This window comes from Miscanthus floridulus, chromosome 14 (genome assembly GCF_019320115.1).
Source record: "Miscanthus floridulus cultivar M001 chromosome 14, ASM1932011v1, whole genome shotgun sequence".
NCBI lineage: Eukaryota > Viridiplantae > Streptophyta > Magnoliopsida > Poales > Poaceae > Miscanthus > Miscanthus floridulus.
Window position 1 is genome coordinate 14,633,347 of NC_089593.1, and position 144,179 is coordinate 14,777,525.

The 144,179-nt window shown below is 47.8% G+C and overlaps 5 protein-coding genes and 5 pseudogenes across 7 annotated transcripts; 5 read left to right on the top strand and 5 right to left on the bottom strand.

Annotated features, from left to right (window-relative positions):
* The first annotated feature begins 1,364 nt into the window (after positions 1-1,364).
* On the top strand, positions 1,365-24,300 carry LOC136504656 (ABC transporter G family member 41-like; annotated as a pseudogene).
* Positions 15,899-17,068, top strand: LOC136505578 (uncharacterized; annotated as a pseudogene).
* Positions 24,301-24,976: 676 nt separating the features above from the next.
* LOC136504672 (uncharacterized) lies at positions 24,977-25,909 on the bottom strand (annotated as a pseudogene).
* Positions 25,910-26,306: 397 nt separating this feature from the next.
* LOC136504654 (DDT domain-containing protein PTM-like) lies at positions 26,307-34,691 on the bottom strand. The gene is made up of 10 exons (XM_066499612.1): positions 32,976-34,691; positions 32,196-32,867; positions 30,862-32,104; positions 29,601-29,889; positions 29,386-29,510; positions 28,862-29,307; positions 28,736-28,764; positions 27,891-28,601; positions 26,767-27,799; positions 26,307-26,685 (listed from the first exon to the last, which is right to left on the bottom strand). The coding sequence occupies exons 1-9, from the start codon at positions 34,349-34,351 to the stop codon at positions 26,826-26,828; spliced, it is 5,865 nt and encodes a 1,954-aa protein (XP_066355709.1). The 5' UTR covers positions 34,352-34,691; the 3' UTR covers positions 26,307-26,685; positions 26,767-26,825.
* A 5,057-nt stretch (positions 34,692-39,748) lies between these two features.
* Positions 39,749-42,447, bottom strand: LOC136504667 (uncharacterized). The gene is made up of 6 exons (XM_066499634.1): positions 42,337-42,447; positions 41,871-42,112; positions 41,590-41,775; positions 41,423-41,515; positions 41,232-41,336; positions 39,749-40,207 (listed from the first exon to the last, which is right to left on the bottom strand). Exons 1-6 carry the CDS (start codon positions 42,380-42,382, stop codon positions 39,749-39,751), a joined length of 1,131 nt encoding a protein of 376 aa, XP_066355731.1. The 5' UTR covers positions 42,383-42,447.
* A 3,683-nt stretch (positions 42,448-46,130) lies between these two features.
* On the top strand, positions 46,131-49,546 carry LOC136503084 (uncharacterized; annotated as a pseudogene).
* A 4,804-nt stretch (positions 49,547-54,350) lies between these two features.
* On the bottom strand, positions 54,351-56,393 carry LOC136504660 (uncharacterized). The gene has a single exon (XM_066499620.1). The coding sequence runs from the start codon at positions 56,370-56,372 to the stop codon at positions 54,651-54,653; it is 1,722 nt and encodes a 573-aa protein (XP_066355717.1). The 5' UTR covers positions 56,373-56,393; the 3' UTR covers positions 54,351-54,650.
* Positions 56,394-72,383: 15,990 nt separating this feature from the next.
* Positions 72,384-76,100, bottom strand: LOC136504666 (protein FAR1-RELATED SEQUENCE 5-like). Of its 2 annotated transcripts, XM_066499631.1 has the most exons (3): positions 75,964-75,994; positions 74,782-74,867; positions 72,384-74,283 (listed from the first exon to the last, which is right to left on the bottom strand). In XM_066499631.1, the coding sequence occupies exon 3, from the start codon at positions 74,275-74,277 to the stop codon at positions 73,183-73,185; it is 1,095 nt and encodes a 364-aa protein (XP_066355728.1). In that variant the 5' UTR covers positions 74,278-74,283; positions 74,782-74,867; positions 75,964-75,994; the 3' UTR covers positions 72,384-73,182. The 2 variants fall into 2 exon arrangements, with proteins under 2 accessions (XP_066355728.1, XP_066355729.1); XM_066499632.1 differs by lacking the exon at positions 74,782-74,867 and having other exon boundaries at positions 75,964-76,100.
* Positions 76,101-79,125: 3,025 nt separating this feature from the next.
* On the top strand, positions 79,126-107,954 carry LOC136504657 (uncharacterized). 2 transcript variants are annotated; one of them, XM_066499614.1, is made up of 15 exons: positions 79,126-79,228; positions 79,331-79,474; positions 89,103-89,185; positions 89,403-89,559; positions 89,670-89,928; positions 90,085-90,304; positions 90,408-90,531; positions 94,737-94,940; positions 95,087-95,595; positions 104,421-104,559; positions 104,651-104,903; positions 105,097-105,301; positions 105,400-105,523; positions 106,300-106,467; positions 106,588-107,954. In XM_066499614.1, exons 4-15 carry the CDS (start codon positions 89,404-89,406, stop codon positions 106,972-106,974), a joined length of 2,748 nt encoding a protein of 915 aa, XP_066355711.1. In that variant the 5' UTR covers positions 79,126-79,228; positions 79,331-79,474; positions 89,103-89,185; position 89,403; the 3' UTR covers positions 106,975-107,954. The 2 variants fall into 2 exon arrangements, with proteins under 2 accessions (XP_066355711.1, XP_066355712.1); XM_066499615.1 differs by lacking the exons at positions 79,126-79,228; positions 79,331-79,474; positions 89,103-89,185; positions 89,403-89,559 and having other exon boundaries at positions 89,733-89,771; positions 89,863-89,928.
* On the top strand, positions 97,812-100,418 carry LOC136505579 (uncharacterized; annotated as a pseudogene).
* Positions 107,955-144,179: the final 36,225 nt, after the last annotated feature.

Below are 144,179 nucleotides of genomic sequence, written 5' to 3' on the forward strand. Positions count from 1 at the left end.
GCGCAGCTTATGATCCTCCATAGAACAAGTAGGCAGTCTTTGATTGGCTGACTGAAAATGCTAGGATCACCTATCAAACCAAGGAACCCGGAGGGAGAAGGGAGAGATCTCAACGTTAGACTTCCTACCTAGTCGCTCTCGCTCCGCTTTTCTAATTAAATCTTCTCTAAGAAGGCTGCCCCACTACTGAGCACGTTGGAGGCGGGTGAAGTGCTCATGGGGCAGATCGGGATCCAGGACCGGGTAGTCCGATACCAGATGTTAGCAAGGAGTTGGGGGAGGAGCAACTTGGGGGGAGAAGGAAGAACAATAGGGGAGGAATCTAAGAGGAGTGCTTGATAGAGTTTAGAGTTTACAAATTTCTTATTGTCTCTCTCTCTCTCTCTCTCTCTCTCTCTCTCTCTCTCTCTCTCTCTCTCTCTCTCTCTCTCATTACATATATATCACCCACGCACACCACTCGGGACCGAGCACCGCCGGGTTGGGCCTTCTGTTCCCCTTGGGCCGTGTCGCAGCTGGCTTGGGCCAAGTGCTCTGGGTCATCAGCATCAGCAGAGGCTTCATCATTTCTAGGTTCCGTCGGTTAGATCTATGGTGAAGGGTCTTCTCCCTTCCGTCTTTCTTGCTGTTTTCTTGCTTTTTCTTGTATCGGGTGCTTGGGGTCTTGGTAATCTTGGGCTGTTGTTGTAACTGTTTAACTACCTCTACTTCCTCTTAATGAAAAACGGGCTATATGCTCGATTGAGAAAAAAAAGGAGACAGTGAGGGAGTTGAGCTGCTGACAACCTACTACCAACTGATTTGGCGGTATATTAGTGCTAGCCCAAGTCAAATGTATCAGCTGTTTTAGCAAATCCAAGCGGCCGGCATTACCAACGTACCGGGGCCACTTATATAGCAAACAAAAAGGCAATGAACGGTTTACATCAGATGGTTCGCAATTCGTGTGTTCTTCTTGTTCCATGTTGAAATTTCCTGCAAATGTTTCGCTGCCTCCTCAGCAGCCGCTGAAACAACCACATCCGAAGTTAGACAGCTCCATATACACTGTATGTGCATGATTGAATTCGGTAAGCTGTCTGTGCCCTGCACCTGTACAGCAAGTCAGCAATATGCCATTGCCATGTAGGGCAGTTGAGTTTGGAGCCCCAACAGCATCCAGACCTGCACCTGTACATCGATGCCATTCGGTAACCCATGCCTGCAGCTGTATCTGTTTGCCCAAGTCAAATCAACATGCCTGCAGCTGTATCTGTATGCCCAAGTCAACATGGCTGCTACTCCTACATACTTTAAGTAGGAGACAAGACACCAGCAAGTGCTGGACGACGACAACTAGTAGTAGGAGGGAGGGCGGCGCGCGCATGCGGATTGTGATGGATCATCAAGACGCCGGCGATTGCGAGGAGCGCCAGCAGCAGCTGGATGGTCGTGACGATGAGCAAAATCATGTGCTGTCGTCGCCACCGGAAGAGGATGGAAACCAAGAGCCGCTGGAGATCGACAAGGAATCAGTAGCGCAGCAGCACATCAGCTACCGTTACCGCCGTCGTTGTCGTGGCGGGCTGCGGAGGCCAGCTTCAGGGAGAGCCTGTCCCGCTCCCTCTCCTTCTCCCGCAACGAGCAGGAGAAGGACGTCGAGGTCGAGCTGAGGTGGGCGGCCGTCGAGAGGCTGCCCACCATGGACAGGCTCCACACCTCGCTGCAGCTCCATGCGGCGGACCAGCGGCAGGTCGTGGACGTGCGCACGCTGGGTGCGGCGGAGCGGCGCACGGTGGTGGACACCCTCGTTGCCAACATCCACCGGGACAACCTCCGCCTGCTCCGCAAGCAGCGGCGGCAGAGGATGGACCGCGTTGGCGTCCGCCCGCCCAAGGTGGAGGTGCGCTGGCGCGACGTCCAAGTCGAGGCCGAGTGCCAGGCAGTGCATGGGAAGCCGCTCCCCACCATCTGGAACGCCGTCGTCTCCAACCTGTCTGTACGTGTTCTTTCCATCAGCGCCCGGCCGGCCCAGCTCTCTCCTTTCTCTCTCTTCTGCGGCGTCCATTACGTCGTCCATTGATTCCATCAAGTGGTGAGCACCATGCTGGGCCTCAACGGCCAGCAAGAGGCCAGGGTGCGCATCCTCCACGGCGTCAGCAGCGTCGTCAAGCCGTCCAGGCTGACGCTCCTCCTGGGACCCCCACTACGTACTACTCAAGGCGCTCGCAGGGAAGCTCAACGCCACCGGTCTCAAGGTGACAGGAGAGATAGAGTACAATGGCGTGGAGCTGAATGGCTTCGTTCCGGAGAAGACGGCGGCTTACATCGACCAGTACGAACTTCATGTCCCTGAGATGACTGTCAGAGAGACTATAGACTTCTCTGCAAGATTCCAAGGCGTTGGCAACAGAGCAGGTAACTGTCCAAATCAAATTAACGGAGAAACAGTCACTCTCACTACCACTGTATAAATCTTTGTCAGAGATCATGAAGGAGGTGATTCGAAGGGAAAAGGAGGCCGGGATTACCCCTGACCCTGATGTCGACACTTACATGAAGGTAATTAAAACGCTAGTTTATCATGCATGCATGTTTTTCCAAGTGTCCACATCATTTTGTATATTGTTTATTAAGTACAGTCCTCTCCTTTTTCATTGTCTAACTCTAACAAGCAAATCATGCATGCATCTGCACAGATTCTACTCCAATCCTAACGGGCATTATTGTATCTTAATTTCATAGGCGATATCTGTGGAAGGTTTAGAAAGGAGCTGAGCATGCAAACAGACTACATTATGAAGGTACTACTATAGACGTACAGTACAATTGTCGCCTGAGGACACATGCATGCTCTTGGTGTTGGTGGCCCACCGTATATATGAATAAGCTCTTCCTCAATTGACAGATTATGGGACTTGACGTATGTGATGACATAATGGTGGGAGATTTGACACTCGGTAAAGATGGCAGGTTTGCTGAGTACCCGGGATTTGACACTCGGCAAAGAAGGTATGTTTGCCGAGTGTCAGATATTGGACACTCGGCAAAGAATTCAGGTTTGCCGAGTGTCAGGTCCGGAACACTCGGCAAACGTGCCGTGACCGTCTCCGCGCCGTCGCGTTACTTTTTTCGCCGAGCGTCGGTTTCAGCTCTCGGTAAAATATTCGCCGAGTGCCCAATAGAAAACACTCGGCAAAGAGACGTTTGCTGGCACTGTAGATGGCGTGTGCTGTTTGCCAAGTATTACACTCGGCAAATCTTTTGCCGAGTGTTTTTTGGTCTTTGCCAAGTGGCTGAGGCACACGGCAAAGTCACTGTTTCCGGTTGTGAATGAGAAGGGGTATTTCAGGCGGTGAGAAGAGGAGACTTACCACTGGTGATTCCACAGAATAACTAGCCTCTTTAATCTCGCCAAATGCCGTAGCACGACTCGTTGCTATAGTCACACCATATGCACTGATGTGACAAACTAGCCATGTTGGTGCATCTAGAGAACACTTTACAGGAGCAACTAACGTGAACGAAGCTGAGTCGCACGAAGGCATTTGGCATGACTGAACAACTAGTCACGCCACTGTGAATGACATGACACAGAGTTCAGTCACGCCAGCACCACTAGGGTGACCACATTATTTAATTTTTCTTTTCTCAATCCAAAACAAAGAAATTATGTATCTCTATTTTTTTTTCTAAATTTTAAGTAGGTGTTACAAAATAAACACGACCCATTTTATTTGTATTTGGCACCAATCCTTTCTTAGTTTTGAAACTAAAATTCTTCTCGTAATGATATATTTGAGTCTTAGATTAAAGCTGTTTAGCCTCAAAATGGCTCCAACGATCCAAACAAAATTATCTAAATTTATGAATCAGAAAGTAGTTTTTCGTAATTGAATTTATCAGCATACGTGTTTAGATGAAATCCAAAGTTTCTTAACAAAGCACATGCTCAACATTAAGTTTTAATTCGAAACAAAATTTAAAAGCATTTGACACGAACTTGACTAGACTTGGCATGTGGTCGCCGATGATTTCACTTGCCGTATAAATATCCCCATAATTAGAAAACAAGACTTTTTGTTGTCTACTGAGTTATCGCCACTTAAATACGTCTTAGTTATAAGGCAACTGAAATAGTCTATGGCTTTGATCTTTATAGGACAAGATCATCCTACAGACATGCCCTAACTCCTACTTGATCTGTATCAGAAAGGTTGGAGCATGCATGTCACCGCGTTGTAAAGCTATAGGGCTTAAGTGATGGCCATTGGTAAGCCACTGTGTGTTGTGGTCGGTGTTGAGCTGTAGGGCTGGACCAAAAGCTCGGAGCTCGCAATGCAAGCTACTTGGGCTTGCTCATAACTCGGCTCGGCTAAGCTCGACTGAGTGAAACTTTTAATAAGCCAAGCATCATTTTTTTACTCGTTTTAAAAACTAAGTTGTTAGCTCGAGCCAGCTCGTGAGGGCAGTCCCAATGGTATATTGATGATGGTTTCTATCCTCATTAAATGACTTGCCACGTAGGCAAAACGTTGACATGACAACGTAATTAATGAAGAAAGAGAGCAAAAATCGTAGAAATGGTTTCCTCATGAAGAAATCAGGTCTTCTCTTGACCCAATGCACCAAGAAACCATGAAATCGCCATTGGGAAGAAACCACCAGTTTCTAGCGGGCTCGTGCCGCACTCCCATTGGAGAAAGAAGATATAGTTGGGAGAAAGAAAGAGAAAATAATGATTACTCATAGAAACCATGGGTTGGAAAGCAGTACTTTTTTTGTGCGGTATCCTATGTTATAGAAACTACTAGTTTTTTTTATTGGGACTGCCCTAATACTGTCAAGTTTAGAGACCAAATTTGCAATAATGTAGGAACAATTCAATTGCCAATAGAACCCCCCGTTGAATCTAAGTCACACACACCTATCTCAATAAAATGCTCGCATCGTACCTCCAAGAGAGAAATGAATCAACCTCTAGGGTTTCCTTGCCGCCACCATCGTGTCTTCGCTGGTGCAGCCAAAGCGACAACCTGACTGCAATCTGTGACAATGCTCCTTCCATCTTGCAGCGACTATATTCCCTGACATTAATTAATCCTGGGATCCTAGCCAAGCTTCAACGAGACAGCAGCCAGCGCGCGGCTGCACGCGCACCCACCCTGCTCAGTCATCGGTTAAGTTGTTAAGTGGTTGTGATTGTATATATCTATATAGAATATTTTAGTGTCTAGCTCACGAGCCTAATGAGCCGAGCCAACACAACTTTTTTTGCTCATTTAATTAACAAGCCGAGCTAGCTTGTTTGGATAACAAGGCAACGAGAACTGAGCCAAGCCGAGCCAGACCAAGCTGACTCGTGATCTAGTCCTAGCTGTAGAGCTCAACTTCGTGCCTGACCTATGATGTTACTCAATGGTTTTCTCTCAGTTTCGAGTAAAAAAACTAATTCTTGACATATTAAATGTTTCGTCTGAGTCAGAGTCGAGTCGAGTCGAGCCAAGCTAAGTTACAAGCAAGCCGAGTCAGCTTGCAAGCTTTAAGCTTTTAGTCCAGCCCTACAGCTCTGCACCGCCTATAGTACACACGGCTTACTAATGGCCATCGCTTAAGCCCCGTAGATTTGCAACGCGGTGACATGCACCAACCTTTTTGATATAGATCAAGTAGGAGTTGGGGCATTTTTCTACGTGATGACCTTGTCCTATAAAGACCAAAAGCCACAAACGATTCCATTGTCCTACGAAAATCTCAATAGACAGAAAAAGTCTTGTTTTCTAATTATTGTGAAGAAGGAGAAGTTGTAACAAGGTTTTCGTAGGTGAACATACGGAAGGATCATTGTCGTGACCCTTAAACAAAACAGACCGCGAACTCATCTCCCGTGCCGCTGGGCTCTGGCCCGGCACAAAGTCCCTGAGCTCCGTCCCTGGGCGAAGGGGCTGCAATAGAACCCACAGCGCCTTAGGCATCAAGGAAAGAAAAAAAAGGATATTTAAACAGAAAGTGAAATAGTTGGTCCACATGTATCCGTACAAGTCTATTTAGATTTGTTTCAAATGCTTTTAAATTTTGTTCCAAATTAGAACTTAATTTTGAGCATGTACTTTGTTAAGAAACTTTGGATTTCATCTAAACACGTATGCTAATAAATTCCATTACAAAAAACTACTTTCCGAACCAAATTTAGATATTTTTCTGGATTTTTGGAGTCCATTTTGAGGCAAAATAGCTTAACCTAAGACTCAAATATAACATCACGGGAAGATTTTAATTTCAAAACTAAAAGTGGTACGATGCAAGATACAAATAAAATGGGCCATGCTCATTTTGTAACACCTATTTAAAAATTTGAAAACAAAACTTAAAGATATATAAATACTTTGTTTTAGATTGACAGAAAAATAAAAAAAAAATCAAAACACGTACAAGAGCTACGAAAGCTAATGGATGGAAATGTGGTCACACCAATGGTGCTGGGGTGGGGGTGACTGAACTGTGTCATGTTATCCACTTTGGCTTGACTCAGTTGTTAGTCACGCCAAATGCCTAGGCGCGACTCAGCTCTCACGTGTAAAGTATTCTCTAGACACACCAGCATGGCTAGTTAGTCATGCCAGTGCATACGGCGTGACTATAATGAAAAGTCATGCCATGGTCTCTGGCGTGATTAAAATGGCTAGTTCCTAAAAAATCAGTTTGTGACGTTCTCTTTTTAAAATATTAGTTTTTTATTAAAATAAAAAATTATCATCCCAACTATAATTCTGTAGAGACGTATGTGTATCTGTTGTTTGACCATGATCAGGATCTTAAACTTAAGAATCAATTCAATTTCATAGGAAAATGCAGGATTCAAGGAAAAAAAATCCCGCGTTCTAAAGGGGACCTAAGAAGGAAAGACGTATGTGTATCTGTTGTTTGACCTTAACATGGACATGTAATTGAACATGATCAGGATCTTAAACTTAGCCTAACATGATCACTAACTTATTAATTAATTGTTGTTTAGGGTACTAACCAAAGCACATAGATACCATTGGTGCCTTTGGAATCGATGTAGGAGTTGATGTAGGTGTATCATAACTGTTCCGTTCACAGCTTAGGGCTTTGATGCCCTTCGTTGGTGATGTTGAGAAGCATTGGCCTTCTGCACGTACAGACCGTGCTTCCGAGACCCTCCCTCCAGTGTCTAATAGATAAGTTCTGGGTTTAATATCATTAGGTTTGTGGCAAGTTCCCTCTTATTTATAGCACTGTAGGACTGGGGCCAATCCAAAAAGGACTTATGGTTGCCGCTAGTCATGGCACAAACTTAACTAATAAGTAGACACTCTTTTTGTGGACTAATTACTTGTGTACCAAGTTAACATGTTGGTTGTACCGAGATCACATTCCAACAATATCTATTTTTATGTAAGCCTAAGCTCAGTTTGTCTAGCTAGGTAGCTAAATTTAGTTGATTCAATTATGGGTGCTTGTTCCCTTGCTGAAGATTCTGTCTTACAGGAGAAATGATAGTAGGACCCTCAAAAGCCCTCCTCATGGATGAAATATCAACTGGGTTGGATAGCTCCACAACATTTCAAATTATTTCTTGCCTCCAACAGTTGGCTCATATCTCAGAGTCTACCATACTAGTCTCACTTCTTCAACCAGCACCAGAGACGTATGAGCTTTTTGATGATATTATCTTGATGGCTGAAGGAAAAACAGTTGGCTCATATCTCAGAGTCTACCATACTAGTCTCACTTCTTCAACCAGCACCAGAGCCGTATGAGCTTTTTGATGATATTATCTTGATGGCTGAAGGAAATATTGTATACCATGGATCTAAGAGTCGCATTGATTAGCTCCACAACATTTCAAATTATTTCTTGCCTCCAACAGTTGGCTCATATCTCAGAGTCTACCATACTAGTCTCACTTCTTCAACCAGCACCAGAGACGTATGAGCTTTTTGATGATATTATCTTGATGGCTGAAGGAAAAATTGTATACCATGGATCTAAGAGTCGCATTGTGAGTTTCTTTGAATCATGTGGATTCAAGTGCCCTGATAGGAAAGGGGTTGCTGACTTTCTCCAAGAGGTAAATACAAAATTGGTTATGTAAAACAAGCAACAACAGAATTTGTAGTTTCTATTACATTTCTTATATCATTACTTGTTCATAACATTTGTTGGGGCATGTCATAATGCATTTAACAAAAATGTCTCCCACTAGAACAAAACGAGCAGTATATGGAAGGTACTAAGTATCTTTGTTTGTACTTCCTACAAAGGACAGTTGGGTTTTGACCTCTGATCATAACCACCAAAATCTTGTGCTCTGTCATTTGTTTTAGAGGATTGGCCATATACTGATAATCTTCACTAAGGAAACAACATGAATCTCTATAGCTTTTCTAAACTCCAACAAAATCATCTTGTTTATGCAGTAATACACAAGGCCAACCTTGAATCTCAAACTTTGTCTACTGCATATCATTTTCTGCAATATGCATAATAGCTAAACTAGACATTTAGGTTGACATAGTGCTCTTAATAACTATTTATCTGGACACATGTCCCAAGTTTAACTATTTGTGTAACATACAAAGGAGTAATATCAATAGTTTGTGGCATGGTCATGAAAATGATTAACAACTACACATATGAAGCAATAATCGAGTATATAGTAAACTATATATTAGGGTAATTGATTAACTTCATCAGAAGCTAAAAATTCTTATTCTTCCATACTTATATATAGGTCTTATAAAAAAAAGGACCAACAACAATATTGGAGCCACAAAGGAGAAACATACAATTTTGTTACCATTGACCAGTTCTGTGACAAGTTTAGAGTGTCTCAAATTGGTCAGAGCCTTGCTGGGGAGATTTCATTCAAAGCCTTATAACAAATCAAATGGTAAAAATGCCTTGTCCTATAGTATCTACTCGCTATCCAAGTGGGAACTCCTCAAAGCATGTTTCTCAAGAGAGCTTCTCCTCATGAAACGGAATGCGTTCCTCTACATAACAAAAGCTATGCAGGTAAGTCACATAGAAATGGTCTTTTGTAGAAAAATATTATTTATAAATACAAATTGTTGAACATACAAATTTAGTATTGTTGAAGAATATAAAGACTAATCGCCTAATTTTATAGTTCCACATGAACACATGTAGCTAAATATTGATGGTCACATGAAATTCACACATTATTTGTAGTTCAATTTGGCTATAGACAAAAAAAGTATAAGATGTATCTTGGAAAGGGAATTTCTAGGCTTCTCTCTCCCACGCACAAACACACACACACACTCGCACGCACACGCACATGCACACACAGACACACGCGTACGCACACGCACACAGACACACGCGCCCACGCTGGTAGGGGGTGGATAACAAGCCAATAACTCTTCTTTTGAGTTTTCTTCGAAATTGACATAATCTTATTTATCATAGTCTCCTGAATTGTTTGAGATTTAACTTCAAACCTAGCTTAACGAGCCACGCCAAAATCGAAATTCATTTAAAATCAAATCAATTTTATTTTAAAAGAAAAATGACTTTAATCTGAGCACTTCTGAAATGAGCCATCGAGCCAGTTCAACGAGCTTTTTGTCACGCATGCACACACGCACACACGGGCATACACACACGCATGCACACACATGCGCGCACACACACTCTCTCTCACACACACACTCAACAAAAAAGGTGATACAAACATGATCCACCATGCAAGTGGAGAGATTCTTCCACTTAAGCAAGATAAACCCTCTATAGAGACATAAAAACTTATAAGTAACATTGTGTAATATGTCTATGTATGAAGAAACAAATATATTTATAAATTTATTTTACTACAGTGGATTTTGAAATCAAGCCTTAATTACTACTGTATATCCTCAACCCTCCCAACAGTCAAGGGATCACTATTCAAGGAACATGGATATTAATTGAAGTAAAACTTCATTTTAAAAAACACGATAGATGTAGGCGGTCACATACATGCACAAAGACTTAGTATATGGATTTAACCAAATCTATAGTACCTAGCTTGTTCTGTGTACTCAGAAAGTTGAATGTTGGATGTTGGAACATAGATAAATTTACACTGAGCCCCCATTGCAAAAAAGATAGCACATTGAGAACCTGTACACAATCTTATGCACTTCCTGCACAATTTGACATTTAAGAATTTACATTATCTCGTGCTTATATGAACGAACTTAACTACGTTGTTACGTGAAAAGTATGTCTTACAGTTGACATGAACTAAGAAACAATTTTACATTTGTCTTAGTGTGACCACTAGCAATTAATAGTGCACAATTACTGCAGCTTGCAGTAATTGCTACTATTACTGGGACGGTATTTTTCCGCACACATATGGGTATTGATAGAGTTCGTGCCAACTATTACATGGGTTCACTCTTCTATGCACTCCTCATGCTAATGGTGAATGGATTCCCTGAGATTTCCATGGCGGTTCAGACTTTCAGTCTTCTACCAACAAAGAGATTACTACTTCTATCCTGCATGGGTTTATGCAGTACCAGCTTTTATCCTAAAGGTTCCTGTCTCTTTAGTTGTGTCAATAGCTTGGACATCACTATCTTACTTCCTCATTGGCTATGCTCCCGAGGCATCCAGGTAGGAATTACAATTTTGTTATGACTAATTTAATCGCATCACATTTCTGTTGTCAACTTTGGTTATAATGCTTGTGTGTGTCAGCGCATTTTATGTGCATAGGCTTTTCTAATAAAGTGGTAAACCACGCATCTCATGTATATGCGCATTTTCCCTAGTAGTCTAGCCAAAAGATGTGTGGGTAGTAGATTCTTTAACTAATTTTTTTAGTGACCTCATCTGTTGAGGTCAATTATATATATAAGTTCCCCTTAGGCCTTATCTAGCTCTAGGTTTCTAAGATTCAGTTACTGCTATTGCTAAAACAGAATAGATTCATTTATAGCTTTAGATGTTCTAACACACACCATTTGTATGCGCAGGTTCTTACGTCACCTTCTTGTCCTCTTCCTAATCCACACTGGAGCGTTATCAATGGATAGATGTGTCGCCTCTTACTGCCAAACAATGGTAGCTAGTATAGTGGGTGGTACAATGTTACTTCTACTCGTCCTTCTATTTGGGGGTTTCATCATTCCTCATCGTAAGACATTCCTATGCTTTCATGAATTCATAATTCAAGCAAGATATTGGCCTTCGACTATTTAAACACAAATTTCTAACATATTTTTGTGTCAAACTTCTACAGCAACCATGCCTAACTAGCTAAAATGAGGATTTTGGCTTTCTCCATTATTGTACGCTGAGATAGGGTTAACTGAAACTGAGTTCTTAGCACCAAGATGGCTAAAGGTAAACTTTGACATTAATATATGTATTGATAATTGTGCACTCCATAATAAAATCATCTCCCTTGATCTTTAGAAGCATGACGTATTTTCTTATGCAATATTTGTAGTTTTTTAATTCAGTTTACTACCTTGTTAGCAAAACTTGTAAGCAAGGTATACATGCGGAATTAGTAGATTGATTATGGGAGTACATGGTACATGTTTATATAGAAAAGATATCCTAGTGTTGGCTTATACAATTATTACCAATCATAGAGATCCTTGCCTATCTCAAATCAGTCTACACTTCCACGGTAGGGGAGTGCGAAGACACATTGTTAGGAGGGTTGCCGGCCATGGAGATGGTGGCAATGGCTAGGGTTCAGGCAAAGGTGTGTGATTGAGGATCAACTAGTTTGAAACCATGTAATAAGTGAGTTATACAAGCAAGGATATCCTAGTATTGGCTTATAGAATTAGAAGCAATTACAGAGATCATTGGCTATCCCAATTCTAATTTTCAGGTCATATTTGTAAAGTTGTAAATCAAACGTATTTCCCCCTTTTAACTGATTCTTGTAGACGTAATGCAAAATATATAACAAAAGATATTTAATATGCAATTTTTCATCACTGACATAGTACTAACTTTTTCATTGTTGATAGTGTTACTCGCTGAATTCTCACTCTTGGTAGTAGGAGAATTCTTACTCTCATCGAGAGAGGATGACACTAGGAGTTGGGGCAATTTTCTTGTCTATTTCTCATACAAGCTCACACAAATGCCATACCAACCTGAGGGGTTGGGGTTACATATTTATAGGCTGCTAGCCAACCAAGCATATGCCAAGATGCTAGTCTAAGATGCTAGTCTAAGATGCTAATATGTTGTCCTAGCTAAGATGATGTCCTCTAGTCTAAGATGCTGTCCTCTAAGATGTTGTCCTCTAGTCTAAGATGCTGTCCTAAAAACAGAAAAACAGCCACAAGGACCATGACCATGTGAGCATCATAGCCCCACAAAGACCAGCCACACATGAGACTTATCCATCATTCTCCCCCTAAGTCTTGTGCGTCGTCTTATGGGAGAGTTGAACCATCCCGGTCCTGGAGCAGAGCTCAAGGAACTTGATCCTCCCAAGGGGCTTGGTGAGCAGGTCCACAAGCTGGTCCTTGGTGTTGATGTAGCTCGCCTTGATGCTCCCTTCCTCCAAACAGCCTCGGATGAAGTGGTACCTCACCCGGATGTGCTTGCTACGTTCGTGGAACACGGGGTTCTTTGCTAGGGCCAGAGCGGACTTGCTGTCCACCCTGAGCTCCACCGCTCTAGTGTCTCTGCCGAGGAGATCACCAAGCAGTCGAGCGAGCCAGAGCGCCTGAGTCAAAGCGGTGGAGGCCGCTATGTACTCAGCCTCACAGCTGGACAGGGCCACCACCTACTGCTTGACCGACTACCAGCTAACGAGGCACTTGCTGAGGAAGAAGAGGATCCCGCTCGTGCTCTTGCTGGTGTCGATGTCGCCGACGTGGTCGCTGTCGCTGTACCCGACGAAGTGTGCCGCCCCAGGGCACCTCGGGTAGTAGAGGCCGTGGTCGAGAGTCCCCGCAACGTAGCGGATGATCCTCTTCACAGCTTGCTGGTGCTCCGTCGTCGGTCGCTGCATGAACCGACTAACGTAGCCGACGGAGAATGCCAAGTCCGGCCGTGTGTGGGCGAGGTAGCGAAGGCTCCCCACAAGATGCCGGTACTGCATAGCGTCCACCTCCTCCGTCGTGCTATCGCGGCTCAGCTTCAGCCTCTCCTCTATCGGAGTGAGAGCTGGGTTGCAGTCGGTGAGCCCGGCTAGCTCAATGACGCGCTTGGCGTAGGCGGTCTGTCAAAGCATGATCCCAGAGTCATCCTGGTGTACCTCGATTCCCAGGTAGAAGGAGAGAGGCCCCAGGTCACTCATCTAGAAGGTGGCCTTCATCTCTTCCTTGAATGTCGCCACCTCCGCATCCTTGGTGCCGGTGATCACCAAGTCGTCGACGTAGACACCCACCAGCAGGGCATTACCTCCATTGCCCCGTCGGTAGATGGCCGCCTCATGCGGGCTTTGCTCGAAGCCCATCCCCTTTAGCATGGAATCCAGCTTGGCATTCCACGCCCTCGGTGCCTACCGCAAGCCATAGAGGGCCTTGCGCAGGCGGAGCACCTTGCCCTCCTTGCTGGGGATCGCAAATCCCGGTGGCTGGTGCACGTAGACCTCCTCCTTCAAGTCGCCGTTAAGGAACGCCGACTTGACGTCCATGTGATGAACACGCCAGCCCTCCTAGGCAGCTAGCGCAAGGAGGAGTCACACGGACTCCATCCGTGCCACGGGAGCAAAGGCGTCATCGAAGTCGACCCCCTCCTGCTGCACGAAACCTCGTGCCACCAAGCGAGCCTTGTGCTTGACGATGGCGCTGGCTTCATCCCTCTTCAACTTGTACACCCACTTAAGGGTGATCGCGCGGTGACCACGAGGAAGGTCAGCAAGCTCCCAGGTGCGGTTCTTCTCAACCGCATCCATCTCCAACTGCATCGCAGCGCGCCATGCCGCGTGTCTCTCGGCCTCTGCAAACGACCGAGGCTCGCCGTCGTCACATGCAAGGTGCAACTGCGCCTCCAGGTCATGAGGCACCGGTCCCGGCACCGGCTGGTCGCCGAGAAGGTTCTCCACCGTACGGTACCGCAACGGCTCGCCGTCGTGGTACGTGTCGACGCGCTCCTCATCGTGAGAGAGCGGAGTAGCGAGCTCAACCGGGCCGTGCTCGACATGAGCTGGTGGTGGAGTAGACGTGCCCAGAGTGGTGCCTGTCGGTGCTGGAGTGCGTGGCGTTGCCGGCTGTGGTGGAGCCGACGAAGAGCTCATCGTAGCCGAGGTCCTGGCTGGAGAGCGTGGTGCTGTCGGAGTAGCAGGTGCTAGGGTCGGTGGAGGCTCGGAGACTAGGGTAGACGCGCTCGCCGAAGAAGAACTGCCTACTCCCCCAGCTCCCTCGAAGTGGACGTACTCGACAGTGAAGTCGTCATACGTCGGAGCCGAGCCGTCGTCCACTGCCTTGTCCCACGCCCATCCTCGCCCTTTGTCGAACACAACGTCGCGCGCCATGCGCACACGCTGTGTCTTCGGGTCGAGGATGCAGTAGGCCTTCGAGCCCTCCGCGTAGCCGATGAACACTCCCGGAGTGCTCCTGTCGTCGAGCTTGCTGATGTGGCCAAGCTCCTTGGCGAACGCAAGGCAGCCGAAGACCCACAAGTGGGAGACCACCGGCTTGCGCCCATGCCAAGCCTCGTACGGCGTCCTGCCGTCGAGCGCCTTGGTAGGTGAGCGGTTGAGGATGTAGACGGCCGTCACCACCGCCTCTCCCCAGAAGACAGCCGGCATCCCCCTCTGCTTGAGGAGGGCCCGAGCCATCCCCACAACCATCTGGTTGCACCGCTCGATGACGCCGTTCTGCTACGGGCTGTACGGCGCGGAGTAGTGGCACTGAATGCCCTCGTCAGCGCAGTACGACGCGAATTCAGCCGCCGTGAATTCGCCGCCGTTGTCGGTGCGCAGCATGCGCAGCTTGCGGCCGCACTCCGCCTCTGCAGCAGCCTGTGCGCGTCTGATGGCGTCCGCAGCCTCTCCCTTGCTGCCGAGGACCATCACCCACATGTAGCGGGAGAGGTCGTCGACGAGCAGCAGGAAGTAGCGTCGTCCTCCCAGTGTGGCCGGTGTCACCGGGCCACACAAGTCCCCGTGCACGAGCTCGAGCCTCTCCTTGGCTCGAAAGCTCGCCTGCTGGGGAAAAGGGAGTCGCCTCTGCTTCGTCAACACACAGATGTCGCAGAGCTGCTCCACATGGTTGAGGCACGGCAGGCCTCGCACCATCTCTGTGGCACTGAGCCGCTTCAGGGCCTCAAAGTGAAGGTGCCCGAAACGCTCGTGCCACTGCCATGCCTTGTCGTCCCGACGAGTAGCGAGACAGAGGGGTTGTGCCACCTGCACGTTAAGGACGTAGAGTCGATTTGCGCTTCTGGATACCTTGGCAAGAAGGCGACGACGATGATCCCAAATCCTCATGACTCCGTCCTCAACCACCACGTGTGAACCGTTCTCATCCAGCTGTCCCAAGCTAATGATGGAGTTCCTCAACGCGGGGATGTAGTAGACTCCGGTGAGCAGCCTGTGCTCACCAGACACGGCGGTGAAGATGATGGAGCCAACGCCCTTGATCTCCACGCCGAAGGCATCCCCAAACTTGACGGAGCCTCGGACGCTAGAGTCAAGCTCGGTAAAGAACTCCCGTCGACCGGTCATGTGATGGGTGGCGCCGATGTCGAGGCACCACCCGTCAGTCTTGTCGTTGCCGGAGCTATCGCCGAGGAGGGCGTGTGCTTTTGGCTCATCAAGGTGGAGGAGAGCCGCTGCGGCCAGTGCCGCTGGAGGTAGCTCGATGCTGGCATGTGCCATGAATAGAGCTGGCTCCTCCTCCTCCGCCTGTGCGATGTGGGCCTGGCCGTGTCGTGGCTGTCGACAGTCCTTGGCCCAATGGCCAAGCTGGCCGCAATTGCGGCAGGCGTCGTCTCGTGCCGGCTTGTGCCTGCCGATGGCGCCACCCTGGGCGCCTCCGCGGGCATCACTCTCGGCACGTCCTCGTGCCTTGGCCTGGGCGTCTCTGCGCGCCTTGCGTGGCTTGCCACGCTTGCGGTCGCCTGTCGTGGAAGAAGGCTCCCCCTTCCTCCGGTCACCTTGGCTGGCAAGCCATTGCTCCCGAGTGAGGAGGAGCTTCCCGCCAGTGGTGATGGGCCCCGAGAGGGACTGTGGCTCATCACTATCGACGACCTTGAGGCGACCTATCGCCTCCTCGATCGACATCGTGGAGAGATCCAGCAGAGACTCGATCGAGCGAGCCATCTGCTTGTACTTCTCGGGGACACAGCGGAAGAGCTTTTCGACAGCTCTCTCCTCGCCGTAAGTGTCATCGCCGAACTGCACCATCTTCTGCAACAGAGTGTTGAGACGGAGAGCAAAGTCATCAACGTCCTCACCTAGCTTGAAGGCCAGGTTCTCCCACTCCTTGCGAAGTGCCTGCAGTGTGGACTTGCGGGCGCGGTCGCTGCCGATGCGTGCCGCAGCGATGGCGTCCCAAGCCTCCTTGGCAGTCCGCTTGCTGGTAAGCGAGAACTGCATCTCAAGCGGGACTGCAGCAATAAGAGCATCCAGCGCCCATCGATCTAGGTCGTAGTCGACGTCGCCATACCGGACTGCCTCCCACATGTGCCGCACTTGGAGCTTTACCCTCATCACCGCAGCCCACTCGACGTAGTTGGTCTTGGTGAGGGTAGGCCACCCACCGCTGGGACCGACGTCCCTGACAACAGCCTGGAGCCCGTGGTAACCATGGTACCAATCCGGGGAGAGAGAGCCACGCTGCTTGTGAAGGCCGCGCTCTCCATCGACCCGTCGATACCGATCCGGGGAGAGAGAGCCACGCTGCCTGTGAAGGCCGCGCTCCCCATCGACCCGTCCGCCACCATTGCCATGCGCGCCTCCTCCAGGAGTGCCGCCGCTGTGCGCGCCTCCTCCAGGAGCGCCACCGACGTGTCCGCGCCTGTCTGGGCTGTCGCCGCGCTCGTGGGCGCGCGTGGCTGCCCCAGGAGCGCCACCGCCGTGCGCGCCTCCTCCAGGAGCGCCGCCGGCGCGTCCACACCTGTCTAGGCTACCGCCACGCTCGTGGACGTGCGCGGCTACCCATTGCGCCGCCCGCGCTTGCGCTGCCTCCCTCCCAAGCAGCTCGAGGTCCGTGTCGACGGTGTCGTCAACGGAAATGGAGCTACCGATGCTGCCGTGCAGAGCCTCGACCTCCGCTGCCGCCGCACGCGCTGCATTCGCCGCCGTCGCTGCCTCCGCCTCCGCTCTGGCTGCTGCCAGCTCCGCCGCTGCCAGCCTCGACGCCCTTGCCGCCACCGCAGCGGTCTCTGCCACCGCTCGCTCGCGTTCCTCTGCCGCGGCAAGTTCGGCCTCCTGCCGACGCCGCGTGCTCGAGGCGACCGAGCGCTGAGACTGCCCTGCGGACATGACGCGCTACCGGGGGGCTGCTGCGTGGGGAGAGGGCTGCTTCAGACGAACTAGGAGAGGAGTGAACAGGAGCGGTCGGAGGAGCTGCTGCCGCCAACAGCTGGGGCTGTTGTGGGGCTGGGAGAGAAGATGAGCAAGAGATGCTCAAGCTACAGGATAATACGGCTCTGATACCAGTTGTTACTCGCTGAATTCTCACTCTTGGTAGTAGGAGAATTCTTACTCTCATCGAGAGAGGATGACACTAGGAGTTGGGGCAATTTTATTGTCTATTTCTCACACAAGCTCACATAAATGCCATACCAACCTGAGGGGTTGGGGTTACATATTTATAGGCTGCTAGCCAACCAAGCATATGCCAAGATGCTAGTCTAAGATGCTAGTCTAAGATGCTAATATGCTGTCCTAGCTAAGATGTTGTCCTCTAGTCTAAGATGCTGTCCTCTAAGATGCTGTCCTCTAGTCTAAGATGCTGTCCTAAAAATAGAAAAACAGCCACAAGAACCATGACCATGTGAGCATCATAGCCCCACAAAGACCAGCCACACACGAGACTTATCCATCAGATAGTTCATAGTATCTAGTGTGTCACTTGGAAGGAGGATATTAATAGACATAGGGTTGAACTTCTCTAGCTACTTCTACTGGATTTCAATTGGAGCATTGATTGGGTTTATTTTGTTATTCAATATAGGTTTTGCTATTGGGTTGACTATTAGAAAGTTAAGTGCATTATTGTTGAAATTTTCTTTGAATTCTTTGCCAACTTATAATTCTCAAATATGATTGAATTGTAAAGTTTATGAAAGCATATGATGAATACTTCAAACATACAGAGCATAAATTTCTCTAACCTCCCATGTACCTCATTCTCAGCTCCAGGAACTTCTAAAGCTATTATTTCTCATGATAAGCTTACCAAATTTAATAGAAGAGACCAGAGTACATCTACGGGCACTAAAGATGGGATACATAAGCCAGAAGAAAATTCTTCTACACCTAGGATTGGTTAGTCTTAATTCTACAGTGTGGAACCAAATACAGTTCAGATTGTTAGTGAAATGGAACTCACTTTCAATAATCAAATTTGCAGGAAGGGTGGTATTGCCTTTCGTGCCCCTTGCAATATCATTTCAGGATGTGAACTACTATGTGGACACACCTGTGGTAATTACCATACTCTTAAAAGTCAAGATATAGTTACTCTAGTCAAAGAAAGCCACGCTTGATAGACCATCACATGGGCATGGCAGACACTTGTGCTTTTCAGTGAAGTAAACAAAGAGAAAAAAATGAAACCTACTAGCAAAAAAGGAATTAGGAACATTTGTTGACCAATAAAAAAATATCTATTATCACAGGAAATGAGGGAGCAAGGTTCACATGGAGAGAAAACTTCAACTACTCCACAACATCACAGGAGCCTTCCAACCAGGAGTCCTTTCAGCACTCATGGGGTTACTGGGGCAGGGAAAACAACATTGCTTGATGTTCTTGCTAGGAGGAAAACTGGTGGTGTCATTGAAGGAGATATAAGAGTAGGAGGTTATCCAAAAGTTCAGCAAACTTTTGCTAGAATATCAGGTTACTGTGAACAAACTAATATTCACTCCCCACAAATCACAGTGGGAGAGTCGGTTGCATATTCAGCCTGCTTGCGCCTTCCGACAGAAATCGACTCCAAAACACGAGATGTGAGTTATAATTGAAGATATGTCATAGATAAAAAGGGTATTGTATTTCATAATAATTGTACCTTAGGTACAAGAAAAAATACAAAGAACTGCAAGGTAACTACTATTATTTTCTCTTGCAGGAATTTGTCAATCAAGTTCTTGAAACAATTGAGTTGGACAAAATAAGAGATGCTTTGGTTGGAATACCAGGGATAAATGAATTATCTACAGAGCAACGGAAGCGTCTCACAATTGCAGTTGAGCTTGTATCCAATCCTTCAATCATATTCATGGATGAGCCAACATCAGGCTTGGATGCAAGGGACGCTGCTATTGTCATGCGTGCAGTGAAGAACGTGGCAGACACAGGTCGAACAGTTGTGTGCACTATTCACCAACCAAGTATCGAAATATTTGAGGCATTTGATGAGGTAATACCATTTATGTACCCTTTGTCAAGAATAAAAAGAGAGGTAAATAAAAAATAATAGGAAGATACCTTCCAAAGTTTCGTCTTCCAACAACAAATTCATGCAAGCTCAGATGGAACTCCCAACAATACAGTCCCTAGAAACTAAAATTTATCCAGATATTAATTATCTACCTAAAGAACCAAAAACTACATTCAATACAAAACTTGCTTCAACCTTCTTATGGTCTAAGTGTTTGAGATGTTAAGAGTAAAATTAATCATGTGATTTCCAAAGAAAAATAGTTATTTAATCTAATTTATTCATATGGTTTCTTTTTAAATCTTGTCACGTATTGCTAATTAGCCTGTAAAATTCATATTTAGCTGATGCTGATGAAAAGGGGTGGACAGTTGATCTATGCTAGGCCGCTTGGTCACCGTTCGTGTACGCTCCTCCAATATTTCCAGGTAACTAAAAGAAAGCTCAATTTGTGTGTATAAATGTATAGTTTATATTATGATTTAAATTTTTTTTAGGGAAATATTATGACTTAAATTAATGCAAGTCATTTTACATCGCATGCAAAATAGGCTTCATAATGGTCTCCATTTATTTTGAATATTTTCAAATACATTGACATGTGTTTTTTACTTATAGAGTCCTCATGATTTCCATTGTACATAACACATGGAATAGACTTTCTATATTCATGAGAGACATAAAGAGTAAAGTACACAAACTAGCTACATCCCTAAACTTTGAATTGTGGTTTCAAACCCCCTAAGCTTTTTAAGTGGTTCACCTAGGGTCCAAAACTATCTGGTCAACAGCTACTCTCTCACTTGTCCTGATTGATCTAGTGGCATTGTGCCGAGTTCAAGAATCACCAGTATAATCTACTCATTGTAAACCTACATTCAGTTTTAGTTAAAGATGACAATGGCCTATATTTATCATTGAGTAGAATGTGTTCCATAGGCTAACATACTTGTGGAAGTATTCCCTCTATTTCTTTCTAGGCAATACCTGGGGTACCCAAGATCAAGGACAACTACAACCCATCAACATGGATGCTGGAAGTTACATCAACATCTTTGGAAGCTCAACTAGGAGTCGATTTTGCACAAGTTTACAGGGACTCGTCAATGTATAAGTAAGCTTTGAAAAAACATCATAATTAGTTAAAAACCATGCATGTGTACGTCACTAACAAACATTTTAATAACATTATTACAAAATACAATATGCAAAAACAAGTTTAGAGGCATTGTGCATCCACAATACTTAACAAAATAAAATTCATGGATCACAAAAGCAATTTTATTAGGAAGGAACTATTTTTGCACGAGTCCTCTCTTATTCATTAGGAATTAAATTTAGCATAGGATTTGTACTAATAATAATCTATTGGGGATTGAAGGGATAAAGATGAACTCGTAAGACGTTTGAGCATACCACCTTTGGGTACAAGCAACCTCCATTTCCCAACACTGTATCCACAAAAGTTTTGGGAGCAGTTCAAAGCTTGCATTTGGAAGCAATATTTATCATATTGGAGAACCCCTTCCTACAACTTGGTGAGGATTGTGTTCATAACAGCCACCAGCATTACCTTCGGGGCATTATACTCGCAGCAAGGAAACATAAACCGCATGTATATAAACCATCACTTTGAGCAAAATGACACCCCATATCTCTTAATTATATTTTCTTAATTTATGATTTGTTAATACTTTTGTGTGTGTAGAAATGACCAACAAGGTCTATTCAATATATTGGGATGCATGTTTGCCACCACTCTATTTGCTGGCATCAACAACTGCCAATCGGTGATGCCATTCATCTCCATTGAGCGATCTGTCATGTGCAGAGAAAGGTTTGCAGGAATGTACTCTCCTTGGGCTTACTCCTTTACACAGGTAAATAGACTCGATACAAACCACTTACATAAGGAGGCTTATTAATTATCTAGTTTTGGAGCTCGTGGCAATAATGTTTAGAAATGGAGTTAGCATTTATTAATATTTGAAGACTTTAACTTCATTTTATATTTTCCCCAAGTAGGTCGCTATGGAGATTCCTTATGTGCTTATGCAAACAGTGTTGTTCGTGTTGAGAGCTTACCCAATGATAGGTTACGCATGGGAAGCAACAAAGTTCTTCTGATTTTTGTATACCATGTTTTGTACACTGCTCTACTACGTCTATCTTGGAATGATGACGGTGTCACTCACTGATAGATATGTACATTAGGCAAGTGTATATTAGGCAAGTCTATATTTAGTGTGATTAGCACCTGCCATGTATTGCATGTACACTCAGCCATATTGGCCATATATATGAAGGTCAACCCCCCCCCCCCACGTTGGGTGTGTGGTGTTTCCCCTAATCTCTCTATCGTCGGTGGCCTATCCACCAGCTGGACGTGAAGAATGCCTTTCTTCACGGTCACCTGCATGAGACGGTCTACTGTCAACAGCCCCCCGGCTTCGTCGACCCGGCGCATCCCGACGGCGTCTGTCTCCTTCAGCGCTCCCTCTACGGCCTCAAGCAGGCCCCTCGGGCATGGCACCAGCGTTTCGCCACGTACGTTCGACAGCTCGGCTTCATCGCCTCTGCCACCGACACCTCCCTCTTCGTCTTCACTGAGGGCGGTACCAGTGCCTACTTGCTATTGTACGTCAACGACATCGTCCTCACGGCTTGCTCGGACGCTCTGCTCCGCCGAATCATCGACCGACTTCACTCTGAGTTCGCCATGACGGACCTTGGGGAGCTACATCACTTCCTGGGGATCTCAGTCACTCGCTCCTCCAATGGGCTCTTCCTCAGCCAGCGGCAGTACGCGGTGGACCTTCTTCAGAAGGCAGGCATGGCCGAGTGTCACTCCACGTCGACACCCGTTGACTCTCGTGCCAAGCTCTCTGCCTCGAAGGGCACTCCCGTCGCCGACCCCACCACGTACCGGAGTCTCGCCGGCTCTCTCCAGTACTTGACGCTCACTCGCCCCGACCTGGCGTACGCTGTGCAGCAGGTGTGCCTCTTCATGCATGACTCGCGCGAAGCTCACCTCGCGCTGATCAAGCGCATCCTTCGGTACGTGAAGGGCACGCTGTCGGCTGGCCTCCACATCGACACTGGGCCTGTCGACAAATTGATTGCATACTCCGACGCTGACTGGGCAGGGTGCCCAGACTCCCGCCGCTCCACATCAGGCTTCTGCGTCTTCCTCGGCGATAGCCTGGTATCTTGGTCGTCCAAACGGCAAACCACGGTGTCCCGGTCCAGTGCGGAGGCTGAGTACCGAGCTGTGGCTCATGTGGTCGCAGAGTGCTGTTGGCTTCAACAACTTCTTCAGGAACTTCACGTTCCCTTGAAGGTCGCCATAGTTGTCTACTGTGACAACGTCAGCGCTGTCTATATGACAGCCAACCCGGTCCACCACCGCCGTACCAAGCACATTGAGATCGACATCCACTTCGTCCGTGAGAAGGTGGCTCTCGGCGAGGTTCGCGTTCTCCATGTGCCGTCCAAGTATCAGTTCGCTGATATCATGACAAAGGGTTTGCCGATTCAGCTGTTTGAGGATTTTCGGTCCAGTCTCTGCATCCGAAATCCTGACGCTTCGACTGAGGGCGAGTGATAGATATGTACATTAGGCAAGTGTATATTAGGCAAGTCTATATTTAGTGTGATTAGCACCTGCCATGTATTGCATGTACACTCAGCCATATTGACCATATATATGAAGGTCACCCCCCCACACGTTGGGTGTGTGGTGTTTCCCCTAATCTCTCTATTATTCTACACTCACCCCCAAACATCCAAGTGGCGTCCATATTAACATATCTGTTCTACAACATACAAGATCTCATGGCTGGCTACATTGTTCCTGCTCCAGTAAGTCCTTCCACCCACTTACTGGCATAGTTTGCTCTATTCCATTTGTCGATGTTTGCAAATTTGTCATCCATTGTATCATTGGGTTTGCCTCCGAGGGCAATAGTGGCAAATTTTCCACTTTCTATTGCACATAATTTTTTGGTTTCATGTCACCTTCAGTCAAGGATTTAGTAAAGCTACATGTATGCATTAGCTTAGAAATTAGATGAACAATAGACTGAAGGAAAGTACTTATGTACATATACTACTAAGTTTGTATTGATGTTGGGTAATTTATACTAGCTTGCTGGTGCATTTGTTGCAGCAAATACCAAAATGGTGGCTATGGTTGTACTACATGTCCCCCATGTCATGGACACTCAATGTACTCTTCACCACCCAGTTTGGGTATGAGGACCACAAGAAGATTGAAGTATTCGGGGAGACCAAATCTGTCACAACATTTCTTAGAGACTACTTTGGTTTTCGACATGAATTGCTACCCCTAGCAGCTGTAGTTCTGGCGGCCTTCCCCATCTTCTTTGCCACTCTATTCGGTTACAACATTTCAAAACTAAATTTCCAAAGGAGATAGATCAGTAAATAATCGAAAGCAAAATAATGTTTGCATAGTGTAGCATGAATTTCTGCACACGTATTTACAAAAACTATGTTTCTATTTGCTCCAATACTAGAGGTTAGTCTTGTGTACGTTACATATGTGGTACAATGCTAATTATTAGTTTGTGTTTGTAACAAGCAGTTGAGTAACATGCAGCAGATCCAGAACGGAATGTATTATGTGGCACACCTAATATACAAATTGTATTGCTCCTATTTAATTCCTCAAAATATTCTTATCTTTATTTCTGCAAATGTGCTGGAGAGGAGTATTATTTTCATAGAAAGCTAGATGGACTTTATTAGTTTCCAAATCATACTTGTGAACTATAATTTAACATTTGGTATAATGAAAGAAGATGTTCCATGTAGTTCTAAGCATAATTTTTTTAAGATAAAAAGTTACAATACTAAATAACAAAAAGAAGTGCAATGTATGTGCATCAATTTAGAAAATTATATTACTTATTTGGTTTTATTCCTGTTTGTCCAAAAGGTCCGACTTTAGAGACATCTTACTTAAATATAGTGTAGCACTTGTACTTAAATATTACTTTCCTACATAATAGGGGACTTAGGTATTTACATTCTCATTACATTCTTCCTATTTCTTCAGTAACAAAGTGACCCAAAACTAAATAACAGAAGAGCACTCAGGACGAAAGGGTTCACCTTTGTGGGTGCTAGTCATGTCAAATTTCACCTTAGAGAGCTCAGCTATTTGCCATGTTCGCTTCGCTGAAAAGCTAGGCTGAAAAGTATTGTTGGCTGATTTGTTGTGAGACAAAAACACGGTACCAGGCGGATAATTCGAGAGATTGGATTCCCTCCTTAAGACAAAGTCATTCATTTGAATAGGCTGTATAGTTTTTTATTCCAAAAAGATTAGAGGGGTTGAGAAAAGATTGCAACAACACAGCAACAAAAAGAGTACAACACACCTCATAGAATCAGCCTTATAGAGGAGTGGTATTTTTTATAGCTTCAAGTATTTGATTTTTAATTTTATCTCCATCAAACTGCAAACCACATGCTGCTATTCTTGCGCAGGAGCTCCTTGCGCTCCGCCTTCTTCTGCCCATTGAGCTTCTCCTTTTGCCGCCAGCTCTCCAGCTTCCCAGCTCTTTTCTTTCATCTGCTTGTTATCTCATCTCGGTTATAAACATATTTTGCCATATAATCCCACGTTTGTTACAGCTCCCACGGGCTCTAGCTTCTCTAAAGCATTCACTGTTTCATGCACTTTTCGTATGAGCTCTTTTTCTCTCGCCCCTCTCCTCGTCTCGTACAGCCGGTGCGAGGATGGAAAGCCAATCTCCTTCCCTCACAAAGCCAACGAAAGGGAAAGAAGGATATGGCTTCCTCTGCTTCCAGTAGCTCTATGGGAGAAGGAGAGAGGAGAAGGGAAAAATCAATGGTGCCTACTGTCTAGAGGCTGAAACAGGCAGGTTCATGAAAAGATGCCTGGAGAACGTACGATGAGCGCGACAGGGAATAGCGAAGTGAAAGGGAAACGTACAAGGACCTGACGGAAGTCCTCCTCGAACGCACGCATCTCCGTGGCGGCGGCTTTGGCGGCCTTGCGCTCCTCGTTGGCGACGCCGGCACGCGCCCTCGGTCTTCCGCTGCCGCTCGGCCTCCATCAACTGCACCCCGTAGGCGTACTGCCGCCGAAGAAGCTACCCCGCGTTGCGCGCATACACCTTGCGCAGCCGCTCCAGCCGCGCCCACGCCTCCGGGGCTCCCCCCGCGGCCGCGGGCTCCATCCCAGCTGCCCAGGCAGCCGCTGCCCGCTGGGCTTAGAGAACTCGTGCGGCTCCACCCTCGGAGGCGTGGAAACCGTGGAGGGAGCGCAGGAGGTGGTGCGCCCGGGAGGAGGAGAGCGCCATCGCCGCCGCAGATGGAGGAGAGATCGCCGTGGCGGAGGCTGCTGAGCGCTGAGTGAAGAAGAGAAGAGCTGGGCCGCTTCTTTTCCGAAATATAGCCCGGTCCGTGATGAAGCGGGCGTTGCCAGAAATGGCTGAGGAAATGACAGATCAGAACGTTTTGGGCCAGGTATAAGACCCGTGTTGATTCTACACGAACCGTGGAAAAACATAAATAATATATCAAGACGAAACACCCACATCACCTTTACAATTCAAATTTCTCAAAGCGTTAAAGGTTTAGCACAAGTGCTGCATTTTAAAAACTCATGCGCCACACGCACGCACCAGTGTACCGTATGCGCCAAGTGGCAAGGGCAATATATCGAGCAAAGCTGCATATGCGTGGACATGGCCTCTGAACAAGAGATACTTCTATCTGAAAGACGGCAAGAGAATCCAAGGTAATACGGTTACATGAATATGGTTTTTAGAACCATACACCTTGTTGATAGCAGCATCCTCCTAGCTCTAAAACTCCCCTAAAAAATAAGCAGCCTAAAGAATGACAAAATAAGCTGTCTGAATATGGTTTTTAGAACCATACACCTTGTTGATAGCAGCATCCTTTGGTATGTACAGTGTAAAACTTGCAGCAGTCATTGCTACTCTAACTGTATGATGGTTAAACTTTGGTCAAATAGCCAACCCCAGCATCCGAACAACCAGTAGCACTGCACAACAGCTTGGTGGAAATTTTTCATACAGATCCAAGTCGCACTTCGCGATGTACCTTCCACCTAAAGAGAAAGCTTGCTCAGGAATTATTAGCCACAAATTGTAGTTAACAGAAATCTGGTATGGAATGTCGGTATGTTTACCTTGTGATAACAGCTGGCAGCTGCCACTGTTAACAGATGCAATGAAGTTCAAAAGTTAATCATCGCCACTCCCGGCAACCACCACAACTCCAATTGCTGCTGTCAACAGGCTCTTCACCTTGGTCCCATGGTGAGCACTGCCTGTGTATGTGCAGGTCACAGACAGCACATTTGAGATCAGGTGGTGGCTGAGTATTCATGCACTTGTTGCATGCTACCTCATCAGGGGTGGGGTCATTTGTTGGGAAGTTCATATTTGAAGCTCCATCTTCTACCATGAAAGACAATTCATCAAAACCAACACCTTGTTGAACAAAGCTTCCTGTGCCATTTCCATCACCTTGCAGACCAGCAGACATCCCAAAGGCATTGTCAAGCTGCGTATCATCGGCTTCAAGTAGCTCGGTGAACGAGAAATAAGTCTGGGGCTCATATTCGTCCATCCCAAAGCTGCCACAGCTAGTGTCATTCGACTGGTGATTAGCAGTGAAATCAGGAGGTGTAGCATATGCAACTCCTTGTGAAAAATCCCACCCCAACAGCTCTGAAGCATCAACGCTGTCAGCCTCTGAAAATGAAATTCCATTCGTATGGCTGAAATTGATGTTTCCATTCCCTGGAGGATGATTCTGGATATTATACTCATTCACAGGTCTACCAGCTTGATCAAGGTATTCAGATCTATTTGCTTGTGCTCTTCTTATAGACAGCTTCTGGTTACTTCCAGGGCCAAAGCTTGCCATGTTCATTGACAAATCAATGTCCATTGTATCATCCCCAATTGGTTCAACTATCCCATAAGAAGCAAGCAGTGGGTCCTGATCTGCTAAAGCAAAAGTCTCCTCAGTAGATAGCATAGTTGACTGCGATGATGTAGCAACTGTTTGCTCACTTAATTCTGGTTCAGGCTTTGTATAACCATCAGAGTGAGGACAGTGCGGTATGGCTCTCCTTCGGCACCTACAGCACCGGTATGCAACCAACTCACCAATCCTTTCTTCATCAAGTTGCAAGGCATCACCATGAAACCAATCTGTATGCAGGGAATACCGAGATGTTAGAAAAAAAACTGAAAGATAACACAAAAAGGATAATGCTCTAAGCTACAGAAATGCTAGACTTACTTCTGCACTTCTCACAGCGTACGTACAAGAAATCCGGAGAATAAGCTTTGTCACAGAGACAACATGTTGGTCTTATTGATGAACCTATACTATCCTTGCTTTTAAGGATTACATCATTTGCCCTGAACTCACTTCCATCATCCTTGTCGCTCTTATTTTTCTTCCATACAAGACCAAAATATGTGATCGCTTGAACTTTTTTAGGTTTCTTTTCTTTTTCTGACTTTGACTTTTTAGCTTTTGTCTTTGGCAGAGCATGGACACTAGTGATACTCTGATTTGCCACCTTTGCAAGTGGCTGGGCTCCCACCTTTGCGAGTGGCTGGGCTTTCTCATTCATAATTGGCTGAGCTTCCACCTTTGCAAATGGCTGTGTTTTCACGTTCACAACTGGCTGGGTTTTCACATTCATAGTTGGCTGAGCTTCCACCTTCGCAAATGGCTGTGCTTTGACCTTTGCAACTAGCTGGGCTTCGACTTTGGGGGCAGGTTCACTGGAATGGGAAGAACTAACCTTAAACACAATTCTGGGAGCAGTCACTGGTTGTTGGCCATTACTCTTCTGTTGAGGCCGGAAATAACTTGTATTTGTATTGTAACTAGTAAGCATAAGATTCCGCTTCTGGAGGCATAACTTGCATATCAAACTGGAAGTAGCACTGCTTCCTTTGTTAACAACAGAATTTGATGTACACTCTTTATGACAATTACCTGAAAGTTATTTTTAGATCGCAACAATGTGACTAAGTATTCGAAATATCAGAAATCAGTCAATTGTCTTCTTGAATATTACAAGGACAAATTTTGAAAACAAATAATCTAAAGAGCACGACAGAGATCCATACCTTGACAAGTGCTGCATTTAACAATATCCCTGCATGTGATCAACCAAAATACAAAAGGTCAGCATCTCAAAAATAATAAATGTATAATCAGTTTATTATCATAACAAAGAGGCGAAGTAGAAAAACCTGTAGAGAACATCCTTCTTGCATGAGGTGCAGGGATAGACTTCTCCTTTGTGAAAAAGATAAGAAAAGACATCTTCAGTAGATGCTTTTACTCGCCTTGGGTATAAATTGGTAAAACAGTCTGAAATTCCTGGGGTAGGCAGGGAGGTGTGCTGCTCAAATTCTCGCAACATGTACAATGGCACATGGTTTTCAGAAAACCACAATTTGCTATTTTCATCCTGATCACCTTCCGATTCCAAGATATTTTTTGTCACACGCACAGGAAGATGCTTTTGATTGCGAAACTTAAGTGCGTATCTTATCTTGTTATCGATTATTTTTTTATCACAGACTACAGCATTTCTGAGAGCAGAAAAATCTGCATCAGAACTTTTTCCATCTGAAGGAATTTGATCTGGAGGGATGAATTCCTTCCATCTGATGTGGGCATCAAGATATCTAACCTGAGAAATGAATATTAGGTTCATGCTAAAGTAGGTTTAACGTACTGCTCTTTGCAACATCAGGACAGAAGTGCAAACCTGCAAAGCAAGTTGAGATGAAGTCTGGCTCATTCCAACACATCCTCTCCAGACAAACTGTCGAGATCGTCTTGGAAAATTAGAACCTTCATGGTAAGATAAACCTGCTATCCTCTGTTTACCACCTAGCAGGTGACAAAACAAGTCAACTTGTTCATGTCTTGGACACTGATAGAGGATGAAATAAGACTACTAACAGTTAAACCATGTAATACCTTGGCGAGCAGCTTTTCTTATGGTTGAATGTAGAAGAGCCCCCCTCTGCAAAGTACGTTTTGAAATATTTCCTCCAGTCCACCAAGTCCAGCTGTTGTCCTCATCAGTAGCAGTACCAGATTCGGATGCCAACGAACGTCTTCTGCCACGCCTTCCACCAACCCCACGTTTTTGGTATTGTGCAGGACGAGATGCTCCCGTTGATGGACCAGGAGATTCCACAGGCCAATCGTCTATTGGCTTCAACCAGCTTGCAGAAAATGCTACTCCACGGATGTTGCTTTCCAACTGCATAGAACATGTAACAATCTTTAAAACAACAACAATCAAATTCATCTCACAGCCATTTATGGCAATAGCTTTTTCAGCTAGGCTATTTATCTTTCTTTCAATAGCATAATTAGCATTTATTGCATATCCAACTTGATTATCCAGAAGCAATTAGTATGCAATATTATGGCATTAGGCATGCTACTATATATCCACTCTTTTGTTCTGCCTACAATATACATCATCATCTAGGCCTTCTAATTATCCAAAAGTTGTGCCAGTTAAGCACTAGATGGCATTGCTACAACTTTTTTGTTCTTTCATCACCTTGGTCGTATATCGTATGTTGATGAGTTATCGCATTGGCTCTATTAGGGTAATTTTCTTTTCAAGTAAATTGCTTTTTACACCAGGTACAGTACTCTTTGTTTCACTTTGAACAAATAATTTTATTTTGCACCCTGTTATGTTAAAACCTTCATGGTGCCTCATATAACATGATTGAAAACCATGAAACCTCATGAAACTTTCATTTCATGAGCCAAGTGTAATGGTCAAATTATTATTTGGGTAGATAGTCTTCAATAGCTCTTCTGCTTTTATCCTAGTTCAAAGTGAAAGAATATGGCTTTACATGGGCAAAGTGCAATTTACTATATCTTTCAGTATTGAATCATTTTATTTCACAAAACGCCTCACTAGTCATTTCTGAGTCAAATATCAATGGTTTTTTGGAACAATTTTTCTAGTTTCTAACGCTGTATTTAGAGTTAATTTCCTTTATTAAAAAATGCATGCAGGGATATTATGTATCTTTTAAAGTTGTCCGGACACTTCCATCTCCTGCAATAAGAAATCTGAAAAATATTATTCTATTTGATGCCCACCCCAGCGCTGCTAGCATTCAGAGTGATATATGCTATATCACAACTTAGTTGTAGAATATTGAGAAGTACCAAAGGATGCCCAACAAAAAAAAATACAGCTCACCTCAAGCAAGAGGGGTATTACAGTTCTGCAGTTGGAAGCTTCTTGTAGTTGTTGATGCCACCTTTTTTTCTGCTGCATGTCTTGTAGTGAACCAACCAAGAGGCCACGCAAACTTTCCTCCATGTTGGCTAAATAAGCAACAATACTAGGAAAATGGCTATCAGAATTTTTTATGATGCGCATGGCACTAAGAATTCGAGCAGAGCATTTAGAAGCATTTGTGGTGGCCATGTTAAGAAAACAAGCCTTTTTTGTTCCACTCGCCGAACTTCTACAAGCAATGCACCAACCACATCTATCTCTTGGGACTTCCATAAGCTTCTTTTCGGTACTTGGCCAAAGAAATTGTGTGGCTGCTGAAGAAAATGCTTTCAATTGTAGAGCATTGTCTGCAGCCATTTTCTTCCTTGGTTTTGCAGTCAGTTGGGATGCTGAAACTTTACCTTCATCGGATGTAATAACAGCTAGATTGGCAGCAGCAGATGCTGCAATGTTGCCATGATTGTAGAGATTCATGTAAGCTTGTGGTTTAAAAGAAGATAATTTTGCTGCCTTGCCACCACTCATGTTTCCAGATCTTTCAGGAAACAGCTGAAGGTGGTGTTTACCTTGAGAAGATGGACACAACAATCCTGCTGTCGCAGAAACAGTGGATGAGTCTGGATGGAATATACTCTGAGCTAGCTGCGCCTGTGCTATGTTAGACACACCTGTTACAATGGATCCATTCTGATGAGAAATTGAGGATACCACAGGTGGTCCAAAAGCTCCATTTCTGTGTGCATTATGTACGTTATTCTGAGCTGACACAGTTTGCTTGCAAACTTCAGCATTCTTCTCGATGACAGCACCAAAGCTTGACTTGCATTTTTGTTCCTCCAGGCTTTCGGCTGAGCAAACTGCGCTCTGATTAGCCACAAATTTCTGCTGCACATTTGTTTGAGGAAGCACTGCTGTTTCTCTGTCCCCGCCATCTTTTAAAGTTGTCCGGACACTTCCATCTCCTGCTTTTATTGGAATAGAATTCAGCATACTGGACCTTGGAGTATGGTTCACACCAACTTCTTTACCTGTTGCTGATCTCTCACTATGAATTATACCTAGTAAATGCTTCCAGTAGTCCTTTATTTGCCTGCATATGTCCACATATGCATCTGAGACAGCAAGTCTTTGGAGGACCTTGGCAACATCATACTGATTGTAATATCTTGCATAAGACTCTGCATCCGAAGCTGTTTCAATCCTGCAGTATTTGATGGAACAAATACAAAGGAAACAAATCGTTAGTAAACCACTAAACCAACGTATTGCATGATTACTTTGCAAGAACTTACACCAGCAAATAATTGCAGGTTCCTAAGAATAGTCTCCCACATGTATCAATGCCAAACATTTGAGCTCCTCTTGCACCACGCTCAATTCTTGAAGAAGTTGGTCCAAGCTTGTTAACCACACATTCTGGACAGAACCAATCGCCCTGAGGAAGGAAAGCTTTGTTTTGACCAATACATCTCGAATGATATGCCCATGGGCAGCCATCACAGCATACCAAAGTTCCATCCATTCCACATATTCGGCAATCATCACTATTGCCATCCTGGGACAGTACTGCTACAGCAGTTTCTGGATTTGTTACATTTGGAGCATTTTCGAGATTCTGGAAATCATTCGTATTTTTGTAAGCTGAGGCCTTTGCAGCTCTAGTTGAGACTCCTCTTGAAGCAGCCTCCTGAACGACGCTGGATTCTATCTCATATTCCATCTCCTCATTGTAGCCTACTCGATTTTCCAGTTCAGTTTTGAGTTCTTCTGATTCATTCACATCATCGCAGAGTATTTGCAGCACCCTCAACTTCATGGCAACAGGAAGTTTATAGTATTCGGCAACTAGGAGGCTTCTACCAAAACTCTTCCCCCCTAGATTTTTAATGGAACGCATCACATACAGGTACTCCAATAAGAAATTAGGCCATGTCAATGCATCTAGTAATGTCCAATCCAGGTACCTACACACAGTTCAGGGGAAGTGGAAATAATGTCAGAATTTTGAGTACAGAAACACAACACCTGCGAAATAGTTACTGTGGTTAAAAGTGGGTTGATAGAGTAAGTACTTCAGGCAATCTGAAGCCTGTCGAGATCCTTCAGCAGATTTAGATTCAAGATGCCGCCTCAGTGCCTGCAGTAGCAAGACATGCACAGCATCCAACAAGTTATTCTGCACGCTGCAATTAATGGCCGCAACAAAATCGTCCAGCCCAAATGGACTCAGGAACAGCTGCACACTGAACGACCGCAGGAAGTTATAAACAGAGAAGAGAGAACTTAAGGACTCTTCTGGCACAGGAATATCTCCTGACGACGGAGGCAACTCCACAGCCTGTACAGGAGGGCATGGCTCAGATGTTTCTTCTCTAGTGAAATCCGATGAATTACTCGAAGATTCAACATCCTCAGACATATCCGAGCCAGACGCGCTATGCTGCAGCTCATCAGGCCTGGCAGGCATCTCGCATCCATCAACCCTCTGCCTAGTACTTGCTGGCTCTTTGACCTCCAAGGCACTCCCTGATGAAACCAGCAAGTCTAGCTTCCTCTTCCTGCAGCTCACCTTCATGCCTAACGCACCATTATCATCCGACATGAGAAACTCCTGGAGCTGAGGAAGCCCCGACTCCTCGGTATGTCCGTCCTCAAACACCACACTGTAGACCCCAGCCGTGCTATCATAGGATGCAACCTTCCCAATAAGAATCCTCGCATGCCCAGGAGCGCTCCGGCCAATGTAGCGGCCCACCAAGCATTCCCCCACCTCCTCTTTCGCCTGAATGCCCCCAGCAGGTGCGGTAGTCCCCTGATTCACCACCCCGCCATCACCTTCCTCCGTCTTAACCTCGCTTGCCACAGCCGCCGCAGTGCAATCCTGTTCCTGAGCATTGCCCTCTCGTTCCAGAACAGAGCCGCCATCCACCTCCATCTTCGTTTCAGACACCATGGGAGCCAAATCTTGCGATGTCCCCAGAACGCTCCCCGCATTCGCCTCACTCACAGTAGAGGCCGCGGAGTAGTCTTTGCTCGCAGCACCACCCCCATCCCCCTCCATCCCCGCTTGTTCAGATACCACAGGATCCACATCTCGCACTTCCCCCGCAATGCTGCCCTCAACTGCCCCATTCGCTGCAGTACCATCAAGCCCCTCCTTGCCCCTGGCTCCACCCTCATCAACCTCCTCCGCTTGAGGCGCCGCAGGACGCTGCTCGCCCGCAGCGCCGGCATCGTCAGCCTCCACCCACGGCACGCTCGCCGAGGTCTCCGCATCACGCCCACGCTCCGCCGCCGCCGCCTCACTGGCCGCGGTAGTCTCCACCTCCGCAGCAGCAGCAGCGACGCCAGCGGCCGTCCCCGCCATCGCCTCGTCACTGTCCGGCGCCGCGGGGGAGGCGTCGGCTGGCGTCCGATCGGAACCCTCCCGGCGGGGCTCGGCGCCCATGGCAGCACCGGGCGCGAGCGAAAACCCTAGCGATTGCGGCCCTACCGAACCATCCCCGCGGCGAATCGCGCGGCTCCGGGAGAGATTCCGTCGGGGCTGGTGGAGCGCGAGCGGGGAGAGGCGGCGCCGACGCAGGGGTGAGGGGGGGTGGAGTGTGGTTGGGACGAATCTGGTAGCTGCCGATCTCGCCCTGTTGCGGCGCGGTGCGGCGGCACTGCGAGAGGCCGGCGTGGGTGGATGGATGGAGGTAGTGGGGGAGGTGCGGTACGCGGGCTGCTTCGGGGCTTGCAAACCCTACTCGGCGGCGCGCGGCGAGGAGTTGGGTGGAGATGAAGGGAAAGGGAGGGAAGAGGGAACGGAACACGGCTGGAAAGGCAAAAGGGCCGGGCCGAGCCGCACAACCGAACCGACTCGCACGCAAGCCCTCAGCCTGGCTCGCGTCACTCCGGTCCGTGCCGCCCTTCTCGGGTCGTGCGTTCGGGCTCGGGTCGGTGCCGAGCCGACACTGGCGCCCGACCCACACGCGGAGGGTGGGGATCCCTCGACGCTGCCAGGTGGGGCCGCGCAGGTCGCTGGCCGGTGGGTTACTTTGCTTCGGCCCCTACGCGAGAGTCCGCGGGTTAGGAAACCGACCCGGCTCGATGTGCAGTCCTCGTCGTGTCCGCTGCGACCTGGCTGAACCGGGTCAGCTTTGCGCGCGTTCGTCGTGTCCAGCACGCACGGCACGGGACGACGGCTGCGGTGCTGCGCGACTCGACGGCCGCGAGGCTGGAGGAGGGAACGAGGGAGGGAGGTGCTGCGTGTTTTTCAAATTCAAAAAACCCGGGTGGAGGGAGCTGAGCTGCCCGTCGGGTTTTTGTTGCTAGCTCAGGTAGGGCAGGGCAACGGTTGGCTCGCGCCAAATGCCGGACTTCGGTAGCGATGCCGCGTAGCACCTGCTTGGTTTGCTCCTCCTCGCGGTTCCAACTGGTGGAACTAGCCAACGGTGTGCAGCACTGCACCCCTTGCCCCTTGGTGCTTATATAGCGCTCTATATATCTTTCTTTGCATAATATACGTTACTGAACTCTCGTGAACACGTCTCCACGCACGCCACGCCCCTACATACGTGCAACTTTGATGTTTAGTTGTAGGCCCAGGGGAGTGCTAAGGATGGTGTAAAAGTTCTACATAAAATTAATGCATTGTTATCCTAAATAAGCCGAAAAGTTTGTGCCTCGGACAATTGTCTGTCAACAATTTAAAACCCTTTTCTTTTCACCCATGCTACTTTTCTTGAATCTTATGGCTTGTTTGGTAGATCATCTTTTGCTTCTGATTCTTAAGGACAAGCGGTTCCACGGCTAAAAACAAATCTCTAGGATTAACTCTATGCAAAATTGATTACCCGTGGAAAATGAATCAACAAAATATATCAGGGTCGATAACGCTACTGCTGCAGAAGTAGCGAAAGTGAGCGAGCCCTAGTTTTTTAGCTCCTAGCATCCTAGTTTATTATTTTAGATAGACAATAACTCCACATAATCGCCATGGGTGTGATTCTATATCACAGAGGTTTTGTAGAGCTTCCCTTAGAATTAGCCTAAGAGTTGCATCGGGAGTTTTGCCAAACAATCCCTTAAAATGAGAAAATTAATATGAAAACTATATGGGAATATCCCTCGAATGGTAGAAGCAAAATTCTATGAAGACTCCCACACGTTGGAAATAGTGCAAACAAGTTTTTTTCCCATGAAACTCAATTCATCCCATGATTTTTTTATATCTCTTTATCAATACCATGGCATATCAGCTTATTTCATGCCCATGAAACTCTTATGAAACCCAATTGAGACTAGCCTTAATTACTAATAGGTGGTTGGTACCTATGGCCCCACCTATGAATAACGGCCCAAAAGCCGCTAATGAAATTAATAGTTAATAGGTCCTTAGCAAATAGTTACTTTGTCTATTAGCAATTGTGTTTGGATCTACTAGTACTAATCTACTAACTATTAGCACTAGTGGATTGAAATTGGGTTTGAACCTTTATTAACACAAATTTTGAACACAAAATCGGAACTTATTTTGCAGATGTCTAAGTTCATAGCTGTCAAAATTCTTTTTGAAAAGTGATTCTTTTGGAAGGCAAATAATAATTTGTTTAACATGAGAAATAATAAAAGGCGAATTTTCAAAGCATAAACGACAACCGGGCTGAAACCCATACTCGTGCGTTGCTACGGGACAACTAAGTCTTTTGTACTAAAAACACACGGATCGCACGATAAGATAACAATGCTGTTAAATTAAATACCGACGTTAAAGTGACATTTAATTCAAAAAGCAAAGTTTGTGAAATTAACACAGTCATGAAGAGCGCGGCGTCGTAGGCTCACAAACTCTACTGTATAGACTTTTTCGTAATATGGCTAAGATAATATTTTATATCGGCAGAAAGAATTCTCCGATATCCATTTCTTTCATGCGCCAATAAATCCATAAATAAGTTCCGCTGTATCTCCATATAATCATGTACACACAGGTTCGAGTATATATGTAAATATTAGTACCTGTCACATGGATAATACTGCGTGTCTTAAAAAATCTCTCATAAAATTTTAAAATAAAGTATGTTATACTCATCGTATAAATATATGTGGTTTTAGGACTATTCCATATAGACATATATTGTAGAATAAGGTATCCACTTGAGTGTATGTTTCAAGATGTTGAATTAGGTGTTATAATTCTTAATTTCGATATATTTTTCAAGTCAAGACAACCAATGATGACACTTTTCTTTGTGGTGCATAATTTTATGGTGCACCTCTTGATTATCTGAGTAAGGACAAGTTAGCACTGTAAAGGCTCAGAAAAACTGCTGAGAAGGTCAAGGTTGAGTTTTCCTCCACTATGCATACTAAAACCTATGTCCCTGTTTATCATTGCCGATGCTTTTGATGCAAAGCAATTCAACATTACCATAATCAGATACAAGTTTGAGTCTCTTGTGACCAATCTCATAGAGGGACTCTCATCCTTTATGTGATCTGTCTCAAGGATATTGGCAGGACGATGAACCCATGTTGGAATGTCGCACAAAAAAGTGTCCACGTTTTATCCACGATTTATTCCCTATGAATACATGCGGGTAGTATGATAACACTAACTACACCAAATGAAAGATTAGAGAGAATTTGCATTGCCTCTAGAAAGATTTATTTATTAAGTTCTTTGTACTCTACAGGTAGTTTTGAAATATCTATTTGCATGTCTTACCTCGTATCCTAATTTAAAATTTTGTAGTTTAATTAGAATATGGGGAAAGGATTCAAAATGAACAGACCCAAAGGCAATTTCAACAAGAAACAGCAAACGTGGGCGATGGAACACGTGAGCGTGAAACTAAATGAAAGGAGAAAAAAGCTGTCCCTTTTGTAAATGCAAAGAAGAGAAGTAATTAAATGTAGGCATATTTAGCAAGGTTGTCAGAAAATGCAAAGAGGTTCCTTTTTGTCTCAATTTTGTTTCTTTTTGTGTTAATTCTTTTTCCTTTTGCTTGTTGCCATGTATGTTGGTGCATGCAACATGCAATGTGTATATGAATAGCACAATAATTTTCTACTTTCTATTTTGCCGTGATTCCTCTATCACATGACAGGCAATATTCAATCAAGGAGAATCGCACCAAAGGACGCAGCATGAGGGAGGTGCTATGGGATTGCAAGCGTGGCCAGACGGGCGAACCAAAACAAATGTCGCACCAAAAAATGTCCACACATTGTTCTTTTTAGTTGTAGGAGATAATAAGCCCACTTGATACGTTAGTGCATCTTTCTTCTCCCTTTGTCGTTTTTGCAACAAAGATTGTCCGTAGGCCCTTCGGATTGGACCGGGCTAAAGAAAATGCCAGAATTGTTCCTTTCAGGCCGACAACTTCTATACGGGCTCAACTTTATAAGGCTACCAGACCGAATCATCGAGTTGGGCCGGTTCATTTCAGACAACAGAAACCTCTGTGCTACGCTCAGACAAAAGAAACCTAGGGCATTGAAATGACACTTCCAGTCCATCACTTAGGGTGTGTTTAGTTGGGGAGGTCAAAATTTTTGGGTGTCACATCGGATATGTCGGAAGGATATCGGGAGGGATTTTTGGATACTAATAAAAAAATAAATTACAGAACCCATCAGAAAACTGCGAGACGAATCTAATGATACTAATTAATCGGTCATTAGCATATGTGGGTTACTGTAGCACTTTTAAGGCTTTTCATGGACTAATAAGGCTTAAAAGATTCGTCTCGCGATTTCGCCGAGAACTGTGCAATTAGTTTTTTTTTCGTCTACATTTAGTACTCCATGCATGTGTCTTCTTTTACTATAGGAGGTAAAAATTTTTGGAAACTAAACAGGGTCTTAGGGAAGTAACGCTATTTTCAAGAAAAATCAGTGGGCATGCAATAAACACCACAAGGGCAAAGGGTTTTTGTGGCGAAAATTTTCATCACAAAAGCTTATTTTTTCGCCACAAACAAGCCTTTGTGGTGAATTTTTAAATCGCCACTAGTCGCCACAAATACTCGCCTCACAGATACTCTAGTGATGAATTTTTGTTCCCCGCAAATGACCATACTCATTAGTGACAAATTGTACTATCACTAGTAATGGGACCATTTGTGGCTCATTCATTGTCACAAAAACATATGCATTAGTGGCAAAAAATGATGCCACTCATAATGTTTTTAGTGGTGATAATATTTGCCACAACTATACAGAATCTATGGCAATATTATTGTCACAATTACCATTATAAAAGTGACAAATTTTGTGGTCACTAAAGACTTACATATTAGTGATAGAAGTTTCGCCATTACTTGAGTTTGTCGTGTCGATGCTTGTTCTCACTATTAAATTATAATTGTGTCTAATTGTTTACCACAATATGTATGGGAAAAAGTGGTAACTTGTTAACACAAATACTTTTCATTTGTGATGCAAACTAATCCTCACATGTAAACTACGGTGGCAAACCTTTGTCACAAAAAATTATCTTTTTGTGAGAACTGACAAGACAAAATGTATCAATAGTTTCATCACAAAAAAGCATAGCATTTGTAGGAAAATATTAGTCTGGACAAGTTTTGTCACAAGATAAGTTTCAATTGTGTGAAACACATTAGATGTTGTGGCGACCAAGTTATCATTATTATCCTTGTTGTAGTGACAAAAATAGCTCAACACATGTACATTATAGCAATATGATTATTTCAAATCTGCACCAATAATATTTATTTCAATAATTCAAATTTGGCATTAAGCATTACATAAAACTAAGAACACTCAAACCTCAAAATAACTCTCTTGACACTACTTTAAAGTCTCACAATAATTATTCAACTAAAGTGTTTAAACTCTAAGATGCTGGAGGCTGTGAGGCACCAATGCGTGCAATTAATGCAGCCATTTGATGATCAAGTTGTTCCCTCACTAGGCGAGCAACTTCTCCACTCTGTGTTTGATGCAAAGAACTCATCTCATCACGTTGGGATTGCTGCTCTTCTTGCAGTTGTGCATTTGTTTCGACCACCGTGGAAACTTGGCCTTCCAAAGCTTGTGCTCGTTGCTCAGCAGCCTCAGCACGTTGCTCAGCAGCATCTGCACGTGCTCGAGCTGCAGCTTCACGCTGTTCTGAAGCCTCAATTTGCACCTGCAATCTGATTCTTTCCTCAGCCACTCGGTTTACAGCACAAATGCCAACACCACATGAATGGTTTGGCTTTCGACCAAGAACTAGTGCGAAGTGCTCCACTATTGGCACGGGCACAGAAGAAATCTTTTCTTGATGTATCCCAGCAGCTTCATGTAGTTTGGTCTGCAAAGCATGAAAACAAACTAATTAAGAACCCATATACTACACAGCAGGCAAAAACGTTCATGTAAGTAAATTAGACATTATTGTCTACAACATCCTCTAGAATAGTCTGAAGCACCGGATCAAATCTCGGTATGATGAAAACTATGCAAGATGATAAGGGTATGATTGGTTTGTTGCATATATGCCAGCTAGGCTCACGGGATTCAAGTTAGATGATTAGTTGGTTGTATGGCTCCACAGGCCTAGTTCTGTTCATGCAAAAACTCTCTTAGCCTAGCTCTCGAGATACAGGGATTTTAGGTGTTTCTTCAGAGCCTGGCTCGCCAGATGCGAACAGTTACTAGGTAAGGACATTATTAGCATATTTTAAGTGATATTAATGTACTTCAAACAATATTAAGCATGAGTAAGATAAATTAAGAGCAATAAAAAATGGTTGCATATAACAAATACTACCGTGATTGTGTTTACTTGCCTAATTTCTCGTGCAAGCAAACAAACATCATCTCAACTCGACCCTCTACTGGATGCAAGCAACGAAACATGGTAGTGTTGTATTTACCCAAGCTATCCCCCGAGGGGCCTGCTCCCGGATACGAACACAACCAATCACACTCTAAGCGGCCAAAGAACACTAGCGTAGGATAGTGTAACATCCAAATGTTCTCAGAGTTGATACTGTTCAAAAAAATCTACAAACATGTTATCTAATAATTGAAAATTGCAGACAAATTAAATAATATATGAAATTTACAAATAGCTTAATAAAACGATATTGTTCATGATTAGAGATACTGCAAACTTTTCGTAGTGCCTAGACTTTTCAACTCATTAAATGAACAATACAGAGACTACATTGCAAAGATAATAACCATGAAAGAGTCATACATAATTCTACTACCATACTTTTTCATACAAAAAACACACCACTTCCACCTAATCCTAGTTCAAAAGGTAGGATACAGATTGACAAATGTGAAACCCAAAGATGCCATCAAGAAGGGAAGTAATATGGTCATACCATTATTTCTTCACCTGTTGGAATGGACCATGTCCCATCAGCCTTTTGATATGTAGCCTTCCAAACTTGCATAGCAGTAGGCCATTCACCAGTTTCTGGGTGTCGCTGCATTAGAATAACAAAAGCATATATTCACTAATACAGAACGATGTGTAATAGAAAAAAATCTGCCTAGTAACTATTTTCCTCACTAGATCGTAAGCGATTTGAGCAATTGATCTAGTTCCTACTTTGGACCCCATCTCTTGCTTTCCTCTGTTGATAGAGTTTTGGTTGCTCCTTTTCTGGTTTACAAATTGCATAAATGTATCATTAACAATTATGCAGCACTGTAATTTAGGACATGAGTTGTATGTACCTGAAAATCATCATCCGTCCACAAATTCCTTATCAACCATTGCCAACCTTCTGGTGAGACATGTTGTGGCCTTGGCTTGTTGTTTCGGTAAGCTTGAAGTAGACGGTAACGCCGATTATTATATTGACTCTCTACTTGTCTCATGGCACAATCTTTATCTTCTTCTGAAAGCTCAGGAAACTTTTGCTGTACAGCAAAGATATATTGTAATAACCGGCCACTGAATGCAATGATAACCTATGCATGCCAAATATATTCATTTCATATGAAAAGTAGGTCACCTTTAGTTTTCTCCAAATAGATGTAGTAGTACCAGGATAAAACTTATCCATGTCCCTCCACTTCTTCACTTGGAGTGGTACAGTTCTTACAAGAACTGTTATCTCACTTTTAAATAAACTAGCATGTTCTCCACACACTTTTGCAAACTCTTTAGGGAACTTTATATCAATATGCTTTCCTTTTGCTCTTCTCTTGCGAAGTTGATTGTTAATTGTAAGTTTTCTTCCACTCTTAGCAAGGCCTAGTTAATTTAGGGAAAAGAACAAGGGTAATTAAATGTAATGTTTGTACTCTATAGTGTCAAGAATCAAATTTTAGATTAGTATAACATGTTGTGACATGCTAAATGTAGCACTTGTTATTATGTCGTATAAAGAAATAAATGTAGATCAACATAACAGTACCTAGCTAAATCAGCGAAATAAACAATGGTGTAAAGAAGCAGGTTTCAGATTAGCAAAACACCTTCAGTGTTGTGTGTTGCAGCATTTATTTGATTATTTTCATCCATTGCCACATCTGAATCAAATTGATCACGTTCATTGTCAGTTCGAGAGCCACGTGAACGTAACCTGGTTGTTATTTCACCTGTAGAAACAAAAATAGGCATTTTGTAAATTTTACATAACTAAATACAACAGAAATGGCTATCTTTTATTGTACCATCAGCACACGAAGTAATGCAAGTGAACACAGTTGCAAGTAATATAACTAGGATTTTTGACATCGGCATGAACACAAACCCCATGTGTTTGTTCATAGTAGCTCTCGTTCAGATCTATGAACAAGTAATGGTGCATTCAATTAAACAAGAAGTCAAGAACTTGCATGTTCTCATGGAGATTATTAATGGAATCGCTATCAGTACTAATAAGTCGAGTTGCTGATAACTAGAAGACACATCATATGAACTTAACAAAAGATCATGTAAGTTTTCTTATACACTAGAAGCAATATAGAAACATTATATTACAAACGAGGCTGCAGAAAATTGTAGCTTTCCTAATTTCCTTTGATGCAACATGCTACAATACATCAGAATTTTTACGTAAAGAAATATTTGGTGGTGCTGAATGTATAAAACAAACCTATACCAGAGGTCAATTGGTCCCTTGGATCTTTGGATAAAACAGAGGCAAGCTCATCAAATTCCGTATCCATTTCAGCAACTGTTCGTTGAGGCACCCGTGGCGGCACCCGTGGAGCCATTTTCCCTGCAAAACAACAATGGAATTGATGGAGAAACATAGCCATCAAATTAATGGATATTTTACCAAAAGAAACAATCTGACGAAAAAAATAATTTGAGACATATACAAAGGATGGAAACAATCTGTCAAAAAATAATTTGAGAAATATAAAGTTGGACTGGGCTGGAGGCATGGGTGTCATAGGTTGGTGTCCAGTACAAATATGTTATGGATGTGATGCATATTCATAGATCGAAATCAAGATATCAGTATGGCAGTTGTGCAAGCCGCAGTGGCGGCGGCCGTGGCGGTGGCCGCCGCGGCGACGGTGGCCGTGGCCATGGCGATGGCGGCACTGGCCGCGGGCATGGCGGCCGTGGTGGCGGCGCCGGCGGCCACGACGAACTGGATCGGAGGCCGGGGATTTTCCGCATCGGCATCATGGATCCGTGGGGTATCGCATCTTCTTGCCATGGCCGTGGCCGTGGCGATGGCGGCACTGGCCGCGGGCACGGCGGCCGTGGTGGCGGCGGCGGCGGCGGCCACGACGAACTGGATCGGAGGCCACGACGAACTGGATCGGAGGCCGCCACGACGAACTGGATCACGGTGGTGGATTTTTTGCATCGGCATCTTGGATCCGTGGGGTGGCCGGAGGCATCTGGGCGTGCGCGATACATGGCCTTGGCTTTGACACAGGATAGGAGTAATCATTGGGGGCTAATAATGACGATGCTGGCCGGATGGAGGAAGACTTGGCAAAAAAAACTAGTAGTAGTACGCAGTGCACCTTTGTGGGTCGCCTGTTTCTCCGTGTTTCTCCCCGTCAGTTGGCTTTGATTGTTTGGTAGATCCGTAGATGATGGAAAGGACTCCATGTATGTATATATATATACTTGATGTCCAATGCAATATGGCGGGAGTAAAAAAAAATTCACGGATTAATTGGAGGGAAAGGTGAATGGATATTTGGAGGGAACAATTTTTCACCAATTATAATTATTAAGCGGAAAAGAGAGCGCTCGGTTTGAAAAAAACGATAAACAAGGCCAATAATATTTCTACTAGAGATATAATGTGAAAAAATATAAACAAGGTCCATAATATTTCTACTAGAAATTATAATTTTTAATACCAAATTTATTTTAATGTGTGTTTATTGGGAAAAAAATTGTTATTTTTTAGATAGAATAAAATTCGACTTCAAATCTCTTCGAATAAGACGCATCACTTGACAATTAAACAAGGTCCATATAACTAAATTTCAACAAATAAAAAGACATATGTGGCTAGAAATTATACATAGAGGTGGTCAGTCAAAGATATTCAATATGGGTGTGTTCGGTTAGCCAATTAAGCCTGGTTAGCTCAAGCCTGGCTTCAACAATACAAGATGAACTTGTTTGGTTGCATGACCTAGCTTAGTCAGTATAAGAAATGTTACGTTTTTGTTGGTTGCTTTATCTTGTAGCGGGAGGTGAGGCGAGCGGATAAAAGGGCTAGCTCGGGCCTAGCTTCACAAAAACGACCAAACATGAGCCCAACAGGGCGACCAAACATGTCAAAAATTGTTAACTAGAGCTTGCATATATAAGAGTTGGGGACCAAACCAAACAAGTTGAATTGAGACTCATCTATTTAGGTTCTTATGGTGGAACCTGGCGAGCCGTGTTAGTCACGATGTAGTTGCTCCTATTTTTCTGAATTTATTCCAGTGTGGTGATTAATTTGGACGAGTGTGCGTGTATGCGTATATAACAAATGTCATTAAACAAGTTAGGATTAAAGTATGAGTATATAACAAATAAAGTGTTAAACTAATAATTAAATATATAAAAATCATAAACAAATGATTATTTAGATCATAGATTCAATATTTATAAAAAATAATATAGAATATCATAGTTTTCTACTCACAATATCATGCCAAATATCAACATTCGAACCATATTAGTTTTGTTTTGGCAAACATTTTGTTTGCAAATAACTAACTCATATTTCGATAACTAATAAAGCAAATTTTGGTGCTTTATTAATTATTAAATCTTTGTAAAATACAAAATCAAGTCCTTAACAAGTAACCAGGCTGCCTGCCATATTCATCGGCATTAATGTTCACCACAAAAATAGAAAGAAAAAGAAAATAGAGTGAAAACCTCCTACATTTTTGGACCCAGATCTGGTAGGCTACCGCTTAAACCCTAAACAGCCCCCAAATTGCTATGGCCGCCGCCCGTTGATCCATTTGCTTCTTGTCACCGATCCACTGGTGCAGAGCTGAGATGCTGATGTCCAACACCTCTGCCGTCAGGTAATACTTTTGATCAAAATACAAGTTGTCCGCACTATCATTCCTGTTTCCATCTGAAGCCTCTCCCCTTTCAAGACCGTACAATGTGGTTCCAAGTTCCCTGATATACAGTCTTCATAATGCTGGAAACTATGCCTTGCCTCCTTCTCAACTTCTCTTACATAACTAGAATCTGAAATCTCACTAGCAAATATACTCCGGGAAGAATTAGGCTCCCAGCTCCTGAACAAAAATGAAGACATGTCCCTTTCTGATGGAACACTTGATGAAGAAATGAGACCTGTTATACTGTTGACAGGTACAGCATATTCTGTCCAGTCAATGTATGGAATCCCATTTGAGGAATCAAAATCACCGTCTACTCCATCTTGTTCTTTCACAGGACGAGGAACTGGCTCAGGCAGAGCAATTTCACTTGCAAACTGCGTTATCCTGTCAAGCCTCTCCTGTGCAATAATGCTGTTCATAGAATAGACACACCACCATATCCTTAGAACTGAATTGATGAAATCTTGGATCCAAATATATAAATATATGTTAGATCTGAAAATGAACCTGTTTAGCATCTCAGTGTAGCTCAAAAAAGGTACCTTTGTAAGTAGACAGTAACAACGTGGTGCAGAAACCAAGAAACGACTTGGCTTATAGGAAGTAGGGTTTAAGGGTAAAACTGCACCTAGTATACCAGGTGCCTTTTGAACTATTTCCTAAACATACAAACAAACACCATATAATGGCGCATTGTCTGATACCTGGTTCATAAACAACAATATTAAAAACATCAAACAAGAGATGTAATAAGACTCACAAACCTGTAGGTAGGAAAATGCAATATCAAAATAATCTAGATACTAACATCCAGGAATTATAAAATGGAAGATTCTTCTTAATGCAATGATACTGCGTATTCAAGAAAAAAATGGAAGATTCTTCTTAATGCAATAACTTGACAAACTGTAGTTTTGTAAACAATTCATTCCTCAATGACAGGATGGTTGTGGACAAAAGTTGGATGGACATATCCAATAGGAGGCTTCCCCGATACGAAGAAGGAGCTAAAAAATTTATTGAGTTTGCTTTTTCTGGCTGCAGTGCGGACAAGCTCCTTCGATGTCCTTGTAGAATCTGCAAAAACAATTACTTTGCTGATCAGATATCTATAATGGAGCATCTCATGCTGAATGGAATATGGAAAGAGTATAGAGTATGGGATCATCATGGAGAGAGTGTGTCAGATTCAGAAGACAGTGACGACAACATGGAAGATCATGATGACTATGGTCTGCGTGAGATGGTGAATGATTTTGGAAATGCTGTGAATAACAACTTGGGATCATTTGATGGTTCATCACCTTGCTTGTAGGATGACACGACCGCATCTACAGGTCCTACTGAAGAAGCTAGCAAATTTTATAGACTTCTTGAAGAGGCAGACAATGAGCTGTACCCAGAATGCAGTACCTTCTCTACACTATCGTTCATTGTGCAAATGATGAACATCAAGTGCCTATATGATTTGAGTGGAAATGCAATGGATGCTCTATTTACTCTGTTTTGGAAGGTACTTCCTACCAAGAATAAGGCTCCAAAGTCATTCAACGATGCTAAGAAAGTCATGTCAGATTTGGGATTGGATTACAAGCGTATAGACGCATGCCCAAATGATTGCATTCTGTACAGAGGTGATTATGCTAAAGCTGAGTCATGTCTAGTGTGCAAGCTTTCTAGGTGGAAAAGTGATGACCAGAACAATGCATCCAAATCACGAAGGCGAAGAGTTCGAAAGGTTGCACAGAAGGTGCTGCGCTATTTCCCATTGATACCAAGATTGAAAAGGATGTATATGTGTTCCAAAACTGCAACTAATATGCGTTGGCACAAAGAGGAGCTAGTTGATGATGGATATTTGAGACACCTGGCAGATTCAAAGGAATGGAAGGATTTTGACAAAAATTTCCCATCATTTGCATCAGATGCGCGCAGTGTTAGGCTTGGGCTTGCTAGTGACAGATTCAATCCTTTTGGACATATGAGCACATCATACAGCATATGGCCCGTTGTTATTGTGATGTATAACCTACCTCCTTGGATGTGCATGAAAGATCCTTATATGATAACTTCAATGCTCATTCCTGGCCCTAAAGCACCTGGCAACGACATTGATGTATATCTACAGCCATTAATTGATGAGCTGATTGAGTTGTGGGGTGGGGTGGAGGCCTATGATGCTTCGATGAAGCGTAAATTCACACTAAAAGCTGCATTGCCCTGGACAATTAATGACTTCCCTGCTTTAGGGAATTTATCAGGAATGTCCACAAAGGGAAAATATGCATGTCCATCCTGTCATACCGACACTTGCTACCAATGGCTAGCCAATGGAAGAAAAGGTTGCTACATGGGACACAGGAGATTCCTACCAGCAAGACATAGTTGGAGGAACAATACTACTTTTAATGGCCAAAGGGAAAGGAGATGTGCTCCAAAACCATTATCAGGCGCTGAAGTTCTTTCACAATACGAAAAGTTTACTCAGGTACACATACAAAAAGATTTAAGTCTATGCAGCTTTCTTTTTGTAAATAAATATGATACGAGTTATGATATTTTGATGTAATTTCAAAGGTGTAACATTGCTATCATTATGCTGCCATTCAGGTTATATTTGGGAAATCTGACAAGAAAAGGAAACGTTCCAGCACAGTGTATGGTGTTTGGAATAAAAAGAGTATATTTTTTCAACTCCCTTATTGGAGCAAATTGACACTAAGACATAACCTAGATGTCATGCACATTGAAAAGAATGTTGGTGAAAGTTTGGCGGGTACCTTGCTTGGACAGGAGGAGAAGACAAAGGATAACATTAATTCTCGATTTGATATGGAAATCATGGGAATACAACCAAAACTTCATGCGACTCCCACAGATGATGGAAAATTTTTATTTCACAATGCACCTTATACACTTTTTGGACCTAAAAGGAAAGCATTTTGTGAGTTCTTGACAAAAATCAAAGTCCCATATGGTTATTCTGCAAAGGTATCTAATTATGTAGATGCAATAAATGTTAAAATATCAGGGATGAAGTGCCATGATTACCATGTGTTTCTACATAGATACCTTCCACTATCTATTCGCGGCATGCTTCCGGCTGATATTTGTCTTCCAATAATTGAGCTATGCAACTTTTTTCGAGAAATTTGCTCAAAAGTGTTAGATGTGGAGATCCTTAAAAGGCTTCATTCTTCAATTGCTATTACTCTTTGTAAATTAGAAAAGATATTTCCTCCATCCATGTTTGATGTAATGATGCATCTACCAATCCATTTAGCTCAACAAGCAATGATAGGTGGTCCTGTGCAATATCGATGGATGTATCCCATCGAGAGATTCTTGCGCAGACTAAAGTCATTTGTAAAAAACAAAGCTCGTCCAGAGGGAGCAATTGCTGAGGCTGTAGTGTTACAGGAATGTGTGACTCTTTGTTCTATGTACTTGCATGGAATTGAGACAAGAATCAATAGGCCAAGCCGTAATGATGACAGTGGTGATAACAATAGCAACACATAGCTCTAGATTTTTGCCAAAATTGGAAGACGGCTTATTGGGAATAGATATTGTCAGATGGAGATGAATGAATTGAACAAAGCACAAGCCTACGTTCTAAAAAACTATGAAGAGGCTTCTCCATATATAGGGTAAGCCACTCCTAAGATGTTCATTCAACTGTGGACCTCCAATTTTGTAACATCTATTCTCCTATGCCACAGCATTCACAAGGAATATTTAAGGACACAGAGCACCAAAAATGTAGACAAGCGGCATGAGAAAGAGTTCTTTCAGTGGTTCAAGAACCATGTAAGTATAAGGATGTATTTATTACATTATTTCTTTAGGCTAGCTTCATTAACTACTGTGCTTCATGTAGATATCAACTATGTATTCCAAAGGAGATCCTTCTGTTTCTGATGAATTGTTTGATCTAGCAAGTTATATGGTCAATGGATGGAGATTTAACACAAGGGACAGAGACGCCCTATTTCAAGCACAAAACAGTGGAGTATTTGTCAAGGGCGATGAAGGAACTGGAAACAAAGATTACTTTGGTGTCTTGACAGATATTGTGGAGCTTTTATATGGGACTCATAAGGTTGTTCTTTTTAAATGTGAATGATGGGATGTACATACAACAAGGGGAGTTAAAGAAGATAAGTATGGGTTCATAATGATAAATACTACTTGCAGGCTATCAACAGATGAGCCATATGTTTTGGCTTCGCAAGCAGAGCAAGTATATTATGTGAATGATACTCAAGATCCAAAATGGTATGTCGTGGTAAAGACTAAACCTCGTGATTATTTTGACACTCCTCCCACTGATGAAGAAGATGCCACTACTAAATCAAGTAAATCCAGTCCTAAAGCTTGCCAAGAAAATGAAGTAATAACTGTGCTGAATCCAAATACAATAGAAGATGATGACACAAGTATATTGGACACACCTCAAGTTGAAGCGGAAGCTGAAGGTATGCCTGTGGCTGTGGAAGGTAATCCGATACTCCATTACGAGGGTGACGTTTAGGATGAAGATGAGCAACAAGAATCTGAAAGTGATGACAGCGAAGGTGGTGAGTACATGGATTCAGATGACGAAGACAGTGAATCGGAAGAATAAATAGATAACGACTAGCAAATAACTGATAATGAAGCTGAAATTTCTAAAGGGAATATATATATGAGATGCAGCTTCATCTCCTTGGTCACTTGCTTTACAAACACTACACAGTAGTGTCAAACAAATAAGCATTTAGGATATCATGGTCACTCTGGCATTTTTAGCTATGTTTTATTTCCTAATACTTATCAGTTTTCCAAGCCCTGGTAATATGATATATATTCATGGTCACTAATTTTACTTCCATTCTGGATCCCTACAAGACAAACTTGTGTCTTTTTGTTCCCACAACCAAATTAACGGGTACATAAAGTCACTAAAACCTAAGATAATAGAGGTCTAATTTGTACTTCAATTACAGAATTACAACATAATATACTAGTATTATGTAACTAAACATAACTAAGGCATTTCCCGTATGCAATAACCAAGGTTCAAGTGCCCAATCAATGCCAATTAAACATCACTAAGGCATTTGGCAATTCAGTGTCTAGCCTACATTCAAACTCCAGAGAATCGAATAGGCAAATATGGTGAATTGATCAAATAATCTAAACTGGAGAGCAACAATGCTTACTATCCAATCCTATGACCTCGGATGAGCCGCCCTATTAGGCCCCTGGCCACACGAGCCGCTAGCTGCACAGGCGGCCCTGAAGCTCCAGTGCTCCACTACGGACACGCCCGAGCTACGACCGCCCGCCAAACGCGGCCGCCCGCCACACGCCTGAGCGGGCTACCCGCATCCCTGCCCGTGTTGACGCCCGCAAGATGACCGTACCCGGCTCACAGTACGGCGCGAGCAAGCGGCTCGGCGTCTTCCTCCTCGCGCGCAGATGGCCGCGGCCAGGGACGCAGCGAATCCGACCTTTTGCGAGCTCGTCGAGATTGGCGGCGGCGACCGTGGGCGAGCTCGTCGAGTGCGAGGCGAGATTCGGTGGATCCAGGTGGGAGCGGGGATGGCCAGAGACCATGGGCGAGCTCGTCGGCGCGGAGCAGAAGCATCGAGCTAGGGGCGGCCGGAGACACTCGTCGAGATAGGCGGCTGCGGCCGTGGGAGAGCTTGCTAAGCGCTGCACGTGCGAGCTTCGGTGCAGCCATGGGCAAGGGCATCGACGGCCAGCGACTATGGGCGACCTCGTCAGCGCTTGGCGGAGCTCTAAGCTTGGGGGCGGCCAGAGATAAGGTGGATTTTGCTCGTCCAGTAATTGCAGCTGCAGAAAACGGAAGAAGATAAGGTGGAGTTTGACTGACAAGTGGGACCCATGATAATACAGTATTTGCCACTAATTATTTATCATACGGAACACATATTTTTATCACTAATATAAATATTATATAACAAGAAAATTTATTTTCTCACAATTAACTTGGTAACAAGTGACAAAAGAATATTTTGCCACAAAAATTTCTCAGTCATCAGCTACCATGTGGCGAAGCAAAATTTTGTCACATATTAATGTACTAATAGTGGGGGGAAATTGTTTAGTCACAATTAAGATGGTAAATAGTGGCAAAATACAATTTTGCCACAACATTTTCTCACTGACCTTGAACCGTGTGGTGATATAATATTTTGTCACCGGTAGATGGCAAAACTGTGAGGAAATAAATATTTAGTCACAATTAACCTATTTATTAGTGACAAATTAATGTTTCATCACTAAATTCGCCACTGAAGGTGCATCCTATGGCGATATAGTAGTTTGCCACTAATAATCGACGCAATAGTGATGAAAATTAGTTTGGCCACTAATAACATGGGAATCAGTGACAAATTAAGATTTCGCCACCACATTTTATCACTGATGCTCGGTCTTCCTGTAGTGAAAGTACTCCGTACTACCTAGATTACACCAGAAAAAAACTAAAATAAAAAAATACGATATTATATCCAAACTCTTTCACCATTTTCTTCCTACCGTTTTTTTTCTTGATATAGCCAATGCTCACATCATTTCAGAAACAATAAAGAACATTGGCACTTACATCGTCAATATAGCATAGGTTGCAAACTCTGGACTCCGCATCGGCTGGCGTCAACCATAGAGGCGTGCACCACGGCATGGCCCGCTAAGCTCAAGGTTTATTGCGCCTTTGACCCCGTCGCTAAGAGCCTACACCTCGGCAACCTCCCTCGTCCTTGTTGTGCTTGTCAACACCCCTCATGTAAGAGGTATGGCCGCCCTGAGCTCAACGTCTTGTCGTCCGCCATCAACAAATTGTCGTCTCCCCTCCAACAGCATGGGCGTGAAGTAACTAGAAGAAGAGGAAGAAAGATTTTTTTTATTCGTTACGGTCGCATCGTAAGCCTACAATAGACTTGTCGGAAACTTATAGGATGAGTTTACAATAGCTAATGTGCATCACTGTTGCTATATTTGTTGTTTTATGCTACACTCTCCTTTCTAAATTATAAAAATAAGATGTTTTGTTTTTTCTAGATATATTGACTTTGGCTATATATATCTAAACAAATGTATCTGAGAAAGCAAAAAAACATCTTATACTAATTAGAATGGAGCAAGTGTTTTTTTAATACTGTGACTGCCCTTAGAGTCTAGAACTGTTTAGTCATGAGTTGTCAGATGACAAGTTTGACCAGCTAAGGAGGTTCCTCCTTGTTACCTCATACGTCGCTTGTTGGTTTCAGCCAGCCCAAACCAGCCGTCAACAGTGTTTTTCTCTCACAATAAACTAGCACCAGCCAGCCCAAACCAGCCCAGAAACCAACCAGCAGACAGGTCGATAAAATGTTCCGGATAAACAGTTTCTCCTTTATTATTAGTAGTAGAGGAAATTTCTCTAGCGGTCTTTAAACTTGTGTAAGTGTGCCATCCCGGACCCAAAACTCTCAAAACGCTTGTTTGGTCCCTAATCTCTTGTCAGGTCTCAATCCCATCCAAACTGGTATATTCCCTCTCTCTGCCCCCGTTTCCAGAGCTCCCTCCGTCATCTCTCTTCCCAAACAGAGCAGCGGCGCACGTTGGCATGTGGGCTGCGGCAGCGCGGCGAGCAGCGCTCTGCATGCGGGGGAGGGGGTTGTGGCAAGCAGCACGCGAGGGTGGCAGCGACGGCGCGCGTGCTCCTCGGCTCGATACCCGGCCATGCGCACGACAGAGGGAGAAGCCGAGCCTGAGCGTGGCCTAATCGAGGATGAAGATGACGGTGCTCCCCCGACCATCTTGAGGATAGCGACGCTATCCTTGCTGCGGATGTAAGACAGGAGCTGGGTGACCAAGTCAGAAGTGCATGTGAAGGAGAGAAGCACGATGGTGCTGTCGGCGAGCAAGCAGCTGCTTGTCAGCCTAACTGCTGAAGCCGGCTAACTGAACTCAAGTTCAGTTACGACCTTCTCTGTTTTTTAGAAAGGAATTACGACCTTCTCTGTTATTCAGCGATTTACTCCCAATTTTGTATGTAATCAACCTGATCGGCCTTAATAAAACTTATTCAATGGGCTATGATCTACAACATTGTTTTAAGAACTAAGGTCTAATTTTTACTGGTTTGGAAGATCTAAAGCCTCAAAGTTTGACAAAAATTCTGCATACCAAGCGTCAGTTTCAGAGTTGCAATTCAGTTTAGGAGGACAAACTGGAACGCGACATCCACGAGCGGCAGGAACACGAGGCCGAGGTCTGCAGGACCGGGGCGGCGAGCGGGCGTCAGGAGAGAGAGGATGGAGATGCGCCGGCAGCGGCACGGGCGACCTCTTCCAGCAGGGACGAATCCACGCGGTGAACTGGGCCTGCTGCTTCCCGATGAACGGCTCAACCAACCGCCAGGACGCCTCTGCGTCGTCCATCCCCAGCTTCCCCGGCGACGCCGTCCTCGTCGTACGGCCCGCTGCTGCGCCGCCGCTGGTCTTCTCCAACATGCCTCGCTGCTGGGGCTGGACGCCCACCACCGTCTTCACGTGCACCCACGAACACCTCTGGGCTCTGGCGGCTCCTCCTACCCGGTGGTCGGTGGTGGCAGCAGCGTTGGGCCCAGGAACGGGTACTGCAGGGCTTCAACGTCGTCGGAATTAGGCGAGCTGGATGGGTTCGCGGAGGAGGAGGTGTATGAGGCGGCTACGTCGAGTCGGAAGAGCACGGTGAGGCTGATCACGATGACGTTGGCATCGGCGGCTTGGGTGGGCATGCGCCGGCGTGGTGACAAGTCTGAGAGGAGGACGCGGGTACCGGGTCAAAGACCGTTTGGATGGGTAAACGAGACCCAACTCAAGTTTAGGACCTATATGACCGTTTTGTAAGTTTAGGGATCAGGATGACACACTCGTACAAGTTTAAGGATCGCCGGTGCAATTAACTCTTATTAGTACATACCACTAGCTACATAGTAGGCGTCGATCTTTACACGGGAGTACCTATCTGAACTACAGACCGTGACAATTTTCGCTGACGGACCAAATTAGCAACGGGTCGCTTTGTCCGAAAGGTGATGTTTGTACTTAACACACCCTGCCCAATCATCATCATAGTTGCCGCCGACTCCAATCTGAGCTTGGCTTCAAGCTCAGTCCCATGTCTCCACAGGTAGTTCAGAATTCAGATATGATACTGACACATGCATGTCACCAACACACCCTGCCCAATCATCATCGTTGTCGCCGCTGACCCGCCGCAGACTCCAAACTGACCTTGGCTTCGAGGTCAGTCCCATGTCTCCACGTGTAGTTGAGGCCAACGAGCAGCTCCGTCACGGCGGCCTCCGTCTTCCTCTGGTCCGCGAAGTGGAGCGTCTGCAGCAGCAGCACGGTGGCGCCGTCGCCGCCGGACGCGACGCTCCGCTGTTCGAAGTTCCTCTCGGCCTGCCACCGGACCATGTTGTGCGCGAGCGGCGCGAGCCACGCCAGGATCCTCCGCACCGTGTCCGACGACTCGGCGGCGAGCACGGGGTCGTCGCAGGGCGCGGCATGCGCCGGCCTGAGCCGCTCCCTGAGGGACGCCCGGACCCTGTCGGTGAGCATGCCGTACAGCGCATCCCTCTCGTCGGGGCAGATGTGGAGCGGCGACGCGGCGAGCTTCTCGATGAACATGATGAGGTTCGCGTAGTGCAGCGCCAGGGCCGCGGCGCCCAGGGACGACTCCGGCGGGTGCGTCACCACGTCGCGCGAGGAGGAGTGGAACACGGACGTCGTCGGTGTCGTCCATAGCCTCCTCCTCGCGTCGCCGCCGCCTGCCGCCGCCGCTTGGGAGTGGAAGCTGATGATGCCGCTGCCGCCGCTGAAGTCGTCGGCGGCGCTGCCGGCTGATGACACGTAGCTGAAGCTCAGCGGGAGATGAGCCGCGTCATCGGCGTGGATCCACCCGTCCCTGCCCGGAGACCTGCTGGGATCCATGACGACGCAGCCGATCAGGTGCTTGCCGGCTGCCGGCCACCTGAGGCTAAGCTGCTGCCTGAGGCTCTTGCTCCTGGACATGACGAACCGACGCGCGTCGCCAGCGCCGGTGGTGGTAACCTTGCCGGACCTTGCACGCAGCAGCATCTTCCGAGGAGCGTCGGCGGCGTCAGAAGGGTACACCATGGACTGGACGAACGAGGTGCCCCACGACAGGCGCGAGGCCCTGGAGTCGTCGTCCACGACCACGGAGGAAGAGGCGGAGAGGAGCAGGGCCACGGGCTCCAGGTCGAACACCTCGATGATCCTGGCCACGATGGTGAAGAGCGACCTGGCGAGCAGGCGCACGGCGTAGTCGAAGGTCCGCGCCCAGAGCGACGCCGCGCGGAGCCGCTCCACCTCCTGCCTCTGCCTGGCCACGCGGCGCGCGCACTCGGCCTGGCTGCTGCTCCCCGCCGTCGCCGCCGCAGCGCCCTTGGCGCCGCGGGTGCGCGGCCGGTGGTGGGCCTGCCGCCGCTGCTGCTGCTCGAGCTCGGCGAGCACGTCGAGCTCCTGGCACAGGTGCGCGGTGACAGCCACCAGGCGCTGCATCTTGCGCGCCTTCCGGTCCATCTTCTTGGCCGCGGCGTACCGCAGCCCGTGCGGGTCTCCGTCTGCGCCGCCGCGCTTGACGAGCGCGGCGAAGAGGGCGTCGAAGCGGCGGAGCAGCGGGTCGGCGCAGCGCGCGGAGAGGCGGGACACGTCGCGGGCGAGGTCGCGGCAGGCCGCTGCCATTTCGGCGAGCGCGAGCGCCAGGAGCGCGGCGTCGTCGTCGGCCACGAGCCGCCGCACGCCCTCGAGCCGGATACCTTCCCCGCGGAGCCGCGCGAGGTGGTCGGCGTCCAGCGCGCGCCACAGCCGCGCGGCGCGCGACATGAGCGCCGCCACCTCGAGGGCCAGCACGCCCACCTTCTCCCCGCCGCCCCTCAGCTTCCGCATCCCCTCCCTTCCCCGCGCGCGCGCTCGGAGTGGTTCGCTGGGCTATGTTTATGTAAGGACGCGTCGCGCGTGGCTTCGGCCGTGGGGTGGGGGGACTGGCTGGGGGTCAAAAGGCGTCTGCCTGCCTGCGCGCCAACGGATTTGGTGGTGGTGGTGGACTGGATTCTGGTGGGGTGGGCGAGGAGGAGCATAGGAAAGCTACAGCGGCGTTGGCATCGGTAGTGTCACGGGGTGGGCAGTGGGCAGTGTGGTGGCGAGTGGGTGGGAGTTGAAACCGAGCGCGGCGGCATCGCATCGCCAGGGGATTATTCGGCGCTTCGGGAACGGCGATGGGTAAGTTGGCAGGCGGGTTTCTGCGGGATTCCGCGGGTCGGGAGGGGCGTCGTCCGGGTGCAGGCTGACAGGCTCCGCGGCCCGGCGTGTCTCCGTGCGGGTGTCGCGGCTCGGGGGCGTCGCCGGCGCGCGCGGCCGCGATGGGTGGCTATATTCTGAGCTGGTCATTTTGGGAGCCTCTGTGTTGTCCACGCGTCACGACTCACGAGCTCGCGCCCCACGGCAGGTACGACGTCGCGTGGTTTCCATGGAGCCGGATTCCCGAGTGACGGAGTCACGCGCCGGCACGAGAAACGATCCAGTCCATCGTACAAGCCACACAATAAGGTTGGACTTGCCGGCATTAAGCAGCTACCATCCAGTCCAGACGGCTAGCTGCCATCCAGGCCGCGGAGCTTCTCAACACCAGCGTTCGAATCGTTTGTCAGGATTCGTACTTCCGGATGAGGGAGCTAGGGAAGCTTCTCCTCAATCTTCTGGAGCAATTCCTGTTCGAGAATCTACTCTGCCTCATGGGATTGAAGGTGGATTAACCCATTCTGATCCTATTTGGCCATCTATTTCAGAGAGTTTGCGATTCGGCAAGGGTGTCCCGCGTGGATTAACCATGATTCCAGCTCAATTTCAGGATTGGGAAGTGGGTTCATCGGGTTATCATCCGTCGACCAAAGGGGGGGAAACTGGCTCATAAATTGCGAGTGGAGGATGAAATTAAGCGGAATTTGTTTGTTGATTCTGATCGTCATATGGAGGAACTTGCTCAAGTGCCTTCAGCAGCAAATGTAATGGCTTCGATATGCAAAGTAACGGTTGTGTTCTCTTCTAAAAGCTTCTAGCTACAGTACCAACTAGAGATGATGCAGCCCTTAGGTTGTGTTTGGATTGGAGGAATTTTTAAGGAATCATGGAGGAATATATTCTATGAAAAGGTTTGTTTGTTTTTGTTTTTTTTATGCAAAGGAATCGTGATTTGCTTTGCTTAGGAATTGCTTGCTTCCATGTGCAAAATGGAGGAAAAAAAAGCATCCACCCAAATCTCTTGGATTATTAACTTCACGAAGTCCAAGGCAAAAGCAGAAGCTATGTGTGTTTGCCATGCATGCCTCAACGTCGTGTGTGAGTTAAGTGTGAAGGAAAGAATACTTAACCATACTCACTTCATGGTGCCGAGGTCATCTGCATGTTTTCAAATTCCTTTGATTCAAATACCTATTTGTATATGTTTTCTACTCCATCCGTTCCAAATTATAAGTCACTTTGACTTTTTCGACACATACAATTTGTTATGTATCTAGATATAATATGTATGTCTAGACACATAACAAATTAGATGTATCAAAAAAAAAATCAAAGCGTAGTAATTTTTTTGTTTCATCTGTTTTGCCACTTGCAACCTACCTGATTCTTGCAGTTTTCTCTATTCCTATGTTTTGCAATGAGTTAAATGCACCAGAGATCAATTAACTTATGAGGAGGTTTCAGTTGAGTCCATCAACTTCCAAAGTGGCTTTTTTGGTCCATAAACTTTTAAAATGGTTCATTGTAGTCCATACATATTTATTTAACCTTAAATTCAAAGCACATTTGTAGAAAACCCCTTCCCGCACCATGTCACGTTCGCACGCATCATGAAGCCGCCCGTGCCCGCTCCCTTCCTTTCTGTCGCTTTTCCTCGTTCCGTCGTCCACCACCGCGGGAGCCAAGCAAAGCCAAATCGCCCAGTCTCGGATGCCCTCGCGCCTGCGTCAGCAGGCCCCACTGCAAGCGATGGCAAGCGCGGCGGTTTGACCGCGCGGACGGAGCCCCGACGCCTCGCTTCGAGAAGCTTCCGAGCCGCGCCACCTGCTCCACCACTCGGATGATCGCCACGTCGCGTCGCCCGTCTCATCAAGCGGCGCGGACACCGGCGCCTCCTGCGGAACCCTAGCCCCAGCGCTATAAAGCCCCCTCGGCCAGCCTCGCCCTCACCCTCTTCTCCCTGCCCGTCGCCACCAACTCTTCCTCGCTCCACTGCTCTGTCCTCTGCGGAGCCACGAACGCCTCAGCCTCGGCCCAGCGCGTCCAGAGCCGCCGGAGTTGAGGGCAGGACCCCGTGGTCGACCTCACCCTCGACGGGAAGCCACGGCCTCGATCACGACTCCAAGCTCCGTGCGGCGCCCTTCTCTCGTCGCGTCCGAAGCCCAACGCGGCAACTACGACCTCACCCCGGCCTCGCCTTTCTCACCTCGCCGCCGCCCGTGGACGAATCTACGCCGAGCAGGCCGGAGCAAAACCTGACCCAGCACCGCGAGACCACCCCGACATCGTCATGGCCTCGCCCTGAGAAACCACCGGTGAGCCCTCCCTCTCCAAAGGCGCCTCCTTTCTCATGTTCACGCTGTTATCCCACGCCTGACCTGCCCTGGCCCTCGACGCCGTCAAGTTGCTTCTGAAATCTTCCAGCAGTCTGCGCCGAGGAACAACGAGCCTCCCTGGAACGCCTTCACCTCGACGTTGTGACCACGATCGGAAATGTCACCACGCCAGGCACCACCGTCCACCACGACGTCGCACATGGACCTCGCCACCACGTCAATGTCCTCGCCGCAGCCACCTCGACCTCGACCACCGTCTGCAGGTTGTCTGCACGCTCTGAACCGCGAGCCCGGCCACCATCTACACTGCGTCCCCGCCCCCTCCGCCAAGTTGCATCCTTGACACCGACCCGGATGCCACTGGTCCTCTCCGGTGCCACACCAACCCGGAGCCCCGTGACCATGACAGGATACGCACGCCAGCGCTCACGTTCTGCCCGCGTCGAGCCCGATCTACACCACGCGACCATCCGGCGCCAAGCCCGTTGGTGAGCACCCCCAAAGACCCTTCCTTTTTCATGTCATCGCTTTGCCTGCTTGCCCGGCCATGGGGCCGCTTTACCCCCAAATCTAACTGTCACGGCCACTTCCCAAATCGTCGGCATCCACGGCCCGCACGACGTCGCCGACGCCGCATGCTGAGGGGAGCCATGCGGATCGCAAAGATGCCTTCCCCAAGCCTCTGGTGAGCCCAACCGAAGCCACCAGCAGGGAAGCAGTAGTGCAGGCACTGCAGGTCGCAGGAGCCGCCCGTTGTGGCCGCTCCATGGTCACCGCCCACTGCGGCTGCCCCTTGCCCGCCGCCTGCCGTGGGTGCCCGCCAAAGCTGCCCGCCACGGCCGCCTGCCGATTTGCCGAAGCAGCTGCTCGCCACGTCCACCGGTTGCACATGACCTGTCCGTGCCTGCCTATGCGCAGTGCGCGCGCGCCGCCCGGTGGCTGGAGCAGAGCCGCGCCTCACCGGCCTTGCCGCGTCCCCGCCCTGGCTCCTAGGATGCCTCTACCACGGCCTCACCTTGCCCGGCAGTGCCCGCGCCCGCGCCCCCCGCTCCTGCATCTTGCTTGGAGCTCGGAGACGAAGCGACGTGACTCGCGTCGACCCCGCGTCCGCCTTGTCCGCCCTACGCCAGTGAGCGCGACGTTCGCCTGGGGCACGTGCGCAGAGAGCCATGCATGCACCTGCATGCGTGTGGGAAGGGGTTTTCTACAAATGTGCTTTGAATTTAAGGTTAAATAAATAGGTATGGACTGCAGTGAACCATTTTAAAAGTTTATGGACCCAAAAAGTCACTTTGAAAGTTGATGGATCTAACTGAAACCTCCTCACAAGTTAATGGATCTCTGGTGCATTTAACTCTTTTGCAATCTTCAATCGAACCGTCACACCAAGCCCAACATCACCTTTTCCTCCATTTTTAAGGTCATTACTGTGGCTCTGCACTTCTGCGTTAATGGCGATGAGATCTAAGGCCGCCTCGTGAGCAACGGAAGGTGATGCGTGGTAGTGTTGTTTTCAGGGACTGGTTGTGTTGTTGTTAGAGTTTTACAAAGCAGAGCAACTGAGCAATGGATGCGCATCGTCGTGGTCAAGCTATGTTGCCTATTGAGTGAGGTAATACACCTTTGGCCGCGTTCTCGTTGTCGTCGTTTCTCCCGTGCCCGATCGAATCTGTTCATCGTTCCATTGGACGGAGCGCGGCCAGGAGCGCTTGTCATGGCAATGCGCATTGTGTTTGAGCTTGTAAACTCTTCTACCTGATTACAGCGGCGGATGCAATTTTAGAGGAGGCTAAACAAAAAATGCGACAGTCTCTTCTCTTCTCTCCTCTCTACTCTCTGTCTCTACTCCATTACACTCTGTCATCTATCTATCTATCTTCTAATATTCTAATATAATATTAAGGATCTATCTAGGCAACAACTAATGTTTACATTGTCTTATTACTATATTTACAATAGTTTCTTCAGTGTAATTTATTGGACAGAGTTATGTAATTTGAGGATAACATAACTTCTATTTCTATATATGACAATTTTTTCAAAAAAAATTACAAATTTGTTCTATAGATTATAGATATCAGAGAAATATGTATCAAATTGTTCGTAAATTTTAGAATAAGTTTTCCACGTATTGCGGTGGGTCCTACCCTCTCAACCTTATAACCTCCACGACGTGGAGTGATGGCTTTAATAAATTAGACCCCACGTTGAAGATTTTTTTGGCACCACGCTTCAAAGACACAGCGTGGGAGCGATGCCGCATCACTAGCGGATCCCACGTGATATTAATTAAAAAAAAAACAACAACAAAGCCGACGCTCTCTTCCTTGCAGGCTCTCCCTCTCTTCCCTCCATTAAAAAACAAAGATAGCACCAGCGCAACGACTTGCACCGCTCTCGATTTCCCCGGAACCAGCACCGCACGCTGTAGCGTTGGAAGTAGCGCTTAAACCTTCTCGCAACCACTCAAGGCATACGCCTTCCGTGAACCGCGCACGCCCGATGGCACAGCGGCCTTCCCAGCTCCGGCGGCCCTGTGTTGTCCAAGCGTCATGAGGTCACGCCCCACGGCACCTGCTACGTCGTGTGATTCCGATGGAGCGGGACGCACGCAGCAGCTAGCGCCGTTTAATTAATTAAACTAAACACACGCGTAGGACGCCGCCGCAGGTGCTGTCACACGCGTCGGACGCCGGCCGGAGATACGGAGGAGCGGAACCGTACAAGCCACGGGAAAAAGGTTGGAGTTGCCGGCAGTTAAGCACCTATTATCAGTCCAGACGGCTAGCTGCCAACATATGCATGTCTTCGAGACGGTACCCAACAGAACGTCGTATGGTTGCAGGATCGGTCAAGGAATCGAGACAATAAAAAACATTCAACAATCAATCAAGCGTGCCCTGACTGCTGTCAAAGGGTTCAGTGAGGATTTACAGATTTTGGTCGTGGGCAGATCCGGTGGGCTGTCCGGGTATGCCAAGGCATACCCTAAGCCTAGCCCAACAAGAGACGCTTGTCAAAGTCTTGTCCATGTTATGAACGACGTATAAGAATATGAAGTAAAGAATCAAGCCACAGAGGAGACACACGATCGAAAACCCCTCCGATGTGAAGGGGAAAAACCACGGGCACCAGCCAGCAACAATCTTACTATCTCAAGAGTTTTGGGTTACACGCCTATGGCGGCTTACAAGAGAATCAAGTCTACACGAAACCCTAGCAAGGGTGTATATACCGTACCGTACCGCGGGGGGCTCCGCCCCCCGCACCTCCCCCCGAACACAGGGGCGAGACCCGATGGGCCGACTTCAGACTCCGCTACGCTCCGGCCCAAGCCTCCGACGACGGGCCTCCGCTTCGCTCCGTCAGAAGCCCGGCCTATATCCTGGAGTGAATTTGGAACAACTCCAACAAACTCCACCTTGCGACAAATTCATCTTGTATCATAAATCAACCCTTCATCCTAAACATAACAAAGATAGAAAACCACTGGTGCCAACAATAGTCTCTTGGACTATCCAATTAAACCAACTAAGCTTGAGCACAGCTCAAACTTAGCAACAGGAACAGGTTTTGTCATCATATCAGCAGGATTATCATGAGTACTAATCTTGCATACCTTCAGCTTACCTTCTTCAATCACATCACGCACAAAATGATACTTGATATCTATGTGTTTAGTTCTCTCATGGAACATCTGATCTTTAGTGAGGTAAATTGCACTTTGACTGTCACAGTGCAAACTTATGCAAGATTCAACTCCACAAAGCTCAGCGTACAAACCTTTCAGCCAAATTAATTCTTTACACGCTTCACAAATAGCCATATATTCTGCTTCAGTAGTAGACAAAGCAACAACTGACTGTAAAGTAGCCCTCCAACTCACAGCACAACTGCCAACAGTAAACACATAACCTGTAAGTGATCTTCGCCTGTCCAGATCAGCAGCATAATCAGAATCCACATAGCCAATAAGACCCTTATCAGTTCTTCCAAACTTTAAACAGGAATCTGTTGTGCCTCTGAGGTACCTGAAAATCCACTGAACTGCCCTCCAATGTTCTTTGCCAGGATTAGACATATATCTACTAACAAGACTCATAGCATATGACAAATCTGGACGAGAGCAAACCATGGCATACATCAAAGACCCAACAGCACTAGAATAAGGAACCCTTGATATGTATTCAATCTCTGCATCTGTACTAGGACACTGAGTAGCTGACAACTTAAAGTGAGGTGCAATAGGGGTACTAACAACCTTAGCATTTTGCATGTTGAAACGCTGAAGAACTTTCTTGATATAATTTTATTGACTAAGAAATAGCAAACCAGATTTTCTGTCTCTACTAATTTCCATACCAAGAATTTTCTTAGCACTACCAAGATCTTTCATATCAAAACCACTACTCAATATCTTCTTTAACTTAGTGATTTCAATCTTGCTCTTGGCAGCAATCAGCATATCATCAACATATAACAGCAAATATATAGGTGATCCATTAACATGCTTGATGTAAACACAGCTATCATACTTAGATCTTTTAAAACTGTGTGCTAACATAAATGAATCAAACCTCTTGTTCCACTGACGAGGGGACTGTTTCAAACCATACAAGGATCTCTTCAACTTGCACACATATTTTTCCTTGCCAGGCACTATGAACCCTTCTGGTTGGTCCATGTATATGTCCTCCTCAAGCTCTCCATGCAAAAACGTAGTCTTCACATCTAACTGCTCAAGCTCAAGATCATGTGAAGCAACAATACTAAGGAAAGTACGAATTGAACTGTGTTTTACCACTGGAGAGAACACATCATTGTAGTCAACACCTGGAATTTGACTGTAGCCTTTAGCAACTAACCTTGCCTTATACTTTGGAGGCTCGCTTGGAGATAAACCCTCCTTTCTCTTGAAGATCCATTTACAGCTGATGGTCTTCTTATTCTTAGGCAAAGGTACAATCTCCCATGTACTGTTCTTCTCAAGAGACTGCATCTCCTCATGCATAGCAGAAATCCAATTCTCAGTATCACCACAACGAATAGCTTCTTTATAGGTTGCTGGCTCATGAATATTCTCCACCTGTTCAGCACAACTCAAAGCATAGTAAGACAAATTACACTCTTCAATAAGACGCTTAGGAGGTGTAATTATCCTTTTTGACTTGCGTTGAGCAATAGGTAAATCCTCCTCTAACTGCAAAATAGGAGGAGTTTGCTGAACATCATCATGAGCATCATCCTCAGCAACATCATTATCATGGTCACCATGCTCATCAACAGGCTCCACCTGCACACCTGTATCATCATCAACATGCTCCACCTGCATGCGCATATGCTGCAGCTCTTTTTCTGGAACATGATCTGAGGGCAAACTGTCAATAAACATCACAGATTCATTGAAAACAACACTCCTGCTCATAAAAGTCTTTCCTATTTCAGGATTCCATAATTTATAGCCTTTGACTCCCGAACTATAACCAAGAAAAAGACACTTAACAGCTCTAGGCTCTAATTTTCCATTATCAACATGAGCATAAGCAGTGCATCCAAAAACTTTCAACTGTGAATAATCAGCAGGCGTACCAAACCATACCTTAATGGGAGTTCTTTTATTTAGTGGAATAGAAGGCGACCTGTTTATCAAGTAACAGGCAGTATTAGCAGCTTTAGCCCAAAAATGCTTGCTCATCCTGGCATTAGACAGCATGCAACGGGCCTTGGACATGATGGTTCTGTTCATGCGTTCGGCCACACCATTCTGTTGTGGAGTATGGGGTATGGTGTGATGCCTAACAATGCCTTCCGATCTGCAATAATCATTAAATTCACGCGAACAAAATTCTCCACCATTATCAGTACGAAGCAATTTTACCTTCCTTTCAGTTTGCCTTTCTATCATTACTTTCCAGTCCTTAAAAGCAGCAAAAGTACCATCTTTCTATTTCAGAAAATAAGGCCAAACCCTTCTAGAGTAATCATCAATAATTGTAAACATGTAACGAGCACCACCAAATGAGGACTTACGGGAAGGACCCCATAAATCAGCATGAACATAATCAAGAGTACCTTTAGTGGTGTGAACAGAAGTGTTGAAATATACCCTTTTATGCTTCCCGAAAATACAATGCTCACAAAACTTTATTTTACTCGAAGTGCAGCCATCCAGCAGGTTTCTCTTCATCAATTCTGCCATACCATGGTGACTCATATGTCCCAAACGCATATGCCAAAGGTTAGTTTTACTAGGTTCATCATTAGTAACAGCAGCAACAGCGGAATCAGAACCAGGTAAAGTACACCCTCTAAGGACATATAACTTTGCAGAATTAAGATCACCTTTCAAGCAAACAAGAGAACCTTTTGATACCTTTAGAACGCCATCTGAACCGGAATATTTGTAACCTTCTGCATCAAGCGTGCTCAATGAGATAAGATTTCTGGACATCCCTGGTATATACCTGACGTTTTTCAGTGTGCGTGTCATGCCATCATCAGTCTTGATCTGAACTGATCCAATCCCCACAATGTCACACGGGTTATCATCTCCCATCCGCACAACATCCCCTTTCTGCACAGGCTTATACGAGCTAAACCAATTTCTGTTAGTGCAAATATGAAATGAACATGCGGAATCGAGAATCCATTCATCATGACCAGCAACACAACCAGCAAATACTACCAGACAATCTCCAGAATCATCATCAGACGCAGCAGCAGCAGCAACAGAGACCTTACCAGCCGACTTATTTTTCCTCTTCTCCTTATTCTGTACTTTTCTACAATCCTCAACATTATGATTTGTCAGCTTGCAATAAACACAGAACTTTTTATTACCATGCGGCTTGGACTTTGAACGGCCTCTCCTTTCGTAGTTCTTTCTACCATCATTGCCATCATTGGAGGACCTGTTTTCAGTTCTGCCTCTCACATGCAAAGCATCGCCCTTGGAGGACGACGTCCCGTCATTCTGCACCATGCCTCTCATCTTCTCCCTAGACTGGAGAGCCTCATAAACTTCCTTTAGGGTTAGTTCATCACGGCTCAAAAGTATGGTGTCATGAAAATTTGCATACGAATTTGGCAAAGAACATAGCAGCAAAAGATCTAAGTCCTCATCATCATACTTCACCTCCATCGACACTAGGTCGGCGACGATCTTCTTGAATTCAGCGATGTGGCTCATCACTGAATCCTCCTCCTTCATCTTCAGGGTGAACAGCTTCATCTTCATCTGCATCTTACTGGTTAGATCCTTGGACATACAGATCGATTCCAGTTTCAGCCATAGTTCTGCAGCAGTTTTCTCTTTCAGACACTCCTGCAAAATATCATTATGAAGATGCAACTGAATTAGGGCGAGCGCCTTCTGATCCTTGCGGATCTCTTCTGGAGTCCACTCGGCCTTCCTTTTTCCGAAACTATCCAGCGCCTCATCATAGTCATGAGTCTGCGCCAGAATCCCCCGCATCTTGACTTGCCATAGCGAGAACCGCGTGTCGTAGTTCAGCAGCGGAAGATCGAACTTCATCGACATCGTCATGAACCCTAACAGCAACCAAAGCTCCGGTACCACTTGTTATGAACGACGTATAAGAATATGAAGTAAAGAATCAAGCCACAGAGGAGACACACGATTTAACGTGAAAAACCCCTCCGATGTGAAGGGGAAAAACCACGGGCACCAGCCAGCAACAATCTCACTATCTCAAGAGTTTTGGGTTACACGCCTATGACGGCTTACAAGAGAATCAAGTCTCCACGAAACCCTAGCAAGGGTGTATATACCGTACCGTACCGCGGGGGGCTCCGCCCCCCGCACCCCCCCGAACACAGGGGCGAGACCCGATGGGCCGACTTCAGACTCCGCTACGCTCCGGCCCAAGCCTCCGACGACGGGCCTCCGCTTCGCTCCGTCAGAAGCCCGGCCTATATCCTGGAGTGAATTTGGAACAACTCCAACAGTCCACGCTTGCCTTACTTATCAACAATCCAAGCCGAATAGTGCCAAGCCTCTAGGTCCGATTTAGCCATGGCTGGTACCCACCATAGCTTGGCATGTGGTGTCCTTAGATTTCATCGAGGGTCTGCCCTTGTCTGGTAACTTCAACTGCATCTTGGTCATTGTTGATTTGCTCACTAAGTATGGCCATTTTGTACCTCTTTGCCATCCATACACGACAGCAGTGGTGGCCAAGGCTTTCCTGCACAGTGTTTACAGACTGCACTGTCTGCCTCAGTCTATAGTCTTCTGACTCTGATAGGATCTTTACCAGTCACTTCTAGGCTGAGTTGTTTCATTTGGTCGATGTTCAGTTACAACTTAGCATACCGCCTATCACCCGTAGACGGATCGTTAGACCGAGCGCCTCAACCAATGCCTCAAAACTTACTTGTGTTGTTATGTTCATGCCTAGCCTTCTAAGTGGAGTCATTGGCTATCTTCGGTGGAGTTCTGGTATAATTCTACCTCCCATTCAGCTATTGGCCGCTCTCCATTTGAGGCTCTCTATGGTTATTCACCACGCCTGTTGGATATTTATCCCCTCAATACGGCCAATCCAGACGTTTCCAGTTGGGCCACTGATCGTCTCTGGATGGATCAATTGTTGCAGCATCACTTGATCCGTGCTAAGACCCGCATGAAGAAGGCCGATCAACATCGTTCTCAACGCAGCTTCGAGGTCGGTGATTTTGTCTTTCTCAAACTACAACCATATGTTCAAACTCCCCTTGCTCCACGAGCTCATCGGAAGCTGGCATTGTGGTTCTTCGCCCCCTTCCGTATCATTGCTCGTGTTGGTTTTGTAGCCTATAAACTGGAATTACCAGACCACTTCTCCATCCACCCCATATTTCATGTTTCTCAGCTCAAGCGCGTAGTGGATGCCTGGTCATCAGGTAACACCCACTTATGGCCCTCAATTTATAGAGAGATAGTTATAGCTAGGGACTGGTTCTGCTTTGATTTTGGGTCTTATGGGCTTGTAATTTTGTACATTTGTAAAAATTGCATGTACTCCTTATTCTTTCATTAATATAAAAAGAAAAAATAGGTAGGGGGCTCCCCTGCCGATTCTGTCAAAAAAAAGGTAACGCCCACTTTGCCTGGTCCATTGACTTCGCTGTTAAGCTGCACCTAAATAGGTTCTTCAAACGTGCACTGTGGCTCGCTGCGCTGATCGTATTCAACAAATTTTCGTCAAGTGGAACAATCTGCCCTCCTTGCTGGCCACTAACTGTCAGTTCGCTTGATTGAATTTGGCTGAAAAAAACAAGCCAAAACATTGTTCCGGCTGAATTGTTGTGAGAGAAAAACACTATCTTGACTGAAAAAAGAAGCCGAATAAGCCAGATTTTAAGACAAGCGAACGGGGCCTAAGTTTCCTAGGCTACTGCTTGGGGTCAAGCAGTATTTCAGGACTGTTAGTGGTCCGACAACAAGCCAGGCAATCTGCAGCTACTAAGGCCAGGCGATCGAGAAGGCCCACGGAGCCCAACGTGCCATACGGTGGAAACGAGTGGACTTGCTGAGCGCTTGCATGCGTGGAATTGGGCTATGATGCCCTGTAATACAGTAACTTAAGAGAGGGTGAGACAGAGGGGAACATCACCGTACATGTAAAAACCGAATTCCGTTTCTGCCTAAGCAAGCTGTCCGCCGAACACCTCTGCTTGTCTTCCTCGTTCTTTCTTGCGTTCTATTCCTCCAATTTTCCCTTCCTCACCTAGCCTGTTGCTCACACGATCCTTTGCTTTTTGTTTAGTTGGAAGAATAAAATAGAATGAAATAATCCTACCGTATGTTTGGATCGAGGGACGTGGTTGGGAACTTGGGACGCCGGACGTGTGAACACTTCGGTTGGTGAGGTTAGCTATTACTTTTCTTTTCTTTTTTTCATTATCTTGTTCACCTCTCTTTGTTAAAAATTAGCCACGAGGCCAAGCAAGGAAGCTCCTGTCCCATGGATTTTCACGGACAGATGGATCCTCCATCTTTATGTCTTGTTCGTTTGATTCCAAAATCAAAGGAATTGGAAGGGATTGGGAGGGAGTTTTGACTTGTAGGGGATTTAATCATCCTTGATCTCTTGGTTTTGGGATGAAACGAACAAAAGGTCACAATATATTTCCGCTGGAGACCGTTAGTTACATGTGTATTGATTCCTACCCAAACACTGTGGTTTTGAGGACGGACCTGTCCTATCCCCATCAGTCTCTCAACCAAAATACACATTCATAAGAGGATAAAGTCAGCTAGCCAATAGTGCACATGCTTAACTTTAAGAGAATTTTTACAATGGTTGTTATAAAATGGACGGCTCACGAGGACCGATCCGATGGCTAAAAAGGCAAAGGAACCAAGAGGAACCAATTTAAGAGGCACCGGGAGAAACTAAGTGCGTACTAAATGGTGGGACCATACACACCGGGTGCATACTAAAACTGATCGGATCAGCACATGAAAAAAATAGGAAAATTTCTATTTTTGAAATTTTTTATGTAATTGAGGGTAGAACAGTAAATCAATGGTAGAAAAATAATGTTTTGAGTAATACAGGGATGATTGAAGTACTACGGTCTTTTCACGTATAATTCTCTTCGGACCACACTAGCCCGGCCCCTCTCTCAGTCGCTCTGTTCTTTCTCTCTGTGTGCTGCGGCGGCGGTCGAGGTTGAGGACGAGGGCGGTGGCTACGGCGGTGAGTGCGAGGGCAGGGCTGCGGCTTCCAGGGCATGCCACCAGTCCCTGGCGAACGGCGGCACCGCGTAGATCCGGCGATGGCGGTGGAGGAGGCAAGATCCAGGCCCGGCGGCGTCCGCGCTCCCCTTCGTGGTGGCGGTGGCCGTCCCGCTGGCGGGAGGGTGCGGGCGGCGAGGTGCGCTCGCGGACGCGGCGGTCCGGGCAGCAGCCATGGCGGGGATCGACACCGTGGAGGAGGACGAGGAGGCGGAGCCCGGCAACGCCTGTTCCCAGCAGAGGCGGACCAGCTCCGCCGCCGCCACTGACCCCGCCTGCGTGCGGCGTGCTGCCTGCTGCCGCCTGCGTTCGGCGTGCCCGCGCTGCACCTACTCCGGCGGCGCCAGCGTCCACCCTGGGCCGGGGGAGCTACCCACGGTGGTGCTCCGAAGGGTCCCAGCGGCGTCCATGCTCCCGTTGGCGGCGGCGGCGGCCGTCCCCGCTGTCGAAGGGTGCGGGCGGCGAGGTGCGCTTGTCCGCGGACGCGGCGGTCTGAGTTGGCGAAGCTGAAAAGCGGGCTCGGCAAGGTGCCCTTGTCCGCCCACGCTCACCAAGAAGCAGCGGCGTCGGCCATGAAGATGGGGCAGGAGGAAGAAGTATGCCGTGGCTACCTAGGCCACGCGGCCTCTGCGGCTAGCCGGCGAGCATGGTGCCCCCTCGCCGTCTCCGCCCAATCCACCAGACCTGAAGCCGGCTAATTTTTGCCTCTGCTCTACACCTTGCCCTTCACCATAAATTGAGGTATCTCGCAGACTCGCAGTCACTCTGCTGTTGCTCAGTTAGCTCTGAAGCATCTCCCGTGGCGAATTTCTGTATCTATTCGGGAAGGGATCCACTAATTTTGCCGATTTCGTAGCATAACTGCGCACAACTCCATATCAATTATGTGACTCAAGCATGTTGCTAGCTAGCTATGCCATTCTGTCATGTTTAGCGACAACCTTGTAACCTCGATTTCTTCTGTAACGTTGATTATTTGTCAATTTGGACGTCAGGATGTGTCGTCCGAGTGGACAATAGGCTAGCACAATAAGAAGCGAACCATTCACTCTTACATGATATGAAGTGAACCGGTCATTCTCATGTCTCGCCACAATGACGGAATTGCGTGCAACACAAGGCTATAACAGAGGCCCACGCCCAACCACACGGTGAACTATATATATATATATATATATATATATATATATATATATATATATATATATATATATATATATATATATATAAACTCTCACGTTCGTCTCAGCGGACTCAACCTACACTCTCGCATCTCGTTCGATGAGTGGACTGATAGGCCTAACATGAACCAAAGTGAACCGATCACTCTTACATGTACTCCGAGTGTACTAATAGGCTTAACATGATAGGAAGTGAACTGATAACTCTCATGTCTTGCCAGAGTGATGAACCACTAGGCATAACATGGTAGGAACTAAGCCGCCACTCACGTGTCGTCCGAGTGCACTAATAGGCCAACATGATAGTAATTTGAACCGATCACTCTAACCACGTGTTTTTTTAAGTGTGAACACGAGTTTTTCTTATTTTTAAGTTCTGGCTTTTTATTAGAAATTAGTAGTGTAACTCAAAACAATTAGCATGGATTATGGATGAGGAAAAGATTGTGGAGGGTGAAAAATAAATAAAATGCATAGAATTTGGATATGAATGGTGATAGCCTCCCTAGCGGCAGATATAAAAAAATTAAATTTTAAAATAAATGGTGACAAAAAAATTTGTTGCCACGGGCCAGCATCAGCTAGGTCGGGCTCGACCACGAAGGGAGCCCAACCAGGCCGCGCCAGCCCAATTGGCCCAGGTGACGAGTGAGAGTAGGTATTGTATAGTTTAGGAGTTCGATCGCTGCTACTTCTCTTGTTCTTTTATGTTGCGTTCTTGGTTGGTCAGCGAGCGAGGTGGGACTAAACCATTCATAGGGTGCAGATGGCTGACTGCCTTATTCACGTGGCTTAGTTGGGCCACGACCTCGTGATGGGCAGGCCCAATTCCCTCGAACGACCTTCGCAGGCCCAATTCCCTCGAATGGTGATAGACACGGCCCCTTCTTCCCCGCTGCCCCCCCCCCCCTTTGAACCCTAAAGGAGCTGCCCCGAGCCCTAGCCCTAGCCCACGCACCGCCATAGCCGCCGCCCAGAGCTCTACCCACCGCCGCCGCTGATCTCCGCCTTCACCGCGTCACCGGCGTCTAGAACCCTCCACGACCTTCGCAGTGAGGTGAGCAATCCGTCGGTGCCCGTCCCGCCCTCTCTCTCGCTCTCTCCCGTGCTATTTTTGAACTCCAGCACGTGATGATGTGCTTTTCCTCCGTCCCGTGGTACTTGTTTCAGATTAGTATAGGCATGTTTCATGAATATATTGTTGCTATAGTATTCTTGATCCGTTATATTTGTAATCTTTGGATTAGATGGATCTTGCCCACTGCCTGGATCTAGGCATCTAGTTACCCGCATAGGCTGCAATGGTGAAATCACACTAAGCAACATGCTCTAAAGCTTAGACTGATGGAATCACACTAACAAAAATGGAAATCTTTCCACTGAGTTCTTCCCCAGGATCCATGGTAGGTTGATGGCATCATGGGATGTGACCGTGATAACAAAAGCAACAATACTGGTGGCTAGGAAAGGAAGCATAATAATTTTCATGCCCAGCTAGCACAGACTAACAGATGTGACAAGAAAAGCTGTCGCAGCAATGCCAGTCACCTTGGATATCCCCATTGCTATCTTTTATAGTTATAAGATCACTTCCTCTGCATTATTAAGGCAAAATCTGCACCAAAGTTTGCTAACATCTTATTTCACTGTATATGATTGCAGTGCTCTATTTTCCTGTTTACACGCTTTCTTTTTCAATTTATCATGCAAGTTCAGTTCTTCCCTCATGAATTTATCACTGGTTGGTCATCATGTCTCCTTTATCCTTCCTACCAACAATATACTCACTCATATTATCGTCATCTAGAATGTCAATCGAAAAACACTTCTTGGCTACCTTTATGCTGAACTGCACCGTGGCGAAAACTGTTGGAGTGAACGATTTCGGCTTCTATCTCAATAATTGAAGCATCTGGTTCTATGCATGCCTCAGATTGCAATGCATCAGTGTCCAACTTTGCCTCATTTGTGCGCAGCCCTGAAAGGCAGTGCTCCACGTGCTTTACCATGTCAAGCAGTGTCATTTTATGATCTAGACGCATATGAAGCCTAGAGTTTAGGCTCTCACTCTGTTGGTTGCTCCTCAGTCCTAAGTAGCACTTACCAGCATGATATGAAGCACACCAGATTTCCCTCATATCATACATCTGATACAACCATGACTCCTTATTTGTAACCTTATGCTTATCCAAAAATTCCTACCATTTTCTCTTGGTCTCTTCTATGGACCAACAATCATAAAGGAAACTCCTGAATTCATCATTGACAACATCATCCTTAAGATTACGCACAATGTTCTGCTCAATATGCCATATGCAGAGCCTATGCGATGAATTCGGCCACACCAGCCTGATTGCTCTCTGCATAGCAAGGTCTCCATCAGTGATCACGGAGACCGGATGCTTCTGAATCATGGCCTCGGAAAATGTACTCAGCAACCACACATATGACTCAATATTCTCATGAGAAATAATTCCACATCCAAAAATAACTGTGCTTCGATGGTGATTCACCCCAACAAAAGGAACAATGGGTAGGTTGTACCGATTAGTTTTGTAGGTGCTATCAAATACAACGACATCACCAAATGCTTCATAAGCAAGCAGACATTGACTATCACACCAGAATAGTCCCTTCAGGTGTCCTTCCCCATCAACCATGTACTTGAAAAAGAATTCAGGGTCTCTGCGCTGAAGTTCCGTCAGGTAACTGATGATTGTTTGAGCGTCACCGGCACCAATTGTCTCCGCCTTATAGCGGTGGTAGAAATTATACAAGTCCCTTGTTGTACACCCAACCTTATCATACCCATCATACTGCATTTTCAAAATATCCATTATCTTGTGTTTGCGGATCCCAGAACTCTCCATCTCCACAATCTCAGCTTTCTGCTCATCGTTGATTCTTCTATGTGAACGTAGCAGACAAGTAAGCTCTGCTGGCGCCATCGGATGGTTGTGTTCATCGATGAAATCCTTCACATACCACTGTCCTGTTATTTGATCTCGTGCAATCACAAATTTAGCAAGGCATCCAACACGGGTAATATTCCGCGGCTTCCGCTTCTTAATTGCCCTCTTCAGCTGCTTCTCTTCACGGAAACCTTGACGACTACAAACGAACTTCCGAAGAGTCATCTCATTGTGGCCATTGTCCCACTCACAATAGCTTCTCCTCACACTAAATCCTTTCTCAAAACCATAGTTGTTATAGAACTGAAATTCTTCTTCTTCATTAGCAAACATCTTCTTGATAATTTCATTGTACTCCAGCAAAGACTCAAGATCTAACATTTCCTCCTGTATCCATCAACAACATTAAGCAAATTAAAATTCCACATAACAAATTTAAGAGTTCAGAAACCTAAATAGCACCACACAAGGACAAGTTTAAGGACTGCCCTTGTAAAATAGTGGAGTGAGCTCAAAGAAAGTAAAGAGGAAGGCTAAGCAGGTTGATGAATGGGGCTGGGCTACAAGGTTTCATGAACCTTCATCAAATTCAGTAAAACAAGACAGTAGTCTGCTACTAGGTGCCAATACTAGAGTGCGGCTAAATTCCTCTGACATCAAAGTGCTCACAGAAGGTGACATTTAAACATCAATTCTCCAGAGCCTCCTAGTGTAAATTGACATCTACAAGACTACAACAACTCATCTGTTGGTAAAACAGCCACTCAGCTTACCCAGTCAGCTAAATAATCACTATATACTATGCTTGTACCCACAATGCACCCTGATCTAACTTTGATAGGCAATTACTGTAACTCCTACAATTCAAAGATGTGGACTACTTACTAGATGCTACAACTCTCTTATAACCATCACCAAATTGACTACAGAGCATCCACCACACCCTAGTGAGAGCTGTTTATTCAGACATCCTTTCGAAAAAAACAAAACTGTTAATGACCACAATGTGCTCCCAAAGATGTATACAATCCAACAGCCACTTTAAGGACATGGAAGCAGAATCACCAGGTGGCTTTTCATAGAAGAATATATATATATATATATATATATATATATATATATATATATATATATATATATATATATATATATATATATATATATATAGTAATAACAGAATACTGAACTACAGTATCAGTCACAGGCCACTCAAAACTTGTCACATTTGTGTCCACATTCATTAGCCAGTATCCGAAACATAACACCCACAAACCAGAAAACTCAATTTGGGCAGCAAAATCTGAGGGCGCCAGCATTCTATCAAGTTTGGCGGCCTCGCTCCACGCCCTAAAAATAATGTATCAATAATGCCAGTAAAAAGAGTTTGGAACACAATGCCAGTAAATGTCAATTTATCTACATTAAAATATTAAGCTTCCAGGTTTAATTGTGCCATGGTCATTGCATTCTTTTTAGCTGCCAAAGCTGTAGTTAAATTCTAGCTTGTACTTTGAGTAGCGAAGTTGAAGTGTGTGATCCAGAAATCAAAACACCAAGGCACCAAGCAATGCAATTGGTAAGGTTTCTGCTTGGATAAAATGGTGGTGCACTCTTTTATATCTATGGACAAATATATGTAACAAATTGCATTCATGAACACATCTTAACAGTAGACTAAATCAAGCACCAAACTGACATAAAACATATTTCAGTTTCCTGAATATAATTTAAAAAAATTATGGTTCTTCTATTGGGACCAACTAAAAACCTTTAGTAGATAATATTATTCCAACTTAGCATATGGACATAAGGTGCAAAATTTCTTTTGGCTATCAGGCAAAAAGGAGAAACGAATTTTAAATCTCCACAAGAACAATTAGAAGCTCAGATAAATTAGTCAAATACAATAATTTTGTTGGGATTTTCTGACACTGAAATATGACTTGTAGCCTATTTGAATAGCAACACATGGAATTGCTAGAGTTTGGTTTTACAGTAATAGATAGAATTCTCTGAAAGAGATAATGAACTTTTGCTATATACACACTTTTTCAAGAGATAACTTACTTCTAACGATCACACTCTTTCTGTAAAGCTGCTGCATACAATGGAGCGGCAACAGCAACACCAAAAAACGGCAGCAAGCATAGCTTCTCCAACTGTGGATTTGAGATTGCAGTATAAGACAGCACAACAAAATAACAGCTCCCAAGGACAACAGAGCTTTTCTGCAGAAGATAAGGAATCAAAACAAAGTTAGCACCCAGCAAGAACTGTGTAATAAAAAAACATAGCAATCTACTACCAAGAATTTGGTGCAAACATAAAAGAGAAAATATTAACTTTGTGCAAAAAGGTACAGTGGAAAGGCAAATTTTACTTTGACTTCATCATTTGAATGTAGTATTGACTTGATACAGATCCTGAACCCCCCCTAGAATTCCCTAATTAACAGTGTTTTTAAAAAATGGTGCTAGGAATGCTAGGATGGTACTAGCTTAAAAAAGAAAGATCGATTTTGTGCAGAAGTTGTACATTCAACAGTCGAATGGTGTGCGTTACAGTCGAATGGTGTATTACTACAATTGCATTTGGAACAAACCAATTCACTTATTTACAGTGTCTCAAACCTCGCTTGCCGCTAGGAGTGCTAAAAAGGAGGTAAGGATCAAATGGGAGAGGAACAAGGAGGAGACAGGAGAAGAAGACCTGAAATTTCAGATCTGTGATCAACCGTGCCACCCTCGACGACCTCTCAACCAGCCCAACCGCCGTCGAGTCCGCCCCGACCCCGAGCCGAACGACTGCAATTTCCTTCACCTTCCACAGCCCACACCACCATGGGCTCACAGAGTCACAGTCCACACTCCACGGCAGCGTCCGGTGAGAGCACAATCGAGCCGAGCGGGCCGGCGACGACGAGGTTCGGCGGAACTGAACCGAGGCGGAGCGCGGCAGGGGTGTGCTCGGATCGATCCTGGACGACGCCGCGCTAAGCGATGGCGTCCCCGAAGCAATGGCCAGGGTGAGGGCTAGGTGGCGACGGCTAGGTCTTGTGCGCAACCTCGCGTCCTTCGGCGTCGCCGCGAAGGGGTTCGGGTCGGGGGTGCGTGGGCGAGGAGGGGTGATGGGGGGAGGGGGAGGGGGAGGGGGAGGCGCAATTACCTTCCTAACCATCAACGCATAAAAACAATTAGAGCTAATAATTTGCTTAGGAACTAAGAGGAACCAAGAAGTACCCCCAACCACTGTAAAAGAGCTCTAACTTTAAATGTACACCGTCTATGGACTTGCCCCCACATGCAAGAGGAGATTGGGATAAAACACGTGCAATCATACCTCATAATTAATCTGTCACCAAGTCCTAACAAATTTTGTTATTCATGTGATTTTCAGATTCTTATCTCACAGCTTTCTACATTCCAAACGCCTTCTCTTGTTCCTTTGCTATGTTTTTTATTATTTGTCTGTGTTGCTACTGCGTTCCACATGATGCCACATGATTGGGAACGTGAAAGCTGCTGCTAGCCACATGATGCCATTAATGCCTGCAAGTTAATCAGACCAGTTTAAAACAATTTCAGCCATGTGACCAGGGGCCAAGATCTCCGGACTTTTTTTCGGAACACGCATTCACGTGAGTTTCATTAAGAAGAAGCAAGAGTGCCGAAGGAACGGCGTACACGATGACTATGGGAGAACCCATAGCGCATGATACAAAAAAACACAGAGCGAGTGGTTTAGAACGAAAAACACAAGTGAAAGCAAGAAGTATCCACTAGAAAGAACGCGGCAACCTAGCTAGCTGGACCTGTAGCTAAATATAACGTTGCGAAGGCTGCCAACAAGGGAGGTGAAGCCTCGGTGGCAAAGCATCCACCGGAAAGAACGCGGCAAAATTCGCGAGCACAACGCGGCAAAGCATCCGCGGGCTGGTAGCGACTATGGCGGCAAAGCATCCGCCCAGGCAGCAACGAGGGCAAAGCATCCGTCGAGTATCCGCAAGCGGCCAGATAGCCGCTGCGAAGAAGATGACCAACGACAGCAAAGCATCCGTCGAGACCACTGCAGCAACACCAACATCTAAGGTGGACAGACCAACGCGAAGAGGAAGCTAAAGCACAGGCAGGCACAGCACAACTAGGAGCGGCTCCGGCGAGAGGAACAGGACGGCGACAGAAGTGCTCCAACGAAGCCTCCAAGAAGGGAATCACATCCTCAGACATCAACAACGTTGAACAGAGAGCACAACAAGGACTTTTGTCCTAGGACCGCCCCAACGACCCGCATTACGAACACATCTTTCGACGAACGCCTTCAAGAAGTTGGATGGCACAGACCGTACCACCGTTGCCGGCCCGAAGCGAGAAGCCGGGCAGAGTTTTCACCCAAGGGCTTGTTCGAACACGGCCGCTAGGGCGATCCTAGCAAAGCAGCGGGCCGACCCGGCATAGGAACATATCACGAAGGCAGGGGCAGGTCCAGCACCAACGGTTCTGGCCAGCAACCTAGGAGGCCGTAGGCCCCGGTCGTCGAAGCATGGCTAGGGCAGCTAGCAGCCGGCCGTAGGCACTCTGCCCCGCCACAGCCAAACGGCCCTGGCGAGAAGAATCGTCCACAGGCAGCCGCCGGTCGCCATGCCAGCGCACAGCTGGCCGCAGCGCGCCCGCTCCGCCGCCGGCGGCTAGCCAAATCCGACCGCCGCTTTCACCGGCGTCGCCTCTGGCCGCCTGGATGGAGCCACCGGCCGCCGTCGTCGAGGTGAAGGGCAGGGCGCCCTCAAAAGCCAGATCTAGCCCCAGGGGCCCAGATCCGGCCGGCCACCAGAGGTGGGCTCGACGTGGCAGTGCCAAGGCGTGGACGCGACGGAGCCACACCCCGCGGCGTATGCAGCCACGTTTTCCAGCGGCGCGGCGAGGCCCGCCATAGCGGGCGTACAGGCGGCCCAGACCGCCCCGCCGTTCGGCCGGCCTACCGGAGTAGCAGCGCGGCCACACCCGCTGCAGCCGCAGATCCAGGGAGGGGGAGGCCAGATCCGGCCTAGGAGGGCTTGGATCTACCCCGCCCGCCTACCTGCTCGCTGGAGAAGCAGAGGTAGAGGAGGGGAGGTGGAGGAGAGGAGGTAGGAGCATGGAGAAGGTGGGGGGGGGGGGGGAGAAGGTGGGGGTGCCGTGATGGGGCCGGTTGAGCGGACCGCCGCTGGCCGCCGCTGCCGAATGCTAGGGAGGGCGCGATGGTAGGGGGCGGAGCGGCGCCAGGGTGTCGCCCCCAAGTCACTCAAGGGAGCGCTCGCGGGAAAGGAAGGGAAGGGATTCGAAGTCCTTCCACTTCAGTAAGTCAATCCCTCGTGGGTATAAAAAACAGCCTTGCGTTTTGCCCCCTTCTTTTTGTTATGTTTCTTTTCCCATATATATGACTGAAGATGTGAACTCAGAACATCCAGCATATATCTGCATATGCCGTGTGCTGTATGCGGCGGCCTTAGGCGTGGACTTCGTGAAACGAAGAAGCAAAGACTTCAGATCTGGTATAGCTCCAATCCAAGTCCTGCACCCCAGTTCGCTCGTTCCATAACCAGGTGCGTTCATGTGTATCTTTTCACTACGAGCTTCAACATTTTTAGTTCAAGTCATTTTGATTATTTGGTCTGCTCCAGTCTATTGAAATCTCTACATCTCGACTGATCGTCAGGTTTAGGTTGTAAGATGGTATATGTTTTCTGAAAGGATATATATGTTTCCATCACACCAAATTTGTTACTGGAGACAATAGTGGGCTATGGAGGACCCCGACCCTGACCAGCTTCTCCCCTTCCTCGTCCCCGCGCCGAACCCAACTCTAGCCAGATCCGCCCCATCCCCTTCCTCCCACTGCCATCAACCACCAGATCTGAATCCCCTGCCGCCCGATCTACACATTGATGGGTCTCACCCACCCCCACTCCCCCAGCCCACCATTAACGCCGGTCGGCAGTCGCCAGCTCCGTCGCCGGCGTCCTCGCCAGAAGATAAGGACAGCCAGATTCCGGCAAGCCCCACAGAGATAGACCAAGAGATTCAGGAGCAAGCCTGGGCGTTGCTACCGGATCTGGCAAGAGATTTGTGCAAGCTCAAGAATCCGTGCTCAGGGACAGAGGCGTGCAGTCTTGACATCAATCCTCGATCCGGCCTCACCGAGAAGACTGTAAATGAAAGCACTCAAGCAAAGACCAAGGAGCCCTGAGAAGGTACGGCTATTGATTCCAGGCTCCCCATTTCCAAAACTCTAGAAACCCAAGAACAGAAACAAGCGCAGGGCACAGCGGGCATTCATGGCAGCCAGGAGACGGCCAAGGGCGAGCAGACCATCTCTTCAACGGCGTTCTCGAAGCAATCTCCCAACCCCTGCCCGGAACCTAGCGACATTGAAGACAATCTCCTCCGTTGCAGGTTCCCGGCGAGCCAAAAGGGGAAACAAGTGCTGGCCACGGATGGCATTCATGGCGGCCAGGCTACGGGCTCCGACGGGCAGCCTACTTCTTCAGCGGCCACAGCGAAGACAGTTCCCAGTGGCCCTTCTGATCCATCAGGCACGCATCTGCAGGCTCATCAATTCAACATAGTTATCAGTGAGAAGGGATGGGAGCCGGCCAAGTCCTACCGACGGAAGCGAACAGATTCAAATCCGGCGACCGCTCAAACCTCGAATCCAACAAGAGACAGGTCTGCGGGCTCAGCATTCTTCAAGAGCAAGATGGAAGGCAGATGCTTTAATTGCTTTTCACCAAAACATATCGCGCGCCTCTGTACCTCTTCACCGAGATGCTGGAAATGTTTCCATTCAGGACACCGTGCGGATGGTTGCAACCCTAACCGGCGAGTTCGACATGTTAAAAGCCTCATCCCCGCGAGCGTAGCAGCCATTCAAACACCACCAAGCTCAGCTTTCCTCCAGAACACTACAAGTCCGACCACCGTTCCTTTGCGGAGGTGGTGCGCGGTCAAGAAGGGATGGCGGCTGCAAGGTACCCTGGGGACCCGAGAGCCAGGCCCGCCCACGGCTTCTATGTCGTCTCGGCGATAGGCTCCATCTGCCGCCGCCGCGACGAGCTCATCAACTAGGCTGCTATTTGCTGGCTCAACGGCAACAGCCACGACACGGAGTCTTACCACCTCGGCGATGCCCTCCTCAGTCAGCTGAACCTGGGCCACGACGACTTCTAGGTGGTCAAGCACTTCCCCGAGCAGTACCTCATCATCTTCTTCGATCCGGCGATCAGGCGTCATCTGGTGAACCTAGGAGACCTGTCAGACAGGGGCAGGGACTTCCATTTCGCCGAGTGGAGTGAGCGCCGCTACGCCAACAATGTCAGCTGGGAGTACTACGTCAATGTACGCATTGAGGGCATCCCCGTCCACTGCTGGGCGGAGGATGTCGCTGCCAAGGCGCTGGGCAAGAGTTGTGCAGTGCACTATGTGGAGGAGATGACCCGGCGTAGAGAGCGCACCAGGTCCTTTGATATTTGGGCTTGGTGCTACGATCCCTGCGACATCCCGACGAAGGTTTGGCTCACGGTGACTGAGCCAGACAGGGAGCTTCCACCGACCTCCATCCCGCTCCCCTTGGCGCCGCCTCACCACGACGACCCGGTCGACCTCAAGTGCGGCCATGTCTACATTCTGCGCAACCACCTTGAGGTAGTGGAAGACCTCTCCTTTCTGCAGGGGCGTGGTAGGGTCGGCGGCCCTCCGAACCGCAAGGCCCGCAGAGAGTTCATCTGGAGCTATGGGGTGCCAGACACCGAGGGCGAGCGCGTCCACGGCAGACGCGGCAACAACCGTGGCCGCGACCTCAGGCGCCAACCACAGAGGGATGATGATGACTATGATGACAGGCGCCACCATGGCACTCGACGCCATCGCAGCCTCTCAAGCTGGGCCAGGAACACACGCTGCAGGGGTGGAGTTGAAGACTGCATCAGTTCGAACAGATGGCGTGGCCGCAGAGAGTCTCCCCCGTGCAGAAGCAGGGTGGCTCAAGAACACCATCAGGCTCCAACTCAGGTATGGATGGTGAAGGCACGCAAAGTGGAGAAGAAAGTGAAGAGGGTCTCCTTTGCAAAACCAATAGCATCGGAGCTGAAGCCCCCCAAGAGGTCTATTCCTGATGATAGCATCATGCTGATTAAGGGTAACCCATGCTCTGAATTGCAATACTGTTCTCCTGACCCTATTGTCCCTGAATCCAGCATGCCTAACCCATCCTTTCCAGTGGCTACAAACAACACCCTGGAGCACACCAAGACTCCGGGAATGGGGGAAGTCATCTTTGGAGCCAACATCGTACACAACGACGACATTATTCCAAATCAGGCAGCAGTGGAGAAGGAGCAAGTGGTGTAGCACATCATCACCAACCTATGCATGGGTCTGCAGGCGGATCAGCTTCACGGCATGGTGGTGAGCTCTCTTACTGTACAACTGCCCGAACTTACAGTTTCCTTGCAAGCACAGAGTAGTTTAGATCCTCCTATTATGTCAATTGAAAGCCAATCTTTGTCACCAGAGACATCCACAGTTGCTCAGACTAGTCAAAACACGTATATAATACCTGTGCCACCTGAGCCCACATCTGCGCACATCCAACAAGATTATGTCAATCAATTTGTTTCCATTGATGATCAGTCTAGCCGAGAGTTAAACAATAACAACTCTGAAAACAACTTTACACTGATTGACAGTTTCTTAGATACAATTTCGAAACCCATTATGCAACCTTTATTAGCGCAGGGGGGCGCTGCACACACCATTCACTCACACCAAGAGCACCACAAATAAGAGTTGGAATATCAGTCCACCATCAAACTCAAGTAAAAGAAAAAGCACTAGACTAGCAAAGAAAGCTGCTACACATTCGGGCAAAGATGCGATTCAGATTGCCCAAGAATTGTTAGTAAAGAAACTATGGAAACTGTCGGGTGAGGACACTACTCAAGATACCCCTAACATCGATTTTTATATGCAACACTTTGACCAGCCAATCGAAAGTGCCAAGATGGAGGCCATCAAGATGCTCATTGAGCAGGAAGCCAAGAAGCAGAAGACAAGCGCCATCCAGAAGAAGGCTGCCGTGGCTCCGGCCATGGAGGCTTAGGCGCTGGTCATGAGGGGATCAAGTAATCAATGTTAACCCCTTCAGGCAAGGGGCTTAGGGCGATACGCCCTATATATCATAGGTTTCGTCATATTAGTAGAGCCCTGCATGGCTTCTTCGGGGCTGTCATGCCCATGTTCGAACCTTTGAGACTTCTGTGGTCGTACGCTTGCTGGCCATTGAGCCTTCGGCACTGCGCCTACTGGCCTCGTTGCCTTCGGCCCTGCATTAGTAAGCACATGACCGAGAACTTGGGGAAGGACTCTGGCCTGCTGGATCTGTTGCCTTCGGCCATTCTCGGGTTGCTTGGAGATCTCCGCAGGTCTTCCTTAAGATGGACAAGCTGGTTATCGATGTCAGTTGTTGTTTCGGTTAATTTTGTCAACCAAAAACTGTAACATCATCTGCTGGAATGTGAGGGGGTTGAACGATGGAGCAAAACGAGCGACAGTACGTAATCAGATCTTATCCATAGGTGCGACGCTTGTACGCCTACAAGAAACAAAAATCATCGCTTGGAACCAAACTCTTTTGACAGAGATAGTAGGAGCAGATATGGCAAACAATGCTGTCTGTCTTCCATCAATAGGGGCTTCTGGCGGTATCCTGATCGCGGCGTCAGAGCGCTTCTTCAGGATTCAGCAAACAAGCTTAACGCCAAACACAGTCACTGCAACGATCACCATGCTCGCAGAGAATACATACTGGTCCATTACCGGAGTCTACGGCCCCTAGGCCGATGCAGGTAAAATCGCTTTTATGCAAGAAATCTTGGACCTGCGACAACATGTCCTTCCAGCATGGCTACTGCTAGGGGATTTTAACTTAATTTACCAAGCACAAGACAAAAACAATGCACGCATCAATTTGTCAATGCTCAATAACTTCAAATACACCATTGATAATCTAGGGCTTGCACTGATTGACCTACAAGGCAAAAGATTCACTTGGTGTAACGATCAACAGACATCCACAATGACCAAAATAGATCACATGTTCGCTTCAACGGAATGGTTGGAGGTATTCCCAAGAACCGACCTTCAAGCATTAGCTTCGCTCAGCTCCGATCACTGCCCACTCTTTCTTTAGGGGGATGTCGTTTTGGATTTCTATAGGGGTTTCAAATTTGAGGCGCATTGGGCACATATGCCAGGTTTCACTGAAACGGTACAGGAAGCATGGAATAGAGCGGTAAATACACATGATGACATCTTGCGCATTCACGTCAAACTAAGGCCCTGTTTGTTTGCGCTCATGTGCGCGTTCGCGACGGGAGAAGCCGGATACGCCCACCAAACGGCTCGCGACGGCATCCATCGCAAACGTGGCGTCTGCGTTCGCTTACCTTCCCGCAACGGCGATTGGAAAAGCGCCCGAAGGGCTGTGAATTGGAAATCGCGAGCGCTTTTCCTCTCTCTGCCCCTCCCACCCGACCCATGCGCGCTCACAACACCGGCTTCCCTCCCCGGCGCCGCCTGGCTCTTCTCACCCCGCCTCCCTCCATCCCCTCCGGCTAGATCCGGCGCTGGCTCTCCTCCCCGCTATCGCCTCCCTCGTCCCCTCCGTCCGGATCGGCAGCCTGCGCAGGTCTCCCTCCGGACCGGCTGCTGCACCACGCACGCCGGTCGCCCCTCCACGTACCAGCTCTGCCATGGCCATGCCGGGGTGCTGAGCGAGCCAGTCAACCAAGCTCTGCCTCGGGCTGCTTATTCAAGGGGCGCCCCTCTCGTCTCTTGACTCTCCTCCACCACGCCGAGCCGCTCAGCCACCCACTCCTCGCTTATCTTCTTCTGAGCGCCCGTCGATCTCCTTCCCCGCGCTGCAATCGGCCGAGGTAGCTAGCCTACGTGAATCCCCTACCTCTCATCTCCCTCCCCATGCTCTTGGATTTGGAAATGGTGGCCAAAATCGCTGTCTCGCGAAGCTCGCCAAGCTGTCAAGGGCGGCCGAGCTGACGAACACGAGCACCTGCACCTCCCGTCCGTGTTCCCTCTCTGCCTCCATGTCTATTTCCTTGCTTCCTTGGACTAGTCAAGAGAGAGAGTAAATGAAGGCGTACCGGTGTACCCAAATTGATGTTATTTTGGACTATTACTGTACATTGCATCTTAATGGAACCATATTGTTATCTCAAACTTTAAAAATATTTCCACCATTGCCTTCAGATCATTGTGACAAACCAAATGAATTATTATCAGCCTCAGGGGTACATAGGTCAATTTACATCCAGGACAGATAATCTACCAGAAATAATCAGGACAGTCAAACGCCAAGTTTATTCAGACAACAGATTCTCTATATCGTGGCTTATCAGATAAGCCTGCTCAGCTTATAAGCGAGACTCAGAAAAGCTGAAACAAATAGGGCCTAATACGTACAGCAAAAGCACTTAAGAACTGGAGGAGGAAATCTCTGGGCGGGTACAAGATTACTTGGGCAATTCCCAACATAACACTGGCCAATCTCGAGAGGGCTCAAGAGTCCATAATACTGACACCAGAGGAGTTAGAATTCAAGAAATACCTAAGGCACTAGGGATAGCAGCGATACAAAAGGCGAGAGCTTGACAACACTCGAGGCTTACTTGGATTCGCAAAGGTGATGCGAACACGTGTTTCTTCCAATTGCATGCCAACATAAGGAGAAAGAAAACATTTATTGGTGCACTCAAGGGAGATAGGGGAGCCTGGTGATCTCGCAAGAGAATAAATCCATGCTTGCACATACACATTTCTCAAACTTGTTGGGGACAACAACCACAAGAACAAGAGCTATTAATTGGAGCTAGTTGGGATATGAACATCATGATCTAGAGGATTTGGACGCACCATTCACAGAACAAGAGATAGAGGCTGTAGTGAAAGACATGCCTTCTGAAAAGGCATCGGGTGCAGACGGCTTCATCGGTGTGTTCTACAAAAAATGCTGGTCAATTATAAAAGAGGACTTGGTCCAGGCGGTCATGAGTTTTTACAATCATCGGACTGCGAGATTAAACTTAATTAACGAAGCAAATATCATCCTGTTGCCCAAAATACAAGATGCAGCATCTCTATCAGATTACAGGCCCATTAGTCTGATCAACAGTGTAGTCAAAATCATCACGAAAATCCTAGCAAATAGATTGGCACCACACTTGAACTCTTTAGTGTCATATGCTCAAAACGCCTTCATCAAGAAGAGATGTATCCATAACAATTTCATTTACGCACAGAGAGTGATTCAACTGTTGCATAAAAAGAGAAGGTCGGCGTTGTTCATCAAATTGGATATTTTCAGAGCTTTTGACTCCATAGGTTGGAGCTTTCTGCTAGAGGTGCTACAGGCTTTGGGCTTTAGCACAAAATGGAGGGATTGGATAGCGGCCCTACTTGGAACAACAACATCAGAAGTATTGATCAACGGGGAGCCGACTCAGGGTATCAGACATGCACGGGGGTTAAGGCAAGGGGATCCTCTATCCCCCCCTTTTATTCATTCTAGCCATCGACCCACTACAACGGATAATTGAATCGGCAGCACAAGGAGGGATCCTTACACTGGTGCTACCGAAGGCGGCTAATTTGAGGTGCTCCCTATATGCTGACGATGCAGCGATTTTCGCATACCCTGCAAATATAGAGTTGGATCATCTACTAAAGATACTAAACTTCTTTGGAGAATGCTCGGGACTAAAAATCAACATCTCCAAGATGGAAATTTTTCCTATAAGAATGGACAACACAGTGGTCTCTCAATTACTTCAAAATTTCCCCGGCAAGATTTGCAGTTTCCCTGGGAGATATCTAGGACTTCCTCTACACGTCCGGAAACTACGCAGGGTAGAGGTACAGCCTTTGATAGACAAAATAGGAGCCAGACTGCCAGGTTGGAAGGGAAGGTTCTTGTCCTCAGCGTGGAGAGAGACTCTAGTAAAAACGGTTCTATCATCTCAACCAATTTATCATATGAACGCATTCCCAGAACAAAAATGGTTAATCAGAAAGATCGATCGCTTGAGGAGGAGTTTCCTATGGAGGGGTGAAACGCCAGACAAGGTATATGGTGGGCATTCCATTATCAACTGGCCAACAACATGTAGACCAAAAGCGAAAGGTGGTTTAGGGGTTCTGGACCTTAACGTTTCGCAAGAGCATTGAGACTACGATGGTTATGGTATCAATGGAAGCACCGAGATAGAGCTTGGAACAAGCTTGACCTTCCGGTAGATGGCCGGGACAAGGAGTTATTTGTGGCTTCGACAGTGGTGACAGTAGGTGATGGCAAGTTGGCTAGGTTCTGGACGTCGTCTTGGGTCGGTGGGCGAATACCGAAAGCGATTGCACCAACATTGTTCAAGAAATCAAAAAGGGAAAATCTCACGGTGCAAAAGGCCTTGGAAGATAACCGGTGGATATCACATGTCATTCCATTAGGCACTGCACAGGAAATAAGAGAATACGTAACCCTTTGGGAAGAGGTGAGCCAAATCCAGCTAATCGAGAATACAGAGGATAGCATCCGTTGGCGTTGGACGGTGAATGGGGAATACACAGCCAAAAGCGCCTACTGCATTCAATTCCAGGGCACATTCAGCAAACTGAAACTTCAACCGATTTGGAAAGCAAAGGTGGAACCCAAATGTAGATTTTTTGCTTGGACTTTGCTGCATAAAAAAATCCTAACGGCAAACAATTTGATTAAAAGAAATTGGCCAAATGATCCAGTATGCAAGCTTTGTGGTATTGACCCAGAAACACCGACACATCTTTGCAAGGACTGCACTTTCTCAAGGCAAGTTTGGTCCTTCATCAAGCGATGATTCAACCTATCGATGATTGATACTGTCGGAATGACAGGATCCCTGCACAAATACTGGCGAAAGTGCAGAATTAAGACAGACAAAGATCAGAGAAAGGCGTTTGATGGCATTATGATCTATTTTTGTTGGAATTTATGGAAGGAAAGGAATCGAAGAACATTTTAGAACAAGTCGCTGCAGCCTAGTCAGGTGGCACTCCTTTGCAAGGAAGATATAGAGCAATACCAGTTGGCAACAAGATTTCATGATGGACCACAACATGAGTAGTTCTAGTATTTGTTGGTCACTGTTTGGTTGGTCTAGTTTTGTGTTTTTTCGGCTTTAGGATGTTTTTCTAGACTTTAAGTTGTCGTCTAGGTGGGTATTTAGTTGGGTTGTCGGCCGGTGTGCCGTGGTGACGGTGAGCTTGGTCTCCCGTTGTTTGTTGTAATTCTTTTTTCTGGTTCCTTTTTGCTCGTCTAATAAAAATCTGGCAAATCTCTTGCCGCCTTTCTAAAAAAAACAACCAAATTTGTTTTCATTTAATCTTTTTCCAACATCTCCTGGCAAAGCCAGGTAGACTGTCTGATCTGCAGAGTTGGTCTAGAACCTGACAAGATACTGTAAATTTCATCCTCATCCTTTAAGCATGTACTCTATTTTGATCATAGAGAATGAGATGATCCCATCTTTAAATTTTGGAATGAGATGATCTTACTTAAGGTTCTTGGGATAGATCAACCTTATTGTTTGTTTGGTTCGTGGGACTGGGAGGGAGGACATGAACCGGCGGTTAGCCATCCTTTGCCACCTGTGATGTGTGGGACCCGGCTGTTAGCCCCTCATAGAAGAGGAGGAGCTGGACATCTCCAATTCTCCTCCGTGGCAGAGGACCTCATCCTCGAGTAGTCCAGTTCCCACTCTTGCGCGCATGCCGATGAAGGGACGGGGGAGGATCGCGCGCCGAAGGCGCCAGCCAAGGGGCGCCGGGCGGCCGGGAAGGGGCCGAAGGCGGAGGAGGCGGCGGGGAGGCGCCGCGCAGATGTGGCGGCCGGGGAAGGGGGCGCGTCGTAAATGTAGTGGCCGGGGAAGGGGCCGGCGGCGGTGGTGGCGCCGAGGGAAGGGCTCCTCTAATCCTCTTGCTGTAATCCGTAATGCATGCATCCAGCGTCCGTGATTCGCTCAATTCTAATTAGTGCTTGCCAGTTCATTTACCTCTCTTTGTTCGCATTTTTTTTTGTGTCAGCATTTTATGCACATGTTGGGGTAAACACTTGCGTCTTGTTTGATTCAGGCTTTTGGTCGCATGATTGCCTCCTTAATTGGACAGTCCAGATCACCGAGCTAGAGGGGCTACAGTCTGCAACTCGCTACAAGGTAAAACCAGGCATGCTCTCCCTAATGTACTTTGCACCTTCTTCAATGTAGTTTTCCTTACATAATTATATATATCGCGCTTTACAAGGGAAAAAAAGTATCCCGATTCCATTGCCGTCCCAATTTTCATGGCATACACTAGGAGTGCTATTCTGTTCCATTAAGGGAGCGGGTTAAATTTTATTTCTCTAATTATGGAAATCAGCTGCTCATTTAGGATGGATTACCCACATTTGCAACAAGATGATTTAGAGCCTATACTTTGTGGTGAAAAGAAGCCCTGCAGTCTTGACTTACAACTTCTACGACAAATCACGGGAAATTTCTCTGATGATCGAAGGATTGGTAAGGGTGGGTGCGGACAGGTTTACAAGGTAAAATATTTCTTTTTTCCTTCATTTTCCATTGCTCCTTCAAGTTCCAGTCGGCAGAGCATGAGATTGGTTTAATGTTCATGACCATCATCAAATTTCAATTTAAACAGGGCATCCTGACAAATGGGGTGGTCGTTGCTGTTAAGAGGCTTTTAAATTGCCATACAATTGATCAAAAGATGTTTCTTTCTGAGGTTGATAGCATGACCAAGGTTGGGCATCCAAATATAGTACGTTTTATAGGTTACTGTTCTGAAACAAAAGAAAAGGTATTTCAAATGCATGGAAAACCTGTTATGGCAGAGGAACGGGAAAGGTTACTTTGTTTCGAGTATATAAGAAAAGGAAGCCCTGACAACTATCTTACTGGTATGATAAGACCAAAACTTCAGAACAGCTTGTCTTTATGATCCAATTTTTATTTATATTTCAACATCCTTCATATTTCCACTTCCACCTTTACCCTAGGGATGTAGGAAGTATTTTAGGTTCCATATCCTGCTTATTTCTTCTTTATTCCTGCAGACGAATTAAGGGGATTTGAATGGCAGACACGCTATCAAATAATTAAGGGAATCTGTTGTGGCTTGCTTCATCTTCATGAGGAAAAGCGTATCCTGCACATGGACCTAAAACCTGCCAACATACTATTAAGTGACCAAATGGTGCCAAAGATTACAGATTTTGGACTATCAAGAATTGAGGGGATTTCACAAACTACGAGTGCACAACGTCTAATATCACTGTAAGCTACACATGAAGATACTACATCTACAATATACTTCTTTTCTGAGATTTACTCCCTAGATCTTATATGACTTAATGTCTTTTATGGTGTCTTCATGCAGAGGATATTGTGCTCCAGAGTATATTGTAAATGGCAAAAGGTCATGGAAGTCAGACATTTATAGTTTAGGTGTCATAATGATAGAGTTGGTGACAGGAAGTAGGCAGATGCCAAATACAACCAAAGTAAGAGCGACTTATCCCACGTTGCAAAAGTATAGTTGTTTTTTTTACACCAAGCATATGTTTTCCATAAAAACAATTTAGTTACATCATATCGAGTTGATGCAACCATCTTAAAACCACTTCTGACTCCTGTAAAAACAAATTGCAAACAACTTGCTAAAGTTTTACACAAACGAAGACACATTGATGACTATCAACCAGTCGAATAGATCGCTACCTATGTGTCTAGGTAAAAAAAAACTCCTTAGGTAATTCTGATACAGAGAAAATCAAATGTTAATGGTAGTCATTAAATAAAATGAATAAAATATACTACATCTGGCCCAAAGAATGCAACTCTAGTTGTAGGAGAATAGAGTTGTGTGGAATTGGATGATTTGCATTGAGACTCTCTGGCGGTATATATTTATATATATATATATATAGAGAGAGAGAGTTTACGTGACTTGGTGGTCAAGCCGGTACACCGGATTGTGATCCTAACTAACTCTATCCTAGTTGTGATATACTGTAACACCGTACCCCCTACAGTTAGATCGGAAGCTCCACAGTGAGACTGGAGAAGAACTCGAAGGTGGAAGCCGACGATCCAACAACACCCCTCCCGCAGTCTGATGCCAATGTAGGCAGCCGAGAGTGAGGGTGAAGCAGTCGTGGTCGAAGATGCCATGCTGGAGATAGCTATGGTTGACCTAGTCATGGTCAGGTTGGCGATAGCAAGGCGGTTGCACATGAAGCTACAGGCACAAAAGAGGTGCTAAGGTAATGACAGAGATATGTTGAGGCAGTCACCATGAAAGAGGGTGATGCTAAGTTCAACGTAGTTAGGGTTGTCGAGGACATAGATGAAAAACGCGATGCAATCAAGGCAAATGGGACATGAGCGGAAGGGTCGGTGCAGTCAAGGACCATGGACGAAGCACGCGCCAGGGTTGCTAGTCTTGGGAACATGTTGAGGACGAAGGCACACACCAATATTTCCAATCCTTTCCATACTAGGCAGAGGGTCATCCCAACCATACACTAGTGCCTAAGGAACTAGTAGAGGAGGCCTTGATGCTGTGGTGTGTAGAACAGCAGGGTAGAAGGTGTCGATGTAGCCCACTGTTGTCGGAAAGACGAAGTAGGTGGGGAAGAGACGACGATGTTAGTCACGAGGTTTTGCTAGATGAAGAAGCAGTGCAGGAGTGGATGCTCCTACTTGAAGGCGATCAATCTAAACTTGTGCTCCTGCCTTATGTCAGAGACGAACAACTCGAACAACTTGACGAAGACCGGGTGTAGACAAGTGGCGCACCTGAAGCGCAATACGATCGTCGATGCACATGGGAGGTGATGTAGATGCGAGTGGAATCATGGACGAGGCACTCCTATGAAGGTGTGTCTCCATCAGTGGCGAACATGGACGACAGTGCAGTGCATGGTTTTTGAGGCGTCGCCTAGGCGTTGAGGCATACCCCAGGCACGACAGGACACTACAGGGCTTTAGGTACGCCATATCGTCTAGGTGTTGCCTAGAAGGTGCCTATGCGTCGAGACGTACCCCTCGGTTCCAGGTTCCATGTTCCGCGGAACAGAAATTATTACGGTTATCTCGGTTCTAGTGCTCGGTTAACCGAAATAACCGAACTTACAGTCTAAAGACCCACAAGAATGCAGCCCAGCCCAATACACAGATAAACCCTACGTATAAATCCTCACTCACCTCCCCTCCCCAGCCTGCCGCACCCTAGCTGCCAGGTCCCGACCTGCGACCACGAGGCCGCGACCCCCATCCGGCCATCACGTCGCCTCTATTCCCCTCATCCCCAGCCCCCCAACCCGCCGCCCTTACTAGCTCACTCCTCTCCAGGTCGTCCTCCCCTCCACCGAATGGCCCGTTGGCCGCTACTTGCGCGAAGGCGATTCGCTCGGCGGCGGCGCATCGTGCGAGACAACGGCGTGCACGACAGTGCGAGACGGTGGCAGCGCGGCTCCCCATCGGCGCGTGGCAGGCCGTGAGCAGCAATGCGCGACGGCAGTAGCGGCTCCCCATCGGCGCGTGGCCCTCCAGCAATCAAAGCGCATGAAGATTCGGTTGTTTCGGTTCGGAACCGAAACCGAATCGAAAGAACCGAAAACAGAATTGACCGGTTCTGGTTTTTTTGGGAACCGATCAGTTCTAGGAACCAAATTTTCTAGGTAACCGAGGAACCGAACCGAAGAACCGAATGCCCAGGCTGAATGGCAGCGCAGGGATGATGCGCGGTCTGATAGCGTGACGAGATGAATGAGGGCGATCCTAGTTAGTGGATCATCTGGGCCACAGTGGTGGTGAGGAATGACGAGGACAACACCAGGATATGTCATCTAATGTTGTGGCCTACGCTAGAACGGCGACAAGGTGGCAGATCAATTGGGTCTACCACCTAAGCAAGGGCGCTGCCCTAGTAGAGATCGGCCTCCCAAGGGTACACGGTGTGGAAGCGATGTCTTCTGCCCTAGATTGGAACTTGAACTCGTGATACTATGTAGGAGAATAGAATTGGGTAGAATTGGATGATTTGTATTGAGCCTCTCGGGAGTTTACATGACTTGACATACGGGGTGCCACTACAGTACCCGTGTTGATAGAATTTTTGAAGTTGTGGGACCTTCTCTCGGATTTGACTCTGCAATATGAAGTAGATGATGCTCATATATGGCAATTCTCTAGTTCAGGAGTGTACTCTGCTAAATCTGCATATGAGGGATTTTTTATTGGGGCTGTACAGTTTGGGCCTTGGGAAATAATCTGGAAGAGCTGGGCACCAGGCAAATGCAAGTTCTTCATGTGGTTAGTGGCACACAATAGGTGCTGGACTGCAGATCGTCTTGTTAAAAGAGGTCTGCCCCATCCTGAACGCTGCCCGTTCTGTGATCAAGCTAAGGAAACGATTGAACACCTATTGATCTCATGTGTCTTCTCCCGGCAAGTATGGTACAACATTATACATAAGGTCGGCCTACATGACCTCTCCCCCCAGCCTGATGACAACTCCTTTGATGCATGGTGGGCAAGAACTAATTCTGGGGTTGATGACCAGACTAAAGAAAATCTCAATTCCATCATCATTGTGGGAGCTTGGTCCATTTGGAATCATCGTAATCGATGTGTGTTTGATGGGATTCAACCGAGCCTAAATAGTGTTCTGGTTTCAGTAAAAGATGAGTTTCTCCTGTGGAGTTTGGCCGGAGCTCGGGGAATATCCAATCTCCTTGCTCTAGAGCCAGCCAATGTGTGAGTTCCTATCTAGTGGTCTTGGGTCAAGTTTGAATTTGAGAGAGAGGTACAATATTAGATGTAAAAGGGTGTGTGTAGGTGTGTGGCTGTATGGGGTTTCTAAACCCACTCGTTTTTTCTTCTTAATATAATGAAACGCAGCTCTCATGCGTGTTCGAGAAAAAAAAAGTTTACATGACTTGGGGGGTCAAGCCATTTCATGAGATCGTAGTCCGAACAATCTTAAGTTTGAACAAATTTATTAAAAATATCACTATTTATTATACCAAATAATACCATTAGATTTCTCAAGGAATATATTTTTCATAGTAAACATATTTGGTGTCATAAATGTAGAAAATCTTTTATGTAAACTTGGTCAAATTTAAAATAGTTTGACTTTGGGCAAAACTAAAATCACACTCTTTCATTGACAAAGTTAATAAATACTTAGACGTTCTCTTTCTCATTAATGGAAGGAAAAGATTTAAACTCGCTTATTTGGTGAGTCCGATCAACATTATTGCTCACACTTTTAAACATATCAGAAATACAATTTTAAATTAATGATAATTATTATACCTGTGAAAAAGAAAATAATTAATTAAAGCGCACTTGCATGCCCTGACAAAAAAAGAGAACTAAAAAAACTAAAACTAATTCATCCTTGTTCAGCATCCACCAAGTGCACGATTATTTATTTGTGTGGTGTTAATTACTTCACGAGCAAACTCTATCGTATGTTTCTGAAAATTTTAAACTGTGTCCCAAACCACATATCGTATCATATTGGACATTGTTTCAGAGAAGGAAAAAAACTGTCATATACATTATTTTGAAGCAAATAGATATATTTTCGCAAGAATTGAAGGGAATCGTTGACTTCATTTCAAGCATATATGCACAATTTGGATTAAATATTTCAGTGCCAGGCAATCAAAGATTACCTTGATCTAAATGGTAGGTACTTCGAAGATGGAGGCATAGGTGGAGTAAATCATCAAAGCATATACCACTTATATGGTACCAAGTGAAAAAATGCCTCGAGTTGGCGGTGAGCTGCATGGAACAAACCCCAATAAATAGACCATTTATATGGGACATTGTCCGTGAGCTCAACAAACTAGATAGCTGGGATGGTCAAATTAGAGAATCTTCATTAGAGAAGGTAAGCTCATATGTCTCAACAAAAGCCAATAATATCTCTTCTTAATATTATTTAATATATGATATACAACTCTGCTGCGTGTTCGAGAAAAAAAAAAAACGGATAATCTACAAGTTGCAGTAACGCAGCTGTCTGTTCACTCGCAGATAATAATCTCCAGCTCGGATGACATGCTTGGCATTGAGCCGCTTGAGTTGTATTTTCCTCTTGCCAACGAGAAGCAGGTATCATGCTCAATTGAGCTGACAAATGATACAGATTATTACATGGCCTTTAGGATTGCAACGACAAGTCTACTCCCGTTCTCCATACAGCCAAATAAAGGCATTGCTGCACCACGATCCAAGTGTAGAGCCACTATAACATTGTCGGCGCAGCAGATGACACCGCTACATAATCACTGCGAGGAGGAGTTAACCGTGCAGAGCACCAGAGCTCACGCAAGTCTTACAGCTGTGGATGTAACTGATGATATGTTCAATGACGAGGGGGGTAATTCTCAGAGAAAAACTGATGAGGTGGATAAAGTGGTTGACGAGGTGAATTTAACAGTTGTTTTTGACGACACACCACTATTACACGAGGAACACCAAAAGGATCTAGCAAATTTAAGTGTTGAGATGGGATCACCAGGTATATCGTCTCAGCCTCTCTGGTAAGCATGCTTTTGATTTCTAAATTCTTTGCCAAAAAGTATTTAAAGCAGCCTGAAATTTTCCTTGATTACAAGAGTCATCAGACCCATCTGGAAATTGTAGGTGGGTTACAAACCAATAGTAGACGTAACCAGCAGTATATAGTCAAAAAGAGTAATTTATACTTATGAGTGGTTCCTAAACTATGTTACATAATTCTCATTCAGGTCCCTAAACTATAAAATTACAGTTCTACACCCTTAATCTATCTAATTACCCCATAACCTCAATCTTGGTCAAAAGCAGACACGCCACGAACCTAGAGTTGGCGCGCCAGTCCAGCGTGGAACTTGGCATATGGTCTACATAGTGACTCTCCCTAACCTATTACATGATTCTCGTCCTGTTCCCCAAACTATGAAATCGCAGATCAAAGATCCCTAATCTAATTAATTAACACCAATGCCGGTCCAAAGCAGCCACACCCCACGCTACAACCCCAAGATTGATGCAACAATCTAGCATATGTAAGTCAAACATGTGGGTCCATATAGTAGAAACTCATTTCTTCTCCCCTCTCTCCTCATGTTTATCTATCCCTCTCCTCTCTCCTCCCTACTAACATCCTGATGCACCTCATCAGTGTGCCATTGTGCTCATCTGCAGGCCTCCTTACTCTCTCACCTCACAAGGTTTCATCCACCTCCAGCCTCCAGGCCTGCGCCGGTGGCATGGGCCCTCTCCCACACGTAATAGTGTTGCCCGTCGGCTAAAGCGCATGATGTGGAACATGCGCACGAAGGTTGTCAGGATGAGCTGCCATATCTTCTATATCCCCCTGTCGCCTCATACTGCTCCCCAGCTCTCCTTGTCCATTGATAATTCTCACAGCCAAACGGTATGCACTCTTAACGGAAAACATCCCCGAATTCTCAAAATTCCATGCTACCACGTCACTGCAAGGCATCATTATTAGGAAAGGATCCATTAGGATCATTTGTATTAGGAAAGGATCCATCAGGATCACTTGTATATTAGGATAGGATCCATCAGGATAAATCATAGCCTAGCTTCCTTGTGTTGTAGTACCTTCCTTGTACCACATGTTGACTACGGCTATATATATGACAGGCACCCCCACATTGGGTGTGTGGTGTAATTCCCATACCTTTCTACAATCATAGATAGCTTGATTTTCAAATTTCAGCAATATCACACAAGTAAAAGTACCTCCTATAGTAAGAGTCGTTCCAAGAATAATTGTTGTGTGTTGATCAATCAAATGACTCCCATTTAATTCTGCACACTCGAGTACTACCCATTGGCTTCATGTTACATGGCCTTGTAACGAATTATCCCTCCATATTCTTGTTGACATCCCATCCCCAATACGCTTCATTACCCCTCGTTTGATCATTGTTAGAGATGCTCTAGAGCAACAAAAATCTAATGTGCCCTGCTTCAATAAGTTAGGGCATACAACCACAATAGTCTGTGACAAGAGATACTGTTGGAGTGGGATCATAGACAAGGAGAAAGCAAATCCCCTAAGAACCAAATTTAGCCCTAACATAATTAGAAAAATAATATTCCCCCAGTTCTAATAAGTTGTTTTAGTTTTTTAGGTACATATAACTTTTGCTATACACCTATAAAAGCCAAAATGACTTAGAATTTAGAACGGAGAGATGAGTATATGCTAAGATGACAATCAATGAATCCTAACAAATCTTATTCTACCAATAACAACCGGGATCTTTTACCATATATACCCTAACAATGTATTTACAAGCATGCACCATATTGCATGCGATGGACCATAAAATATAATTTTAGCGCAGGTGTTATATGAAGTATAAAGAATGATTATTACTATCACCAACATCACTGATAGTGTTCATAACAGTTATTTTTTTGGATGTCAGGGATAATCAGTCAATAAAATTCGAAATAATATTTATAATCGGGGAACCCCTAGTCGCAAATCTTGTTATTTTTCACGTAAATACATGTGAATGAGGTTTCTGTAGCGCCCCCCCCCCCCCCCCCCCCCGCACAAAGCATTAGTTGCCTGTACCTCACTGAAGCTGATTGCTTCTAGAATTGGATATTTTTCCCTTTGATCATTTTGTCCAAAACTTTGAATAAATATTTGAGTATCTAAATATGTTTGATGAAAAAGTATCAACTAGATGGTTGCAATTCTCATTGTTAGCTATAATTCCTATATGAAGTTATGTTGTCTCAACATAGCAGGTCCCAAGCCCTAGTAAAGGAGGAGGGTTGTGATAAACGTGGCGAGCCAACGTTAAATAGCCATTCTAATGGAGATGAAACCCGAAAGAAAATCGTTGGGGCGTAACCCTCTTAGCGACGCGCCATATCGGAACCCGGATATGGTGTTAAATGAGCAAGGGCCGGGTCGTCACCCCCCGTGACGCGCCGTGTCGCGATCTGGGCACGGTGTCAAGTGAGCAAGGATCGGGTCGTCGCATCCTTAGTGGCGTGCTACATCGGCGTTCGGGTGTAGTGAAAAATGAGCAAGGGTCTTTACATCTGAGTCGACGGGTGCGAAGGGTAAGGAAGCTAGTCGAACCAACTAGGATCCGTTTAGACAGTTGGAATGTAGGGTCGCTTACAGGTAAGTTAAGAGAATTAGTTGATACCGCGATTAGGAGGCATGTAAATATATTATGCGTTCAAGAGACTAAATGGAAGGGTCAGAAGACGAAGGAGGTGGATAATACAGGTTTCAAGCTTTGGTACACAGGGACAGTCGCGAATAGAAATGGAGTAGGAGTTTTGATTGATAAGAGCCTCAAGAATAGTGTGGTGGGAGTGAGAAGGCAAGGAGATAGGATTATCTTAGTCAAGCTTGTCATTGGTGATATGGTCTTGAATGTAATTAGTGCGTATGCCCCCAAGTAGGCCTCGACGAGAGTGCTAAGAGACAGTTCTGGGAAGACTTAGATGGCCTGATTAGAGCTGTACCTAGTAGTGAAAAGATTTTTATAGGAGATTTTAATGGGCATGTAGGTACTACAAGCGCAGGTTTCGAGGCAGTTCATGGAGGTTTTGGGTATGGTAGTAGGAATCAGGAGGGGGAGGAAGTTCTGGACTTCGCGGTAGCTTTTGATCAGATGATAGCCAACACTTTCTTTAGAAAGAGAGTCTCATCTAGTGACCTTCAGTAGCGGACAACACTCTAGCTAGATTGACTTTATCCTCGCAAGAAAAAAGGACAAACGAGCATGCTTGGGTTGCAAGGTGATACCAGGGGAGTGTGTTGTTTCTCAACATAAGCTTTTGGTGGCAGACTTTCGTTTTCAGGTGCGTGCCCGTAGGGATAAACAAGCTAAGATTGAAAGAACAAAGTGGTGGAAACTGAAAGAGAAGACGTCAGAGGTATTCAGGGAAAGGGTTATCAAAGAGGTCTCTTGGAAGAAAGAAGAGGACATAAACAACATGTGGGAGAAGATGGCAACCAATATTCGAAAGGTGGCCTTAGAGGTGTGTGGAGTAACCAAAGGAAGTGGAGGCGATGCTAAAGATACTTGGTGGTGGAACGAGGAAGTCCAAATGGCTATTAAGGAGAAGAAAGAATGCTATAGACGCTTGTACCATGACAGGAGTGTGGATAACATAGAGAAGTACAAGGTGGCAAAGAAGACTGCAAAGCGAGCTGTAAGTGTGGCGAAGGGCGTACGAGGATTTTTACCAACATTTGAGTACGAAGGAAGGAGATAAGGACATTTATAGGATGGCTAGGGTTCGTGAGAGAAAGACAAGGGACTTCAACCAAGTTAAGTGCATTAAGGATGAAAGTGAACATCTCTTGGTGAAGGAGGATGAGATCCGACATCGATGGCAAGAGTATTTTGACAAATGGTTCAATGGTGAGAATACGGACACAACCTTTCAGTTGGATGACTCTTTTGAAGACACAATAGACACTTTGTGCGGAGAATCTAAGAATCTGAGGTCAGAGAGACGTTGAAAAGGATAAAAGAAGGTAAGGCGATGGGACCGGTTGGTATCCCAGTCGAGGTGTGGAGATGCCTTGGGGACAGCTATAGTATGGCTAACCAAGCTGTTTAATCATATTTTTTGATCGAACAAGATGCCTAACGAGTGGAGGAGAAGTATATTGGTATCGATCTACAAGAATAAATGAGATATTCAAAGTTGTACTAATTACTGGGGAATTAAGTTGATGAGTCATACTATGAAGCTATGGGAGAGAGTTATCGAGCATTGCTTGATAGCAATATCGTGGGTCTCTATGAACCAATTTGGTTTCATATCCGGAAGGTCAACCATGGAAGCCATTTTCTTAATAAGACAAGTTATGGAGCGGTATAGGGAGAAGAAGAAGGACCTATACATGGTTTTTATTGACTCGGAGAAGGCTTATGATAAAATACCAAAGAATGTTATGTGGTGGGCTTTGGACAAACATAAAGTCCCAATAAAGTACGTCGGGCTCATTAAGGACATATACAACAATGTTGTGATTAGTGTTCGAACAAGTGATGGAGACACGGATGACTTCCCGATTAGGATAGGACTACATCAAGGGTCAGCTTTGAGCCCTTATCTGTTTGCCTTAGTGATGGATGAGGTCACAAGGGACATACAAGGGGACATCTCTTGGTGTATGCTTTTCGCGGACGATGTAGTGCTAGTTGATGAAAGTTGGACATGAGTGAATCAGAAACTGGAGTTATGGCGGGAGACTTTGGAGTCCAAAGGTTTTAGACTCAGTAGAACTAAAACTGAGTATATGAGATGTGACTTCGGCACTACTACTCGGGAGGAGGAAGATATTAGTTTAGAAGGTCAAGTAGTGCCAGGAAGGATACCTTTTGATATTTAGGATGAATGCTATAGAGAGACGGGGATATTAATGAAGATGTTAGCCATAGAATCAAAGCAGGGTGGATGAAGTAGCGCCAAACATCTGGTGTACTATGTGACAAAAGGGTACCACAGAAGCTAAAAAGCAAGTTTTATAGGATGGCGATTAGACCTGCTATGTTGTATGGTGCAGAATGTTGGCCTACGAAAAGACGACATGTGCAACAGATAAGTGTCGCGGAAATGCGTATGTTGCGTTGGATTTGCGGTCATACAAGAAGGGATTTGCTGGACAGGACAGGCAGAAGCTGCCGGAGGAGAACTACCAAGGACGTCGTGCGTGCCTGCGTGGTGTGGCAGTTCAACCTAACCGGACTTTAGTTGGTCGCTAAAACTCCAGAGCAGAGGGCTCCAAGTGCCTGCTTCCCTGCCAATCAATGGAGAATTGGTACTTACATGCCCAGTAGGTTATTTCATTCATCGTCATGCACTTACAGTGTGTACTGTACATTTACTGAGTGACGGTAACTGCCGTCACTGGGTAAGTAAGTTGTAAGAGCGTCCGCAGTGTGCGGTTCGATACCGGTCCTATCTTTTATGGAGCCGGGTCGATACATTGTGTCGCTGGTTCGGTGAAGAACCTGCTCCCATCGATCGAACCCGCTCCCATCCACCGTTCTCTCTCCTGCCGTTCCGGCCACGCCCACAGGAGTACAGGACGCCGCCCTTGCTACCAGTGTTTTTTTAATGTCGTGGGCTCCACTTATAGGTCCGGTGTTGGTTCGATACATTGCCACATTTTTAACAAGTGCCATCAAATCAACGGATAGAACCAGGGCCAATCCTATACACTGCTGATGCCCTAAGGGTGTCCTCAGCGGTGTTGTCGATTTCGACAGCTGACACGGACATGAGCAGATGTTGACCCATGCGTCAGGATTAATTAATAAAATCATTTTTCTCCACCAGTGGCTTCCAGTTGGCTGCCAGGGTAAAAAAGTTGCATGCAGCCATCACGTACAGTATTCATTTCCACCTGCTCCGCGCTAGCATCCAACAAATCGGTAGAGATTTACCCTTTTGCCTGTTCTCTCTCCTCCACATCAGTCCAAGCCTTCAGCCAGCGACGTCGATGACTGTTGGGAACACCCTAGGCCTTGTTTAGATTGCAAGTTTTTTCACTCTCTCTATCACATCAAATCTTTGGACACATGTATAGAGTATTAAATGTAGATAAAAAAAATAACTAATTACACAGTTTGATTGTAAATTACGAGACGAATCTTTTGAGTCTGGTTAGGCCATGATTGGACAATAATTGTCAAATACAAACGAAAGTGCTACAGTGCAAAATACTGATTTCTAACCCCAATCTAAACGAGGCCCTAATCATGATTCTGCAAGATGTACAGTACTACAAGATCTTGTACAAACAGCGGCAGGTGGAAGTGACAGTGGAGATTCGCAGTCTTCCAGACTTGGAACAGGAGGGGTTCCCCCTACTGGAGATTTATTAAAATAAAAGACAACAAGTACAACGAGAAAACAAGTCAGGAAACAAAGAAGATTAAAAAAATTACACATAAGCTTCTAGCCATTGACTAATTGAGGGTTGATATTTAGGTTTTGCTCTCAGCGTAACGTGAGCAAATTCTTTCCTGAGAATGTTCCTGCACCAAGCCACTATTGGTGGAACATTCCTGAAGATCTTGTCATTCCTAACAGACCAAATTGACCAACACATTGTAACCAAGATTTCCATAAAGGAAGGCAAGTGTAGCTGTTCCCTGAAGGATGAAAGGGTGGCAAAGGGATCACTGTGGAGATGAGGTGCAAGCCCTAGAGTGTTTCAGTAGGCTGTGGCAAAAGGACACATCAAGAAGAGATGTACCTGACTTTCTTCAGTTGCTGAATTACAAAGTACATAGTTGTAGCCATCAAGAGCCATATACTTTCGCTTTAGGAGCTCTCTTTAAGGTTGCTCTTATGTGTCCAGTGATAGTTGGATCCTATTGCCACATGTCCATCTAAAATCAGGTTGAATTCGATGGCAGCTTAAAAATGTTTCGTCACATTTGTTCGAGAGCTATAGTTATCTGGATTTTTGAGATGCCAGTGTGCTAGCACCTTGGTGATGAGCGATTGACAACACGGTGTGCGTGTGACGTATCTCTCGGCAGGTTGTGGTTGTAGGTGACAGGTGGAGACAAGGTACATGCGGCGACGAGTGAAGAACGAGGATAGGATGCCGTGCCGAAGAACCGTGGGGGCGGAGAAGGGCGGATCGAGGCTTGCGTTCGAGGGACAGGCGATCGTGTGGTGTACGTCTACTGTACCTGGCTACACGGTGGGAGGACGTCGAGGGAGGTTTCCAGATTACGCCACAAAATCCGGGGTTCGCTGATTGAGCCACAAAGCCATGCATTGTACCGGGACGCTCGTGCGGCGTGCGTTGGCCGAAGATGGAAATTCTGGCGATCGCGATACGATTTCGGATGGTCGTGCGGCGACATCGCGAGGATCACATCGCGGAGATGGAGGGATCGCGGACATCGCGGAATTTGCCATGGAGGACGTAATTAGAATTTACGCCCCTACGTTGGATTTATTTAGCGTAGGGGGTTATGTGAAAATAGGTCGTGCCACCCTTTGGAGATATAAATATGTGGCACCTAGGGTTGAGAAGAAGGACGTTTTGGACTCCCGGCGAGTACTATTCATGCGTGAACAGTACTCGTGCCCCGGGTTCCACGGTTCAGTTTTCCTCTCTCCGGTCTAGCCTAGGGTTTGAATTCTAGTGAGAGGTTTTTGTTGATCTCTCCGATTAAGAGAGGGAGGATGTTCGGGCGGAGGCTAGATGCACTTTTGTAAGTTCAATTACTTAATTTAATCTTTTATCTATAATGATTGATCTTGTGCATCTCGATTTGTTCTTTACAATTCTCGTTAGCATCTGACATAGTCTGCTTGTTTTATTTTTATCTCAAGATCCGTAAGTCAGATTGACGTGATTCCAGTTAGGTTAGTTTCGTAATTTCATCTAGTTTAATCTGACAAATTTTTAGGTCGATCGGAGTTATGGATTTTCGTCCACATCAGGTTTATTAGGTACATAGAGTTCTGTCCATTTTTAAAAAACGTGATTTAGTCAGGTTTTGTGTTTAGGGGAAGGGTTATAAATTTTTGGCTTCCGCGACCATTCACCCCCCCTCTGGTCGCCCGTTTCGATCCTTCAATTTTTAAGTTTAATGGCCACAAGTATAATTCTCACTATAGTCCAACAACTATAGTTATCTGGTGTTTAGTTGTTTTTTCTTGCCTTTTCTATAGTCGTTTTTTCCAGTACCGTGTTTCTTTGGTTGCTTTCAGTGATCTCCCTGGTTCTGCAGTTATTCTTTTTTCTGCTAGTTGTCTGGTTAGACATAGTGGCAGGTTTTCGCAAGCAGAACCGGAGGGACGAGTCCTATAATTTTTGAAACTTTTTGTTTTTTCCTGATCTAATATATACACCGACAAATCTCTTGTCACTCTTTCTAAAAAAAAATACCATTTTTCCCTTTCCATGAGATATCTATTTAATTATATGTGAAACATATAGATGAGTCCTTCCATATCACAATATCTTTTATGGATTTTTTAAATGAAGAATTACTTATACGCTACTCCGTCCGCCCTGTAATATAGTGCATTCTAAAAAGTTTAAGACAACTTAAAGGAACACTTAAATGACACATGTACCTATTGATTGTTCCAATGAAGGAGTTTCTCCTCAAATCATGGTTTCATTTTAACAAACTTTGCCAAAACTAGGCATAGTCGTTATATAAAATGCAATATATTTTAGTATAAATTTTAGAAGTCACAATACACTATATTTCACGATGGAGGGAGTAGTGAACTAGTGATAACAGAAAATCTACTTCATTTACGTTTATATATCAATAGATTCTTACTACTTATTCCCTTCTTTAATTTCAATATCCTACAGTGCAATGGAAGTCCTGGAGCGCATACTTGACGGAAGCCATATGCCAGATTGTCTTCCCTTATCACTTCTAGAGTATATCACGCAAGATTTCTCTTATAAGAGAATGATTGGTAGCGGTCGATGTGGGAAGGTCTACAAGGTAAACTTTAGTCTTGGTTTGATCTGTGCTTCAAATTTTCTTACTGCATGTCCAAACTCTATCTAAGTGCTGTTAAGCAATTAAACTGCAGGGGATCCTCGGCAACAGGATTATTGCTGTTAAGAGGCTTGAGAGCCACACAATCGAAGAAAGGATGATTTACCGGGAGATTGAATTCATGATGTTGGTTGAACACCCAAATGTTTTACGGTTTCTAGGTTATTGTTTTGATACTGTAAGACGATTTTTGGAATTTAAAGGAAAAATAATTAGGAAGGACCATCGGGAAAGATTGCTCTGTTTCGAATATGTTAGTAATGGAAGCCTTGAGCAACACCTTACTGGTACGATGATACATTGGGTTCCTTTGTTTCTTGCTCTTATATTTCCCCTCATTTTCTTTTATGTCAGTTCTTAATTATATATAAGGGGCTGACTGTACAGATCAAAAGGACCCAACCTTTTCTATGCCATATACACTTTCGAGTTTCGTGCTTCCCTAGTCCTCCTACTATTATTTGTTCTTTTGCTGTACAGATGAGCTACGAGGACATGAATGGCATATACGATATCGAATAATTTTGGGAATTTGCGAGGGTTTGAAGTATCTTCACCAGGGAAACCGTATTATTCACATGGATCTCAAACCTTCGAATATACTAATTGGCGATGACATGGTACCAAAGATTGCAGATTTTGGACTTTCAAGACTTGCTGACAAATCAGAAGGCATTGGGGCACGGTGAGCTGCGCACATTAGTAAGCTGTACTACTGTGTTTTATGACATTTACTTTCTCTGATTTTTCCTTCTGCTATCATGCATGGATGTTTTCATGCAGAGGATATTATGCTCCGGAATATCTAGATCATGGCAAAATGTCAGCTAGGTCCAACATTTATAGTCTTGGTGTCATAATCATAAAGATAGTGACAGGAAGTAAGAAGAGGCCCAATATAAACAATGTAAGTGACTTATCTTACCATTGCACAGAAAATACACCTTTTTATAATTACGAAAAAAATCCATCTTGGGTCATCCGTTTCCATGCTTTAGAATTATGTCCAGTGCATCCAGTTCTTAATGGACCTTTCTTCTCAGAGGTTGTGTGAAACATGGGTAAAATGTGGAATTGAACAAGGAAAATTTCTGTTGGTAGCTTCCACAGCGGACTGAGGAGCTACATGCTGCAATTTTCCATACACCCATGAATTCAAATACTACTGTTTGCGAAAACAGCAAGTGTACTGACTAAAAACCATGAAACAAAGGATATAAGATACTCGCTCCGTCTCAAAATAAATACACATCTCACTTTTCGAGAAGTCAAATTTTTTACTAGAAATATATATAAAAAATAGTATCTATATTTGTATTTTCAAATAAGAGTTTTTTTACAAAAGTATATTCCACATTTAATCTAATGATACTTATTATATATCATAAATATAAGTATATTTTTGTATATATTTGACCGAACTTAGAAATGTTTGACTTCTCGAGAAGCGAGATATGCGTTTATTTTGGGATGGATAGTGTAGTTAATATGTCCTTCAAGTGCAGGTTTCAAGTTCATCTTTGTTAGTACTAGATGTGAAAACGTAGAGCCCCAGTTACCTGTTTTTTTTCCCCGAAAAAATTGCAGTTTACGTTAAATAGGTCAGATGTGCATTTGAGCATTTGCACACTGTATGTATCCACATAATACTTGGGCTTCTATTTTGCCTCTGTGGTGTGAAAGGTGCTTAGAAGATGGAGGCACCGGTGGAATAAATCGGCGAGGTATGCACCACTTTGGTACCACGAAATCGCTAAATGCCTCGAGTTGGCATTAAGGTGCACGGACAAGAATCCAATACAAAGGCCAAATATTATGGATATAACAAGTGAACTTCTCGCATCTGACTCGGTAAGCTTGCGTCCTCCCATCGATCTCAAGAGCCTTCTATTTGACAAGCCTGCAAAACTACCACATATGGAATATGTATCTCATGGTAATATAATCCGCTCTCCTCCGTTTCTGGCGCAGATAAATTCTTGCTCTGATGACATGCTTGGAATCGAGCCGCTGGAGCTTCATTTTCCCATTGAGCTTAACGGACAACAATCACGCTCAATTCAGTTGACCAACGATACAGATCATTACATTGCGTTCATGATCGGAACAACAGGCTTATTAGCATACAGAACGCAGCCAGACAGAGAAGTTGTTCCACCAAGATCCATGTATAGTGTCACCATAACGTTGCAGGCGCAGGAGAAGAAACCTGGAACTGTAATTACACACCGGAAGAAGGATAAGTTCACTGTTCTGAGTACTACAGTGGACGAGGGCGTCACAGCCGCAGATATAAGCGAAGACATGTTCGATGTGATGGATAAGTCTCATGTGTGGCTGGTTTTTGTGGGGCTATGATGCTCACATGGTCATGGTCCTTGTGGCTGTTTTTCTGTTTTTAGGATAGCATCTTAGACTAGAGGACAGCATCTTAGAGGACAGCATATCTTAGACTAGAGGACAGCATCTTAGCTAGGACAGCATATTAGCATCTTAGACTAGCATCTTGCATATGCTTGGCTGGTTAGCAGCCTATAAATATGTAACCCCAACCCCTTGGGTTGGCATGGCATTTGTGTGAGCTTGTGTGAGAAATAGACAAGAAAATTGCCCCAACTCCTAGTGTCATCCTCTCTCGATGAGAGTAAGAATTCTCCTACTACCAAGAGTGAGAATTCAGCGACTAACAAGTGGTATCAGAGCCGTATTATCCTGTAGCCTGAGCATCTCTTACTCATCTTCTCTCCCAGCCCCACAACAGCCCCAGCTGTTGGCAGCAGCAGCTCCTCCGGCCGCTCCTGTTCACTCCTCTCCCAGCTCGTCTGAAGCAGCCCTCTCCCCACGCAGCAGCCCCCCGGTAGCGCGTCATGTCCGCAGGGCAGTCTCAGCGCTCGGTCGCCTCGAGCACGCGGCGTCGGCAGGAGGCCGAACTTGCCGCGGCAGAGGAACGCGAGCGAGCGGCGGCAGAGACCGCTGCGGCGGCGGCAAGGGCGTCGAGGCTAGCAGCGGCGGAGCTGGCAGCAGCCAGAGCGGAGGCGGAAGCAGCGGCGGCGGCGAATGCAGCGCGTGCGGCGGCGGCGGAGGTCGAGGTTCTGCGCGGCAGCATCGGCAGCTCCATTTCCGCTGACGACACCGCCGACGCGGACCTCGAGCTGCTAGAGAGGGAGGCAGCGCGAGCGCGGGCGGCGCAGTGGACAGCCGCGCACGTCCACGAGCGTGGCGGCAGCCCAGACAGGCGCGGACGCGCTGGCGGCGCTCCTGGAGGAGGCGCGCACGGCGGTGGCGCTTCTGGGGCAGCCGCGCACGCCCACGAGCGCGGCAGCAGCCCAGACAGGCGCGGACGCGCCGGTGGCGCTCCTGGAGGAGGCGCGCACGGCGGCGGCGCTCCTGGAGGAGGCGCGCACGGCAACGGTGGCGGACGGGTCGATGGAGAGCGCGGCCTTCACAGGCAGCGTGGCTCTCTCTCCCCGGATCGGTACCGACGGGTCGATGGAGAGCGCGGCCTTCACAGGCAGCGTGGCTCTCTCTCCCCGGATCGGTACCGTGGTTACCACGGGCTCCAGGCTATTGTCAGGGACGTCGATCCCGGCGGTGGGTGACCTACCCTCACCAAGACCAACTACGTCGAGTGGGCTGCGGTGATGAGGGTAAAGCTCCAGGTGCGGCACATGTGGGAGGCAGTCCGGTACGGCGACGTCGACTACGACCTAGATCGACGGGCGCTGGATGCTCTCATCGCTGTAGTCCCGCCCGAGATGCAGTTCTCGCTTACCAGCAAGCGGACTACCAAGGAGGCTTGGGACGCCATCGCTGCGGCACGCATCGGCAGCGACCGCGCCCGCAAGTCCACACTGCAGGCACTTCGCAAGGAGTGGGAGAACCTGGCTTTCAAGCCAGGTGAGGACGTTGATGACTTTGCTCTCCGTCTCAACACTCTGTTGCAGAAGATGGTGCAGTTCGGCGACGACACCTACGGCGAGGAGAGAGCTGTCGAAAAGCTCTTCCGCTGCGTCCCCGAGAAGTACAAGCAGATGGCTCGCTCGATCGAGTCGCTGCTGGATCTCTCCACGATGTCGATCGAGGAGGCGATAGGTCGCCTCAAGGTCGTCGATAGTGATGAGCCACAGTCCCTCTCAGGGCCCATCACCACTGGCGGGAAGCTCCTTCTCACTCGGGAGCAGTGGCTTGCCAGCCAGGGTGACCGGAGGAAGGGGGAGCCTTCTTCCGCGACAGGCGGCCGCAAGCGTGGCAAGCCACGTAAGGCGCGCAGAGACGCCCAGGCCGAGGCGCGAGGACGTGCCGAGGGTGATGCCCACGGAGGCGCCCAGGGTGGCGCGCCGGCAGGCACAAGCCGGCACGAGACGATGCCTGCCGCAACTGCGGCCAGCTTGGCCATTGGGCCAAGGACTGTCGACAGCCACGACGCGGCCAGGCCCACATCGCACAGGCGGAGGAGGAGGAGCCGGCTCTGTTCATGGCACATGCCAGCATCGAGCTACCTCCAGCGGCACCGGCCGCAGCGGCTCTCCTCCACCTTGACGAGCCAAAAGCACACGCCCTCCTCGGCGACAGCTCCGGCAACGACAAGACTGACGGGTGGTGCCTCGACACCGGCGCCACCCATCACATGACCGGTCGACGGGAGTTCTTCACCGAGCTTGACTCTAGCATCCGAGGCTCCGTCAAGTTTGGGGATGCCTTCGGCGTGGAGATCAAGGGCGTCGGCTCCATCATCTTCACCGCCGTGTCTGGTGAGCACAGGCTGCTCACCGGAGTCTACTACATCCTCGCGTTGAGGAACTCCATCATCAGCTTGGGACAGCTGGATGAGAACGGTTCGCGCGTGGTGGTTGAGGACGGAGTCATGAGGATTTGGGATCGTCGTCGTCGCCTTCTTGCCAAGGTATCCAGAAGCGCAAATCGACTCTACGTCCTTAACGTGTAGGTGGCACAACCCCTCTGTCTCGCTGCTCGTCGGGACGACGAGGCGTGGCAGTGGCACGAGCGTTTCGGGCACCTTCACTTTGAGGCCCTGAAGCGGCTCAGTGCCACGGAGATGATGCGAGGCCTGCCGTGCCTCGACCATGTGGAGCAGCTCTGCGACGTCTGCGTGTTGACGAAGCAGAGGCGACTCCCCTTTCCCCAGCAGGTGAGCTTTCGAGCCAAGGAGAGGCTCGAGCTCGTGCACGGGGACTTGTGTGGCCCGGTGACACCGGCCACACCGGGAGGACGACGCTACTTCCTGCTGCTCGTCGACGACCTCTCCCGCTACATGTGGGTGATGGTCCTCGGCAGCAAGGGAGAGGCTGCGGACGCCATCAGATGCGCGCAGGCTTCTGCGGAGGCGGAGTGCGGCCGCAAGCTGCGCGTGCTGCGCACCGACAACGGCGGCGAATTCACGGCGGCTGAATTCGCGTCGTACTGCGCTGACGAGGGCATTCAGCGCCACTACTCCGCGCCGTACAGCCCGCAGCAGAACGGCGTCGTCGAGCGGCACAACCAGACGGTTGTGGGGATGGCTCGGGCCCTCCTCAAGCAGAGGGGGATGCCGGCTGTCTTCTGGGGAGAGGCGGTGGTGACGGCCGTCTACATCCTCAACCGCTCGCCTACCAAGGCGCTCGACGGCAGGACGCCGTACGAGGCTTGGCATGGGCGCAAGCCGGCGGTCTCCCACTTGCGGGTCTTCGGCTGCCTCGCGTTCGCCAAGGAGCTTGGCCACATCAGCAAGCTCGACGACAGGAGCACTCTGGGAGTGTTCATCGGCTACGCGGAGGGCTCGAAGGCCTACCGCATCCTCGACCCGAAGACACAGCGTGTGCGCACGGCGCGCGACGTTGTGTTCGACGAAGGGCGAGGATGGGCGTGGGACAAGGCGGTGGACGATGGCTCGGCTCCGACTTACGACGACTTCACTGTCGAGTATGTCCACTTCGAGGGAGCTGGGGGAGTAGGCAGCTCTTCTTCGGCGAGCGCGTCTACCCCAGTCCCCGAGCCTCCACCGACCCCGGCGCCTGCTACTCCGACAGCTCCACGCTCTCCAGCCAGGACCTCGGCTGCGATGAGTTCTTCGCTGGCTTCACCACAGCCGGCAACGCCACGCACTCCAGCACCGACAGGCACCTCTCCGGGCACGTCTACTCCAACACCAGCTCGTGTCGAGCATAGCCCGGTTGAGCTCGCTACTCCGCTCTCTCACGACGAGGAGCGCATCGACGCGTACCACGATGGCGAGCCGTTGCGGTACCGTACGATGGAGAACCTTCTCGGCGACCAGTTGGTGCCGGGACTGGTGCCTCATGACCTGGAGGACCTGGAGGCACAGTTGCACCTTGCGTGTGACGATGGCGAGCCTCGGTCGTTCGCAGAGGCCGAGAGACACGTGGCATGGCGCGCCGCGATGCAGTTGGAGATGGATGCGGTTGAGAAGAACCGCACCTGGGAGCTTGCTGACCTTCCTCGTGGTCATCGCGCGATCACCCTTAAGTGGGTGTACAAGCTGAAGAGGGATGAAGCCGGTGCCATCGTCAAGCACAAGGCTCGCTTGGTGGCACGAGGTTTCGTGCAGCAGGAGGGGGTCGACTTCGACGACGCCTTTGCTCCCGTGGCACGGATGGAGTCCGTGCGACTCCTCCTTGCGCTAGCTGCCCAGGAGGGCTGGCGTGTTCATCACATGGACGTCAAGTCGGTGTTCCTTAACGGCGACTTGAAGGAGGAGGTCTACGTGCACTAGCCGCCGGGATTTGCGATCCCCGGCAAGGAGGGCAAGGTGCTCCGCCTGCGCAAGGCCCTCTATGGCTTGCGACAGGCACCGAGGGCGTGGAATGCCAAGCTGGATTCCACGCTAAAGGGGATGGGCTTCGAGCAAAGCCCGCACGAGGCGGCCATCTACCGATGGGGCAATGGAGGTAATGCCCTGTTGGTGGGTGTCTACGTCGACGACTTGGTGATCACCGGCACCAAGGATGCGGAGGTGGCGGCATTCAAGGAAGAGATGAAGGCCACCTTCCAGATGAGTGACCTGGGGCCTCTCTCCTTCTACCTGGGAATCGAGGTACACTAGGATGACTCTGGGATCACGCTTCGACAGACCGCCTACGCCAAGCGCGTCGTTGAGCTAGCTGGGCTCACCGACTGCAACCCAGCTCTCACTCCGATGGAGGAGAGGCTGAAGCTGAGCCGCGACAGCACGACGGAGGAGGTGGACGCTACGCAGTACTGGCGTCTTGTGGGGAGCCTTCGCTACCTCGCCCACACACGGCCGGACTTGGCATTCTCCGTCGGCTACGTTAGTCGGTTCATGCAGCGACCGACGACGGAGCACCAGCAGGCTGTGAAGAGGATCATCCGCTACGTTGCGGGGACTCTCGACCACGGCCTCTACTACCCGAGGTGCCCTGGGGCGGCACACTTCGTCGGGTACAGCGACAGCGACCACGCCGGCGACATCGACACCAGCAAGAGCACGAGCGGGATCCTCTTCTTCCTCGGCAAGTGCCTCGTTAGCTGGCAGTCGGTCAAGCAGCAGGTGGTGGCCCTGTCCAGCTGCGAGGCCGAGTACATAGCGGCCTCCACCGCTTCGACTCAGGCGCTCTGGCTCGCTCGACTGCTTGGTGATCTCCTCGGCAGAGACACTAGAGCGGTGGAGCTCAGGGTGGACAGCAAGTCCGCTCTGGCCCTGGCAAAGAACCCCGTGTTCCACGAACGCAGCAAGCACATCCGGGTGAGGTACCACTTCATCCGAAGCTGTTTGGAGGAAGGGAGCATCAAGGCGAGCTACATCAACACCAAGGACCAGCTTACAGACCTGCTCACCAAGCCCCTTGGGAGGATCAAGTTCCTTGAGCTCTGCTCCAGGACCGGGATGGTTCAACTCTCCCACAAGACGACGCACAAGACTTAGGGGGAGAATGATGGATAAGTCTCATGTGTGGCTGGTCTTTGTGGGGCTATGATGCTCACATGGTCATGGTCCTTGTGGCTGTTTTTCTGTTTTTAGGACAGCATCTTAGACTAGAGGACAGCATCTTAGAGGACAGCATATCTTAGACTAGAGGACAGCATCTTAGCTAGGACAGCATATTAGCATCTTAGACTAGCATCTTGGCATATGCTTGGCTGGCTAGCAGCCTATAAATATGTAACCCCAACCCCTTGGGTTGGCATGGCATTTGTGTGAGCTTGTGTGAGAAATAGACAAGAAAATTGCCCCAACTCCTAGTGTCATCCTCTCTCGATGAGAGTAAGAATTCTCCTACTACCAAGAGTGAGAATTCAGCGACTAACACGATGAAGAGGAGAATAAAGTCGTTGATAAGGTGAGTGTGACGGCCATTTTGGGCACGCAGTAATTACTGGAAGAACCCCCAAAATTTGCGTGCAAAGGCATCTTGCGAGCACATTTATTATCAGATTGGAGATTTGCTCATTGTTTCCTCTACTTCGCGTCGCAAGGGCGTGCTTGCAGGTTTAGCTTGTGCTTCTTGTTTCATGTCCAAGTATGTTTGTTTGTTTTCTGTTCATCCCCGAACATTTATCACCATAAATAAAATGGATATTGTAAGGCAACAGCTAGACGAAGTATTATTAAGGAGAACACTTTCGACATTTTATATATCCGGCCCATTAATCATATCTTAAGTCCATTGGAAGGAGGGGTGTTTATACTTTATCTGACCACATCAGAGCTTGTTTTGACTGTGCTTGTATCCACCTTAATCCACGTGTTAGTAATTTTTACATCAAAATTCATTTTGACACACGTGGATTAGGGTGGCTAGAAGTGCAGCCAGGTAAAGCCTCAATTGATTCCTCAACTTGCTTGATTCTTGCAATGTTTAAGGAGTATATATATGTTTTCTAGCCATTTTTTTTGCGTCCAGTGAATGTGATGACCTGTTCTGGTTTTTTCAGGAACTAGTAGTATGCCTGTGCTAATGCTACGATGACTTTTCAGTTGTGCTAAAGCATCAGGGGCGATACAACACAAACAAGCATAAAAGAAACTAAAGAAGATAACAAGTGCAAACTATGGAGTCTAACTCAGATAAAGCATGAGGCAATCATTTAGCGACAAAAATAGATAACCTGAAATAATGAAAGTGTATGACAATGACACAAAGATAAAAGGAATATAAAGGCCATAGATTGATCCACGTCATCAAACAAGGACATCTGTACACACTTCCTTTGAATACGAAACAATGCAAATATTACTCCCCTAGAGATCATTTGAATAGAAGGATGTGACATTGCATCGAGTATGTATTTTCATACTATCCTAAATAAAGGCCAGATTGATCCACGTCATCAAACAAGGACATATGTACACACTTCCTTTGAATACGAAACAATGCAAATATCACTCCCCTAGAGATCATTTAAACAGAAGGATGTGACATTACATCGAGCATGTATTTTCATACTATCCTAAATTTCCCACCATGTGTCGACAGAACGGAACTTCGTCAACAAAACACCAAAATTCACCATCCATTTGTCATTTTGTTCCTTTCAAAGTTGTCTTTTGGTATCCATTCAACATGTTAACAGCAGCTAGCATCTAGCACTCTAAACTTCCATAATATGGTTATTTCCTGAAAAGATGAAATTACAATTTCTGAAACTTCAGAGCACAGGCCTTTTGAGACATTATTAACAATTTTCTGATATTTTGTCACAATAACAAATGTACTTTCTATCAGATACAATCTAACAATGCAACATAGAGGTACGGAAACAAAGTTATTTATTGATCAATCAGGTATTGTTATGGCTAAGCACTAACCCGGAAAAGAATAGCAGAAACAGATAGATCATTCTTTGCGAATCTAAGGGAAGTGCATGTTACTGTGCCCTGTTTCCTTGCATTTGACATCAGGCTCATTACCTAGCAAATCCCATAATTTCACTCGCACTAAAGCACCCTAAAAGAAGAAAATTGTATATTCAAAAGCATGAAGCCAATGCTCAAATTAGAAATATCATCTAGATATCAAAATCGTAATGTTTAATGTATCTTAGTCTAACTGCGTAACTTGTCTATTTTGTCATTACTGATCAATAATTATGTACACTGTAGAAACGATCGACCGTCGGTAGAGTGCTAGAGAAAGCAGTTTCATTTCTGAGGATCGTTATCTAGCACAGCAAACTATAAGGTCATTAGGATCGAGTATTGTTGGAAGCATGTATCCCAAAATGATAGCTAACAAAAGCTAAGAAGAAATTTTGTAAGTAAAATGCATCTAGCATCGTATGTTGGTTCCTCTCCCTTTTAGTAGCTCAACTTCAGATATTTGAAAGCTGGTAAACATAAAAACAGTGCAAGTTTATATTTTCCAGAACAAGAAAATACCTTGATGTACTGGTGGCTGTAACATTTTCATGATCTGTGAAATGCATGGGAATAGTTTTGTCAAACTTATTAGAATCTAGATTACTGATAAAAGGATAGCAAACAGGCCGAGTGCTGAATGGAGTGATAAAAGGCACAAATCCGATGCCTATGCTTCGCCCCTTGAAGTAGAGAAGGGTGGGCCGATCTTTATTCTCTGATAGTAGTGTGCCATGCTAACGCTACGGTAAAATAGAAAACAAGATAAAATTTGCAAAAAAAAAAAAAAAATCAGATTCATTAATAGTGATGTCAATGCCAGGTATTTTGTCCTTATTCTTCTCAGAACTAATCCAGTGTAGAAACAATGAAAACTAAAGAAAAAGATTTGCATGAAAGATCAAACAGTTTCCTTCAAATCATCTAGAAAATCATCGAAACTTAGATTTGCTACTGCAGACAGAAGTCACGCTCAACCTTGAGGCATAGCCATTAGTATCTGCCCAGTTCTAAACTTCAGTTATATAATTCAATCTTGAAAACTATAAATCTTGTTGAATTTAACCGGTACTTTATTGATAAGAATAATATAGCTATAAACACTCATAACAAGTCCATCCTTGGGTATAGCCCTATTGGCTTCACTTTATCTCATAAACAATACACATTTTCATTGCGTCACTGTCACATACTATATCAGAGTCACTGGTATAGGAAAAGAAAGAACAAAGAAAATAGCCCAAAGCTATACCTTTACACCATATTTTGCCTTCAATTCCAAGTTTCCACCGGTATGATCATATTGATGATGGGTGTTCAGTATATAAGTCAAGTTCTAGTTTCTCTTTTCCAATGCATTTATAATAGGCATAGCTGTGAGGTCGAGATGACGGACTAGAGGGGGGGGGGTGAATAGTCCTTTCTAAAAATTAATCGCATCGGCTAACCGAAACAAGTGCGAAATTAAAACTATCGGTCTAGCCAAGACTACACCCCTCTATCTATGTTCTCTAGCACCTTCCAAAGATACTAATTAAGCAACAAAGGTGCCAGGCTAGATAGAGCTCACCTAACCAATTCTAGAAGCAATGTCACACAAACCTATGCCACTAGTACTTCAAGCAACAAGGGAGCTCCTACACAAGCTAGTAAGCAAAAGCACAAAGCCACCTAAGCTCACTAGCAATGCTCAATAACAAGGCAACCAATGCCAAATTAGAGAGCGCAATCACTTAGCTACATAAACTAAGTAATGTGACTAACAAGGTTACACAAACCAAATTAGCCACGCAAGGGAGCTACTTCTATGCTACACAAGCAAGAAGGTAACTAGTAGCTACACAAGCTAACTAATTACAAGAGCAACTACACAAGCACAATGTATATGAAATATAAATACAAGCTTATGAAAGGGGATTGCAAACCAACGGGAAGAACAAGGTTGACACGGTGATTTTTCTCCCGAGGTTCACATGCTTGCCAACACGCTAGTCCCCGTTGTGTCAACCGCTCACTTGGTGGTTCGGCGGCTAATTGGCATCACCCGCCAAGCCCGCACGTCGGGCACCGCAAGAACCTACCCCAAAAGTGATGGTAGCTCAATGACATGCTTTACTAGAGTTGCTCTTCGCGGCTCTCGCGGGGAGAGGACAATGCCCCTCACAAAGCTCTTCTCTGGAGCACCGCACAAGCTTCTTGCAGGCTTCAACGGAGACCACCACCAAGTCGTATATGAGGTGGAACCTCCAAGAGTAACAAGCACCACCAGCTTGCAACTCGATTACCTAGTGCCGCTCGATGCAACCTCACGATGCAATTGCACTAGAATCGCTCTCTCACACAATCGGATGATCACTATCAAGCATATGTGAGACGGAGGGCTCCCAAGCACTCACAAGCATGGACACAAAGTCCCCTGAGATGCTCCGCTCTAGCCATGGCTGAGACACCCTTCTATTTATAGCCCCACAGGCTAAACTAGTCATTACCCCTTCACTGGGCGTTTTTCGGGTTGACCGGACGCGCCGGTCATATCGACCGGACGCAGGACCTCAACGTCCGGTCAACGGATGCTCGCCATGTGTGCCTCCATTCAACCACAGTCACTTGATCTCAATGGTCAAGTGATGACTGGATGCAGCTGCTCAAACTAACCGGACGTAGGACCCCAGCGTTCGGTCGTTTCCAGTAAGGTTCTAGTCGCGACCGGACGCGTCCGGTCGGTCACGATCGGACGCAGCATCAGCGTTCGGTCCTTCTCCAACTTCTCTGCGTCACCTACATCACCGTACGTCAGCCTGGCCGGATGCACCGTGCCAGCGTCCGGTCACTTTCAGTGCTAGCATCTGGTCAAAGACCGACGCCTATGTGCTCTCTGCTGCCACTGACCGGACGTAGGACCCCAGTGTCCGGTCACTGCGTGACCATCATCCGGTGCACTCTGTGAGACCCTATCTTTTCTATATAGAGCGCTGGTGGAACCGTCGGACTGTCCGCACTCTACGGGTGGACACTCCGCCGGTGGAGTTTTGAACCCTTCTCACCTCCGTTCTATCGCCGAGTTGATCCACATCAACTCCAACTTCATCTCCTTTATTAATGTGCCAACACCACCAAGTGTACACCACTATGTGTATGTGTGTTAGCACTTTCACAATTATTTTTCAAAGGATTAGCCACTCAACTTGCCATGCCACTCAAAACTAGCGACGATGCAAAGTTAGATCACTCGAGTGGCACTAGATGACCGATATGCAAACAAGTTTGCCCCTCTTGATAGTACGGTCATCTATCCTAAACTTGGTCACAAACTTCTCTACACACCTATGATCGGTGAAATGAAATGCCCTAGGTTATACCTTTGCCTTGCACATTCCATTCCATCTCCTCCAATGTCGATGCAACACATGCACCAACACGATCAACAATAATATGATCCACTTCATATCATCACGTGATCATATTGGTTCATCGATCTTGACTTCACTTGCTTTTCACCGTTGCCTTCGTCCATCGGCACCAAGTCTTGCTGAAGCTTCACTGCCACGCGGTCCATCGCTCCAAAGCCTCCGACTTGTCCTTCACGCTTGCAACCGGTCCATCAAGCCAAGTCTTGTCTTGATCTTCTTCACCTTGATCACATGACTCAATGTCATGTCTCATGTGCAATAAGCTTCTTCATCATCACATGTGTGAGCTTTGCAACATCTCCAAACAATTTTCACCTTCACGGCATATGTTGCTCACACACATGTACTTGTGGACTAATCACCTGTGTATCTCACATAAACACAATTAGTCCACCTAGGGTTGTCACTCAATTACCAAAACCACACAAGGACCTTTCAACAACCTCACTTTTTATGCTGCTTGGACTTATATAACAATAGTTAATAATTAGAAGAAATATAATTAACCACTCTAGAGAAAAATTAATTGGTACATACACTCAAGTTTGCAAAAACTGTTATAATAAAGCTCTCATGTGTATTGCCATTGGGGTCAAGCTCTCCCATGTCCAACAACAAGGTTCAGGTGCCCAAAATCAATATCATGCCATCATCACTAACCATACATGAAACCTAGGAATTTAACAATAGAGCATTTAGTCAGCTTCCAATTCCACGGTATGATGACAATGAAATTGCATTTGAGACAACCGTTATCCAATACCAGTACATGATCAGCATCAAATTAGCAGTGGGCAACACTAATACTCTAATCCAATAGCCACATCAATTTACAATCCACACTTCCTCACTTAGCCGGCTTGCATCTTTATAAGCCTCCATAATGTACACATGAGTTTACACATGAGTTCACTAAAACTGCAAGAAAAAGTTCCATACGAACAGGTTAGAGTTGCTTATTTCTATTAGATAATTAAATACAAAAATGAGAAATATCCCATCCAAACCCCGTCTTATTCCCAGCTACTGTTTGGTCGTTGAACAAGTGAAGATTCAAAAGAAGCAGGTTGTCCGGAGTTGTGGAGTTCTCACCCCATCACTACTCTCCGCCAGCCGGACCTCTGACACTGGATCTCATGATGGTGATGGGGTTCATGGCAATTGCGGCTCCGATCGATGGAGGAGGGGGTGGCACACAGTGCTAGCTCGAGATTGGGCCATAGCGAGCGGTTGCTCACGTCCTCATCTGCACCTCCTCCTACGTTGATGCCCTTGACATCGAAGAATTCATAGAGAACTACTCACGCAACGGTGACTAACCACCAAATCCATCTCCATACCTCGCCCGACAACCTCCATTGCCAGAGTAGAGCTATAGCTCGTCCATGTCCATGCCCGCCATCGCCACCGCCGCGATCCAAAGCCGCCCCGAGGGAGTCCGCCACCGTCATGTCCGCCCAGCACGGATCCAGAGTCTCGAAGGCAGCTACCCATCGCCGACACCCATGCACGCAAGGCCGTCGGGATGGGTGAAAGCTCTAGTTCGGTTTTGGTTAATTGATGAAACCCTAAGTGCTAACCTAGTTTATCAAGATGATCATGAGATAGGTAGCACTACTCCAAGTGATGAAGCAATGACGGAGATCATGACATTGGTGATGATCAAATGCTTGAACTTGGAAAAGAAGAAAGAGAAAAACAAAAGGCTCAAGGCAAAGGTATAAAATGTAGGAGCCATTTTGTTTTTGTGATCAAGACACTCAGTGAGTGTGATCACATTTAGGATAGATAGCCGTACTATTAAGAAGAGTGAAACTCGTATCGAAATGCGGTTATCAAAGTGCCACTAGATGCTCTAATTCATTGCATATGCATTTAGGATCTAGTGGAGTGCTAACACCCTTGAAAATATTTGTGAAAATATGCTAACACTTGTGCACAAGGTGATACACTTGGTGGGTGGCACACATGAGCAAGGGTGAAGAAGTTTGAAGTGAAATGGAGTTGGTCGCAAAGATGCTGGCGTCGGTCAACTGACCGGACGCTGGATCACCCAGCAACCGGACGCTGAAGGGCTACGTCCGGTCGTGTTGTCAGATGACACGATGACTAGGGTTAAGCACCGGACACTGGTCTGTGTCCGGTCAAGCATGACCGGACGCGTCTAGTCGGCAAAAGACGGTTTTGGGAGCTTATTGGAATCGACTGGACACTGGGGTCTGAGCGTCCGGTCACTTGTGCCAGAGCGTCCGGTCAGTTAATAGCCGTTGAGATCTGGTGGCTCAGGTTTAACTCAGAATGACACATGGCTTACATCGGGCGACCAGACGCTGGATCCAGCGTCCAGTCAACTGGACCGGAGCGTCCGGTCACCCCGATCTGTACCCAGTGAAGGGGTACAACGGCTCTATTTCGTGGGGGCTTCTATTTAAGCCCCATGGCCGGCTCAAGCTCACTCTCTTGCACATTTTCATTGACATAGCAACCTTGTGAGCTTAGCCAAAGCCCTCCCACTCATCTCCATCATTGATTCATCATCTTTGTGAGATTGGGGGAGAGAATCCAAGTGCATTGCTTGAGTGATTGCATCTAGAGGCACTTGGTATTCGTGTTGCGCTGTGGATTTCGCTTGTTACACTTGGTGGTTGCCACCACCTAGACGGCTCGGTGCAGCGGTGGAGGATCGGCATGAGTGGGTGATTGTTCGTGGCCATCTCCGTTGATTGTGAGGGGAGTTGTACCTTCCCCGACGGAGTGCCAAAAGGTAACTCTAGTAAATTGCTCGTGTCATTGAGTTACCTCACTTGTGGGTAGGTTCTTGCGGTGTCCAATCGTGTGGACGAGGTTTGTGAAACACCTCTTAGCCGCCAAACCACCAAGTGTTGGTCGACACAACGGGGACTAGCGTGTTGGCAAGCATGTGAACCTCGGGAGAAAAATCGGTTGTCTCTTGTCATTTGCATTCTTCCGGTGATTGGTTTGATCTTCATCTTGTGATTGGTTCATTCCTCTACACGGCGGTATAACCATCCTACTCACTCGTTTATATTCTTGCAAACTAGTTGTAGCAAGCTCTTTAGTGTAATTAGATTTGAGAGCTTGCTTTGCTATTTAAGTTTGCTTAGTGGAGCTCTTTAGAGTAGAAAGATTGAGAGCTCTTAGTGAGTAGTATTATAGCAAGTTGTGTGTCTAGCTATCATTGCAACTAAAATTGTTGGATAGGTGGCTTGCAACCCTCGTAGAGCTAGAGCAAGTTTGCATTACGCTATTTGTCTTACTAATCAAATTGCTCTAGTTGATTTGCAGAATTTTAAATAGGCTATTCACCCCCCTCTAGCCATATTAGGACCTTTCAATGGGGAAGGGCGCCACGGCCGCCGTCGAGAGGGGATGGCGATCCGCAGGCGCCCCCGATCCGCGGCGTACGACTCCCTCCCTCCACCACCTCTCCTCTTCTTCCTCCTGATCCTGCTGCGCACGGCGCGGGGTGGGGAGCACGACGGGGTGGGGCTGCGCATAGTGCAGGCTGGGGCTGTGCTGGCTCGAGCAGATCCCATGGAGAGGACCTAGCTGGTCGCGCGCATCTCCTTGGCCTCCCTCAAGTGACGTCGAGGAGGAGGAGGGTGGGGGCTGTGCGTGCGCCGTAGCGTGGACCGGCACCAGGAGGCGAGGTCGGAGGACGGGCCTCGATGAGGGTGGGGCGGAGGAGGCGGTAGCCCGGGAGGAGGCGGTGGGGTTCTGGGCGGTTCCTGTGCCGTCGGCCTAGGATTGAAATGATCGTGGACGGGGTGGCCAGATTTTTGTTTCGGTGATGATGGTTGGTTTCGATAGAGCGTTGAATGGCGGACACCGCGTTGAAGTGCGAGCAGGGTGCGGGGGTGAGAATGCGGGGTGAAAAACCTGGCATCCCACATCGAATTGTGGCCATCGGATTTGGTTAAGGTGTTTGATTAACCCTTGATTTTAATGGTGCTGAATTCGTGTGTGCATTTTTCTGGGTGCGCAATGGTTGGAGGCTCCCAGCGGGGGATGTTTTCGTAGGGGGGCCTAGTATAATTTCGATTGGTCCATTATAGTAGAGATGCAGTGTAGTCACTTCCTAATAAAGGCAACTCATGACATAAGCGGTGCTATTACCTTTTCTTTAAATATATAGGGTGTGTTTGGTTAGGTGGTTTAGGGGCTACCTAGGTTTACACAATGCAACTTATTCGTGTCTGAATGGCTCGGCTTGCTGGAAACGACCTCCCCTAGGCTAGGCTTGGCTACGCACCCCATCAGTGTCGTCTCACCACCGAGCGGAGTCTGCTGCACCTTCTTCTTCGCGACCTCCACCGGCAGGCACGCGAGCACACACGCGAGCACGCATGCGACCTCCATCGACAAGCACGTGAGCACGTGACCTCCACGGACAACCACTGGATCCCCCGCCACGACCTCCACCAGCAAGCACGCGAGCACGCAGGAGCCTCTGCCGGCAAGCACGAGCACGCTGGCCTTCACGAGCACGCAGGAGCACGCGACCGCCGCCGGCAAGCACGAGTACGCCGGCAAGCACTAGCAGCAGACAAGTAACGGCGGTGGCAAGCCGGCAAGCACAAGCACGCCGGCCTTCACGCGCACGCTTGCAAGCACGAGCACGAGCAAGCCGGCAAGCACGACTTCCACCGGCCTTCTTCTCTAGCTCGCCGGAGCCCGAATTGAGCCTCCCGGCTCCCGAATCGAGCTTCTCGCCTACCAATCGAGCTTCCCCGCCTCCAAATCGAGCTCTTCTCCACCACTCGCGCCGGCCGCCAGGTGCCTTCCATGGCGGACAATGGGGACAGTGGGGGTGCTCGCATGTGGTTTGGCTCGAGCTCCCCTGTATTCTTCTTCCTTGTGCTACGAAGGTGTCGCGGGCGAAGGTGTCGTCGCAGGCGGCGCGGCTGTCGACTCGTGCGCCAAGGGTGCGGCGTGGTGGCATGCTGCCATGGCCGTCGAGGTGCTCGTCTACCATGCCCATAACCTGTTCGACTAAAGTCCTCGAAGGAGGTAAAATTACCATGTAAAGGAAGAGGTGGTTTAGCCCGTACAAACAACCTGCTTGCATTAGCTAAAGCTAGCTGGAGCTGGCCTGTCTTAGTTTTGAGAAACGAACCAAACACACCTATAATACTTGCACTCAAAACTGCAAAAATAAATAAATAAAACTATGTTTGAGTCTCAGAGGGCGTTTGGCTCCCCGCCATCGGTTGCCATACCAAACATGCGGCACACTACACTGCAAACGGCCGCTGCTTGGTTCATTAAAAAGCTGCGACAGCCATAGCAACGTAAAATCCCGCCATAGTTCTGGGGTCCATTTTTTCCATCGCGAGTTAGACGCCACCACAGCTCAGTGTGGCGTGCTGTGACCGGGCAAACAGGCCCTCAACGAGGTCTTATCGGGCGTCGGGGTGCCACCATTGAGCCCAATCCACGAATAAATATGCAAAGGAAAAAGTCTATTTTGTCTCCCTTAGCTATCGTGAACAGTCAACTTTTTCTCCCTCAACTCTTGAACCAGACATAGTTCCTCCCTCGTGTCTCAAAACCGGCTACTTTACCTCGATCCATGTCTCTTTCCGTTGGTGGTTTTTCATTTTTCTTTAATGTTTATTTTGGCTGATTCTTTGAAAAATCAAAGTAAATTATAGAAAAATCATAAAATAGAAAGTTCAATTGCGTTGGACTCAACATGAGTAGATCTACACAGTGAACATGTGATATGATATGCTTTAGTACAAAATTTTTGTTGTAACGTTAAATCTATATTTTTATATAATTAATTCATAGCTGCAGTTTCTCTTATCCAATTATGGTGAAACTTTTATGGTGGATTAATCATTGCATGCTTGAGATGTAGAAAAAATTTCATTCTCATAGGATCATATATGACTAAGTTATAAATTTATCCATTAATTTATCTAGGTTTATATAGATAAAACTATACTCAGTCATGCATGATACAATGAGCATGAAATTTTCACTACATCTCAATACTTCAATGATTAGCCCACCATGAAAACTTCACCATAATTGGACCAAAGAAACTGGAGCTATGAATTAATTACAGAAAAGCATATATCTAAAGCTACAACAAAAACTTTGTGCTAAAACATACCGTATCATATATTTATTGTGTAGATCTACTCATGTGGAGTCTAAAAAATTCCATACTCATTGGATAATGTATGATTGAGTTATAAGTTTAATTTCATTTAAAAACTATTTTACAAACATAAACCTAGATAAATCTTGTCGGGTACCATGAAATGGGGTACCCCGAACGTTTACCGAAAGAATCACTCAAGCCCTACCAAAGACAAAGCCAAAAGGTAAACCATCGGTTTATCTCCGGCATTTTCCGAGCCCACCGGCTCTCCGCCTCGCACGAGGCCTCGCACGGGAGGCCTTGACGGCCTGCCAAATCTCCGTCTCGCGCGAGGCTTCGCACGGGAGGCCTCGACGAGGAACCAATTCTCCGTCTCTCCCGAGGCCCCACGCGTACAGCCTCGAACGAGACAGCGATTCTTCGTATCGCTCGAGGCCAGCTCGGCAATAACCCGTCATTTCTGCCTCGACCGGGCTCCCCGACAGAGCGTCACGTCCTATTAATGCGTCAACCACTCCTGCAATCTCAGTCGGACGACGACTCGACACCGCAGAGTGGCCGACAGGACAAGAAGTCGCATCAACGCCATACCGACTAGGACAGGGCGCGGCTAGGATTACCGGCCACTGTGTTCTGGTGCTGTGCCCACGATCAGCGCCTGCACTACACTGTGTCACGTAACCCCCGCCCCGGAGACAACGTGGCATGGGGAGTCTAGTCTGGGTCATCATAGACTCGGAATCAGCGTACGAGACCAACTGTTCCCTCCAAGCCTCGGTAATCTACATCAGGGTCTCGGCAACCTCGGGATTCACGTCTGCCAGGACCCCCACGATGGCCCGGCCTCGGCACCAACCGAGCCTCGGCTTCTCACGCAGTCAACACACAGTGACCAGCACGCCGACCGCCACGCCCGCTTCGAGATAACACTGGAGCTCCCACGACGCACAGGATCGGATGTGACCGGCGCGTCGCCCTAGTACTTCAAGGACGAGACCACTCCGTCGCCCACGCCGCCACAGTAACAGGCTACAGGGCTCGGACATGCCGCCTCCGTCCGCACGACGCCATGTAGCTAGCGAATGTATCACCCTTGTCCCCCCTTCAACTATAAAAGGGAGGGACCCAGGCCATTTCTAGGATCAGACACTGACGATTAGGCCTATGCCCACGCAACGAACTCACGCATAAATGCACAGACGAACGCTCGAGCTTCCCCGCTGCCTGAGATCAACATCTCAAGCAATCCACGCCACTCCACGTAGAGACCTGGGACTAGCTCCCTCTCTCGCCCTGCTTGTAACCCCCTACTACGAGCATTTCGGTGCAAGGAATACAAGATCGATCTCTCAAACTGGACGTAGGGTACTCATTACCCGAACCAGTATAAACCTTGTGTCTCTTTGCATCACCATCTGGAATTGGGAACACGTAGTACAAATTTACTAGTTGGTTGAGGGCCCGCCGGTCCAAAACACCAACAGTTGGCGCGCCAGGTAGGGGACTCTGCGTGTCAGCTTCGTCGTCCCAACAAGTTCCGGATGGCAAACCCTGTACGACCGCTACGTCTCGGCACGGTGATCTGGTTCGGGAGGCTAGAGTTCATGTCTCTAGGATGTGAGTACGATATGTTACTTCTCACACCCTAAGCCCCGCCGACCGATGACGACGTCATGCACCTACAGCCTAGGCGTAGGCGGCGCCCGGGCGGCCGCTCTCATCACGCTCGCCAGGCACGACGCGAGCGGGGCCACGCCGACACCACGTGAACCTAGGGCGACACGCCACGCTCTGCCGGTATCCCATGCCCGGCTGTTGGCACAAGGTCCCTGGTTGGAGACCTGTCTAGCCTGAGCCTAGACAAGGGAAAGACGCCGGTGGCGTGCGGCGATGCCCCATCATCAGGCTCTGCCCCGCCACCTCCTGAGGAGCCAGCTCTGACGAAGTAGAACCCGGCGATGGCACCATCTCCGTACCCCTTCGGGTTGAGAAATGCCGCCGCCTCCTATGCTTATGCCTACGCTTCTACTCACGCGGAGCTCTCGGGACACCACCAAAGTTTTGCCCTCGACTTCAGTACCACGACTTCGACTCACTCCCACGCCGACTCCTCGGAGAAGGACGAGGCGTGGGCCAGAGTGGATTTCTCCGGGCTTCGTGACCCTAAAGCCATGCGCCACTTCCTGGCCACGAGTGACTATTGCTTCGGCTACTCCGACTCTGACGACGAAGGTATTTACGATCCCACTCGCAAGTGCTTCCACGTCGGACTCGAGATGCCAAGCACGGGCGATGAGGACGAGGGGGCAGGCAACCGTACTCTACTTCGCCAGGGAACGGGTGATGCCACGCCCTCACACATTGTCCCACCAGCAGCACGGAATGAGAACCTTGCCCTCAGACAACTTCGACGCCCGGACCTGGAGCAGCTCTGTGAGCTTTAGGCCAAGGTCGAGCAAGATCGACTCCTTCTGCAACAGCTCCGAGACACTCTCGAGCAGGAGCAGCAGGGTCACGGTGACGATGGAGGAGCCCGGAGGCGGGCTCACGACATCCACCACCGCATCAAAGACGACGAAGGGGGCGAGCATCCCCCAATCTTCAATCGCGCTAGCCAGAATGTCGCGACTACGGCGATGCTAGTCCACATGATGCCTGAGCCCTCTACCACGGAGGGGCGACGGGTCCGCGGCAAGCTCTGGGATCTCCTCGAGACCGTCGTGGTACAACAGGCCGAGAGTTCCACCTCTCGACGGTGCGGAGCTGCCTCGGACCTCCCCTCGGCACCGCATCGGTAGGATAGGGAGGCCTCGGTTTGTCCCGAGCCCGCTCGGGCGCCGACAATCAATAGGGTCCCCTTGCTGCACGACCGCCTCGACAACCGATGCGAGGCATGGGATGACCATGAGGTGGTCAGCAGGCGACGACACCACGACAATGAGGGGCCCGCCTGTGGCTACCATCCACACCAAGGCAGCCGCTATGACAGTGGGGAGGACCGCAGCCCCTCTCCTGAACCGCCTGGCCCCCGAGTTTTTAGCAGGGCCATCCACGGCGCTCAGTTTCTAGCCCAGTTTCGCCAACCGGCCAACCTCATGAAATACAGTGGCGAAACCAACCCTGAGCTTTGGCTGGCCGATTACCGCCTAGCCTGTTAGCTAGGCGGTGCGGACAATGACCTGCTCATCATCCGCAACCTCCCCTTGCTCTTGTCAGACTCGGCATGAGCCTGGCTCGAACACCTTCCTCCCTCATAGATCCACGACTGGCGCGACTTGGTTAGGATCTTCGTCGGGAACTTTTAGGGCACATACGTGCGCCCTAGAAACTCCTAGGACCTTAAGAGCTGTCGCCAAAAACCGGACGAGTCTCTTTGAGACTTCATCCGGCGCTTTTCCAAACAGTGCACCGAGTTACCCAGCGTCGATGACTCGAAAATCGTCTAGGCTTTCCTCTCCGGCACCACCTGCCGAGACTTGGTCCGAGAGTTAGGCCGGAACGTACCGCGCTCGGCTGCCGCGCTCCTCGACATCGCCACCAACTTCGCCTCGGGCAAAGAGGCAGTTGGGACCATCTTCCCCGACAACGACGCCAAGGGGAAGCGAAGGGATGAGGCCGCCGAGGCCTCAGCTCCCCACCTCCCCAGAAAAAAGAAAAAGGGTCGCCAGGGGAAGCAGGAGATCCTCGAGGCTGATCTAGTCATGGCCGTGGAGCGCAAGAATCCCCAAGGCCCTAGGGGCCCCGGGCTCTTTGACGACATGCTGAAGAAGCCCTTGAGGATTGCACCATGCTCCAGCGTTATTACGCCAAGCTCGGGCTCCCGACGATAATGCCAGGAAGAGGGGCTCCGGCGACCGGGACGACGACAAGGACGAAGGGTTCCCCAAGGTACACAACGTCTTCATGATCTTTGGCGGACCCTCGGCGTGCCTTACGGCATGCTAGTGAAAGAGGGAACGCTGAGAGGTCTTCTCGGTTAAGGTGGCCACTCCCCGATACCTCGACTGGTCTCGAGAGGCAATCACCTTTGATCAGGATGACCACCCCGACCATGTCCCGAATCCCGGGCAGTACCCACTTGTTGTCAACCCAATCATCGGCAACACCCGACTCACCAAGGTATTGATGGATGGAGGCAGCGGCCTCAACATCCTCTATGCCAATACCCTAGAGCTCCTAGAGCTCGACCGATCGTGGCTCCGGGGCGACACCGCGCCTTTCCATGGCATCATGCCGGGGAAACGCACGCGACCCCTTGGGCGCATCGACCTTCCCGTTTGCTTCAGCACCCCCTCCAACTACCACAAGGAGGTCCTTACCTTCGAGGTGGTTGGATTCAGGGGAACCTACCACGCCATCCTAGGGCAGCCGTGCTACGTCAAGTTCATGGCGGTCCCCAACTACACCTACCTCAAGCTCAAGATGCCGGGTCCCAATGGCATCATCACGATTGAGTCCACGTACGAACATGCATACGACTGCGACGTCGAGTGCATCGAGTATGCCAAGGCTCTCGTGGAGGCCGAGACCCTCATCATCGACCTCGACCGACTCGGCAGCCAGCTGCCCGAGCCCAAGCATCGAGCCGGGACTTTCGAGCCCACGGAAGCCATCAAACTCGTCCCAGTCGACCTGGCCTACCCCGACGACCGGGCACTGAGGATCAGCGCCACTCTTGACATCAAATAGGAAGCCGTGCTCGTTGACTTTCTCTGTGCGAATGCCGACATGTTCACATGGAGTCCCTCGGACATGCCGGGCATACCGAGGGAGGTCGCCAAGCACGCCTTGGACATCTGGGCTGGCTCTAGACCGGTGAAGCAGCGCCTGCACTGATTCGACGAGGAAAAGCACAGGACCATCGGTGAAGAGGTGCGGAAACTTATGGCGGCCGGATTCATCAAGGAGGTATCCCATCTAGAGTGGTTAGCTAACCCTGTGTTAGTCAAGAAGAAAAATGGGAAGTGGAGGATGTGTGTAGACTACACCGGTTTGAATAAAGCCTGTCCAAAAGTCCCCTTCCCATTACCTCGAATCGATCAAATCGTTGACTCCACTGCGGGATGCGAGATCCTGTCTTTCCTTGATGCGTATTCTGGTTACCATCAAATCAAGATGAAAGAGTCCAACCAGCTCGCGACTTCTTTTATCACTCCGTTCGGCATATACTGCTATGTGACTATGCCTTTTGGCCTCAGAAACGCAGGGGCCACATACCAGCGGTGCATGACCCAGGTCTTTGGTGAGCACATCGGGCGAACTGTCGAGGCCTGTGTGGATGACATTGTGATCAAGTCTAGAAGGGTCGGGGATCTCGTCGATGACCTAGAGATAGCCTTCAAATGCCTTAGAGAGAAGGGCATCAAGCTCAACTCCGAGAAGTGTGTGTTCGGGGTCCCCCGAGGCATGCTCTTGGGATTCATAGTCTCGAAACGCGGCATCAAGGCCAACCCAGAGAAGGTCTCGGCCGCAACCAGCATGGAACCAATCCAAGACCTCAAGGGAGTGCAGAGGGTCATGGGATGCCTTGCGGCCCTGAGCCGCTTCATCTCACACCTTGGCGAAAAAGGCTTGCCTCTGTACCGCCTCTTAAGAAAATCTAAACGCTTTTCTTGAACCCCTGAGGCCGAAGAAGCCCTCGCTAAGCTCAAGGCATTGCTCACCAATCCTCTCATTCTGGTACCGCCAGCCAGGGACGAGGCCCTCTTACTCTACGTCGCCGCAACGACCCAAGTGGTCAGCGTGGCCGTGGTAGTGGAGAGGTAGGATGAGGGGCATGCTCTACCCATCCAACGACCTATTTACTTCATCAACGAAGTGCTCTCCAAGACCAAAACGCGCTACCCCCACATCCAAATGCTGGTCTACGTTGTAGTCCTGGCCCGACGCAAGCTGCGTCACTACTTCGAGTCCCACCCAGTAACCATGGTGTTGTCTTTCCCCTTGGGAGAGATAATCCATAACCGGGAGGCCTCGGGTAGGATAGCCAAGTGGGTCGTCGAGCTTATGGGGGAAGCCTTGACTTTTGCGCCTCGGAAAGCGATTAAGTCTTAGGTCTTGGCCGATTTTGTGGCTAAGTGGACCGACACCCAACTGCCACCTGCTCAAATTCAGACAGAAAGCTAGACCATGTACTTCGACGGGTCCCTGATGAAGACTGGAGCAGGCGCGGGTCTGCTCTTCATCTCGCCCCTCAGGATACACATGCGCTACATGGTTTGGCTCCACTTTGCCGCCTCCAACAATGCAGTCGAGTACAAAACCCTCGTCAACGGCTTGCAAATCGCCATCAAACTTGGAGTACGACTTCTCAACATCCGGGGCGACTCACAGCTCGTCGTCGATCAAGTCATGAAGGAGTCAAACTACCACGACCCCAAAATGGAGGTGTACTGCAAGTTGGTACGTCGCTTAGAAGACAAGTTCGACGGTCTCGAACTCAACCACATCGTGTAGAAATACAACGAGGCCGCGGACGAACTAGCAAAGATGGCGTCGGCACGGGCCCCGGTCCCCCCAAACATCTTTGCTAGAGACCTCCACAAGCCTTCCATCGACCGCGCCTCAGCAGTGGAAGAAGGCCCACCGGCCGAACCCACCGTAGGGCTCGACGCCCCCTCTGCCACTGAGACTCCTTCGGCCGAGCCTGAGGTCATGGAAGTCGACACGGAGCCTCCCCAGACCGACCAAGACATGGACTGGCGAATCCCGTTCCTTGATTGGCTCGCTCGGGGAGAGCTTCCTAGTGACAGGACCAAAGCCCGATGGCTTGCGCGACAAGCCAAAACGTACGTCCTCTGCAACGGCGAATTGTATAGGCGAAGTCCGTCTGGTATCCTCCAACGATGAATCACCACCGAGGTAGGCCAGGCCCTACTTTGGGACTTGCACACGGGGGCCTGCGGGCACCATGCGACACCTCGGACGCTCGTCAGAAACGCCTTCCGCCAAGGGTTCTACTGGCCGACGGTGGTTGCTGACGCCACCAAGTTAGTACACTCTTGCGAAGGATGCTAGTACTATGCGCGGCAGACGCACCTCCCATCCTAGGCCCTCCAAACCATCCCCATTACATGGCCATTTGCCGTGTTGGGGCTCGACATGGTCGGGCCTCTGCAGAAGGCCCCTGGGGGCTACACCCATCTACTGGTAGCAATCGATAAGTTCTCCAAATGGATCGAGGCTCGTTCGACCAATCAAATCAAATCCGAGCAAGCGGTGCTATTCTTCACTGACATCATCCACAGGTTTGGGGTTCCAAACACCATCATCACCGACAATGGGACATAGTTCACTAGCCAAAAATTCCTGACATTCTGCGACAACCACCACATCCATGTGGCCTGGTCGGCCATAGGACACCCAAGGACAAATGGCCAAGTAGAACGTGCTAACGGCATGATCCTACAAGGCCTCAAGCCAAGAATTTACAACCGGTTGAAGAAGTTCGGCAAGAAATGGCTTGTTGAACTCCTGTCGGTCATCTAGAGCCTGAGGAACACTCCAAGCCGAGCCACGAGGTTCACACCTTTCTTCCTGGTCTATGGAGCCGAGGCTGTCCTCCCCACTGACTTGGAATATGGTTCCCCGAGGCTACAGGCCTACAACGAGCAAAGCAACCGCACCACCCGCGAAGACGCCCTCGACCAACTGGAGGAAGCCTGAGATGTGGTGCTACTACATTCGGCCAAGTACCAGCAAGTCCTACGGTGCTATCAGGCCCGACGCATTCGAAGCCGAGACCTAAAGGTAGGTGACCTAGTGTTGAGGCTAAGGCAGAGCAACAAGGGCAGCCACAAACTGACCCCGCCATGGGAAGGACCATACATCGTCACCCAAGTGCTGAAGCCTGGGACCTACAAGCTAGCCAACGAGAAGGGCGAAATTCTCAATAACGCTTGGAACATAGAATAGCTACGTCGCTTTTACCCTTAAATTTTCAAGCATTGTATACATTGTTTCTCGAAATACAATTAAGAAGCGTTCTTCAGTTGTTCTAATTCTTCGAGAAACCCCGTGAGCCCATCAAAGGCCTCGGCATTACGATAACGTCACAAGGGAGACACGGCTCTGCTTCTGCAGAACCGAGCCTCCCTTGGGGGCTAGATGGGGGATTCCCCCCTAAGTCCCACGCACCATGTTTTAGTCATTTTTCAAAAAAATTCCTACGCCAAAACTCTCTAGCACGCTCTAACGAATCGGTTGTGAAAAACCCAAGGACCGAAAGTCTGTCTCAGGGCTAGAAGGCCGGTAGAGTTGCGAGATGGCCTACGCCTCCGGGCTACGGCACTCCCTCACCACCTTTTCGCCCAAGGGGCGGCTTAGGTTCCAAGGGGGCTTTTTTTGCAAAAGACATCTGATCAGAGACAACAGAGGGCAGAGGCTCGAAAATACAAGAAAAACGATTAAGAAGCACGATTACTATAAAAAGGCCTCGACGGCCACTAGCGTTACGGCACAAAGTTAATCCCTATTCTATTTACATGGCCTCTTAGGCCCAGGTCAAGGCTCAGGGCCTCCAGCATCAGCGGACGATGGGGGAGGGACCACCTCCTCTTCAAATAGCTTGGCCAGCGCCGTGCCGGGACCTTCCGCCACCTCCATTAGCTTCGCGACCACCTCATCGGCCTCCTCGTCATCATCAGGCAGGACGTAGCCATCGCTGATGGCTTGGAGGTCAACGCCGATGTAGTGCGAGGCGATGACGGCCAGCGCGCGCTTGACACCCGTGTGCAGCGCCCCTCGGAGCCACTCACGCACTTGGCTGCTCAACGTAATCAGGCGGCTCCCGAGGGAGCTACCCGACTAGACCCCCTCGACTTCCAGAGCCTCGCAGGCGGTATGGGCGGCACTCTTTAGCGCGTCGTGCTCCCCGATCTCGGTCTTGAGCACTGCCTGCACCGCGACGGAGGCCTCGGCTGCCCGGGTGACCTTCGCCTCCAACTCTACACCAAAGGAAACAGAGTGGGGTTGAGCATAAAGGAAAACAAGCCAAATAGGGATGGAAGCCTATGGGACTCACCCTTGGCCTTCTGCTCCCAGCGTCGGGCCTCGACCCGAGAGGCCTCGGCTTTCTCTCCCCAGAGCTGGGCCTCAACCCAAGAAGCCTCGGCCTTCTCCTTCAGGTGCTGGGCCTCGACACGAGAAGCCTCGGCCGCCCTAGAAGCCTCTCTCCCTAGCTCTACATCACACCAAGGAGTTAGGGGGTGAACACAAGAAAAGCGAATAAAACGAGGAGAATAGGACTCACCCTCGGCCTTTCCCCTCCAGACCACAGCCTCGGTCCGGGAGGCCTCAGCCACTGTAAGGGCCTCATCCAAGGCGCCTTTTGTCAGCTGGTGCGCACTCTACTCCGCCCCTAGCTGCCCAGCAAGGACCTTGCCCAAGGCCATCGCTTCTTTAGCTCGAGACCTGAAGGCATCTCGATCACCGACGACGTGGGTCAGCTCCTCCTCCAACTCCTTGACCCTGCCGCCAAAGGGGCGACCTGCTCCTGGGCCATGGCTGCCTCGACCTTCGCATCGGCACAATGAAGACGGAGGTCCTCCACCTCCGTGCTCCGCGCCGCCAGAAGCTTGTTGGCGCCGGCAAGCAAGCTCTTCTGCCATTGGAGTTGGTCCCAGACATCCCTCTCCTGTCAAAGAAAGACCAACTTCCTGAGGGACCGGGTCTTGAGCTCCTAGGGAAGCAGAATAGGGGTCATTCACTACAAGAAAACTCAGAAAAAGACAACACCACATGAGAAAAGAAATCATGAACCTGGGCGACTCCGGGCAGATCGTCGGCCACCACGGACAGTGCCGTCCGTAGTGACCTCTCCGCCAGCTGGCGGTATTGCTCGAAGGTGTCCCAGCGCCCGCCCTCGGCCGTGTCCTCGAGGGCGAACAGAGGCTCCCCCTCAGGGTCATTCCGGCTCTGTCACAGGACATGCGGGTGATCCCACCCGCGGGGCTCGGGTCGTACCCGCACGAGGGCTGAGCTTCCCTCACCCAGGGTTAGAACCGTCTGTTCCACAGCACCGGCCACCTCGATGTTGACCACTTCCTGCACCCTGGAAGTATCGTCGGAGGAGATCAGATGGACCTCCACCTCCCGGGCGCTCTCCCGCAATGACGGCGGGCCTTGAACCAAGGGTGCCACCGAGGCCTCCGCCGCCTTCATCTCCACTTCCTAGGCCGACGGCCTCGCCGCGATCATGTCAGCCTCGGTGGTCCTGGGGGCTCCAGCCTCCGCCATCATGGCCTCATTGGTCGTGGGGGCTTCGGCGCCCGCCGCTGCGGCCTCGGCGGTCCTGGGCGCCCGGCCTTCGTCACCTCGGCCTTGGAGACCCTGGGGGCCTCGACCTCGGTGGCCTCGGCAACTGAGGGTGCCTCAGCCCCATCTGACTCACGAGCCTCGCCCTCGTGGGGCGGAGGCGCTCCCTCCCCCGTCTGCGTCGGGGTCACCTCGGTAGCCCCTCCTTGGGTGGCTGGCTCCTTCGGATCGGCCCTCGCCGACACCACGCCACATTGTATGGCGGCTTGCGCCTCCACCACCCAGTGGGCGGTGGAGCTGGGGTTCACCTTGAGCGCCTTAAGGGGCGCCATGGTAGGCACCTCCATAGGTCACTTCCGGCTAAGGACAAAACACTTACAGGGTCAGCACGAGACCGAAGAACAAACAGAAAACGCTGCGGCTCTGCCAAAAATATGCTTACCTCGAGCGGGGCTGCAACCGCTTCGGCACGGCGACCCTCGTCTACAAAGGCGGTGGTGGCGGTAGAGGCACGGCCTCTGTATCCGCCGGCACCAGCCGGTCCTCGACGGACCCCGGCGCCCCCTCGGTCCCCTGCAGGGGTAGTTGTGTCGCCCTCGCCACCACCTGCTCCACCGCTGCCGTTGAGCCCACCGGGCTGATGGCACGCTTTCCCAGCGCCCGTGCCTCGGGCGTGTCGGCCTTGGCCCCGAGGCGGGTGATTGCCGACCTCGGGGCAGCTCCTCCTCCTCCCCCTGGGAGCATCGGGCTGCTTGCCGACGCCCCGAGCACCGTCTCCCCGATGTCAGGGAGATGGTCCAGGGGACCCCGCCCCATCTCGCCCTCATCATCTCCGTCCAAGGCGTCTGTCGATAGCGACGGCGGTGGGGACACCTCCAACGGGAGACCGTCCTTCCTTTGCTACCGATGGCGCTTCTCCAGTTCCTCGCGTGCAAGGATCTTCTTCGTGCGCTTCACCACCATGGCGTACTTCCACCTTTTCTGCGCCTCGACATGTGCCCGGTTGGCCGCCCGCTGCCTTGCATCCTCGGGAACGGGCGGCGGGGAGGTTCACACATCCCTCATCCCCTGCAGGAACGATGAACACGGATAAGGGAACAAGAAATAATGAGAAGCGGGGAGGCCTCAGGGGCTACAGCGGCACGTGACTTACCAGCGAGAGGAACCCCCACGATGGGCGCATTGCGAAGGGGGTCAGGCCACCGCTCCTCAGCTTCGCCTCCACCATCTCCCTCACCCAACGAAGAATTTTCTCGTCGGAAAGGGCGGAGGTAGACATTCGGATGCCCTCGATCGGCTCATCCGGCCTCATCTCAAACAGGCACCGCCGCCGAGCCATCAGCGGCAGCACCCTCCGGTGGTGGAAGGCGGCCATGACCACAGCCGTAGTAAGGCCGCGGTCCCGTAGCCTCTCCAGCCCCTCCAGGAGCAGTTGCAGCTTGGGCTGATCCTCCCTTAGGATGCCATACTTCCACCTCTCTAGGTAGCTCCCCACGATCCGCCTGGTGTAAAGGGGAAGTCCACCATCGTCATTGCGAAGATAGAACCAGCTCGTGTACCATCGACGATTGGCTAACATGAGCTGGGCTGGGATGTAGAGGTGCTGACGGTGCTGGCGCACTTGGAGAGTGCAGCCGCTGGCCCTCACCGCCTTCCTCGTGCCTGACGTACCCGTCGGCTTGGTGGTATGCCCCGCTCGGAAGAGGTGGAGCCATGGCTCCCAATGGGGAGCAATCCCTAGATACCCCTCGTAGACAGCGATGAAGATGGCCGCCTGCGTGATGGAATTAGGGTTGAAGTTGTGGAGCTCCACGCCATAGTAGTGCGGGAGCGCCCGCATGAAACGGTCTGCCAGAAGGCCGAGGCCGCGCTCGTGAAAAGACATGAAGCTCACGACGTAACCGTCGTGAGGCCTCGGCTCTGGCTCGCCCGACGGAGCGATCCACTCCGGCCTGTTGGGGTCGGTAACCGAACGAAGAAGTCCGCCATCGACGAGCGACTGAAGCATCTCCACAGTGACGTCGGATGGACCCCAAGGGTCCGCCTCGATGACAACAATGTCGTTGGCCATGAGTGCGATGGAGGGTTCGACTACGGCGGTGAGTCTCTCTCTCCCTCTCTCTCTCCGCCTCGCCTCTCTCCCTTCTTCCTCCCAGGGCTCTCTGCTCTAGCGATGGCTCAAAGGTGGCAAAGCTAATGCAGGCAAGGTAAGGAGGGGAGGGGCGAGGATCGTTGCGTATTTATGCAGGATGAAGGCGAAATGGACAGGTGACGAAATCGGGGAAGTTTCCCTCAGATCCGGCGTGGTTAATCCCGATCTGATTTTACTGCCCACGTGCCCACCTTTTCCTCGTTAATCGTGGCAATAGTTACGTCCCATCCGCTGACACCATGTCGCGTCCGACCGCTACAGCGGCAGGCGTCGTTTCGCCTCCCCGAGAAAAGCGCCTCAAAAGGCGGCCAGCCGTTGTCGAGCCGATGGGGGAGATATCCCCCACCCTATTCCTTTCAATGAAGGAACTAGGCGCCGAGCCTATTATGGTCTAGGGGTTCGAAGGCTAGGCCCCTAAGGGTTTCGACAGCCGCCCCAGGGCAACAGAGTTAGGGACGACCGCAGGCGAGCCCACATGGAGCCGAGGCCCAAGCAAGCGAAATGCTTAGGACGCCCTAAGTCATGTCTGAGACCAGCAGGGAGGTCTCTGAATGGGATCCCACCGTAGGGAGGCACCGAACCACCGGGGTCCAGCGAACGGCCCTGGCGCCCACTAGAGAAACCCTCTGGTACTCTTGGAGTGCGTCTCTGGACCGCTAGCCGACCCCCAGCGAATGGGGCATGGGCCTCCACTCGGACTCACCCGATAACAGCTCACCGGAAGTGCCACCGCTCACACCCATCGAGGGTAGCTTGGCATATTCCACCCCTCCTTCTGAATGAAAAGGAAACACGAGAGTCGTACGAAAAGCTAGGGGAACCCCTGACGGCCCTCTTGCTCCGTGCAGAGGCTAAGGGGCTCTTCCTGCAACCTTGCCGAGACCCAGCGACCTAGGCTTGCATTCGAGGGGGCTCGGCAAAACAACCCCTCCTTCCGAGCGAAAAGGACGCGCGAGGGTCGTTCAAAAAGCCAGGGGAACTCCTGATAGCCCTCTCGCTCTGGGAGCTCTTCCTACAGATATGCCGAGACCCCGCGACCTAGGCTCGCACCCGAGGGGGGCTCAGCAAACAAACCCTCATGTGCGAGGGGCGTACAAAAAGTCAAGGGAACTCCTGATCGCCCTCTCGCTCCATGCAGAGGCTCGGGGGCTCTTCCTACAACTTTGCTGAGACCCAGCGACCCAGGCTCGCACACGAGTGGGCTCGGCAAACAACCCCTCCGTCCGAACAAAAAGGATGTGCGAGGGTCGAACAAAAACGTCAGGGGGACCCCTGACCGCCCTCTCGCTCCGTGCGGAGGCTTGGGGGCTCCTCCTGCACCCAAGACAAAGACAAGCGACCCAATCCCGCACTTGAAGACTCGGAAAAACGTGATAAAGGGCATCGAGCCCGTTATGGTCTAGGGGTTCGAAGGCTGGGGCCCCTAAGGGTTTCGACAGCCGCCCTAGGGCAATAGAGTCAGGGACGACTATGGGCAAGCCCATATGGGGCCGAGGCCCAAGCGAGCGAAATGCTTGGGACACCCTAAGTCATGTCCGAGACTGACAGGGAGGTCTCCGAATGGGATCCCACCGTAGGGAGGCACCGAGCCACCAGGGCCCAGCGAACGGCCTCGGCACCCACTAGAGAAACCCTCTGGTACTCTTGGAGTGCATCTCTAGACCGCTAGCCAACCCCTAGCGAACGAGGCACAGGCCTCCACTCGGACTTACCCGATAACAGCTCACCGGAAGTGTCACCGCTCGCGCCCACCGAGGGTAGCCTGGCATATTCCACCCCTCCTTTTGAGCAAAAAGGAAGCGCGAGGGTCGCACAAAAAGTCAAGGGAACTCCTAATCGCCCTCTCGCTCCGTGCAGAGGCTCGGGGGTTCTTCCTGCAATCTTGCCGAGGTCCTGCGACCTGAACTCGCACTAGTGGGCTCAACAAATACGATAACATCCCTCGGTCAATGTGAGAAAAAGACCCTAGAGGAATGAATCCACTCCCCTAAGGCCTCGAGGGCTACACCCGGCGGGTGCGCTCGCACGCACCCACCAAGGCCTCGAAGTACGAAACACTATTCTACCAGGAGCTAACGTAAGTCAAGCCTCGTCAAAACCTCAAGAAGAGCGCTCATGCTCTCCCTGAGGCTCGGGGGCTACTGTCGGGTACCATGAAACGGGGTACCCCAAACGTTTACCGAAAGAATCACTCAAGCCCTACCTAAGACAAAGCCAAAAGGTAAACCATCGGTTGATCTCTGGCATTTTCTGAGCCCATCGACTCTCCGCCTCGCACGAGGCCTTACACAGGAGGCCTTGACGGCCTGCTAAATCTCTGTCTCATGTGAGGCCTCGCATGGGAGGCCTCGACGAGGAACCAATTCTCCGTCTCACCCGAGGCCCCGCGCGTACAGCCTCGAACGAGACAGCGATTCTCCATATCGCTCGAGGCCAGCTCGACAATAACCCGTCACTTCTGCCTCGACCGGGCTCCCTGACAGAGTGTCACATCCTATTAATGCGTCAACCACTCCCGCAATCTCAGCCGGATGATGGCTCGACACCGTAGAGTGGCCGACGGGACAAGAAGTCGCATCAACGCCATACCGACCAGGACAGGGCGCGGCTGGGATTACTGGCCACTGTGTTCTGGTGCTGTGCCCACGATCAGCGCCTACACTACACTATGCCACGTAACCCCTGCCCTAGAGACAACGCGGCATGGGGAGTCTAGTCTAGGTCACCATAGCCTCGAAATCAACGTACGAGACCAACTGTTCCCTCCAAGCCTCGACAATCTACATCAGGGTCTTGGCAACCTCAGGATTCATGTCTGCCGAGACCCCCACGATGGCCCGGCCTCAGCACCAACTGAGCCTCGGCTTCTCACGCAGTCAACACACAGTGACCACCACGCCGACCGCCACGCCCGCTTCGAGATAACACTGGAGCTCCCACGACGCACAGGATCGGATGTGACCGGCGTGTCGCCCTAGTACTTCAAGGATGAGACCACTCCGTCGCCCATGCCGCCACAGTAACAGGCTATAGGGCTCGGACATGCCACCTCCGTCCGCACGATGCCATGTAGCTAGCAAATGTATCACCCTTGTCCCCCCTTCAACTATAAAAGGGAGAGACTCGAGCCGTTTCTAGGATCGGACACTGACGATTAGACTTATGCCCACGCAACGAACTCACGCATAAATGCACAGACGAACGCTTGAGCTTCCCCGCTGCCTAAGATCAACATCTCAAGCAATCCACGCCACTCCACGTAGAGACCTGGGACTAGCTCCCTCTCTCGCCCCGCTTGTAACCCCCTACTACGAGCATTTTGGTGCAAGGAATACAAGATCAATCTCTCAAACTGGACGTAGGGTACTCATTACCCGAACCAGTATAAACCTTGTGTCTCTTTGCATCACTATCCAGAATTGGGAACACGCAGTACAAATTTACTAGTTGGTTGAGGCGCCACCGCTTCCCCTATCTCACCCTAGGTACGAATGATAGTGAATAAAATATTATTTTTCCATTAATTTTATATTGGCTTCAAAAATAATTGACCCATAACTTGTTTTTGTAGCAGAATCTCCCCCCAGCCTAGCCCAATCATTCATTCCCCATCTCATCACAGCGTCGCGGGGGGCGAGACGACTTCATCCCCATGGCGATCTCCAACTCCTACACCGGCCTCATCGCCTCTACAACGATCTCCAACTCCTACACCAGCCCCACCGCCTCCACAACGATCTCCAACGCCTCCACGCCGGACTCCAACACCGGCCTCATCGCCTCCACGCCGGTCTCCAACACCGCCCCCACCACCTCCACAGCGACGCACTACAAAGACGTCTAAGGTCCCGGCGGCAAAGAAGACCCTAAAAAAAGAGTTATTTCTCAAGAAATACTTCCTGAAAAGACTGATGAGCAAATAGCAGCTTAAGAAGGCAAAAAAGTGAAAGATTTTTTTATAGATATCCAAAAGCAGAGACAAGCGAAGCTTAAGGAGAAGTCGTACTTTTACATACCACGAGATCAGCTGAGGCAGAAGGTCGAAGCTCACAAGAAAAAGATGCTTGAAGTTCGTAAGCCACCGCCACTATCAGACTATGACCGCTCCCTCGTGAAGTCACATGATGCACATAAGAAAAGGAAAAGAGCATCAGGGATGGATATCCCACAGCTCGGACAACAGAAGCAACCAATACAAAATCTTGTTGTTGCTAATGAATATGGTTCCAACATAGAAGTCTATCGACCAGACAACTCTGGAGAAGTGTCGGTTCAAGACCTTAATGATTTTTTTGAACAAACTGATTTAACCTTGGATCAAGTGACGGGTAAAGCTCCAATCCAGAACCTGGAAGTTGATACCTGGAAGACTTATAAATTTGGCAAAAGTCTGTACAACCCTGCGGCTCTGAATGAATTGGGTACGCAAATGTACTTGCTCAACAAGTGGTACATGCAGACGTGTGGCAGGGGTGAGCAGTGGATCTTTGCCAGATTTAGAGACCATCATTACTTCCGTGGAGATGACATCTTACATTTCGAAGAATTGCATCAACTATTCCACTTGGACGCTCTGGACAAATCAATCATTAGCTCCTTTTGTTTGTAAGTGATTCTTACTTTTATTTAATAAACTCACTTCCATGCGTACGTGTATATAATTATCCTCACATGTAACTTATATTTATATACAGATTCCAGATGTCAGAGCTCCAAAGAATACAAGACACCAGTGTTGGCTTCATTGATCCTTATATCGTATTCAAAACCGATATTATTGTCAAGGACCACTGGGTATCTGAAGCACAGACGAATATCATGAAGTTCTTCGTGAAGCAGCACGACAAGACAACAATACTTTTCCCGTACAACTTTGAGTAAGTGTTAATAATAATGTAGTCTACACATTTTATGTAATATCAATACAACTTATATGCATGTACGTGTGTGTATAAACCAATGCAGGTTTCACTGGATACTCATTGTTATTGAGTTAAACTCAAGTCAGTTAGTAATCTTGGACTCATTGAAAAAAGAGCGAGCACTATACCAAGATATGATAGACATTATCCAGGGATAATTTCGATCTTTCGCGCACAACTATTATTGAATAGACTTTGCCATAATTTATTAATGATCGTACATTATTGGTCACACAGGGTTTGGAAAGAGTTTATTCGGCAACACCGCAAGGATTGCAAGACACCACTTAATATAGTTGAAATACCAGTAAGTTGTACTATATATACTTCCCTACGTGTTTAATTACTATATCATACTTCAATTTACGTGTGAGATGATGAGAATAATCTTCTTCTCGTACAGTGGTGTTTGCGGCAGGAACCAGGTAATAACTTGTGTGGATACTACGTTTGTGAATTTATCACTGCATACATAAGAAGAACTCCTGAAGATATCCTCAGAGTACGTATATATCAATTTTTTATTTATTTTTAAATGAATATATATATATATATATGTATTAATATTTTTCCTTTTATTTCAAATGCAAGACTGAATGGTTGAAACGAAGGGTCATGCAAAAAGACCATCTGAAAGCAGTTCAAGAGTCAATAGCAGAATATCATCTAGAAAAAGTGCTAAATCCTAACGGCGAGTTCTACTTTGATCTAACGAACTAAAGATGTAAATTAAATGTTTATTGATATCGTTATTTTCGAGAACAAGATTATGAAAGTGTTGTATATATACATATATATCTATAATATATATAGTTTCACACTTTATTCGAATATAATAATGCTCGAGATGAGAATTAGATGTAATTATATGCGTGCGTGTATTTATATTAGCAGCGTAGAATACGTACATAAAAACATATTATATATTAAACAAATATGTGTAACTGAACTGAAAACAAATTAAACAAAAAAAATAAAAAGAAAAGGAACCTTTTGTCCCGGTTGGGGTTACCAACCAGAACTAAAGGGTGCGGCCAGGGTTGCTCAGCTGGAGGGCCTTTAGTCCCGGTTGGTAACACCAATCGGGACTAGAGGTCCCTCTTTAGTCCCGGCTCAATGACCCGGGACTAAAGGTTCCACCTTTAGTCCCGGGATCGTTGTCCCGGTGCGGTAACCGGGACTAAAGGCCGTTACCGCCCGGGACAACAAGTCCATTCTGTAGTAGTGAGGGCCCGCCGGTCCAAAACACCGACAAATCTATAACTCAATCATGTTTTATTCAATGAGCATTAAATTTTTACTACAACTCAAGCATGTAATGATTAGTCCATCATAAAAATTTGACCACAATTGGATCAGAGAAACAATAGCTATGAATTACTTATAAAAAACATAAATACAAAGTTACAACAAAAATTTTGTAGTAAAACATACCATATCATATGCTCACTGTGTAGATATACTTATGTGGAGTCCAACACAATTGAATTTTCCATTTTATGTTTTTTTATGATTTGCTATGATTTTTTAAAGATCTAGCCAAAATAAACATAAAAGAAAAAAAGAAAACGCACCAATGGAAACCGCCATGGAGGTTAAGTGATCGGTTTTGAGAGAGACGGGAGGAACTATATCTGGTTTTAGAGTGGAGGGAGGAAAATCTGACTTTCACGATAGTTAGGGGAGGCAAAATGAACTTTTTTCATATGCAAATTACCCTTTTCCATGCATTGGTCTGATGGTCTCCCATGTCTCTCATTTGTGGCCATTCCCGTGAAATTGCCTGTGTCACTGTGTGAGCTGGGTCAGAGTGAAATATGAAGATCACATAAAAGTTGCGAGAGGAAACTACATAACTCAATTAACCGAAATGTATTCTATCCAATCCCCAATTATCAGCACCTGGCAAAATAAAATATTCCTAGACCTGTGAGCAGTCCGAGTAAAAAGGTTAAAACCAAAGGCCGTACGAGGCACAATGCCTTCAGCCCACGACCACTGCCGTGGGCCAAATCAATAGGGCCTAGGCCCACTAGGCCATTAGACAGCAGCCGCGCTTGTGGTCGTGGACGAGGACGACGGCTGATGGCACCGAGGCGGCCGACGAACCGGCGCCGGCGGCGACGTCGATCTCCTCGGTCTCGGTGCTGGCGGCCACTACTCGCTTGTTTGTTTTTTCTGAACTGGCCCCATATCCTTCCTGACGTATGCTTCGGACCCTCTCACGTCGTTGGTAATGGTCAGTAACTCCCGATCACGACACTCCCCCAGGCCCCAGTTCAAGACGATGTGAGGCTCCGAAACATCAGGTTCGTCTGCCTTCCTGTTGAGACGATGTGCGGCTTAGCCTGTAGTTATGGCTTCCATTAATCATCATAATCAGGGAATGGACCAGTACTGAATTCGTGACTACAGCATATGGTCCCTCCCCTTTTTTCTACTAACCCAGAGATGAGATGAGCAGTTGAGCACCATGCCTTCAGTTTGTTTATATTTCCTCACATGTTGCTTGCATTGTGAATTACGGTATCGGTCACCCTCATGCCTCAGACCTTCAGCATCACATAGTTCAGTTTCAGATTTTGCTCCAGAACAAAGAGATCTTGCTTCAGTCTTGATCTGTACCTCTGAAGAATTCTCACCCAACCTGCTGATAGTTCCTAGTTCCAAGAATTGCTATAATTTTTTTTCTTCAGTTAATGCAGAGAAGTTTTTGCTCAGCGTTTCAAACTTCAAAACAACCTGCTCACAGTTCATAGTTAAAGCATGGTAACAATCTTTTCTCTCTGTTACATAATATTTAAGTAGGTTTTCTTGAGGAAGCAAGCGTCATATGTTGTTTTATGGTTAGATTATTTCA

What these genes read in the sequence shown, in the direction of transcription:
- LOC136504666 (XM_066499632.1), bottom strand. Translation starts at nt 74,277, where the DNA reads ATGTTAGATCTTGAGTCTTTGCTGGAGTACAATGAAATTATCAAGAAG.
- LOC136504657 (XM_066499614.1), top strand. Translation starts at nt 89,404, where the DNA reads ATGGATTACCCACATTTGCAACAAGATGATTTAGAGCCTATACTTTGT. An exon ending in GCACAACGTCTAATATCACT is followed by an intron (nt 90,305 to 90,407) that starts GTAAGCTACACA and finishes GTCTTCATGCAG; the next exon opens with AGGATATTGTGCTCCAGAGT. An exon ending in GAGAATCTTCATTAGAGAAG is followed by an intron (nt 94,941 to 95,086) that starts GTAAGCTCATAT and finishes GTTCACTCGCAG; the next exon opens with ATAATAATCTCCAGCTCGGA.
- LOC136504667 (XM_066499634.1), bottom strand. Translation starts at nt 42,382, where the DNA reads ATGGATGAAAATAATCAAATAAATGCTGCAACACACAACACTGAAG. An exon ending in GGACGGATGATGATTTTCAG is followed by an intron (nt 41,516 to 41,589) that starts GTACATACAACT and finishes TTTGTAAACCAG; the next exon opens with AAAAGGAGCAACCAAAACTC. An exon ending in CTCAAATCGCTTACGATCTA is followed by an intron (nt 41,337 to 41,422) that starts GTGAGGAAAATA and finishes ATTCTAATGCAG; the next exon opens with CGACACCCAGAAACTGGTGA.
- LOC136504654 (XM_066499612.1), bottom strand. Translation starts at nt 34,351, where the DNA reads ATGGGCGCCGAGCCCCGCCGGGAGGGTTCCGATCGGACGCCAGCCGAC. An exon ending in TAATACCCCTCTTGCTTGAG is followed by an intron (nt 29,890 to 30,861) that starts GTGAGCTGTATT and finishes TGTTCTATGCAG; the next exon opens with TTGGAAAGCAACATCCGTGG. An exon ending in AAGAAGGATGTTCTCTACAG is followed by an intron (nt 28,765 to 28,861) that starts GTTTTTCTACTT and finishes GATCACATGCAG; the next exon opens with GGATATTGTTAAATGCAGCA.
- LOC136504660 (XM_066499620.1), bottom strand. Translation starts at nt 56,372, where the DNA reads ATGCGGAAGCTGAGGGGCGGCGGGGAGAAGGTGGGCGTGCTGGCCCTC.